Source organism: Athene noctua, chromosome 7, assembly GCF_965140245.1.
Source record: "Athene noctua chromosome 7, bAthNoc1.hap1.1, whole genome shotgun sequence".
Lineage (NCBI taxonomy): Eukaryota > Metazoa > Chordata > Aves > Strigiformes > Strigidae > Athene > Athene noctua.
The window spans coordinates 29,533,964-29,655,859 of NC_134043.1; the positions used below are offsets into that span (position 1 = coordinate 29,533,964).

The 121,896-nt window shown below is 45.3% G+C and overlaps 1 protein-coding gene across 1 annotated transcript; it reads right to left on the reverse strand.

Annotated features, from left to right (window-relative positions):
- Window positions 1-55,659: 55,659 nt before the first annotated feature.
- Window positions 55,660-118,964, reverse strand: COL6A3 (collagen type VI alpha 3 chain). The gene is made up of 46 exons (XM_074910508.1): window positions 118,664-118,964; window positions 110,075-110,223; window positions 108,530-109,147; window positions 104,098-104,700; window positions 99,398-100,000; window positions 95,981-96,580; window positions 94,099-94,665; window positions 90,771-91,391; window positions 89,316-89,915; window positions 88,139-88,741; window positions 87,128-87,727; window positions 85,055-85,401; window positions 84,487-84,565; window positions 83,990-84,135; window positions 82,536-82,628; window positions 82,050-82,103; window positions 80,593-80,664; window positions 79,615-79,641; window positions 79,459-79,503; window positions 79,300-79,353; window positions 79,055-79,117; window positions 78,606-78,671; window positions 77,864-77,917; window positions 77,504-77,539; window positions 76,932-76,994; window positions 76,552-76,614; window positions 75,788-75,850; window positions 75,061-75,123; window positions 74,243-74,293; window positions 73,681-73,716; window positions 73,517-73,579; window positions 73,309-73,371; window positions 72,599-72,631; window positions 72,462-72,498; window positions 72,342-72,353; window positions 71,686-72,179; window positions 70,947-71,046; window positions 69,739-70,443; window positions 68,406-68,514; window positions 67,367-67,647; window positions 65,844-66,104; window positions 63,780-63,854; window positions 61,440-61,619; window positions 61,279-61,332; window positions 56,565-56,735; window positions 55,660-56,439 (listed from the first exon to the last, which is right to left on the reverse strand). The coding sequence occupies exons 2-46, from the start codon at window positions 110,160-110,162 to the stop codon at window positions 56,399-56,401; spliced, it is 9,657 nt and encodes a 3,218-aa protein (XP_074766609.1). The 5' UTR covers window positions 110,163-110,223; window positions 118,664-118,964; the 3' UTR covers window positions 55,660-56,398.
- Window positions 118,965-121,896: the final 2,932 nt, after the last annotated feature.

The following is a 121,896-nucleotide window of genomic DNA, read 5'->3' on the forward strand; positions in this document are numbered from 1 at the left end:
CTGAGACTTCAGGCTTAGAAACATCCTTGCACTTCTCACATTCAGGTCTTTAATAAAACACAGCAGTGAGCCAACTACTGTGAGCTTGCTGGTTAGCGTGGCCTTCCAGTGATTGATGGGTAAAAAGTTGGCCTTGGCCCCCAAGATGGTGGTTGTTATTTTCTTTATGGTCATGCCTAATAGTCTTCAGGGTGTTCAGGTTACAGAAAAGGGATGACTCAGCTGTATCAACATCTGAACTGCCTTACAATGTTGTCTGTCTCTTCATTAACCATGTAAAGAGCTTGAGCAAACTGGAGTGGAGCTCAATGCCTGCAGTTAGCTGGGTTGAATCTTGGCCATGGTGAGGGGCAGCTGCTTCTCCCTAACTCAGTGATAAAGCATTGACAAGTTTGGCTAGCACAAAGGATTAGGAACCTTTGTTTTGGAAAGAAACTTGGCATTAGAAAACAGAAAGAGTCAAAATGCTTATTATGCTCAGGACTGAGATACAGAGAATTTCAGGATGTGGTTCTGACTTTCTCAACTACAGAGTAGGATTTTATTTTAAACACAGCTTTATTTAATGTGATGGGTTACTTGGGCTTTAAAGAGTTGGTTCAGCCAGAGTGAAGTCTTCAAGAATCTGCAGAAGTTCACACTGGGTATGTATAGCAGAGCTAGAAATAAAACCCATGTCTCCAGAGACTTGATTGTCATCACTGTAAGGCAGTTCTCAAGGGGCTTTGTTTTCCTTGTATTACAGGAAAGGAAGGCTAGACTAGAGTGTCTGCCTTGACAGAGTTTTTCCTTTTGCAAGGAACAAGGGGAGATTCACTCCTTCCAGTGGCAATGAGAATTGCCTCTGTGTTAAAGTCCATAAACTGCAAAAGATTAAGCTGAACATTATGTACAGATTAGAAATGTAACTTTGCCCAAGAACTAAAGATGCAGGAAAAACAGTTATGGCCTTGGCAGCAGCCTGGAACATACAGCAAGTACTTAAGTTGGGTGTGGGATGTAATGCCATTACTCACTACCATTGCAGTAAAGGCTTCGAGTCTGTCTTGCAATGACTGCTAGAGGCTTCCTGGGAGCAGAGAACTCAACAAGGCCATGGGGAAATTCTGTGGGATTTCTTGAAACTAAACCAGCCACTCTTTAGCCATTTGTCTTAAATCTCTAAACCTGCTTTGCTCCCCAAGCTGAACACATTCCACTGCTCCAGGCAAATCATGTAGTTTAGGCACTTGAACTAGAAAGCAGGAGGCACTCTGGTTTTTATCTGGGAAACAGAGGTACAAACACACCTAGTACAAACTGTTTTGTTTTCTTTTTTTTCTCTTCACTGTGTCTGGGTGGGGAAGAGGGGTTTTTTAATACTAATGAAAATAGATGAGCTGTAATTCTTTTTCCATTTGGAATCCTAGGGGGTAGAAATCACGTCTCTAATAAAGAAGAAAAATATGTTATTGGACCTATTGAGGACATAAAAAATTTCTTATATTTCAGTTTAGCTTCAACAGCTAAGCTTGGAAAAAAAAAAAAACTGTGGAAGAAAGAGACATTGTTTTAAACTAAGCCATTTCAGGCTCTAAACTTGGAACTTTTACCTTGAAAAATGTTAGTGAAACATCTTGAGAAATTTGAAACTTAAGACTCATCTGAAGTAACTCTTTCCTATGAATATTTTCATTTTTAATGAGGTCTCTGTTTGCTCCAATGTTTTAGTGAAATAGTCTTAAATAACTCTTACACCCCTAAAAAAAAAAGAAAAAAAAAAAAAAGTGTTTCTTCCCTGCATCCAAACCCAGATATTTAGAGAAGGATTTTGATGGAGGGAGAAGATATGTATATTAGCGTTAGGGAGGATTTAAAGTTCAAAACCCACTCAGTCATTCTGATCAGATGGGTGATTACTGTGTTCAAGACTGCAGAGACCATCATGCTGATGGCTCAGTGCTTTGTTTTTTCCTTCTGTTTTTAATTTCTGGCTATAGACATCACAGGAATTGCTGCCATTCTTTGAACACTCTTGGGTGTCAGAACTTGATCAAACCTTCCCATCACTCATCCTCAGGTACCCAAGGTACTTAAGAGCAGTGTGGGGAAAGGTTCCTGGCTGGGGCAGTTTGGAGCACCTAGAGTAGGTTTCTGCTGTGCATTGCCCTCTGGAGCGGTCTCTTTCTCTGGTAAGTGACTGTAGAGAGATGCTGTCAGGCTGCATTAAGTCCCCAAACAAGCATGATGTGATAATCTCCCTGTGAAATCCTGGCTTGCAGAAGTGATGAGAATGTCACCATTGACATCCATTCACACAGGGTTTCACCTACAGTGAGCATGATATTTTTATTCCATCCAATTCTTTTGGGGGCTCTGCTTGTTAAAATTATAGCCACAAGGAAGACGTCTGGCACCATGCCTCCTGGGTGACATCATGGACTAATTCTTAAAAGACTGCTACGTGCACAGGAAGGAATTTGATCTTGTACAAACAGGACAGCCATGCACAGTTATGGTCAACTTACGTGTTCTGCTTTCCAGTGAATATATACTATTGGGCTTAGATGTATCCCTCTTGGTTTCATTTGCCAGCAGTTTTCAGCTGACATCACGGTCACACAAAGGTAACACCAAGTAGGAGCTGTATTAACCAGTTAATTTTTTTTCTCTGATCTTCCAATTTTATTGTCTTCTGTTCCTCTGTCTACTGTTTTATATAAAACACTTTGAGTAGAAGCATACTGGGGGTTTGATTTTACTTGCTGTTAGTTGAAAACAGTGCAGGACTGTAAGTGTGCAGACAGAGAACAGGACTCTGAAAGGTGGTGCTGGGGATGATGGGACTATGGTTATTAAATTTTTTTAGACCAACCAGGCTGCCATCATCTGTCTAACTTCCCCCATCTTGTCATCGGGCAAGAGGTAGAAGCAGGACCTGCGTGACACTTGACACATGCTATGAGATTAGTCTGCCCACACGGTTAAGGAGGTGACTAAAAATCCTGGTGAGTTGCATCCTTTACAGGAGAAGGGTCTGTACATTTCCCAGCTGCCAGAGAGGGGGCAGTGCTCAGTGCAGCCAAGGGTGCTTGGTGTCCCATGCCTCTCTGGTGAAGCTGGTAATGTGCTCTTGTCTGGGTACCAGTGCTGGGATATTAATGCAAGCTCTGTAGATCACGGCTTTAAAAAGGCTAGACTAAAGTATTAACTTGTGAATTCCATTAGTCAGACTCAAAAATGCAAAACAAAGTTAGTTTGAACCAATAATAGGAGAAAGCAGAAACTTCTCTACATTTAATGTATAAGAATGGCTCTGCTGGGTCAGATCACAGGTCTGCCTGCCTTGGTATCTTGTTCCTAGCATGGTTGCAGGGTACAGGTCTGGAGAAAGTGTAAAAATTAGAACATGTATGTAGTAGTAGTTCCCTTAGATACTCTCCAAATCTTGGTCAATTGTGGCTGGAAGGCTTAATGAGCTGGGGTGGTTTCTTTGTGTTTATTAATTCTAATTTTGATTTCAGAAAATATTTATGCTCTCCTCCAGTATAGGAAATTTCCAAGGGTTCTGGGTTGTGGAAGCAGCAGTGTAATGAGCCTGCCTGAATTCAGCATGACTTTCTGGGCAGGACTGCTAAGCAGCTGCTCTGCACGCAGGTCGGCTTGGTCCAGGCGCTCTTCCTCCCTGGGAGGCTGTTGTTTGCCTGGCAGCCTGACTGTGAGGACAGCTTGTGATCACAGGGTGCAGGAGGCACCAGGCTGCCTTCAGGTCCTACCTGCGGTGCAGGGCAGGTCTGAAGGGTCAGTGAGGTGGGTGGAGAGGAGATGCTTCCGCCTTGATTGGTAACATCAGGCAGGGAGAAGGCAGGGCTCTCAGCTCTTAAACTGACAAGTAAAGAAGCCTAGGTGGTGGCATATCTATCACCGTAATTGAAAAGACTGCTCTCTGCAGAGGCTGAATTAGCTCTTAAGTTAGGATATCCAGGTTACTGCTGCCACAAGAAGCCACATGTGTGCTGTCTTTCCAAGAAGTTACCTTGGATGCCCTGGCTTTCTGTGTCCATAAGATGGAACACAGCTAGGCTTTGGCTTCCACCAGGGCAGCAACATCTCCAGCACTTTTACAGGCACTTTGCAGTTCAGACCAAGTCTAGTTTGCATTAGGCATCGCAGTCTGAAGTCAAAGACATGGAGGGATAATGCCAAGCAATAACCCGTACCATATTCCTGGACTGCAGTCACTCTTGTTCTGTATTGAGGCTGTCCCAGTAACTAACTGACAGCTGGTAAAGAAATATGTCACCATTAAAGATGCCACTAAGCCTAGCCCATTTGTCTGCTGATGGAGACATTCCTTGTCTGGCTTCTTCATGAATCACAGGGAGAGTGAAAAATTATTCGCCAGGCCTCCTACTCAAATTTTTCCTGAGGATATTAATCTACAGTCCTGCTGCTGTTCTCCACAAGCCTCCTAGGTAGCCAAGCCAAGAGAACAGCAGAGGGACTTCAGGAGCTGGTCCAAAGTCCTACAGCTTCCAACCTTGCTTGCACCATGAAGTTTCCACTGTTGCTTTACAAGACCAGAGAAAGAGTCCAAACACCAAAATGACCAGTGTATCAGTTTCAGTGCATTGCACTGAGGTTACTGGGATCCTGGTAGCAAGGCACCCTGGGGTATGAGGCAAGGAGCTTCAGGTATGACTTGCAGAAGCACTATGTACCACTCTTTTTTGAGTGTAATCACTGTGAAATCAGCTCTTATTTATTACTCTATCTGCCTCTAAAAGAGGTCCTGTAATTTTTACTTCCCAGAATGAATTTACAGTTGTATTGCTTAAGAATGGATAAGGATGCAGATCTGAATGGACAGGAAGGTCTTAGGGTCAGAGTTTGAATCCAGTACTCAAGAGGGTGACATCCATTTTCCAGGGTGGTTCCAGGACAATTAGAGTAAGCACTTTGCAAAATGGGTGACTACCTTTTGGGATATTTCTATGTCTTGGCAAGCTACCATGCTAATAGAAATACTGTTACTTTTAAGACAGATGCCCTCCTTGCCTTTTTGTGCACTGAAATAAATGCTAGAGCCTCAACCACAGGCCTTGCTTTAATTAGGTCTGCTTCAAACAGCAGGCATACACACATGCTATGAAGAATTATGGGCTGTTTCTGCCAAAGGTGCCGTCAAATGACTGAGTGAAAGGGAACATTTACAAACAAATAAAACCTGTTATTAAGGGGATTATTAATGAAAGACTTTTGAACAAAATAAACTCCTCAAAAAGTTGCGGGTTTTTTTGTAAGCTCCTCTTTTCTTTTTAGTAAGCTTCATGGGAAAATAAATACCACACAGTTCCTCCAAAAGAAATGGCAGAAGAAGCAGTCAGCATCACATGGTTCTTTGAGACCTGTAGGTTTCACAACACTCATGTTGTGTCTGTCCACCCTTGCCATTTGCACAGATGTAGTGAACTTCACAGTCTGTGCTAATTAGCACCAGGACTGATGAGGAGCTATGGAATTGGAATTCAGGAACAGAGGGATGGAGAAAAATAATTCATACCATTATTATTTGGTTTTGGTTAGCTAGGGAAAATATTTGCAGGGCTGGAAAATACAACTTGGCACTTAAGGTTTCATTTAGCAAATGGGGGTGAATAGCTGGGAGATGGGGGAACTGGTCTGTTTTCCTGGTTTTCGGATCATGTAGACAAGAGTTTGCCTGTTTTCTTCTTTGCTTGCGTTGTTAGATATTAAGCCTTTGCTGTACTGAATACTGAGCTGACAAGGTGAGAACAGTGTTTGCTTGCTTTGTTTTGCTGCTGGGAGGTGACTGTTGGCTGGCAGAGCTGCAGCAGTGTGTTCCTTCCCCAGCAGCTCCAGTTCCTTATCCAAAGTAATTGGTGTTCTTTCCTAGTGAATGTTAGGAACACCTGGTCTGTGAGCCCAAGAGAGCTCTTCATATATGGGGCTGGATATATCAGCGCCTGAGGAGATGATGTTCTCTTTTGTGTCATCTTTGCTATGGGAGGGGCTGGGAGGACATATCTCTTAAACCACTGAGGATCTTGCTTCCTGGGAGAACCAGGTCCTGTCTTGAAGATGGCTAAACAGATGAGAAATGCCAACAAAAGAGAGGAGGAAAGAGAAGGCCTTAGAAAGGACCTGATTTCTTCATAATCCCTTTCATCAGGCAAGTGACACTGTGGAGAAGAGAGCCCATATCTCTTGAGGGTCTGTCTACCTTTATATTTGCTCAGCTGCTCATAGCCCGAGTTACAAGGTGATTCTGTGTCCCTTGTCCCTATTACAGTACTTCCTTCCTGGTGTGTATCATCTATTTTGAAACAAAGCAGGGTTGATGGACCAAGTTCAAAGACAGTTTTGCCTACGGTAGCACCCAGTTTATCTTCAGTAGTGTATGTTCTTGCTGAGGGAAAGGAGAGGTCTTGCTGTGCAACTGAGACTGTCCAAGGGTGAGGTGATGCTCCCCCTGTGCTGACATGCTATAGGCAGGGCAAAGGAAGCGTATCTCTGAGCTGGAGGCTGACCAGGGATTTTCAGGGAAGCCAGGGATTTGCTGGGAAACTCATAGCAGTTTGGCAGATGCTTGGGGGCTGGCAGAAGTACCTACAAGAGAAAAGCAATTGATCACTGTGGAAAAGAGGGTGGACAAGGCCAAAGTACCTGGGATGGAGGAGGCAGCCTGTAGTCCACCAAGGGCCCTAGCTTGCTTATGCAGCAAAGGGAGTCAGGGTCGTGCCGCTCTCCAGTATTGCCTCTGGTCTGACTCTGGCCATGAGCTCAGACAGCTGATAGAAAATGGATGATAGAGAAGAAGCATCTTTGGAGTTGGAAGCAGTAAAAGGCTTGGCTTCTTCCACAGCAAATGTTTCTGGGAATCAGGATGGAAAAATTCAACTGGATTAGGAGTGTGCAGCTGGGAGCAGGGACCCTGCCAGTTCTTCCTTCCTTGCTGTCACTGCAAAGGAAAGCAAGGGAATGTGTTTAAAGGGATTTCACATGATGCAATTGCATCTTTCTTGAGGTTTGGGAGGCAGGGGCCTTGCTGTTTTCTGTCTTGCTTGCATCCGATGCAGATTGCCCCTGAGGGCCAGATGCTGCTTGCTTTCTGCCTATGCAATCCAGCCACAGTTTGCTCCAGATAAAAACTTCTGGTCTAAGGAAACCATGGCGCTGAACTGCTGCTCTCGTGAATGAAGCAGCTCTCATGTGTGACACTAGACAGCTTAGTGAGAACTTTTGAAAGGGAATAAATGGGATTTGCTCTCTGGCGCTCACCACTGTTTTCCTGCCATCTCTGTAACCTGGTAGTGCCCCTGTGGGGGGGCACTAATTCAATGCATAGTCCTCTCAGCACTTCTGAGTAGGGATGTCCTGTGTCACCTAAACTGTGCAGCTCCTACAAATGCCTGGAAATCACACCTCCTGAGTGTGGCTGAGCTGGCATTCAGAGAAGCACTGTGTTCACCGGCAAGAAGCTTGCAATATTTAGACCACAGTCTTCAGTGACTCAATAGAAAACTGAAATCCTCACCAAGTCCTCCTGTTCAGGAGCTGCTTCATGTCAGAAGCATGGGCTGACTGCAATACTTTCTATGTTGTACCATTATAATTCTTCCATCTGGTGTGGCATGTTACTAGTATGGCTGCTGCTAGGAAAGAAGGCCAGTGTTTAAGGATTTGCATGCAGCTGTGGCAGAAGAGGTCCACAGCCTGGCTTCATCCCTTGCTGGACCCAAAAAGGCAAGCACAGGATTTACCTCATGGTTGAGGTTCCCCACCAAATCTATGTAAGAGAAGGCAGCATTCTCCCCTTGTTAGGTGGTTAGATTCATTCAGAGATTAATTAGATTAATTTAGAGATGGAGACAGGTCTTTTGCCTTTACTGCTCAAACCCTTCCCTGGGAGCATGCCCAGACAGACTGCAGAGCAGCTCTGGCAATTCCAGCCCAACATTTGCTCTACCTGCAAGAGGCAGGTAGAGCTCAGCCCTGTACCTCGAATGCCTGCCTGGTCTGAAGGGAGGGCTTAGTCCCAGCTCCAGAAAAGGGACTTCATGCCAAGTCTATATGTTTGAATGAGAAGCACCAAGACCAGCCTGTCTGCCCTCTTCCCAGTGTGTTGCCTGGTACTTACTGCATGTTTCAACCCTCTCCAGTGAAAAAAGAAGATCTCAAGGGCAAGCAGTATGTAAGCATCTTCACCTGGTAGGGTGAAAATGCTTACTGGCACAGGGAGCTGGGGGTAGGTGTCTCAGCTGTATGACACAGTGGGAGATGTAGACAGGAGTTGTGAGTAATTTGTTTGGAAATGGTTTCCTGGCTGCTTGGTCTTGAGACTACTGGCTTAACTAGAGGGGTTGCTGCCTTCTGTGCTGGGCAGGAGGGGAGGATCATCAGCACGGCCCTCATCTTGAGCGATGAGAACGAGCAAGACGCCAACAGACATCTTTCCCGTCTATCTTAATAGTGTAAGATGATCAGGGCAGCTGTGCTTTATAGATTCTACTCTAAATCCATCCCAGATTTATTTTGAAAGCTTTCCTGTGTTGAATGCTTGTGGTCCTGCCTGTAAAACTATGCTTCCTGAGATCTTTGCTTGTAATAGCCCTCCGCACTTTCTTTCCCTGGTGGCTTATACTCTTCAGTTTTGCATCTAGGTTTGCTTTTGCTCTCTCCCTCCGCTTTCTCTATACCCTCATTGGTAGCCTTACGTTTTCTTAAACCTCTCCCAGTTGTTAGCATGACTGATGTCTGAACAGCATGCAGTTTCGTGTGTCACTTTGGCATACAGTCAGCTGAGGGCCATATGCCTGCAGCACTGCGTGGCTGAGGCTCTTTGCAAGTCCACTGTTCAGTACTCCATAGAAGGCTGGAAAAGAAAGCAAGTCTTAATGTAAGGCCAGTAGAAAAAACATTGCACTCAGTTGTGGTTTACTTTCTCAGGTTTGACCTGTCCACGGTTTCTTCCAGTCTGCATGCAAAGAGCAGCCCTGGGTGTCAGTGGGTTCATACGACTCTCTCAAACAGATTTAAGTTAGTACACAGGAGATCTGTGGGTTCTCTGTACGTCTGAGCCTGGTTCTGCCACCTCCAGTGTCACCACGGTGGGTGCGTAGCTAAACAGTATCCATGACTTACTCTGTATAAGTAAGGGCAGCAGGAGGATGGAGGTATAGTAGGCAGTAATTGTGCCATTAATGGTTCGGTGATAAACATATCCATAGGGATCCACAGCTTCGTATTGTAGTCAGATGTGTGAAGAGGGAAAAATACTGACAGAGAATGTAGGATTTGGTTATTTTTTTTCCCCAGATATGGTTTCTTAAGAACTATTAATTGAAAACCTTCAGATGTAACAAATCATAACAAAACAAAACAAAAAAAAATAGATTTTCTTAATTGCATCTAATTGATAATCTGGCTGCTTTGGAGAAAAATAAGTCTTAATGTGAAAATACCTATTTTGGTCAGAATAAACATTTTCCACTGGAGTAAAGACAGATGGAATGTTCTGACCCATTCCTGCAGCAGTGTCTCACTCCTCCTGCTTGTAGTTAGTTTGGAAGAATAAGCTTATTTAAGGGTTCAGACTATTAAAAACATCTGCTTTCCCATATATCCTGAAACACTGCAGTATTTGAAAATAGAGGACATGTATAATGCTTGTCCTAGCCACTACAAAACATTGACTCCACAGTTTAAATTGTGGGATTTTAATTATGGTGTAGATATATTATTCAGTCCTGTGTAATGTACTTTTGGTTATGGTGCTGTGATCTCTTTTCCTTGGTTGGAACTGAGCCAGCTTGACCATATTTGCAGTGTGTGGCCAAACAGCAAATGCATTTGAATAAGCAAAGTAATCATTTTTAGACTAAACACACTTTAAATTTAAAATATTGAACAAGCTTCGTCACTGGGAGATGTCTCTTCTGTGACAAAAAGCTACATTGATGTGTCACAGCTGATACCAATCTTTTTTCTCATGATTAGGTCTAAAGGCACTGAGTCCCCGGAACGCCATTGAAATCTTCCTTTGACTGTGGTAGCTTTTGGCTGAGGGCCAATCTGTCTTACGTCTGAGCATCTCTAAGTATTAATAGCTATGTCTTCAGTGGTCCCTGTGGAGCAAAAAGTTACAAGTTACCCTCCTCTTTCAGATGGGAAAACTGGATCATGAACAGACAATCCTCATCTGTTTAGCTTGAAATGAAGCTGGTGACAGTGCCAGAGGAAAGCAGAGATTTGGCATTAGTTGAGTTCACTACAAGAACCTTACTTGTTTAGCAAAACTGTTTGGTGGTCAGGGAGTAAGGGAAGCAAAGATTCTTCAGATCTCAGCTGTGCTAGAAAAGCACAAGTAGAGCCCATGTATGTGTGTGACTTCTGTATAAAGTTTCATGGTTATGACTTTTCTTAGGCTTTTTTCTGGTTTGGTGTTTAGCTCTCCTGACCTTATCCTGACGGCACACTCTTCACTTGTTCTTGCTTTCTTTGCCTTTAATTCTCCAAAGCACTGAGCTAAGAGTCTCTACATTTATACCGTGTTTGAGGCAGAGTAGTGAGCAGCAAGAACTTCAGCGGAATGACACATATTCTACAACCATTCAGGTGCTGCTCTGAGCGTGTCTCATATTGGTACATCTGACACAGAAGGCAGTGAGGATGTCCAGTGCTTGCAAGTTCTCTTGTAAGTGCTCCCACAGCGAGAGGGCAGCAGTGCCACTGTAGACGTGAGCTGGGAGATACGATGCTTGGCTAATGTTCTGCTCACGTTACAGAATATGGGTACAACAGTATGGCTCTCCCGCCTACATATATGCTCTTTTGCTAATTTGGCTGTCTTCTTGCTGGCTACGTTTCTGTGGTTGTGGAAAGAGTTTGTAATGCATCTGTAGTCCTTAAAGATTCTCTGGCTCCCTGTTTCTCTGGAGTGAAGGGTGCTATTAAATATAGCCTCCCACCAAATTCCAGTGACTAATCACACACAGACCATAGTCCCAAACCAGTCATGACTCAGACACAAACGACCCTCTGAGTAACGCTGCAGGAAGAGCTAACAGCTTCTTCCCTGGCCTTGCATAGGCAACGGGAATGCTGAATAAGAGCAGACCAAATAACAAGGCTGGTTCCTGAGCCAAAAAAATTAGTGTGTCTGCAGTCACTAGGTATTGTCCTGTGTTAATGCTGAGCTTTCACATGGCCACCGCTGAGGCACGGTGAAGTTGCTGAACGTGGATGCTGTAAAGGTCTGCGGCAGAGTCAGCTGGCTGGCAGGGTGATAGAAGTTGTTCCCTCTTTTGAGTTTAACGAGACATTTAAGCATATACCTCAGGGCAGACAGGAGGTCTTGGGCCCAATGTTGCTGTTTATATCTAAGATTAGGCATAAATTTAAGCATCCTGTTAGAACAATGGTTTGGATGAGAGTTAAAGGATGAGTTCCTGGTTGAACTGCCTAGACATAGAGTTTACTACTAGACTTAAGTTCTTTACAGCTGAACCCTACCTTCCCCTTTTAAAAGAATTTATCTTGAATAGCAATGTAGTTGGTCATTTTAACCTGTTCCTGTACTGTTTGTGCTTGCTGCAGTTATTTTTGTACACTCAGGTCTTTTTTTTTTTTCCCCTCTGGTTGTATCTACATCGTAAGGGACATACTGAAGTGGATGACACATGATTTTTTTTTCAAAATAATTTCAATACAAGAATGAAGACAGAAAGTTTGTGGCAAGTTGCTGTGTTCATGAACAAATGGGCTCAAAGAAATTAGCTTCCCAAAGCAACTGTAGCCCTTAAAAAAGTCCTACTAAATGTTTCTGGCTTTTCTGAACACATTCTTATCAGTATGTTTAGTTAGAAAAATACTTTTTTATCTACTGAGAAATGTCTATTCTGTTTTTTTCAGAACCTGTAGTTTTGAAACTTAAACCAAAAAAAGCACCTCTGTTTATATATTTATATTCCAAGAACAATCAAGATTTTCTTTAAGAAGATGTTTTCCTCAAATTTTTTATTTTGTTAAGCACAAGGCATTCAGAGATGAGGCTGGATGCATAGTTTTGTCATGTATATGAAGTCATGAAAACATCTGGATACACTATGGAAGCCCTCAATCAAAAACTTTTTGAAGTCCCTTTTTAATATAGTCATCTGGCTTACTGCACTAAATGTGTATTTATTGGATCTCAATGGAGAAGAGGTAAAAATCTGATATTGTTGAATTTAAGGGTATTGTTAAGATTACAACGTCCCTAAATCGATGCATTGTGAATGTTAATTTTATGCACTTCTCAGTTCCTAATTGCTGTTTCTACAGCTGATTCACAGCCATCATGCGTATTAAACAAATCAACTAGAAAGCAATGTCTATACGATGTGCACTTAGAACAGCTTTGTGGCATGCCCTTTTCCTTAACTATCAGGGAGCAAAGGAACCAAGTAAACTTTGTGGATAGCCCTGACTTTGCAATGCATCACTCTTGCTTGACTTCATTGCCACCAGTTCATTAATTAACAAGTGGGACTATGTTTGTCAAATAAAATATAAAATTTTTGTTTCTGCTGAATTTTTTCAGAAATTTTAAAAAACTTTCTAGTTCTCTGAAATACCCTCATCTTTTTAGCACCTTCCTTTATCTCATTATAGTCTTCAACTCTGGAAAAATCACAGCCTTTGAGAGTTAACTTAAAGAAAACTCCTCAGTTTTCACAGACGTCAGAATCTTTGGAAAGACACTGGTCAGCACATCTGTTCAGGCCTGATTCATTTGCCACTAGCTTTTCAGTGGTTTAAATCACTTCTAAATAGCAAAAGGAAAAGTCAAATAATAGTAATAAAACTTGACGCACCATGTAGTATGCATTGTCCCAGGATGAAGAGCTCTGTTTTTTTCCCTGGCTCTGTTGCTATGTATCTCTAGTGCTGCTAAACATGGTGTCTGGAAAAATTCAACATGTGGTGTATCAGTGACCTGTCCTTCTTATTATCTACCTCTCCCCAGTCTGTCCCCTATAAATTATTGATATTGTTTTTAACTGTTCTTTTTAAAGTCTGATATGTTATAATACTGTTACTTGCAGATGTGATGATACTCACTCTGATAAGAATAGCTGTGTTAGATGGGCCCAAGTGTCCGTCTTGTGCAACATCGTGTCTACAGCTGTGTCTGTGAGTGGATGCCTGGGAAATATGAAGATCAAAGTTCGCGATATAATATATGCGATATTTTCCCCTTACGCTCTCATGCCCTTCAGCAATTTTCAACTCAGGAAGTACCTGAATCTATTTATCTCCAGGTTCTTACATGCTTTTCTACTACTGTGTCTCTGCATCAAAATTTTTCAGATATCACAGATATACTGAGGAGAGTGTATATTTTCAGGCTGAGCAGAACTGTTCAATTAAGCTTCTGATCAGTGTGCCTTTCATTCAATTTTCCCACATAGTAGGGTCACAACATCTTAGTCTGTAATGGGAATTAAACCTCTGTATTTCCAAAGAAGCCCTTGAAGTAAACTACTTGATAAAATGGAAGAAGAATGTGATAGCTATAATGTTTATTTCTTCCTGTTTACAAGGCCAAACGAAGCTGGAAAAGAACTCAAGAATGTGACCATTCTTGATAGTGACTTTGTTCTTTGTATTGGGAAGCTTTATGCCACAGGCCTGCTTCAGAATAGCCAGTGAAACATTGTGTTCCCTGCGGACACAGGTGGTTTATTGGTTTCAACACAATGAGGAAGACCTCAGTAATCACTAGGGAAAGACGGATAGCAACAAAATGGTGACTGTTTACATCAACTCATCTTTGGTTCTAGGGTTGGTCTCTGCTTTTGTTTCTTTTGAGCCAGTGCTGAAATTGCCAAGCAGTGAAGGAGCTAATTAGTAGGACAAAACTCTTTCATGGAGCAATTATTCCCCCAATTTCCAATGCTGCTAATAGCGTTGGAGAAGGCCATGTTTTCTGTGTGTAGTAGCACACAGGTTTGAAGTGTTTCAGTTTCTTGCAATCCAGATATACAATGGTGTAACTATCTTCAGTTGTGCTCTGCAGGGAAGAAAGATGGTCAAAGAGTAGAAATGCATTCCTTACTACGAGATGGGAAGTAACCTGGGATGCTTTCCAATGATCCGTGCCTGAAACTGAAGCCAGACAGCGTCAGGAGGAGGAGAGTTCCCAGTGTCTTGAAATCCCCTGTCTTAATCTAGGCTTGGGGGTTGCTGGACTATAACAAAGGAGACCAGAGCAAAGGTAACTGCTACCTGCAAAGCTGCTGTGGGAGAATGGCTTGTATCTGAGCTGAAAACAGGTCATAGACTGGCTGATCAGTGCCCAGCAGCAGCCATGTGGATGGCCTGGAGGAAGCAGCTTGAAAGCAAGCAAACATCACTCTTGTATTTTTTCCAAGAACTGCCTAGGTCACCTCCTTATCTGTGATTTATGTATCTCATGAATAGACTGCTCAACTATCTGGATGGGAGGACTCACCACCTTGGAATTAAAGCTGGGAAATGCTTTTGGAAAAACAGAAGATGTGCTGGATGAGGATACTGTTGTCCCTCTGACCTGGCAGGTTCATATAGGGTTTTTTTTCCATTAAGAGGAAAAATTGATTATATTATTTGGAGAGAGGTATTCCTTGGAAAAAATATGATTTACTTACATGCCATGTATGTGATGTCCTGTTGCTATGATCTCAAAAGAAACAAACAGTTTTCTTGTCAGAAATCTCCAACTCTCTTCAGCAGGCTCCGTGCCCTGAGAGCTTTGTCTGTCTTCCTCCTTGTACAGGCATGCTTCCCACTTCTACCTTTAGGCTTTCTCCCTTTCTTAGGTATTTGAAAGATGCCTTGCCTTTATTTAGGTCTGCAATTGTGAATCTCAGTCAGTCGTTACCAGCTTCCAAAGTAATTGTGTTTATAATATTCTGGAAGGACAGAGATCTAGCTCTGGAGTAAAACAAGAAGACATTTATACTGACTTTTCTTTTGTGTTTGACTCTTTGGCCTATATATAGTTTTCTTAAATTTTTCACCAAATGGTAGATTCTTCACCCCTTGTGGACTTCAGAATAAGACTGAAAGATAGGCATGTGAAGGATACTTGGATTTAAATCAGTGTTTGATTGAGGTAATAGAATGCTTACTTCTGGCCTTAGGCTCTGAATCAAAGGACATGTAGTGCCTCCTTTCAAGGCTGTAGTAAAAAGTAGCTAAGTGTGGAGGACAGCAAGAATGTAACACTGAATTGCAGGAGGGAAGCTATGCGATAGCAAGGTGGGATGATCCGGTCCAGGTGAGAGCACCTGTGCTACCCACAGTGTCTCAGAGCACTGTTATTGCATGAGCGATGTTATTGGTACATTATTGCACAAGCCAACTCTGCTCATTCATTTCAGCTCTGTTCTTAGGGCTGACAATAGAAATTTTGTGCCAACCACACCTTCCTGGGGATTTCTTGACTGTTTGTGTAATCCCCTATGTGCTGGACCAAATGATCTCCGGCAATGTGGGGCCTCCCCTTCCTAGGTCAGCTGCTGTTTGCTCTGGGATTTCGTAGCATATTCAGGCAGCAATGTGTCTACTTCTTGAGTAGAAGGCTCAGATCTACTGTGGATGCATGAATTGATTGTAGAGCATATGCACAGCTCTCCCAAGAGCTGGATTTCACTGAGCTGCCATTCACCATTGTGCAGGTCTGTCAGATACTTGCTGAAATCTTTGACTAATGAAGACAATCTTAAATGCTGTTCAGACTCAGTCAGTAGGCAGGAAAAAGCAGAAGTGTACAAATATGACCGTACCTCTTTAAATCCCACAGTCTATAAATTGTGGCTGATTGATATTCTGTAGTGCCACCTGGCCCTACCTGAGCTTCAATATAAGGAAACTTCCCTTGCAATCAGAGTTGTTGTATGTGTATCTATTTCTGTCAAACCAAGCGGGAAAAACCTTTAGGTCCCATTCAACAGGTTGAGAGAGATGACTCAGTCACCAAATGTAGATTCCCAGCTGAGTTGGTCACCCTGCCCCAGCACATGCAGTATTTGACACAAAGATTTATTTCTGCTGGCTCACTTACTGGGGATTGTTTGTTGCATGTTGCAAAACCATGTCCTGTTAATCCCCTGATGGCTTCTAAACTCTGCTGTGCACCATGGTATGAGCTAGACCTTCACCACTTTGTGATGGGTAACAGGGAATCTCTAATCTAATTGCATGATCTCAGCCTCCTCCTTATCATTCCCAGGTTTCATGGGACATTTTTTCAAACATCTCATCTTTTATGTATGGCCTGCAGTGGGGGACAAGATTTTCATAAAACCTTAGTGTCACCAAATACGATAAAATAACTTATTGACACCAATGTGATGTAGATAAGCAGACACTCCTTTATTAACGGCTGGGTGCGTAGGGGACTCGTCTCACCACCAACACACACCTGACCCATGTAGTATGCTGATTGTATAGGGTACAGTAATAAATAACAAACAAGTTCTCATGCATAAGCATGATAATTCCCACAACTTATTTTCTTATTCTCACCTCTTTATAGTCATGCACACTCGAGTCCTGAAATGAGGCGGGGGTCTGCTTTTATGACCACCACAGACTACTGACTCAAAAGAAAGATCCTCCAGTGTCCTTGCCTCATATTTACAATTTTAACATGCTTCGAGGCCCTTTCACAACCTATCTTTTAGAACACCTGGTCTACAGGACGATAAATTGTCTTTACTGAACAGCCTAACAATAGTACCTGGTCATGAATCTTACTATTTGAATAGAATTCTGGTTAGTGATTATTACTGGCCTATGTGGCCTTAGCCTGGGACTTTACAATGAATCATGCTTTTACAATGTCCTTTGTATGGTTACTCTAAATCATTCCTTATTTAAATCAAAATCACCAAAAATCATTAAAATCAGCTCAAATTAATAACAAATCAGTAACATTAGCAGCTGCAAGATGTAAGATGGGATTTTTCCAAAGCACCCTTTGAACTCCACTTCTCTTGAAATTAGTGGTAAACGATCTAGATTTCTATGGGTTGGAATTAGAGCAACAATAGGAGTTTTGTAAACTCTCACAGATGCAGCCAAGATTTTGGCATTCACCATCCTGAATTCTCTTTAGGGACAAGAAAGGAAATCCCGTCAAGAGACCCTAAAGGAACATACAATCTTCCTTATTCATTTCAGGACAAAATGAGGGAGCAGAAAGCTCTTGTGAAGTTACCTGAATGTTTCTGCCTCTTTTTATTCTATAAAACATATAAAATAAATAATCTGAACAAAAAATTGATGAACTTTTCAGATAGGTGAATATGCAATCTTGAGTTAAATAAAACATGGCATGGAAGAATCAAATTTTTTTTGTGAATGCGCTCTGCTCTGAAGTAGAGATTATGACATTAGTCTTGGGGGAAACAGGTTTCTTCTGAAATTATCACCAGTGGCAACCCCAGCCATGAATTCTCTGTTATTAGGCTGTAGATTTAGGTAAAGAATTTGGGTCACTAGTGGGTATAGTATTCAGTGGATTATTCACCAGTTCAGTGGGTGTGGTATCTACAACCTGTGGTTTAGACTCCTACCAGAATTCACCCCAGGCTGACTCAGCTGCTTATGGTGGTCTTCTCTATCAGCCTGAGGAATGACAGCCAGCCCAGTGGGGTATGATGCTGTATCACTTCCTTGCTTCTAGCTAGCCCACAGGGCCATTAGGCATGTTTGACTGGGCCCAGTTCATGGAGAAAGACCGAACTTCCATTTCACTGCTCCTGGGGCATGTTCTTTGACTCCTAACCAAAAAATGTTACGTCGCCTCAAAAAGAGGTAATATAGCTTTTTCCTGCAGCTGATTAAAATAATTCAGTATCCTCAACATCACCTGGCTAGGCAAAACACTGGAGTTTGCATGAAAACTCAATTAAAGCCAACTTTTATTTAAGTTCTCCATCTCCCAGATGTACCCCTGCAAAGACTGCAGCTGTCTAAACAGGCAGAATAGAGCTGCCGCTCCCTGTCTGTGTGTAGTGAGTGTTCCTGGCTCTGCATGTCGGTGTGGTAAAAATAGCCATATTTTAAATCTATTGGAAATATTAAGGGCTTAAATTATCATCTGCTTTGGAGCTTTTTTCAGCTGAGACTAAGGAGATATGAAGAATTTGGCTGCTGTTCTCTGCTCCTGCACCACCCAGCCATAATGCAAGCTAAAGCAAGTCAGTGGCTACCGTATTTTTAGTCGCCTCTCTGGCAGAAAGAAATTAGAGCAAATGCAGCTACTTCAATACCCCCTTGTTCCAGGCTTGTGTGTGCCTGTCCCCAGCAAACCCCTTGGCTGTGCATAGCTGTTGTAGGAGCTAGCTTTATGTGAAAGAGGGAAAGTAAAATCTATTTATAGGCAGTCTGAGCGGCACATTAGTCAAGGCTAGGTTGTTGACTCATGCCCATCTGATATCATTTAAAGGGTAAGATATTGCCAGCGAACAAAAGTAAATGCTGTTACTCCCTTCTAGTCAATAGAATTAACTGTTCTTAAGCTGACATTTGCTTTTATGGCAGAAGCAGCATTGTGTCTCAAGGGTCCTTTTATAAATATATACACTGCTGAGAAAGTGCTAATCTGGATTTCCTTGGGATTATGGTGATGGAAACAGAAATATGAGGGCAGCAGAACCGGCAGAGAGGTTTCAGCTCTGTTGTCTGTCACTTATGTTCATCTCTATTAAAAGGACCTGCAGAAATCAAGGGGGAAGGAGACAAAAGGCAGCTCTGTTCACACCAAAGGTTCCTCCTTTTCCACAGTAGAGTCTTGGAAAGGCCCTTCCCTCTTCCTCCTCATCCCAGCCTGTCTCAGGAGTGTTCTCTTTGTTAAATAGAAACTGTTCTGTTTCCTGTCTGTGTTGAGCCATTGGCTGTTGGCGTCAGTTTTCAAGCCCTGAATTGCTCTCTGGGGATGCACACTGGAAAGCTGATGGGAACTGAGTGCCTATCAGCAGCTGAGATGCAATTCTTGGCTTTACTCTTCTTGGGAATCACAGTGTGCAGACCTGGACAGCATCATGCACATAGTGTAAGAGACCAAGCACCTCTCATGGGCTGAGTGCGTGAAATCCTGAAGCAAATGCTTATTGCAAACTTCAGGGCACGAGAAAGGTGGGAGGAAAAAAAAAATCAGCTCGTAAAGCCTGCTGGCTCAGGAACAGGGAAAGAAATACAGAAAGAATGAATGTAGTTACTTTTCTTTTTTAGGTCTCAGCTGAAATTAACCATGAGATATTTAACACTGAAGTGGAGGAGAGATCTGAAAAACTAGGAGAACAACTGCTTGAAAACTGGTGAGCTGTATGTCTTTTTCCAAAGAGAATGATTCAGGATTTACTTGGTGTAAGATCACACTTTACCAACAAGTAATGTAGCATAAGGGGAGATGCAATAGGCAGATGAGGAAAACTGGCTGTGAAACAGGCCTCCCATATACACCTTACACTGTGGCAGCTCTGGACTGGGCTGACTTTGTGAAACCAGAGAGCAGCAGCCTGGTGAGAGAATGAGTAGATAGAGCTCTCTCTCTGGTGAGAGAATGAGAAGATAGAGCTGAACTCCAGTATCCTGGCTTGTATCAGCACTAGCGTGGCCAGCAGGCACAGGGAAGGGATCTCACCCCTGTACTCCGCACTGGTGAGGCCGCCCCTTGATGACTGTGTTCAGTTTTGGGCCCCTCACTCCAAAAAGGCCATTGAATGACTCGAGCATGTCCAGAGAAGGGCAACAGAGCTGGTGCAGGGTCTGGAGCACAGGTCTGATGGGAGCGGCTGAGGGAACTGGGGGGGTTTAGTCTGGAGAAGAGGAGGCTGAGGGGAGACCTCATCACCCTCTACAGCTACCTGAAAGAAGGGTGCAGAGAGCTGGGGATGAGTCTCTTGAACCAAGAAACAAGCAACAGGACAAGAGCGAATGGCCTCAAGCTGCACCAGGGCAGGGTCAGACTGGCTCTTAGGAAGCATTTCTTTCCAGAAGGGGTTGTTGGGGGTTGGAATGGGCTGCCCAGGGCAGGGGGGGAGTCTCCATCCCTGGAGGGGTTGAAGAGTCGGGTTGACCCAGCGCTGAGGGGTCTGGTGGAGTTGGGAACGGTCAGTGTGAGGTTCATGGTTGGACTGGAGGAGCTTCAAGGGCTTTTCCAACTGAGATGATTCTGTGATTCTATAACTCCTCCTCAAAGCTGCTTTAATTCCCTTTTCTGCCCAAGTCTGAGCATGATAGCCACCACCTCTCTTTGAAAGGATGCTAATAGCTGCTTTGCAGAGAGGGTGCACTCTTTGCCATTACTCTGAGCCAATGGTACCTTGACTGCACTGTTATAACCAAGGCTAATCAACACCAAATGGTGTTTTGCCTCTAGAACAGCTTTTATACATCATGATAATAGTAGCCACCTCAGGAATATTCCTGGAAGGGTTTGTTTTTCTCCCAGATGAGGATGGGGGCAGAGAGAACGGTGCTCATAAGAGTCACTACCCTGGTTGATCCCAACCCTTTGTGGGGTCTGGAAAGATCTGTCTCATTAGATGTATTAATCAAAATTTAGTCTACTCTTCCTCAGATTAGCACTGCATATGCTGGACTGTGCTTTTTCTAACTGGGAAACTTATCCTGGAACTGAAAAAAACCCTTCCCTGATATAGATAAATACCTTTCTAATAAAAACATGTTTTGTCAGAAAAAGAAAACAAGATTTTTCATGAGTTGAGTGGGAGAAAGCCGCATCCAAGAACACACAGCAAGAAAGCACATTTCAATAATATAGGCAAAGTAGTCATTAACAATTAGAATAGTCTCTTGGAGAGGGGCCTGAAATACCAAAAAAAGCTGCTGTATTTGTGATATGTTGATTAATGATGTGCTAATAGCTTAGACATGCCTCTAATAACTAATTGGTTTTAAAAAACCTAAGCAGAGCCAGGATCCTCTTTGAGCTGAAAGGGCATTTACTGTTTGCAGCAAGGCAGACACTAGGATCATACCCAGCAGATCTGGGAAATCACAGCCATGGTTCAGGAGAGCCCAGAAAGCACATGTCTAACGCTACCCTTCCTCCAAAAAACTTATGATATATATAGACAAGACAGAGCAAAAGAAATATTGCTGCCATTGGAGAAAGGGGGAAAGATTAAGTGAGTTGGCCAAGTCAGGCAGGAGGCCCGTGTCAGAGCCAGGAGCTGAAATCACCTCTCCTGAGGATGGTCTTTAATGTTGCCAAAGGCAGGCTCCCCTCTAATCAAAAGCTGACTTCCCCGTGGCTCCTTGTGTAAGATCCCCCTGCTCTGCAGGACCTACCACTTGAATCCAGCTTCTTACTTTTATCTTTTTGCTTGTCTGCCCTTGGTCAGCTTTCTGAGTGGACCATGCTAGAATAAGCATCACCAGTGAAAGGCTGAGAGGGCTTTTCCTATTGGGAAAAAAAAATAACAAACAACTCACAAAAAACTTTCTCTCATGTTCTTTTTAACCCAAACTCCTGGAAAAGTTTAATGCTGTGGTGGAGAACTAGGTTGTGCAGTGTAGTCCAAAAGGTGGGGAGGAGAGGGAGAGCTGGAATTAGCTCTTTGGTACATAGCAAAAAGAGACCCCAGCACAAAACAGGGACTGCCAGGATCTGCTCTGCAAAACCTGGGGGAATCGAATGAAAGCTCAATGATGACTATAGGCAGGAGGGATGGAGTTAACTGAAAACAGAATTTCACCTCTTTGCTCTTCTGCTCCTCCCTTTTAGGAAATCCTCGGAGAAAGGAGCTGGTTTTACAGAATCAGAGTGGCCCTAGGAGTTTGAGGGGCTGCTAGGACAGACTGCCGGCCTGCCTGCTGTAAGCCCTGCACCAGAGGCAGAGTCTGCTCCCTGGAGTAAAGGAGCAAGCAGGTTGAGCCACCGCTGCCGTGTTTCATGGTGGTGAGGAGCGTGTCAGCAGCAGACGTGTGAATTGTGCCACGCAGCAATGGAGAGCACGGGGTGGCCATGCTGGAGCAAGCTCCCTTCCTGCCAGCTCAGCTGCATTCAAGAGGAGAGGTGGGCTCAGGCCCCTGACAGCAAAGCAGGTGCAGGTCTGTACCCTGTACAAGGAAGCAGGTTTCGGTCTGTTGGTAACGGGCCCCCTTCACAAGCTGACTGGTGAGAGCAAGAGGCAGAAGGAGCAGTGTGAGAGGGGCTAATTTAAAAGGGAGCATTTTCAGAGGAGCTAGTCCAGTCCACCCTGCCCCAAGATGTTCACCTTGCAGACAGATGCTTTTCTGGGGAGATGCAGTCCCTCCCTCGTTGCATTTGCCCAATCCCTGGCCTTTTAGGTCAGTGGGAAGAGTCCCAGGCAGTCAGGAGGCTTGGGAAAAAGCCCCAAATGAGAGAAAATTAGACTTTGGGATCTTTGAACTGTTATTGCTGTTTGACTCATGGCTGTGGGTATTCTCCTCTTGGTGCAGCTGTTGGGAGAACTGGGGGTGGCTACTGGGAAATGATTGAATACATGTGACATCCCTGAGGTAAAAGAGCTCTGTGGTGAGGCCTTAAAATGTTACAGCAATCTGAACAACCAGCAACTCTGACAGGCACTGCCGCCTTCCAGGACTGTGTCTGGGGGAGCAGACATTGGCTGTGTTGTGAAATTCCTTGAGTTATTTGTGCCTCACCGCCCCTAGTGTTACCTGAGCAAGGTCAAAGGGATGGTCTGTTTCCCCGAAAAAACTTACAAAAGAAATGAGAAGTAGAAATAAAGGAGCTGATGCAAATTTGAAATCCAAAAAGAAACAGGAGGATTGCTCAAGTGGGGGTGCTGAAGGCCAGGCTCCTCTAGGTGCTTTTAACTGCCTTCTCAAATGGAGCTGGCTCTCTAAGAGGAGTTTTAATGAGGTGAAAAGGAGCTCATCTGCTCTAGAAGTTAGGACTGAGGATGACTGCATCTTTGTCAGCCAGGTCCTCTGTCAGTCCTACAGAGAAAGGGAGGCACTTAGCCTCTGGCTGCTGTCAGGCTGCAGCTAAGGAAGCTGCATGGCCATGCTGCTTGCAGCTGCTGGCTCCTCTCTCTTCCCAGCTCTGCTTCTAAGAGGGGTCAGAGTCAGGGCAACGGCCAAAGTGCCAGGGAAAACTTTCAGTGGTGATAGCTGTAGTTTCTCCTCCATCTGCAAAGCTGAAAATGGAGAGAGACCAAAAAAAAGTCTGAAACCCCACAATGATGATAATAATCCCCAATTCCCTTGTAGTCAGTCTCATCCCACTCCACCCTTTATTTTCTTCTCCAGAATGAAAATGTTTCCCCAGCATTGCTGGCACCCTTAGCAGGACAGATCCGGTGCAGCAGTTGTGCTGGGGGTCAGGCAGAGAGCTAGCATGAAGGCCTGGGATGGGTTGCTGGGTTTCTTTCAGGACAGTGAGTTCAGATCACTGCTCTGCCAGAGGTTTTTCCATGTGACCTTAAGCCTGCCTTTTAAACCCCTCTCTGCCTCAATTCTCCAGCAATTAAATGGGATAGTACTCTTCTCTTTTGCTGTTTGGATTGTAAGATCTCTAAAGCAGAGGCTGTTCTTTCTTACACTTGTGTGCATCTCCTAGCATGTCTAGTCCTGGCTGTAGCTCCTCCTGTGACATTTCTTTTAATGAGAGAAAATGAGCACATGTCCTCCTGTCTCTGCTCAGGATCTGCCACTTCTTCCCTTTTAGGTTTCCTGTCACAGCAGTTGCACCAGCATCAAGACGACAGGCTTTGGCTCTAAGTTGTTCAAGTGTGAAAGCACAGCATGTGTTGTACCAGTCAAAGTGCGAAGCAACCCCGCATGTAAATCCATTGCCCGAGCCGGAGAGGAACACCGAAGCTTCTTCAGCATACACCTAAATAGCGTTGCAGCACAGCGCAGATTAGCGGGGCACGTTTGCAAAAAACCAGGGCAGTCTCTGCTCAGAGAGGGAGGTCCCTGGAGGTGGTGTCTCGGCCCACAGCACGCCTTGGGACAGGCTGTGCGTACTCTGAGCAGCTGGGTCCCTCTGGACCGCTGGGCTCTCACTAGCAGAGCTGGCCATGGGATTTTGAACAGGTGTTGCAAATTTTGCCTTTTTTTTTTTTTTTTTTTTCCCACAAGCAGGGCAAGACCATCTGTTATGCTCTGAGGTCATTAATGATTTCCAGGATTGCCAGGAAAACAGAAGATACTTCTGCAGCATACAATGTGTAGGACAAACAAATAATACACATAGATATGCAAGAAAACAGACCAGGGTGTAGTATTTTATGAAATATTACAATGGAGTGGCTTCCAGCGGTTTTGCCTTAGGAAGCTGCACAGCTGTTTCAAGCTGTTGAGCACTTGGGGAGATGATCTGTATTTGCATGACAAAGGCAAAACCAGCGTGGCTGTCTACGTCTTTCTTGGTGTGCCACACAGGGATGCCTTCCAGCTCCTTCCTCAGAGAGGGGATACAACTGCCTCCACCTGCAGCCAAGGATCTCCGAGGCATTACCTTGTCACTCAAACTCACCTCTTACGTGGAGAACTTGCTGTTTTGGGCTGTAGCCCAAAAATCCAAATGAAAGCCTGCTGAGGACAGTGGGAATCTTTCCATGAAATGCTCAAGGGTTTGCCTTGGATTTCATTTGCTTTCTGCAAACCTGACCCAAAGCCAGTGGAATGACTCTGTTCTGGGATACTCACGCTGTTCCTTTGAGGAGTGTTTCAGAGGTTAGGAAGAGCTCCCCTCCAGACGGGAAGCAGGGCCCTACCATGTGGCACATGGGGTCCCATGGCCCTAATCACCTCTGAAGCCTTAATGAAGCACTTGTGTGGGGCAAGGCCACTTAGTGCTGCTGTCAGGTGCTGGGATACAAGTCATCAGGGGCCCACAGGGCAGCTGTGCGTGCTCAGAGGCGGGCTGTGATGTGCTCTGCTTGCGCGGTTTTGCAACTGGCCATCAACATCTGTCTCAAGGAAGCAGTTGACTTCTCTGGGACAGGCAGGATCAGTCTGTACTCCCGAATCCAGCTATCGGGAGTCTGACGCAAGTGGGAGGCAAAAAGGCTTGTGATAAAATTGTGTGGATGTTTCATTTGAGGCCAAGAAAGGGAGCTCAGTTTTCCTAGGCTTCCATAGGTTTCCTGTGCTTTGACAGTACAGGTTTTGTTTTGACACTATCAAAACATTTCATTTTTGTGTGCTACTTTGCCGGCAGATACTTTTGTTAAAATATGACTCCAGTGTGTTATATACTGTGTTAGTTTTATAGCGTATTAATAGTCCGTTATATTTTTTTTTTTACTGTTGCAGTAAACTACTTCTACCTCATTAAAAAGGAGAACGTTTGTTATCAGGAAAAAAAAATCAGCATTACTGTAAATCAGCATTACAGTAAAGCAAACTGTACTGATGTTTCTGTTTATATTTTAAGCAATTCACTGATAAATTTCCACAATGTGCCATTTTTATTTAATTTACCTTATTCCATCTAGTTTATACAAAAATATTGGGGTCTTCCAGAGAACAAAAATTATGCTTGCCAGCCCACTTGAGTGATTCCTTTTGCAGAGATAAGGATGCATTCTTTTCACTAGTGCAAGAGTCCCTTTATAAATATATTTCATGATCCATGTTGCTTGGCAATAAGAACCCGCACTAATTTAACATTACTGCTTTCATATTGGTTATTAAATGTACGTGAATTACGACCCTGAGGTTGGATAACATACCGAGTTAAAGAGACCCTGCCTAGTGTAATTGCATAAAATAGCTGAGATATCTTGTTAATCCTCCTGTTTTTATGTCTGGGAAATTTGGGAATGGAGAGAGAAATTATTTTCCAAAGGTTGTGCAAGGAATCAGAGGGAGCTGAAACCATGAACACCAGTCCCAGGAATCCCACACAGCAACAGGACCTCCAGCAGTTGCTACCTGTGTTTCCCATTCTGTCTTGCTGATGGTTTCTCCAGATCCCAACCTTCTGTAGTGAGAGACCTTGTAAAGCTTTTTCAGGAGCAGCCACTCTATCCTGTTGTTTAAAACTTCACTGTGTCCCTGAGGAAACAGAAGTTTTCCTCCCTCGCTTGAAACTTGTGGTATCTTCAGCTGAAGCATCACAGGAAATCTATCAATATGATCCTGCATAAAATTGTTTTTTTAACAGCTTCATCCCACCCGGAGGTCTTATTTTCTGAAGGTTATCTCAAGAGTAATAATTAATACATGCATCTTTTTTAGTTTGCTCAGAGTTTAGTGGCCTACCAGGATTGTTCTAAGTGCTTAAACAGATTAGAGTGGTTTGATGTTCTTACTCAGGTAGGTAAGTGCATCTTTGCACCATATTGCCTCTACTCCAGTTCATCCACAGGATAGCCTGATTTCCCTGCCAGCAAACTTTTTTACTCCATCTTGGTGAAACTGGATAAAACGGTGAGGACTGGCCTGTCAGATTGCAACACGAGCGTAGGGCTTGCAATATTTGTGCTATGCCAAAGTAGAAATCTGGTGCAGTGGAGTCCGTCTTGTAGTGGAAACTGCAACTCCTGCCTGCTCTGGAGACATTCCTACTGTCCCATGTAAGGAGTTAGAGGGAGTGTTACTCAGTAGATGCACAACACTGCTAGTGCTTTAGGACAGATTTACACATAGGGTGATTGGAGACAGACTACCCTGCAGCATGATTTGTTTGGGTTTACAGATTTCAAAATGTTCTAATCGCCTTTTAAACAGTTATTCCTTTATTCAAGGAAACCCGCCTCAGGCTTTCCCAGTTTAAATTCCAGATTCCTGTGGGAATCCAGGAGTCTGGGGACATTTCAGGCTGACGTTCAGGCTTTGTGATGTCTTGCCTTTGTTCAGACATGCTAGCTGTTACATGTAAAGCAAATGCTAAAGTAAAAGATCTTAGGAAAGAGTTTGCCTTTAATATTTTGTTTACAACATGAGAAATATAGTCCAGCCTCCAGCCTTTCATCATGTTGCAGTTACCCAGGCTTAGAATAAACAGCCTGTTAAGATAGCATGATAGCATGCAGCTTGCCATGGGTCTGCTTCATTCAATCTCACCTACCAAATGTTTGGGCCACGCCAGCTCCATTCTTTATGGTATTTTTTTTTAGCATTGTGTGAGCTTTCTAGGGAAATAATTTCCTGTTACAAGGTCCTGCAACCAAATATAGTTCTAACTCCTACACTAACAACACTTTTGATGTGCTGTTCAAAGGAAATCCATCGAAGCAGGATACTGTTAATAAAACTCGGGAGAAACAGGAGGTCAAGTGACGTGATTAAATTGACCTTTCAGTCTTTTTGGAGCTCCTATTCAAAGCCAAGAGGAATTTATCCTGACAAAAACACTAGTTTTACTGTTGGAGATTGCTCTTTGAACCAGAAAGAACTACTTAATGCTAGTGGACTTCATAAAGCCACTTACACACATCTTTCCAGTGCTCCCAAATGTATCTAGGGACAACTATTTTATTTATATCATTTTCTATTAAAAAAAATAACCCGCAAAACAATATATTTAAACCTTTGGTGTCCTCTAGACTTGTGATGGCATTTTATCATGTCAGTAGCAAAACAATTTTTAATATGAGATGAATTGTCATTGTTTATATTTGTCATGTAATGGAAACTTATATTGGATAGCTCTTGCAGTAATACAAGCTCTGGGATGTAGGAAAATTCAGTGAATTTAAAAGAACTTCAGCTTGTAAAAATTGATTCTTCCTGAAGTCTGTCCAGTTTTGCCTGGCAGCCTTTTGAGAGAGTATGCAGATATGTGGCACCTGTGGCTTCATACAGACATGAATGTCATTCAATACATAAATCCTAGACCTTTTCTGTTGTTTCTTAGGTTCATACATCACTTCTGAATGAAGTCTGAGTTATTTAATCTGAGGAAGAGGCTCTGGTAATATTCAAGGGTTTACAAGGGATGGCAGCTGGCCAGGGCTGGCTTTACCTAAGGAACCTCTGTTTCTAAAATCTGCTGGGCTTTTGTTGGTTTTCTGCTCAGGGAGAAATCCATGATAGCACTTGACCCAGTGCTTTTAGCTGACTTTCCACCTTCCTCCCCACATAACTGAGATAATGCCAGAATGCAAAATACCACATGTCTTGCAGAAAACTTATGCCCCAGACATTTTATATGGGACTCACACATGTGAGGTTCTTATCTGGAGGAGTTGCTCCTGCCTTTGGGATATCTGCCCTGTGCATTTGGTAGCAGGTAGGACTTGACCCACTGGGTGGCTTTCCTGCTTCTGTGAGGTTTTCATCAGCTGTATCTCTCTCCTAGTTTCAGATTGGTGCCACCAAGGTGAGCATCTGCCTTTGTTGATGAGGAGAGCTGCATACAAGGGAACCTGTCTGTACCTGACAGCAATCACCTGTCCTGCTACCTCTTAAAGCAGCACACTGTGGGAAGCCATTTACTGATGCTGTTATACCCTTGTTTTAACCAGGATGGGAAACCAGAGGTAAGGAAGATGACTGTGGCTAAAAATTTCGTTTCACATGGTCCACCCAGCCCTGTGGTTTGTCTCTCCGCCTCCTGTCATTTAATAGCCTTGAGCTGCTTGTCAGTGTGGGGACTGCCCACAGTGATGGAGAGATGTGTTCATCTCTTGGCAATGGTGCTTTTCACATAGCCACAAACCCAGAGCACTCCCATAATGCTTACTGCTCCCTGCCACTTCCTGCCTGCTCCCAGTGTCCAGAAGTGACCTTGCGGAGGCCATTTGTGGGTTTTTCAGGCCTCCAGCAAGGTTATTCAGAAATGGGAGAACTTTAGCAAAAAAAGCATGCCTCACCAAATTTGGCTTTCTCTCAAAATCTCGTATCTAATTGAAATACCTCGGTACAGGCGCTGTGACAACTTGTGTGGGCTGTCAGCCTGGCAAAATACATATTGTGTGCAAGCTTCTCTGTGCCCTGAAACCTCAGTCCCAGTGTTTCCATGTAACCTGAACTTATAATTTCCTCCAAGGGAGACTGAATTAAGAGAAGCTTGTGGTATTCTTCAGGGATGAAAAGGAGCATATTGGAAAACCTGAGCTGGCCTCAGCCTGTTGAATGTCCAGTGAATACTTGCTGATGGGAAGATAGTACGTGGGATGTACTCTGCAATGAGTCTCCCTTCTTTCCACTCCTTTGGCTCTGTGCCTTTTGCTAGCAATTTCCATGGTGGTCACCCTGGTGACGTTCTTGTCAAATTCCACCTCCGGCTAACAGACATGGTCATCAGACTCACCGAGCCCTAGTTTGGCTCGGGATCGAACTGGTCACTGTTCCCAGCCCTCCCCCAGCCCCTGTGTGGATTTCTGTGCCCACAGACGCCTAAGCTCTTTCAGACTTAGGAACAGTCTTGTGAACCGATTGCATCCCCAGGTCCAAGGGGCTTCCCTTTGCTCCAAATGACTCATGGCCTATGTGGATAGAGGCTCTTTCTTCCAGAAGGCTCCCAAAGACATTGGATATGTTGCAAAAAGAGGTAAAAGTCATTTGGAAATTACTGTATTGCTGGCATAACTGTAAAAATTGCAAAGTGGGGTTTGCCTTCCCAAGGGAACGGCAGCTGGCTCAAATATACATCCCTCCCACCTATATTTGTACAGACTGATTCACCCTGTGTGGCTTCTTCTTTCCCTTTCCATTGGTTACAGAGTTCTGCATGCCTAGCTTAGGTGGGGCATATAACTTCTAGGATCTTCACAGGATGCTGTATTATCTTAATTTCTATTTTCAAAAGACTTTGGTGCACTTTCTTAGCAAGTTACTGGATAGTGTGTCAAAAAAGTGTTCAGAAATACTGAACTATAGCCTCATCTCAGTCTAGCACAATTCACAGAGAAGTAAAGAGCATTGGGAGCTTGCCCAGGCTCTTTTAGGCTCCTGACCTTAGTGGGTGAAGATGGAAAGAAAACAGCCACTGCTGGAATGGATACATGGAAAATGAGCATCCTAGTCCCACTCCGGGGGGGAAGCACAGGTAGAAGCTGCCCTGGTTTATGAAACTCCAGGCTTAGAAGTCTTCAGTTACATTGCAGGAACTGTTATGTCTGTGAGAAGTCACAGAAGTGCAAATATTCACCTTCTATGGATCTCTCCATTGTCAAGGCAGAATAAAGCGACTCTACTTTTCTGTTAACTCTGTGGTTAGTAGTAGCCAGCCCAGCTGCCAAGCAGCTGGCCCATGCTTTAATACAGTAGAAGAATAGAGTAAAGCATGTAAAACTTACTGGTTTAATCCAGTCACAATTATCTGAGCACATACAAATGACGCTTGCAAATTTTGGTTAATGTGTGTATCTGAAGGCAGAGTTTGTAGTTGAAGATCAATACTCTACAGTGCTGAGTGAGAGGAGGCTAATTTTAACAAAGATACTTTTCCCATAATTTTTCCTATTTCTATGACTGCACATCCCTATTTACTCAAAGTACAGCCCTCACCACAATTATTACACCATGAACTTAATATCTCTCTATGGGAAAAGAAACACTTTTTAGGAAAAAAAAAAAGAAAATGGCAGAAAAAAAAAAGGAAGGAAGTGCTTGAAGAAGTTCAGAAAGCCTCAGATTCCTCTAGGGTCCCCAGCTGTTCTGTATGTTGTCCCAGCTGAATGCCAGATATTTCCGCTCGCACGTTAATGCATTCAAGGAGAAATCAAAGCGGCTGTCTTGAGTGTGCTTTGGGCCAAGTGTGTATGTCCTACCTCAAAACAGCCCTGATCCCTAAGGTTACAGCCCTTCATTCTTCCCTCCATGTAGGCCTGGAGCTGAACACGAGCTCTCTGGAGCTCATTGTGGCTACCTGCCCATCTCTGTAAAGTGATAGACAAGTCTTCAGATGCTTCATGGTCCCAGTGGTCTAGAAGCCACATCCTCTGCCAGATCATTTCTGGTGATGCAGCAATCTTTCCTTCCCTGTTGAGGGGAAGAGCAGTACTTCTCTGATGTCTCATCGTGTCACATGTCCTGTTGCTGCTACTCTTCACAGAGGTGCCTCCTTTGGAGGCACATGCTGGTGGATGTCCAAGCACCAATGGCACTGGGGCAGCCCTGGGTGGCAATTCATCCACTGCAGTAGGAAGGCTCTCCTCTGCCAGGTGCATTGCCCCATGGAGTTGGCTTATTGGTCTAATGTTAACTGGGCCCAAGTGTTAGTACGAAGCCAAGTTTTGCTGAGTCATATTTGCAAGGAGAAACCTTTGTCACGGTCCCTGTTTCCTCATGCCCCTGATGAAACTGTGTGGGGTTGTGAACATGCAACAGAGCAGGGCAGGGCTGTGTGCTGCAGCACCCTTGGTTGGGAAGGGTGGCGGGGGCTCTGCAAGGTTGCAAGTTCTGTCCAGCCCCATGGTAGCATCACTGCAGAAGCATTGCAGAGTAAAGCAGAAGTGCAATAAACTCAATATCTGGCAAAAATTATCTGGTTGCCTCCTTGATGAAGTGAAGCAGCCACAGAGGCTGAGCTGACCTGGACTGGTCATGCACATGGTTTACATGGTTCATATATCTTTGAGTACAGAGCCGCTGCAGCTGTCATTCACACATACCCCTGCTGTTGTGTTATTTAACGTCCCTCAGCCTTTAGTAGGATGGGTGGGCTTTTTGTGTCCTTGTTGAGGAACTGTTTCTCTGTACACTGTGTCTTATGATTGCTCACTTAGATGATATGTTATGCAGTTCAGATCAAAGCCATGTCACTTACTAGCTAGTAAATGATTCAAAGCAATATTTCACGTCTTCACAATAATTATTAGATTGTTCTGAAATCAGTCCTTGCATCTGCCTTTCTGTTTGTAACCATTCTAAGCAACCGTCACTGAGTGCAAAGGAAAGAGGGAGATCTGCTGAAAATTGAAAGTACTGTAGACAGTAGAGTGTTGTGCAAGGGCTCTGTCCCTCATCAGTGTCAAATTGCATAAATTAATGTTGGCCAGAAGAAGTGAAATAACAGCTCACTTCCTAAAATGGAAATATCCCCATATGTTGTTCCTGGCTGAGGATTACTCTCGGGGGCAAGATCAGCAAGCGGACGGTAGTGACGGCAGCATGTCCCTTGCTGCTGCTGGCCCCTGTGGTGCTCAAGGGAAGAACAGCACTGTTCACTATAGATCTGACAAGAAGAGGGGAACTTTGCACCCTGTAGAATCCCCTTAATCTACTGTAACTGCTAATAAATTGACTTTAACCTAAATAGTATATCTTCCCTGAAAAGAAGCTTCTGTTCTCTGGGATCCAACCTCTGCTAGTTAGTCTGTTACTGCTTATGATGTTTTGATATTTCCTAGGGCTTAAAAGTTTCAAGCATGTTGTTAACACAGCAAATTAAAATGGGAATTTGGGAAATCCTATACTAAGAGTTTATTTGCACAGTTTAGCAGCAGAAGACTGTTCTTCAATGGTGGAGAGCAGTCAAGGGTCTATCTGTGCAATGTCGGGAAAATGACTGGTAGGTGACAGTGGAGGAAACCCAAATATACCACGGAACTCCTCACCCTGGAAATGATCCATCAAGGCCAGAGGAACAGCTAGCCCCTCTTTCTGTGTGGGATCCCAAGACTGCAGGTCTCTCTTGTTTTTGTTTTTAACTACTCTCACCATTTGCAGCCCTGCCCCTAGGCTTTAGGCAACCTGATCTACACAAAGCCTGAGGTGCTGGTTGTGTTCTACTATCCATGCTGCAGCAGGATTGTGTCATGAAGGTATTTACAGATAAGAGATTTAGCCAGATAGCATATTTGTTTAGCAGTAGCTCTGGACACTAGTTCCTTCCAGATGTCCTTGAGGCTGGCAGAGTGTCTTGCCCACAGCTATCTATCAGTTGTGCAGTCTCTGCCTTGTCAGAGCTTGTGGACAGCATTTGTCATGATGTTTCTTACAATGTATCTGAGCATTTTTATCCATTTAAGGACTAGGGACTTGAATTGCTTGTCCTTCCACATGAAGTTCCCCATAATTTAGCCATTTGACCAATGCAAGCTCTTACTTTGTACTTAACTTCTCTCCACATTCATTCCCTCATTATGATTTTGCCCAGCCCCTCATCTCTCCAGAATTTTTTCTCCTCCATGCATTTTCTCCTCAAAAGTTCCTTGACAGTACTGCAGAACTGTTGACTTGGCTTTCTGGAGGCCTTTGGCAAAACTCATCTCTTTTGTGATGCATTGTGTGGAATTTCACTGGTTGCCCCTACAGTCTGGCTCAACTTGGCATTTCATAAGTGTTTGTCACCCCAGCTCTCAGTCCTGCTGTGGCCTGCTTTGATTCACCCACCTCTTGCATCTCCTAGAATCTGACACTCCACATGGCTCAGCGGAGATCTCAAGACCTTCAAAGAACATCTGCAAAAATCAGTTTTTCTACAGAATTGATGAAAATTGCATCCAGTCCATAGCTTCCTTCCACAGCTTAGTTTCAGAACCAAATCTGGCACCAGCACAGCCAAAGCTACATGTCATGCTTCCATGCAGAGGTTCCCACTGGGGTGTCAGGCACCGCAGTGCAACTAAACCAGAACTAGTTAGCAGGTCACCATGCTTCATTGTTCTCTTGCACAGTGCACGGTCCTCATTTACTCCTGTTCTGAATGAGTGAGCAAAATACAAGCAAATTGGAAGAGCTGCAAATCTAATCCAGGTTGGGCTGCTGCTAGTAGAGTGCAGGCAAGCAGCTGCAGCAGCGGCAGGGATGGCAGGATCAATAGGGAGCACATGGCTGCTTTCATGTTATTGTTCCATTTATTTTAAGATCAGGGATTAGGAACAGGGATATTCGTTCCAGAAAAAAAAAAGTTGGTGGAGTCATTCATGCACATCTGACCCTTATTACTGAAGTTAGTCTATGGATTAACACTTGATGCGTCTCTAGGTGTAGATACGTACACACACTTTTATATAAAGTCAGCGTGGTTCTTCAGTGGAAAAAAGGGGCAAAGTCTTGCCCTGATTCATGCAATGGACATTTACAGCCATATCTTCCAGCAGAATGACCCAGCCAAGCTGGGCATGGAGCCAGAGGACGAAAGAGTGAGGTTTACTGTTGGGATGCCTGAATTTCGTCTGCCCTTGCTCTATGGCAGACTTAATTTTAGCACCTTCTGAGCACTAACCGCAGCAGAGACTGCTTCAGGTGGTGTCAGCAGTCAAACTCGGAATTTCTGCTTTAAAAACAAGGGAAGCATTTCATGGGTTTTTCTTTTGCATTGTTTTTTCTTTCAGAAATAGGAAAAATGAGGAAGAAAGCCATAGTGGTTACTAGAATTGTGGAGCTGCCCACTTTTAACATACAGCTCACAAGGTTGGGGTCTGCCCTGAAATCCCAGCTAGTGTGGAGTCTCCAGTCGTCCCAGGGAAGGATTCAGAGGTAAGCTTCAGTGTGAAACCCCTAAAAGCCATGGGAATAAGTGAAACAAGCATCATACCAATTTTTCTTTAAAAACTGCTACTTTGAAATTAATGCCAGGATTTTCCTGAGGTTTGACTCATGTTTTTTGGAAGGGCTGCAGCTGGAGAGGGAAGCAGAGCTTCCCAAGCAGCAGTGGCAAGGCTCAGGCGGGAAAGCAGAAGGAGACAGGGTCTCCAGCATCAGCTGCTGTGGGGAGGGGGTATCATTGCCATTTCCGTCAGGCAGAGCTCAGCTCTCGTGTGTTTGGGAAGCACTTGATAACACATAATTCTTTTCAAAGTCCTCACCTTGTGTGTTTTTCCAGTTCACTCATTGGCCTGAAAGCTCAAGTTTTTTGGGATCAGAGATTCCTTTTATTTAACTGAGAGGGTGACTGTGTGGCTAATGCTCTCTTGCCTAGGGTAAATTCCCAGGGTAAATGTCTCTCTATCTCATTAGCTCTGGGCTGGGATTCAGTCCATCAACTGGCTTCAAATGTGGTTGTTTTGTTTTCTGTTCCCCTTGGCACAAGAGGGACATAGGCCATGACTAAAGTTTTCTGGCTTCAGTGCCAGTGCAATCATGTGAGAGGTTCAGGGGCTGAAGAAAATGCTGAAGAATTACATCTGAAATAGGAGAGCTTTTTGCACATCAGGTTGCAGATGAAAATGAGCAACCTCAGGCAAAATTCAGATGAAAGCTGATTCTCTTTGGCAGGCCAGAAACCATCCAGCAGTTGCCAGTACTGGTCAGATGTAGCAGCAAGAGCAAAGGGCAAATGCAAATGGAATTTACAGCCATTCTTCTGGGCTGGCCCAGAAACCTCTGCCCTGATCCACCAGCCCTGGCTGGCCCATCACCAGAGGGTGGGAGCCCCCAGAGGTGCAGATGGGCAGTCGTTTAAGGACTGGTGCAGCAAGGCCACGTGGGCTCAGTGGAATGTCTGTTATTCTTAAGCTGCCCAGGCCCGCTGGGTGTTATCTCAGAGCCGCTTGGTCAACAAACTGAGCTGGATCCAACAGAAATTGCTAGTCCAGGAACTCCCCAGCTGGTGTCTAGCACGGTGCAGGTTTGGGAGGCTTCAGCAACAACCTGAAAACTAAGGAAAGGCTGATATAGATCGTGAAATTGTGGAAATAACAAATTAGATACCTCAGTTCTGCATTACCTAGTAACTCTAGAGGTAGCTGACCAAGACACTATATATATATATATATATATGTATATAAAAATGACTTACACACTTTTCAGAAACTGCAGTGACTGCTAGAGGCAATGGCAATAGTCACTCTCCATTGCAGTAATTAGAAAAGGCATGTCTCAAAGCTGTCAGTGAAGCTGGTTTTAATTTGTGCTCCTGTTAATGAGGCTGGTTGTGGCCTTGGGTATAATTTCACTCACTGTATGTCATTTCCTTTTCTGTCCCAGGAGGGAAATGGGGAGTTGCCGTTTGGTGGGCAGTACTGAAGCACCCACCTGCAGTAGAAAGCGACAGTCCTGATCCAGAAAACCTGCAGCCTTTAAGTCGGTGCTGGCACCCTTGTGATGGACTTTCTCCCTGGTAACACACTCATGCAGGTTAGGATAGCCCAAGAGAATCAGAGCTGTTGTCTTTTCTGTGCCATGAGAGGGATGCTGAGGAATGCCAAGGCATTAAGACAAGCGTGTCCTTGCTTACACATACAACCCCGATGGCCTTCCTAGGACTGAGTTCCCCTGAGTTTCTCCAGAGTCCTTTTGGAGATGGCTGGAGGAACATGTGGTGCATGCTAGCAGTCCTTGGTGCCGGGCCAGGACCTACTGTCCCTCCTCTTGGCCTTTTCTTTATGCTTTCTTACAAACCGATGGAAGGCTTGTAAAAACACTGTCCTGGGACTTTCATGTTAAACACAGTCACACCTCTGCTTCTTCCAGTGACTTTGCTCCAGTTGACCTCCACTCAGGCCACAGCAAGTGCTGCAGAAAGCTCCCTGGCTTTGCTGAAAGAAAAGGCAAAATGGGCTGCCAAGGGGCCAAGCATCACCTTCTCGTGTCTTAGTCCATCAAACTAGTCCCAAGTAGGGACCCAGAAAATCCATGTCACCCCACTCCTAGCTCATGCCCTGTCTCACTGGACATCTTACTTTCTGATACCAATTCCTTAGACCGTGGAGGCTGAACTTGGTAGGGAGGCTTCTTGCCTTTCTCAGATGACCATCGCATCAGCAGCAGCACCAGGAGCACCATGCTCCTGCTCCAGATACAGGCAAATTGTGCCTCTCACCACCCACCTCCTACACTTTGGTTTTCGCTTTTGGAATCTACATGGCTGTCATTCATTTGAAAGTATTATGTAGCTGTCTGATATTGCCTGGTCCTCACCATGATCAAGCTGTGTCACCTCTTCCTTCTTCTTGACAGAGAGCAGGATTTGTGTTGGTCCTGTGGCCCTGCCAGCTACAGGGCAGGACGTCCCTGTACATGCTCAGGGCTGCACAAAGCTGGAACAGCAAGTCATCCTCACTCAAGTTGTCTGAAACTATTATTTTGCAAGACTGGAAATATACACCCAAAAGTATATATGAAAATTAAATAATTGTTTTACTTTTGGTTTTGTTTTTTTTTTTTCTTGTGACTATTTTGTTTCAGGCAAATAAACCACTTAATAAAACCATTAATCTCAAAAGAAGTGAAAAATGCAATTGAACTATCAAGTTCTATAACAGCAGTTAATACCTAAGGTGTTAGTGCTTTAAAACAAGGATTTGACATTGGTGCACTGCACTGGGATGGTGGAAGGTGACAAAGCACGAGGCAGGGATTTTTACACTTTTCCAAAAGCCTCATGACAGATGAGAAGAACAACCCCTTCTGCCGAGAGAACAGAGGTTGCCTGGGTGGGTCTAAGCGGAGGTACAGAGCCGCGTGGAGGAGAGGCCTTGTGCTTAGATCAATCTGCACTTAGAAATCTTCCTTTTTGCTCTTTTCCTTCTCTTTTTGTCCCCTCTCTGAGCACAAGAGACTGATCCTCCACAGCCAGTGTGAGCAAGGGTTATGGCGTCCCGTGCCAGCAGAAAGGCAAAGGGAAACACAAAAATCCCAACATGTGAGCACTATCGTTATTGTCTTCACTTGGTGAGACAAACTGTTAAAAGCCTTGAATGAAAGGCATCTCTAGGGAGAGGCTTTCAGCCAGCATATAAATTAAAAAATTCACCTAACTTTTTCCCTCATGTTTGTGCCAATGTTTTAATTCTGTTTGATTTGGCACTCCATGTTCGTTTTCAGAATATAAAGAACTGAATTAAATAATTGAATCTTTTCCCTTGCAAACTTCATTCCCTGGCTTATCACCAGGTTTGTACCAGGATAGAGACCAGCTACTTCTTTCAGCAACAAAAATACCCAGCAATTTTGTTGTGTATTGTGTCATGAAGGGCTGGTTTCTCAGTGTTCTGCCTGGCTGACCAGCACACATTTCCCCATTGTTCGTGTGCCTGAGGGCAGTGTGCCCCAGGTTTAGAGGTCCCACATCCTGATGGGAGGATGTAGACCACTGAGCAAGCTCCAGCATCACTGAGGCAGTGTACATGGGCTGGGTGCAGGCTGCATGTACAAGGAGTGAACTCCCCAAAGCATCTAACAAACTGACTTTTTTTTTTTTTTTTCTTTCAATGGACCTCTTATTCCCTGTAGTATTTCCATCCCATAATAGAGCTGTTCCTGAGGAACCTTTGTTTGAGGACTTTTCTGTAACAGTGGGTGGGTGCTCTGTGCCACATAGCTCTGCCCTGTGGTGGGGCAGGGAGCCTCTGGATCATGCCTGTGCCCACAGTGGTCTGGCAGCATACAGCATTCAACCAACCTCCTCAGTGACCCACAACCACCTCTCTGGGGTCTTTATTTTGTATCCTAGTGATTCTTTCCTCGCCAAAACAGCATCAGGCTCTTGTCCACAGAAATAACCTTTTATCATTGCTGCTGTTCGATGATAATGTAAGTAAAGATGAAGGGGCAGCTGCTGGATGTATAGAAAAGTGGGATGATAAAAGAGGAGTCAGGAGAGAGATTGCTGCTCTCACATGGGATTTTTGGTCAAAAACTGATGTGTTTCAGCAACGCTTGTCAGCCCTGGCTTAGCAGGTTTCCAGTGAATGTGGAACTGAGCAGCACACATGTGGCTCCTCCTCCTCCTTGGATTTTAATGAATTTTAAAGAACTTTGCAGGACTGTTGTGCTCTGTTACACATCTGATAGCATTAAAGCTGGGCTCAGCCGTCTATCCCAAAAAACAGAGAATGCAAACCCAGTTTTGCAGTGGTATGAAACAGGATCTTTTGTATTGGTGGGAAGGAAGGACTCTGTTTAGACCTATGGTGATGGTTTCCAAGCCATGCCTTCTGAAATCTCTCTGCCATCCCCCAGCACAGCACGTTATTGTAGATGCTCTTTCCTGAAGGAGTTGCACCACTGGTGCGAGCTGCAAGAAATGCAGCTGCTCCAAGGGGTGCAGATCTCTCCACTTCCCAACCGTGTTCATTTTACTGCCTTTTGCCCAAGTGCCAACTCTCCGCTTTTTTCTCCCTCCTTGGGAGATACCAGAGTCAGCCTGCAGTTGAGTTTTCACATTATAGGGAAGAATAAGCCCATCCCTCCCTGTGCGCCCTTGTGAAAAGGCTCTCACTGAGGTGGCCAGTTGCATTTGCCAACCTCACCAAGGGGATGAATCCTCCAAAAAGTAACTTTATTTACACATCTGAACTTTTTTAAAGATTAAGAAAGCAAGCAGAAATGTCTTTGGCTCCTTCACCCATTAGCCTGGCCTTGGTAATCATCCCCGCATGCTGGGTGCTGGGGTTTACCTGCTTCTTATCTGCACCCATGGTAGGGAAGAAGCTTGGAAACCTTGGTGTCAACCAGCCTGGCATCACACCCGTCTCCTTGGGGTTTGGGCTTTATCCTGCCCCTTTGAGAAATAAGTGAGGTATTTAGGCTTTCACTAATTTTTTTTGCTTTTAAGCTGTTTCATAGAAAAACTTGTTTTCTCCTGTCCAGAGTGTAATGAGAGGAAGGATTAAGGTTTTCAGCTTTGAATCAGTTCAGAAGTGGGACAGGGACGTTTTTCCAGCACAGCCCAGCAGCATGTGGTTACCTGCCAGCTTCACGCCCCGAGTGGCTGCCAGGAAAGTCGGGCTCTCACGCCTGGCTTTTATTTGCTGCAAAATATTGCCTGGATGTTTGTTCTGAAAAATGACAGGGGAAACAGCCAAATAACAAAGCTTTTGAGGACACATTTTCAGCCCAGCAGTCAGCCCCATGCTGCCGGGAGGTGGAGGAGGGATTTTGGACATGCAAAGGACTCTGCTGTGTCTTTTTATACAGCAACATCCCCAGGAAATCATGGGGGGCAAACATAAAGTAAAGCTTGAAGTTTTTCCCACATGAAGGTATTACTAGATTAAGGTATTACTAGAAAGCGCTGAATTTCTTTGAGCCCGGTTTGGGCAGTCGGTTGCTGTTTCAAGAAGGTGCTTGGCTGTCCCTGTAAAACATGAGAAACTGCACGGTGTGGTAAAGCTTTCTGCAGAAAATTGTGTAAATGAAGTAAAGGAAAAAAGATACTAATTGGAGGAAATTACTAGAAGTTCTGCCTTGGATCAGCTGGTAGCAACCCCTGAATTTCTGGAAAATTACAAAGCCAAGGGCTCAGAGCACTGGATGGGTTATTGGCATATTTTTACTGTTTTCTGAGGATTAGCCACGTTGGTAGGGCTTCAGCGGTCATCCAGTGTGGCACTGTATCAAAACTCCTTTAGTGGCTTTGTTAATGATTAGGATGGTATGAGTGCACTGTAAGTTAAAAAAGAGACCATATGTCATTTTTGCAAATAGCTTCCCGAAAGCAGCTTGTGGCCAGGAAAATGAGACTACTGGCTAAGTAAGTGCTAGCCATCTGAATTGCTTGGAGTACAACCTAATGTATTTTTTGCTTTTCAGAGAGAAGCAGCTTGCGGCTGCCCTGGAAAAGGTGCATCTCCTGTGTGTCCTTGGGGTGCTGGACAGGAAGGTTCTTGCTGCTCATGATTTATGGGGGTCCGAATCCATCTGGGGCTGCACCAGCTATACGTGGGCTTCAAGGAGGCTTCCTCCCTTACAAGCACTGATCCCTTTCCCATATGGACACCTGAAAGCTTCCCCAGATGCCAAGAGCCCTGCAAGAACCAGACCATGACTGGGGTCAAAACGGGCTGAAGCTTTGCTGTTGCCCTTTCCCTCTGAAAAGTCAGCCTGTAAAAGCTGTAAGGCTCCAGTAAAGGTTTGCATAGTGAGCCTCTGACAGGACCTGGCCTTACAAAAAAGGGTCATAAAGTATTTTCCATTTTAAACGGAGAGTTTCTTCTCTTGCTCCCACTGCACCAAGGCGTCACTCCTCACAGTCTTTGGGGAGTTGGGGATAGGGTTTCAGCACTGCCTTGTGAGCCCTCGAGCCTCTCCAGAGAGTGTCACTCAGCCTCTCTATATCAAAAAAAATCCCAAACCACCAGCCACAAATAAAAGGCCCTGCAAATGCTCTAACCACCAACTGGGCATATTGGCAAGAAGTGCTTGCATCATGGTGGTTCCTTTCCAAAAAACCCTCACATTTTACAGCTCTTCCTCCCCTTCCCTTGCAGATGGGTCCAAAATCAGAGCAGCTGATGTTGTCTTCTCCTGCCAGGAGGGTGAGGACCACCAGCACCAGCAGTTTTTCCCTAAGGCAAGTGCTGACTGGACACGGTGGACAGCTCTGCCTTGGAGACAAGCAAGGTGACCTCAGCAGAGAAGGGATTGATGTATAGATGATGCTATATAATCTCTAGTGTCAGCAGGTGGCACTCCTACTACTTGATCTCTGCACGTATATGGCTGCATGGGAGCTGAAACCTGCAGGATTTCTAGCCCCAGAGCAGAGCAGGTGTCTGTGGATGGGAAGATCTTGGTCCCCGAAGCTGGTGCACTCACTGGAACTTGAACTGTTGAACTGTTTCTGCCTTCTAATTCCTAGCAAGGTTGTTAAAAATAGACCAAAAAACCACGTAATTTACCCTGGGTCTAGGATAGTGTCAAGAAGAGTTGGATGAGTTCTGCTCTCCAACTTTTCAACACCAATTTATAATCCTAAACGGTAAAATAATTATTTTTCAAAGCTTTCCCAACCCCAGGACATCTGAGCACAAAAATAAACCAGGAGCAGAAGGGAGCTAAGAAAGGGCCGCCAGCCCCGTCAGTGAAGCAGTGCAGCTGGCACAGTGACTTGCAGTGCAAACACCCTGCTGCCGGCCCGCGGGAGCCAGCGAGTCCCCCAGTGGATGTGCCTAGGCCCCAGCAGCAGTGAGTGGGGAAAGGAAGGGCTAATTACTGCTAATTGCTTTGCACAGCAACTGGTTCGTTGGGGAAGAGGCACTTCACCAAGGACAGGGGCTTCCCCAACTGACTCAGCCCTGCAGGCTGTGCAAGAGGTTGCTCTTCTCCCACTGCTCGCTGTTGAACAGAGAAACAAATTATTTTCGGCTCACAGACTGGATTCACTCTGGTGGACCTTGAAACTTGAGACGTAAAACCGCAACCATCTCACACGCACTTCACTGCAGCCAGAGCTTGGGGGAGGTGTCTGGCCTCAGACTTCATCCCGCTTTGTGCTAAGAAAGGTTTAGGAGATGCTAGTGCAGCCCTTGGCATCTCCTGAGTCTGTGGTTTGGCTCACTCCTGATTTCTAGCAAACTGGTAAAAGGCCCGGTCCTGGTCTATGAACATGGCTCAGCAGACAGACAATTCCTGGGTTTCTCTTATATATGTCTATACATGCCACGTGTGGTCCTGAGGAGGGAAGGGCTGCGTCTGTGGAGCCCAGCGGCGTAATGTGGGACCATGTGCATGGCAGCAAAGCTGCTGCCTCTGCTCATACCTAACCTAAAACTCCCCTGCTGCAATTAATTGCAGTCTAATTAATCTCCACTCCTATGCAGAGGGTAATGTACTGGTTTTACATGCTGACTGGGAATACACAGGAGGAAAGATGTTTCCCTGTTCTTTGTTAGGTTTTGTCCTTGAAACTCACGTGGGGTGAGTGCAGGAATGTACATGGCGCTTCCTGTGGTTGTGGTACCTGGTGCTCATCATTAGGAGGATTATGTTCACGTTTTTGATAGGAAATGTATGCTGGCGCCATAAAACCAAGGGCTGGAAGAGATGCCTGAGGTCATCACATCTTTTCCAGCGTCAGTGCAAGACTTTTCCTGCAGCCCTTTTCCAGCAGATTTCCAACTTGCTGTGCGTGTCCCCCGCAGCCGGGCTGCTGCCACCTCTGGGCTGACTGCAAAGAGACCGACGCACTCGGTCATGCATCTCCCTTCCTCGGTAGCTGGCTGACACTCTCACATCATGCTTCTCATTCCTCCTTTTTGATCTTCCAAAACATCTCTGCTCCACTCCCTTCTCCGTGTCCCCACCCTCCATCTCTTCTCATGGGTGTCCTGCCCTGACCCTTTGCCACACACAGGGTTTGGCTCTTCCCGTCCCTGGCACTGACACGTTGGAGGGGCTTCAGACAGTGATGACAAGCTGCCTATGAATCTGATCACCCTCTGGCCCCGGGTGATGAGCTGCGAGCTCGGTGTATCCCTGCTGGACCCCCAGGCAAAGGGAGAAAGCTGTAATGAGAAGGGTCGCTACCACAGAAGGATAGAAAGCCCCATCCTGGTGGGACTGGGTGTGCTGCTCACCCCATTTTAGGTAGGATAGCATCCCCGCGGGTGATGCATGGAGAAGCAGCCCCCCTGCTCTACCCCAAGCTCCCTGTGGCACACCTCTGGTTCCCACGCTAATGAGAAACATCTTAAAACATGCTTGAACCTCACTTGCTTTTTGCACATTTTCAAGAGATTAGCAGGGCTGGGTTTGTCGGGAGGAAAGTCTCCTTCTCCGCCTTGCCTCACTAATAAAATCACTTCCAGAAAATCGCCGCGCAGGTGGGGTGGCCGCAGCTATGCAAGGGCTGGATTTTCTCACTCACTCCATGTTGGAGTTGTCGATATTGTTTTCACAGCTTGCTGGGTCTGGGCATACAACCCCCCTCCACCACTGTGCTCTGCCCAGTGCTGAGGATGGGCCAGCCCATGGGTGTTCTCCAAGCTGGCTCCCACAGGGACAGTACAAATAAAATAAAGTTCTGTCCTGTAGATGCTTTTACAATTCTTAGAAGATGGTTAAGAGGATTTATCAGTCGTTTATCACAAGGCAAGGTGAGGAGTACTGGAGTATGTACCAAAATAGATGATGATATTTCCATAGGGCCATGTCACTGCTGACCTGGGGAAGCAGGTCATGAATAGGGGCACAAAGAATGGCCATTGTACAAGGCGATGAGAGGAATAGCTATTGTGCACAAATAGAGCAATGAGGAGTATGTGGGGGTTTGGTAATAGTGTTCATCTGTGGCTGAAGCATATTTCTGCAGAATTTCTGCAGTGTTTCTGTAAAAATGTAATAGTATTTTTTACTGGGTGGACTGGCTGTGACGTGGGGAGGTAGGGGACGAGCCGCCCTGCAGGCTTTCCTGTGGGACGCTATCTTCATTATGTCCTGGTCATGCAGGAGCCAGAGCAGACGATAGCAATCGCACAAGTATTGAAGTTGTTGGGGCTGTTGACCAAATTCTCTTTTTTTTCCACCAGTCTGGCCCTTAGAACAAGAGACAGCAGCTGTAATGTCAACAGAGGACCCCTTCCAAATCTCACGTGGGAATTCATGGCCACAAATCATCCTCCTGTCTTAACCAACTCAGAGAGGAGACCGGCCAAGCAGGGACTTTAAAAACACTTGCTTCTCCAAACAGAGGGTTATTTCCTTGCATCCCTTGTTGTCTGAGTGCATGCTGATGTTGTTCCCCCCCAGGTTCCTCAAGGTTAGCAAAGAGGTCTTTGAAATCCCAAAGGTGACCTGCCAGCCCCTTTGCCCTTCTCCTGGGCAGAGAGGCATGGTTGTCTGCCCGTACAGGTATTAAATACACGCGATGCTCGAAGCACTTCATATGGGCTCAAAAGGCACTGAAGTTAATATGATTTTTCCCCCATTTCTGGGTTTGGCAGGTAGGCTTTTTCAGCAGAGAAGGGGCTCTCTTGGCTCAGGGGTCTGCCCCAGTACCTATCCCACTCCTTGTCCCTTCTGTGAGTTGCTCTAAACCCATGTGGAACTGGCCTCAAGTTTTTCATTTTTTCTTTTTCTTTTTTTTTCTCTTTCCTTTTTTCTTTTTTCCTTTTCTTCCTTCTTCCTGCTTTCTTTGTTCTGTTGATTTCTTTATATATATATATTTGTCTTTTTCCCTTTTTCCTTTTCTCTTTTTTTCTGTTTAGTCTTCCGTTTTCTTGTGCTGCCTTCTCTCCCTTTCCCTTCCCTCCTCAGTCAGGCTGGCGGCACCCCAGCAATGAGCTAATGCTGCTCGCTGCTGGGTCCCGGATCTGTGTGGGAGGCAGTGAGACGATGCTCAGCCACAGCTCAGCCCGGTGCCGGCCACGGTCGGGGTCTAGCCCCAGCCTGACGAGCACGGTGCTACCATGTGCCATCAGAGCCGGGGCAGGCGAGGGGCAGATCCAGACAACCAAGTGCTCATTTTGCTGTTGGGGCTGGGGAGGGATTGCAAAAGTCTGATGGGGTCTGAGTTTGGGTCGGTCCCGACTGCTGGGTGGAGGAGCACAGGGGTAAAGCATCACTGCACCCCGCAGAGGGGAGTGGGGCTGATGCCCCGAGGATGGGGTGATGGGCCCTGGGATCTGGCTCAAGCCCACAACATTGAAAGAAGGTAAAACATGTGGGAGGGTGTTGAGTGAGATGTAAACCCCCCCCCAATTCTTGCCAGGCTAATGGCAACGGGATGGCATGAAATTGCCAGCATGGGGAAGTGATGGCAGCTGCTGGAGAGAGGGGCGGGTGGGCTGACTGCAGGATGAGCAGGGGGGACCCCGGGGAAGTGAATGGCTCCGGTGTGCTGGGACTGCCCTGCCTGTTTGCAAAAGTGTTCACTCCTCTATAAGTTGCCTTTTAACTTTGCAAGTAAGCATCCCTTTGCAAAGACGAAAAATTTTTTTCCAAAAAAAATTATCAAACCAGGAGGAGTTGGGCAACTTCTTATATTTAAGATCTCCTGGCCACCAAGGTCTGAGGTGGCCAAGCCACCATGATTTCTAGGGACAGCAGCAGGCAATGAGAGGTCCAAGCAGTTCATAGGAGGTACAGAGCATCTCCCAGGAGCAGGGGGATTAGGCAACAGTGTAATGGCTTGTAGGGGGATGTAATGTACACCGTAAAAGTTGGACATCCTTTGGAGTCCAGGCTTATTGCTTTCTTGGCTGATTGTGATCTCCTCCATTTCCATCCTATCATTCATGTCCATTCATGTCATCATCCTCCAGCTGCTGGACAGGCTGGACAAACCTCTCATACATTTTAACGTCTGATTTTTTTCTTCTCTGTTGGCAACCCCCAAAATAAAGCAGTTGTGTCTTATTCCTAGGGGATCAGTGAGAGATTTGTGATTGGACCATCTCCCTTGGGATAACTATCTCAATCCATTTGCAAGTGGCTTTCCAAAGTATCCATAAACTTTCAGAAACACTTCTTGGAATAATGTGTGCTTGTTTTAAAAAATGCAAATTGCACTCTTTTGAGTGAGAGGGGGATTTCCTCAGGCACAGATGTAGTGATACACAGTGCATTAAAAAAGCAAAGAAAGCACCTCCTCAGCCCTCTTTTCACTTGGCCATCTCTCTCCTGGATCTCTTGCTCCCCATCTGCATGACCTGCCTGCTATCCTTGTCTCTGTGCAATACAGACCTGCTCTGGTTTTATTTCAAAATAGTCTTAAGAAATGTAATTCCCTGTTGTTGCCATGTGTTGGGAGCTCTTTGAAGCCTGGAAGATGCCCTCTCCTTCTCTGTCCAACCCTGCACATGTTCAGAGCAAATTGATGACCGATGGAGAATTATTTGTGTTTCGTGCTCTCCAACACTCAGCTGCCAGTCTTGCGATGGAGTTCAGTGAGAAGCTCGCTGCAAGATGCTGCTTGGGCACCACAGCGTCGTCTTTCCATCTCTTCCAAAGTCCACCATGGGCCACTAGAAACATTCCCAGGGCTTTACAGCTGGGAAATAGCAGCAACCTCCTGAGAGAGCCTGATGTCACAAGATTTTTCAGCTTGATTTCCAGAGCAGTGGTCTGGATGTGCTTCAAAATTCTGACTGCTTTTTCCAAGCAAAGTTGTTTCTTGGGTTTTTTTGTCTTTTTTCCTTTTCTGGGCTCTCCTCAGCACTCAGACCATCTTGTGTAATCGGTGTCCCTTTGTAGACACGTCTGTGAAAAATGCAGAGATTTCCTGAGAGCAGTGCAGTGGAAATTCCTGAGATTTCTGGTGCAGACAGACACGTACAGAGCTGGGGCTGGGGAATAAGGAGGCAGCAGTTTACAAGATGCCTTTTCTGCAGAAACAAATCCTTTCTACTCTTCCTCTCTAGTGTTCACCTGCAAAAGGGTTATTCAACTGATGGTAAACAAGAACTGCGGGTAGACTCAAGCATTTGCTGCTGTATCGAGTTTTTGTAGCGACTTCTGTGCCTCTGGCAGGCTGGGGGTTTGCAAATGGGTCTTGGACCTCTCCTTGCAGTGCGCAGTGTGGTCAGCAGAAGATGCTCTCCCTAGCTTCCAAACATCCAGGTGATTTCCATGTGTGGCTGAAAAAGGAGCAAAGGCATGATGAAAGCTCGTTGGGAGGTAGTAGTGGATTTCGGCAGTGCACGGCGGCCACCCCTTGTGGCAGCTTTTCGCATGCTGCTGCTGAGGCTGGGAAACTCATCACATGCAACCTTTTGCATGTCTGGAGGAATTCAGCGGAACGCGCAGCTACGGGGCATGCAGCACCCCAGAGTAGCACTGGAGGGTTTGCAAACTGACTCAGGATGAGGACTCAACTCAAGAGCTGCCCCTGCATAGGGAAACCCACCTGGGAGAAGGTTTGAGTCCACATCTATGAGGAGAGTAACTGAGGACATGGGTACCCGGGGATCAGCACAATACTGATTGGGTAAATCCTCGAGCCCCTGTGGAAGAGAGCTGAGCTTGCCAGTTACAGGGACAGGCTGTCAAAGAAAATTTGAAAGAGGGGATGTTCTTCTCCCCATCTTTACGTGACCACCAGCATTAGACGGCCCCACGATGGAACACAGCTGTAGGGACAAATGCACAGGGCTGACCAAAGTACAGCCTCTGCTCTTTTGCAATGAGTTTGGCTCTGGACTACAAACAAAAATGCCTTTTTATTCCCAAAAATAAAATTAAAAAAAGGAGGCAGTATTCTAGCAGCTGCCTGTTGCAGCGACAGAGGAAGAGGGCTGGAAACGAGATGCCATTTTCAGTGCGCTGCTTCCTAATCAAGCAATGCTCGGATGTCTGTGGCCAAAACTGAGGTCTCAGACTGGGGGCTTCAGGTGGAGCAAGTCGAATGAACCAAGGATGCCATAGAAGGATTAAAAAAACCTATTGAATGGCACCTAACTGGGGGAAAAACACATTCTGGGGTGTTAAGTGCAGATGTGCAGGTGATGGTCACTGTTTCCTGAAGCTGTGGGGTGCTGCAAGCCCAATGTGGGAAGGGTCGCCATCCATTTCCCTATGCTTACACCCCTTCCCAGGGCAGCTGAGGCTGGCCTGTGTTGGAGGCCAAAAGTTGGGGCAAATACATTTTTGGTCAGATTTAGGAAAAAGCACTAAAAATGGGAGGTAACCCTCAAATCAGGATCTTTAATCTGGGGTTAACCCCATCCCTGAGTCCATGCAGGCATGATGCCTGGCTTCCTCACTCACTTCCCGCATTCAAAACTAAGCTGGCTTTAATACCAAGCACTTCAGAGCTTGACAAGATCTTCCAAAAATGCAGATATTTTTCTAGCAGTAACAAGGCACTTGGCTGCTAAATCCAGCTAATCCACCCTGTTCTGCTGGGAAGTGGGTGAAAAGGGCCTCTTTGGGCTGCATTGTGAGGATGCTCCGACTTGGCCTATTTCAAGAAATAGTCTTTCTTGGAAAAAGAATTACAATACTCCTTGCTAGGAGAATTAGCATGTTTCCTGAGATGACAGGCAATATGCAGATATCACCTAATATATCTACAACAAGCTCTGAGATTTCCAAGCTGCATTTAGTCTGTGTCATACCCCTGTGTAATGAGCTGTTACTGTTCTCAGAGACATTGTGGGTTTGTCCAGTGAAGTTTTTCAGGGTAACATTTGCACTTTTAGGTTCCCCTTTGGACAGTTTGCTGCTTTTAGTCCCAGATTGACACCTACAACTTGCTCTGCATTGGCAGGCTTTTAGGAATGAAGACGGAGTGCAGCTTCCAGGCTGCTCTGGAGGTGCCCCTCTGCCTTTGTCCCATAGCTTCTTCCATCCTGGGGGAGAAATAGCATTAAAAAAATCTAAACTCAGTAAGGAGCCAGTGTGGGACCACCTGCATTCATTGCTGGGATGGCACTGAGGGCAATGCAGAGCTTTTTGCCCATGGTCTTCATCCCAAGGAAGAGGGATGGAGCACACAGGGCAAGAAGGCACAGAGAAAACAAAGGAGTCTTAAATGCAACCAGGGTTGGTGGGGATTTTGAGTAATTATTTTGGAAACAGCTTCAGAATCTGGCAACTTTTTTGCTGTGTGTCAAACTGTCAGCCAGTCCGTCCAAAATCTATCCCTGCATAGCTCTGAGTGCTGCCAGCCCAGGAGTCCAGGGAGATGGAGATTTCTCCCGGTGAGCCCTATAGTGATGCCAGCACCCAGGGCAGGAGTGGGTGGTCAAGCTCACTGGCTTTTTCCAAAATAATTTCTCATTTCTAGCAGCCTTAAAAAAAAATGAAGTGGGGCAAAATGCAATACCATGAGAGCAGCAGAGCTGTGGGTTAATGAGAAATGTCAGGCTCTATTTAATCATCCTGCTGCAAAACATCTCTTTTAAAACATTGATCATCTTTTACTTAGAAAACCATTCTTGCCAGAAAAATTGCCAGATTTCCGAGGAAAAAAGTGTGAGCAGTGAGTGAGTGTATTCAACTTTCCTTTCCAAATGGCACTTGTTTTAATTTTTAGTTGCTGGACAGTAAGTGGTAATGCTGTCAGCTGAGATTTACATGCACAGCAGTTAAACCATCAGTAAATACAAAGATGCTCTAAGGGCTGGAGTGGGGAAGAAGCAGCGAGCCGGGCAGGGGGGCCTGAAGCACATATGCTGGAAGAGAGTGGCCACAGTGGTCCGGTTATTTCCAAAGCAGGCTGTGTCATGCCCTCTGCAATATTCCAGTCAATCTAATGAAATGCTCATTTTTTTTCATTAACCTCCAACACAACCTCCCCATCTGCAGAATTAATCACTGCTGGAAAGCTAGACAAGTATTTTAGAAATAACAAACTACTGCTTTTATCCCTAGCAACTTTTTTTCAGGCCTCGTAGTTCCACTCCAGTTCATTGACCACGCTCACATTCTTGCAGATCACATTTATAAGCTATATATATTAATTGCATGCACACTTATATAATTTCTACCTTTTTCAAGAGTGGCAGCTTATTTGGCCTTTGCCCACTAGGATATCCTAAAGTTGAGACACTCACATCTCAGATGAGATTCCCAGCAGCACACTGGCATGCTTTCACCACAGGTTTGGAAGCTGTTTTTGATGGGTTCGAGAGCTGGATGTTATTCCCAGGGTATTTCCCTGCCTGTCTAGTCACTGAGCTAGGAGAGTGCCTGCTTCCGTTCTCTTGGTTTGGAAAGCCCCACTGCTTACACCAAGCTGTGAAACCACACAGTGTGGTCCCTCCTTGGCACAGCCTTCCCAAAAGCTCTTCATCACGAGTGGCCAAAAGTGCCCCCTTCCCTGAGAACACTGGACAGAGCCCGTCTCTCTCCCACACCTCTCTCCCACTTGTCTCACTTGGTCACTGGGTGGGAAAGGTCCCAAAAGATGGGTGCCTCAACCTCCTGCCCTCATCCCCTCTGTACTTGCCCTTCCCCAGCCCCACTTTCCTGGAGCCCCTGGCCATGCCTATGTGCAAATCTTCAATCAGCTGCCCAGATTATATCTTTATAATATCAGATTTTAATATGGTGAGATCATCACAACTGGCTGCACTTTTATTTCGACGTTGTCACTATAGCAGCGAAGGTTGAAACAAAACATATAGTTCACCAAAGCAAAGTTTCCTGGCTGATGGCGTTCATTTTTCTTTATGAGCTGACTTTGGAAGACAGTGGAGCGGCAGCTAATGGAAACTCGAATGTCTTTCTCCCCTGTCTGCTTCTCCGTCTCTGCAGCAGTCGAGATAAAGGTTAGACATCTGGTTCAGATCTGCTCTGTTTAACCGAAGAAAAGACCCGCTCCTGCCGTCTTGTAAATCATTCCGCAGCTGGAGCGCAGTCCCAGCTATTTGCTGGGGCTGTTTACCCTGCCACATCCTATTTAGCCATGGGTTTTGCTTTCAGAAAGGCTGTACTTCCAGCAAGTTGCCTGCTGCCATTTTGTGAGCAGTCCCTGGCTGCTGGGCTGTGTCTCTGGGTGGGTGGCAAGGGCTGAGATATTATCATGGGTTTTAAATTATCTCAGGATTTAAAGCCATCTGGGATGCTGGTCTTGGTGGCATGCATGGAGCAGTCAGCTCAGCTCACGGGAATGGTGCTTGCTTGCGGTGAGCTCCCTGCAAGATGCTGCTCCCCGGGAGCAACCACCCTGCTCCAAAGAGTTTATGAGTGTGCAGTGGTAACACATAGACAGAAAGCAAATGAGCACCTACAAAATCTAGCATCTTCAAAATCCCCTTATCTCAGCTTATCATCTCCTTGTTACTGAGAGGTTTAATGATTTTAGGGTTGGGAGATGTATTATTTCATCTCACAAGCAGGGAGCTGAAGCAGGAAGGGACAAAGGGTAGGGTGATGGCCACACAGAAGACCTGTGGCCAAGGAAATGCCCACACTTATGTCCTAGCTATCTGAAGATCCTTTACCCCAGGCTCAGCTCAGCTGCTTCCAAGTTTATCTACATCTATGCTGAAGCACTTGGATATGGTCCTAATTTCCAGGAACACCCGCTGTGGAAGACATCCTTTTCCTTAAACTCTTGACCTTGCAATGTCAACACTCGTGGTGTAGGCCATTGCTTTGGCGTGGTGTTGCTGGAAAACCTGCTTTAACTGAGAGAAGCTAGGCAGGTACATGTGTACATCTATGTACTTTTAGACTGGCTTCTTTTACTGATGTAATAAATTTAATACTGTCTAATAAAATGTGTCAGAGCCACTTTGCCTCTCCTTGTAAAGGTTTCCCAAGAAGGCTATAATTAAATGCAAAGCTACAGCATTAATGATCCTAACCAAGCATTAAATGCCAGTGCTATCCTAAATTTGAGGGTCTGGCTGCAATGCTACATGTCCTACTCTTCATTTTTATTATACCATTGGTATCATAAAAGGTTGTGTCTCTGCTCTGGTGTTGAACACTGCGGTTTTTCACCATCAGACTTGTAGCTCACTTGCATCCAAGGGCAGCATGTTCATCCAAAAACTGTCTGGGTTTCAATTAGAGCAAGTGAGATTTGAGACTGTCTATTGCAAAAGCCATGTAATAGTTTGTCCCAGGGACTGTCCACTGTTACCCCTTATGGAAACTATAGTATTGCCCTAAACCTCAAGTTTTCTGGAAACGGGTTAGACAAACCTTTGCAGGGCTCATGTGTGTTGACCCTGCCTTGGAGACCCACATAAAGTCCAAGCAGGTCTTTAATTTAATGATTTGTCTTCAAGTCCTAATGCTAATTCTGTCCCAGTCAGCAGAGCCACCAGTGACTGTCCTCATGGAGTATTTCACAGTAAGGTTTCCCAGAGGAAGTCGCAGAGTCCTGCCACACCTCGGTTTAGGAGTGGGTCCTGATTGTCTGAATGCAAGCCCCTACTGCAAGTCAGGATGCTCAGTGGTGGTCAATAATATCTGCATGGGATTGAAAGACGTGGTAGAGATTAAGGAGGTCCCATATGCACCGTGTAACTGGTGCCCAAGGTTTTCTGAAATGACACATCACACCTAGATGTAGGCAACCATATCCCACCTGTACCGTCTATATCAATGCTCAGACCTTCCTAGCATTGCTCTGGGGTGCCTCAGGGCATGAGTCCCACAGGTGAGTTACGGTAAAGCATGTGGCCAAACCTAGCCAGAAGAAGATATGAGCAGACCCTCTTCACTGATGCTGAACATTTTTACAAGATGACTGGGTCATTAGTAGAAGCAATGTAGTTGTAGTGGTCTGGCAATGAGAGATGTAGTTTATAGGGAGTGATAATATCTTTTATTAGGCTGATGTGCATCAAGAAAGCAAGCTTTAAGGTACGCAAGTCCTTTTCAGGCCACAGCCCAAGGGTTTCAGTGCATCAGCCCAACCACAGGACATGTCCTCCAGCAGCTTACTCGGGGCTCAGGCCAAAAGATGGAGACTTCGTAAATAGCATTAGACCACAGAATGGGTCTTCACCAGGGGACTTTGCTTCCAGTGAAGCTCCTTTATTTCACAACATGCCCTTAGATTATGGGGAAATGCTAGGCCTGAGTCCAGCTTTTATTTCTTTGCTGTCTCACTCTCAGGCAGGGGTGGAAGACTGACTGTACCTTTCAAAGCAAAATCATAGTCAGTTTTGATGCAGGAGATTCAGATGGAATGTCTGCATAGCTGCCCTGCTTAAAGGACTGTGTCCTCTGCATTACAGCACGTACATCCATCACATCTGTCTTGAGTTCATCAACACAGTGCCTAAATTTTTGGGGGGATGCTGCTAAGAAATGGTTTCACAAGGCAATGGGAGCAGTTTAGCCAGAACTAATTTGTCTGCAAAAAAACACACATCAGGGGATCAGCCCCCTCTCCTAACATGGGGGGCTTGGCAACCAGGGGGATGCCAGCCAAATCTAGAGCTAATAAATGGTGAAAGCTACCCCAAAAGCAGTGAGGTGTGGATGTGAGGGCTAACCATCGTCAGCCAGGAATGAACTGCACTGCTCGGGGCTCTGCCGGGCTGGGATGAGCTATTTTTACTCCTGGTCTGGTCCCGCAGCCACGCTGGCAGATGCGCTCCCAGCTGCAGATGACTTCCATGTGTAACCCCGCGTGGCCGCTGGCCGGGGGCCCGGGGCGTAACGTGCTTCCTTAAAAGGCTCGGGAGAGGCGACTGCAATGCCCGGCAGCCCTAGGGATGGGAGGGGACTGGGGGGCCTGCTCCCCCAGCATGCTGCACCTTTGCATCCCCGAGTGCTGTACAGTCCATTGAAAGCAGCTTTACTGGGAAACAGAGGCAGCACCCGCATTGGGAAAACCTCTCCCATGCTCCAGAGGGGTGGGAGGCCAGAAGGAAGGATGATTCGTAGGTCGCTTTAACCCAGCTGCAACTTTTATACCCCGTGAGAGCAAAAAAGGGGGTCTTCGACATGCCCCTGGGCACAGTAAAATGTAGAGCAGGCTGCTCTGTCCTCTGGAGCACTCACAGCTGGGTGCAGCCGTTGCAAGAGCCAATTATAATAATAAATTAAAAAAAGATTACCCATTCCCCTCTTTTTTAATGAAGCCCATGTGATGTGCTCAGAGAAGGTGCCAAATAAACAGCGCAGCTTCCCAAGTGCAGCTGCCAGGGCTCGGCCTGTCCCCAGTTGAGCAGCATGCCTGCTGTCCCTGAGCTCTGTGCAAGTGGCTTGGTGCTGACAGGAAATTTAGGAATCTGGGCCACTCCATGTGTTGGGAATGGCATAAAAGTTGAGACACCTAAAAATGTAAATGCTTATGGGGACAAAGCCCAGAGCATCCCTACCACAACAGGTTGACATAGTGCTTAGGGACATGGTGGAGCTGAGAACAGTCAGTGTGAGGTTAATGGTTGAACTGGATGATCTTCAAGGTCTTCTCCAACCGAGATGATTCTGTGATTCTGAATCTGCAGCCCCACTCACCTGGACATGTCAAGATGAGGCTTTTGGACCCCTGTGAATTGTATGCAGCATTGAATGAGGAACCTGAGGTGCCTGGCCAGCTTAATTTAGTCTTGTAAATGATGTTGTGGAGGGCAAATTGTCCTGTAGGGAGGGCTGTTTTCAAAGCCATCATGTACAATACATATGGAGTCTCTCATGTCATGGTCCTTGGAGACCCACCTGAAGTGCTTCAGAAAGTGGTACCCTGAAGTGTGGAGCAGGTGAGCACCAGGTCACCCTCTCGTGACATTCCAACCCTGACCCATGGAGGAAGACACTGGCTAAGCCCTAAATTGTAACTTTGATCTCCTTTCCAAGATTTAACCAATGCAACCCTCTTCTCCAGAAGTGAGTAGATGCCCTCTCCCCTGTGGACCTGCTCTGGTTTTGGCATTCAGCTGCTCTGGCCATGGCGTGTGTCTGCAAGGCTCCAATCTTCCTTCTCAGCACGTCCACTGGGCCACGGGAGGTGTTACCAACCCCCACCTGCAGACCACAACTCAGATTTTGGGAAATTTAGGATCTCAGGCCCACAGCCCAGAACTGCCCTGTGCCCTGGAAGGGGGTGTGTGTGTGTCTGTGTCAAATTCATGTCTCATGCTTTTAGGGGGACTTCTTGGAGTGGCAGGGAAACATACATTGTTTCCGTGAATCTTAGCTTCCTTGGGTGAGCTCCGATAAGGACAGGAATAACCTGGGGTAAAAATCGTCATGGCTATGGACAGCAAAGGAGATACCCAAATGTGCCCATGGAGTCATTGAGCCATGCAGGTTGGAAGGGACCTCCAGATGCCTCCAGTCCAACACACGGCTCAAGGCAGGGCCAGCTGAGGCCAAGTTGCTCAGGGCCATGTCCCACTGAGTTTAAATTCTTCCAGAATGGAGATTTCACAACTAAGATATCTCGGTTTCCACCTTTTTCCAGTCTGGAAAATTCCAGGTTAGCAGCAGCACCTCAGTGATGTTCCCCCAAATATCTATACTACATCCATCCTCTCTTTAAGGATCACTGGATTTTCCCTCCCAAAAAATGGTTTCCAGACCCTGGAAAATTACTCCACTGATGCTCACTGTGGCTTTTACAAAGACAAACCCATGAGTTTCTCAAAACCTCCATTAGACTTTATTTAAAAGTTCTTTGTATAGACTTCCTGACACAGAATCCACAATAAAAATAAAATCCCCCTCCCACCCACCGCACCCCCTCCCCAAATTGCTTTGCTTTGTAATTTATAAAACATACAACATCAGAAGAACGCCAGAGGCATCCTACACCACAATTTTAAAATTTGTTAACTGAGGCCTTGGTCCCAGCAGTGCATTTGCATTTGGAAAACTTGCTTCCTTTTCCTTGCTAGTTCAGTTGGCCACATATGTTACAAATGCATACAAGAGATCTAGTTTGAAATCTAATCCAGCAAAAGGAGAAAAACATAAAAAAAAAATTAAAAGGAAGAATGAAAAATTGAACCACTTGTTTATCAGAATTAGCTACTCTCTTACACGAAGGCTTCCGCTGTAAAATTATGCTCAGTTATGAAAATTATAAAAGCAAGCATGTAACAGTTGCAGTGAAATTATTAGGATTTTTTTTTTTTTTGTCTCATTTTTATGGTGCCTTAGATAGGCAGACTGCCGAAATCAGAAAGAAAGGGTAATTTAGAGATGTGTTGAGAGACAATAACAATCTGCAATTAGGTAAATATTTGGTAATGTTGAAGCTATACAATATAACCTGGACACACATAGCACTCAGTCCACAAACAGTTTAGCACCATATTGATAGGTCATGCAGCAAAACACTTTCTTCAAGGTTTGCTTGGAAGTTAAAAGCATGAAATAGTACAGTGCAAGGTAGTCTATACCCTTAGCTTCTATAGGGGTAAGGTGGCAATGGCTGATGCTCCTGGCTGTCTCAGAGGTATATGTTGACAGGTAGCTGGCTCTATGTCCCTATCGTCGTCACCACACCAGGGTTGATGTTACCTGAAAAGATTTGACAGAGAAAAATGAATTAGGTTATTTCATGCATGGGAAGCTGTACAGGATACTGAGAGAGGATAAATGGAGTTCCTTGCCAGGACTTCGCCAGCCATGCATATGCTGCTTACCAGGGATGCAAACTTTTTCACATTCTTTCTGCGTGTTAAATCTGTTCTCGTTGCCTCCGCAGCCGCCGTACCAGAACCGGGCACAGCTCTTGGTCTCGGGGTCATAGTACCATTTCAGCACAAAGTTCCTGCAGGTCCCCTCATCTTTTTGCAACCGACAGATATCCGTGACTGAAGATAAAAGCAGGAGCAAGAAGAGTCAGCAATAGCACTCCTGGGTGAAACACAGCTTCTCTGAATGTATTTGCATGGCAGAGAAATGCCTGTGAGCAGGGTGGGCATACAAGCTGAGAAAGGGCAACCACAGGATGGACTTTGCACGTCTCCTGTGACTTAATTCCATCACTTAGTCTACAAAGAGAAGGTCTTTCTTTGGAGGTCACCAGCCCTGAGCCATAAGCCCTCAGCCATGTTGCTGTCATGCATCCATGGAGCGATGCTGAGATGAAGGAAGAGTGCTGCATGGCAGTGGCTGTCTGCGAAACCCCTGAATTTGCAGGAAATGAGTTGTCATGTCTCAAAACTGGGAGAGAACCGGCTGGGCTGCAAGTGAAAAAGTATTGGCAACATAATTTCCCATTAAAAATACTGGCTTCCCTCAAAGAGAGAAATCTTCTCTTGTGAAGATGCTCCTGGACCTACCACACACTGCCCTGTGGCATCCTACATCCCTTGCTGGGTGAGCGGAGACCAAAATAACAAAGTATTTGGATGTGTTGAAATGAAATTGCCAAACACATTTAAAAAAATAAAGTAAAAAAAATCTGATTTTAGCCACTAATTTACCATCAAGTCACGAACAAGGCATCTCTTGCACACAGGGATGCAGAAGCAGCTTGTGCCACCTCTGCTCAGCACAGCATAACCATCAGCCATCACGGCTTGTCCTGGAAAAGCCTTGTTACCATAGCTCTAGGTCAGGCAGATCCCAAGAATTTCTGGTATCATGCTCGTCGCTGCTAGTTATCAGCAGTATGGCTTCAAGGTGCTGGTGTCCAGCTCTGGGCATGAGTAAAAATCATACGTCAACAGTCAAACAAGTAAATCCATAAAACAGCCAGCACCAAAAAATGAATGGTGGTGAGGGGGAGTCTTATAGGCGGAGTGTGGAGTTCCTCTTACAAGAGGAATATTTGCAACCAGAACCCCTTTTTTAATTAAGAAAAAAAAAAAAAAAAAGTCCTCTACCTTTTTTTTTTTTCTTTTTTCCCCAAAGCAAAGCTAAATCAATGTATACAGAATGCACCAGCAATGACTGCTGGTGAAATTCAGGTCTTGAAGTTATCTTCTGAATCTTGTCTCAGGATCATGCCTTTTGTAAACTGGGTGCCAGAAATTAAGTCACTTAAAGGACTTGTCTGAAATGGTGGTTAACAGCCCCAGCCTTCTGCAGTCCCCTTGTAATCACACAGGGCCCCCAGAAATACCTCTCTGGTAACAGCAAAGGTGTCTGAACTAGCTGTGATCCTTGGACCACTCACATGAAGGTAGGATTTTGTGAGATCGAGAACTCAATGCTGGTAAAAAATAATTTTATATTCACTTTCCTATGATTCTGCCTGTCCCAATCAGTAAGAAAACAGGAAAGAATATATAGATATAGGGTGAATATACAAAAAGGTGTATTTGCCAGCAAGATTCTTTGGGGCCTGATGAAAGCAAAATCATACTAAAGCCCTCTAAAGTTTTAAAGAGAAGAAGGGTATAGAAGATTATCCCTGAAATCCTGACTATAAAGTAGGTCTGGCAATGGCCCCTAGGCAATAAGAAAACCCCGGCAGTGGGTTTACTTTAAAGGAAATTGCAGCTGGTGCTGGCAGCTGCCCAGAGCCCAGGAACGCTGCAGTGAGGCCGGATGCTCCCGGGATTGACATGGAAATGCCCACACCAGTGTCACAGACCTTGCACCCCAACCACAGCCATGCTTCTGAGTAGACCCTGCCAAACATCTATACTCTTTCTGCCCATTCATTTTAATTGCATTTTCCCCTTTTTCTCTGTGCACAGGAGTCCCCACAACTGAACAGATCACTGCCAGAACAACACTGTGGTCAAAGGGGTCAGACTCAAGTGGTCCACGCTGCCGTCATGATGAAGATTGGGTGGTTGACTTGAGCAGTGAGTTTACTGTTTAGATAGGAGGAACTGGGAATATGTCACTTCTGAGAGAGGAGACGTGTCCGAAGGGATGCTTCTGCCCTGTTCTAAATGCAGCTTTTTGAAGCAGGATTTCTTTTTAAATCTCCATTTCTCCTTGGAATTTGAAATGAATATTGAGCTTCCAATTCAGCTTTCTTTTGGGCTCCTACAGCCAAAAGCTTCCCCATGACTTTGGCAGGCTCTTTGCCTTTTTATATTCAGATTTTATTTTTTTGTCAAAGTTCACCTCCCTTCTTCTGTGACTTCCAAAACACTGAAAGCTAGCAGATGAGAGAATGACTCTACCACAAACCCTGTACACCCTTTTGGGAATCCAACCAGCAATCAAAACATTAATCTGATGGGAGGTATAATACAACTTTTCTTTGGACACGGAGTCCAGACAGCCCAGCTTTCCCTCCTTCATCCCCTCAGAGAGTGGAAGCAGCCTTCAGGATCAGCAGAAGCACAGGAAAATTCAACCACCACTTTAGAGGCTTCAGGAAAGCTGCTGAAAACTCTGAACTGTAATTTTTGGTTTGCCTGCCCTAATATTCACACCACGTGGCTTGTGCTACTCTCTGGTTTCAGAGAACCATCAAAACCCATCTAGTAACTCCTTCAGCTGAACCACTGGATGACATTTTAACCAAAACCTGTCCCCCCCCAATCATCAATTCCAAGCCCGAAACACAATAAATAAACCAAAATCTTATCCAGAAATTTCGAAGAATTGATGAAGATCAAGAACTAGGGAGCTAAAATGTGGTTTTTAAGCCATGGCTGTCTCTGGCAGGTTCAAAAGGTGGGGACAGCCACTGTAAGCCAGGGGTTTAATTCATCCTGTGGAAAAAATGTGCCTGGGCTCCTCAGTTGCACTTACAGTCAATTTTGTCATGGGAAAAATGAATAAATTTATATATATAAAAATCAATAATTAAAGATTACCACAGCATTTAAAAGGCTTCAAATGAGAGGTGGGCCTGGTGCACATTTTTGCACCTAAAGAGCTCTAAGATTTGGGAAACCAGATCATTTCTCAGTGTCGCACCTGACTCTGGTACCTGCTATGGTCTGAACTAAGAGCCTGACCCAACACCCAGCATTTTAAAAGCTGAGCTGCACGTGAACTATGGTGTCTATTTTTCCACAGTGGATTCAAGCTCTGGTTTTGCAGAAGAGAATAAAATGGTGAATAGAGCGGGGCAGGCAGAGACATGAGCATCCCTCCAGGGCCCCTCGGTTGCTTTTCTTGACTATCTGCCCAGGGCAGAATGGCGCCAAGTTCATGAAATATCACTTTAGCCTGAACAACAGTTGCTGGAAACACCATCAAGGCATGTGACGATGATCGGAAGGGGCTGGTCTATGGGATGAGGCTAGCAGAAACACGCGCCCTCTGGAGAAAAACATCAGAGAGGCTTCCCTGTTCTGTGAGGATGAAATCCTACTTTAGATTGAAGCTACAGGTTTCTGCACAAGGCTGCTTCCTCTGGCTGAGAAGTCCTCAAACTGCAACCAATGGATGTTTGTCCATGATGCCCATCTGCAGCCCAGAAACACCTTGCCATCTCCTTTTGCAAGCAGCTGCTGTCCCAGGCATCTCCATGGCTGGTGGTGGCCTCCTACTCGCTTACCTGCATGTTTCTGCAGGGGCACCCACAGCTGGACTTGGGCTGTACAGCTGCCAGTGACAAAAAATCACGATTCTGATTTAAGGAGTCTAAAATACACCTAAGAAAATCAAATGGGTGGGAGGGGTCCTTAATTTGCCTTTTCAAACCCTGTCATGCCCCTACAAGGATTAAAGCCCTGACATTAGGTACCAGAGTTTTCTTTACTCCTAGGTTTCCCTCCCATCTCTGCAAAGGGCCGTCAAACACCACTAGAAGGGGTAAACTGCTATGGTAGCAAGGTTTTGCTGGGGTCAGGTTCCCATCCCAACCCCTTGCTGAACCAACACAGGTGGTTGCAAATTTCCACTTCTTTCCCAGATCTTGGAGAGGTTTGCAAACACGACCCTTTAAATCTCAGAAATCACTTGAGGAGAGGAGGTCATTGCCCTTTTCCTGTGGGCTCCTCCCTCAACTTTGATTTTCATCTTTTGGTGCAAAAGGAAAACACCTGCACCCAAGCCCCGAGCCCCGTGGAATAATTTACCATCAAGTGTTTTGGTTACAAGCAGTGAAACGTTTGCAATTCTCTGCATCTTAGCAAAGGCTCTCCGCTGAGTGGTGGCATTGGCTAGTCACATGGCGATAAAAGAAACCTCTTTGGGACCATGCTAAGCTCCATTTAAGCAACCCCGCTCTTTTTGTGAAATCCAGTGCATGATTTTGCCATATAACTGTGGTTTGCACTCAAGTCATGCAAACACAACATGTCCTGGTGGTGGCAACACACATGCAAGGTGACTTGCTCATGCAGGGCATGGTCATGTCAAGAAGCACATTAAAACCCAGTCTATACTGCTGGTGGTCTTGTACTGGAAAAGCTTGGATGCATGCTATGAAATGATCAAGGTGAAATAATGGATTTGCATTGGTTTGTTATTATTATTCTTGGGGGCTGTTACCTGACGGTAGTCTTTTCTCAAGGGGTGGCTGCTGCATGGCTTTCTCAGCTGCTGCTGGAGGAAAAAGAGTATGGGTTTGGATTTACATGATGTTTTCTCTCCAATCCAAATGTTATTTGACAATATAATTACAAAAGTATCAGTCCCCACCTGGTACTTACATGGTTTTAAGCATTTGCTAATGCACTCAGCTTCGGCCTCAAATCTATTGGCATTACCACTGCAGCCACCATACCAACCCTGGCTGCAGATCTTGTTTTTGTAGTCAAAGAACCACACAATCTGATAGTCCTTGCACTGCATGCCCATGTCAAAGTCCAGCAAGCAAGGGTCTGGCCAATCTGCATTTCAAAAGGTGCAAAGGTTAACTTGCATCTGAAAGGGTTAAAAGCTGAAAAAGCTAAGAGATTGAAAAGAAAAAAGAAAAAAAAAAAAGCCCGGTACAGGACTGCTGGCATTTCTTTGTCATGTGATTTCTCTTGCTGAATGCAAACCTTCCCCAGCCTCTGGACTGCCTCTCCCTGCTCTTGATTTCATCATGCATCCAAGCCCCAAGTCCCTGGACCAAGGTGATGGGAGCCCCTTATTCCCCATTGGTGCTTGCAGGATTGGGCCATCACACAACTCCCCCCATCTATTTTCAAAGCTATTTGTTTTGGCAGTAACATTTAATCCTTAAGTGTGTTTATTTTATCTCTAAAGGCAAGCCGCACCTGGTAGACTTTAAGGCTTGATGAGGATTTAAATATACGTTCCTTTCCTGCCCAGAAATGATAATTTAGGTACAAATCTTAGAGCTTTTATTAGCAAAGATAGACTATCCATGCTAGCTGCTGCTTTGCCTCAATAAGGAGGGCAGAATCTGGGGCTTCCTCTGAGGTTCATCAGAAGATTTACGCATGGATCTCTCCCGCTGCACAGAGAACTAAAGAAGACTCAGCTAAACAACCCATCCCAAATCCCCTGCCCTGTTTAATGTCTTTAGCCTGTTGAAAAAATTTGGATTAGCATCCTCAGGGAATGTTTCCCCCAGATTACCAGCTGCCATAAATCCTCGGGCGGAGATGTTTGCTGCAAGTGGGTCAACAAGAGGAGCTGAGATTGAGAGGTCTGTGTTGAAGCACAGAGTGAGCACATAGCACATCCATTTTCCTCCGGACAGACCTACACAAGCTTACACACCTTGTTTCCAATGGGCTGGCACACAGGGGGTTAAACAAAGCCGTGGGGGTGCATGTCACCTGGTGAGGATGAGCCAGGTGAAGGCTTCAGAGGAGATGTCAGTGCCAGGGAGATGGATCAAAGCAGTGGGAATGCATGGGAAGGGTGGGATGATGAGACATGCAGCAAGGCAGAAGTGAGATGGTCCCCACCCGGCACAAGCCCTCAGCCCCTCTTGCTGCAGCAAGCTGCAGTGGTACCACCAGCCAGGCAGGAGGTCCATGCTCATCCCTTTCAACAGGAGCAGCCAGACTCCAACAGCAGCTTTGCAACTCTCTCTGGATTAATGCACTGAGCAGCAGCATCTCCCCATGCTCTCAAATCACCTCTCGAAGAAAAAGAGCCACAGAGCAAGCAAAATGCTTAAAGAAAATGTACTGGGTCTGGCAAACATGAGAGTGATGACTCAGGGATGAGTTTTGGATGCCAGACCCGTAGTTGGTGCCTGCAACAGGACTGTGCTGCTTTATGAAGGCTGAGAGCCCTTCCAGACCCTTGGAGGAAGGGTTGCAGCCTGGCACTTACAGTACAACTGAGTGTAATAGTGCCGATATAATGAGCTTGATGTCAACAAAAGCAATGAGATGACAACTACAGCGATTATGAGTTATTAACACAGGTTAAAGGATTAACAACAGAGTAGGAGCTAACAGCTTGCTCATTTAGTGGTTTGCTACATACCCCACTGGTGGCAGAGAAACAGGGGATGGGCAGATGGGTGAAACTGGAGGGAGGCCACCAATTAGCCATATTTATGCATATGTTTGACACTAACTCCCCTGAAAACCCCAGCTTGTTGAGAGCTGTGCATTAACCCAAGAAGCCAAGACCTATTCTTTGCCCCAAATGGGGAGAGAGGGAGCGAGCAAGCATCAGGTGATGTTCTGCACCCACACCTGCCAGGGAGGCTATGGAGCACAGCTTGTCCCTCGAGAGCAGCCAGTACTTAGGCCCTGGCTCATGTCACATCCCTGCAATGGAAACAGGACCCGGTTTGAGTCCCCCATGCAGATCACAGCAACTTCAGGGGGCTTTGGATCCAGCATGGGGCAGAGATGCCCATACAGGGCTCAGATTGGCATGGCCAAGGATGTCATCTAGGTCATGATCTGTTGGCTTTGCAAAGCAAAGGACTCACACTTCCTCCGGTCCTAGCAGGGCTCTAAGAAAGGATGGGTTTAGGAGCGGACAAGGGGAAGACCGGTGCAAATGGCCAGGCTCTCAGTGGGTGTCCTGGCAGAGTCCCCCAGCCCAGCCCTCCCGCCATCGCCCATACTCACCACTCTCGGGCCCTTCCAGCGGCTCAGTGTTGAGCATCATGTTGGCCAGGGACACCTTGGTCTGCGCCGGGATCTCTGGGGAGAAGAAACAGTGGGGTCAGCCAAGGGGAAGGAGATCTGCATCAGCTCCCTTGGAGCAGCCATAAACAAAATCAGTGGCCCCAGCTCCAGCACAGGGGATGCACGCAAGTCTCAGGAGCCAGGTCTGGATCTGTTTACCCTAGTACATACATTTCAGAAATGTTTATTGGAGGCAGCTTACAGGATGAGTAATCCACAACCGCCCAGCCGTGCTGGGATGAGTTCGCCTTGCTCTACTCAGCTGGTGGCTCTGCTGCATGGTCAGGCTCATCCTCAGGGGTGACTGCGAAGGAGCATCCCCAGGGCCCCACATGACTGCTTTGGATGGCCCCTGCTCACCCCACAGCATGCAACTGGAGGTCTATGGAGGAACAGATGTGGCCTCTCTGTAGCCACTTCAGCCTTGCTCCTCTGGCCTTAGAGAGGGTAGGGAAAAAAGGCTTCCTCCAGGGGAGAACACAGTCCATAATGGATCCTCTCTTTCACAGAATCACACAGAATCACGGAGTCATCTCGGTTGGAAAAGCCCTTGAAGCTCCTCCAGTCCAACCATGAACCTCACACTGACTGTTCCCAACTCCACCAGATCCCTCAGTGTTGGGTCAACCCGACTCTTCAACCCCTCCAGGGATGGGGACTCCCCCCCTGCCCTGGGCAGCCCATTCCAACGCCCAATAACCCCTTCTGGGAAGAAATGCTTCCTAAGAGCCCGTCCAGTTTCCCTGCAGCCCTCAAGGACTATCCATGCATTGCGCACCTCTCCTTGACCACACTTTTCCCATCATGGTCTCTCATCCCTCTAAGAACTATGTTGTTGAGGATTGTCACCAGGGGAAGAAATCCCTTATGATGGGAAGGAGAACATAGTTCATATTGCATCATGCCCCTTTCCAGGGCAACCTGTGGCTTATTTTCCATGGGGCTGGAGGGCAGGAGGGGGCTGTAGCCACAGAAAGGTTTGGATTTGCTTTTTTGGTGTGGGTAAAAAGGACAGTGCTACTCAGTGTACAGGTCACAGCTTGTGGGCACCACCACTGCCTGGTCAGTTTGTTCCCCTTTAAGATTTACTCTACAGGAAATGCAGCTTCCTGGGGCATCAAGAGCTCCAACTCGACGCGTGGAAATGTTATTTCTACACATTGATGTCTTTTCTCAACATTTTTGTGGGCACATTTATTACTCGGAAAGGTTAAGAGACTTCAGACCTGATCCAAAGCCAAAGTAGAGCCAACGGAAAGGCTCTCAGTGTGGGCACTGAAATTGGCTCTGAAATGCCAGAAGAAGCCAGATGCAGGAGCAGTGCAAACTTCTCCACACCACCAAGCCAAGTCACCTCTACACCAAACTATATTTTTAAAAAATTGGTTGTCTCTTGCATAGCAACTTTTGGCCATGTCAAAGGGTTTGGTGAAGTTTACGTGTGATCCATACACATGGAGCTTGGATCCCCAAAGGATTAAACTCTCCATCTAATCTCTTCTTTGTGGTTTTTTTTTTAGGGTAATATAGTATGTGAAGCAGATAGGTGGCTATGGAAATGGCGACCAGAGAAAAAGCTTTTTGTGCTTAATTTGCAGTCAGGCTGGACTGGATTTACTCTGTGTTATCCCACTTTGACTCATTATTAATTACAGCAATGCTGGCTGGACTCCACCAAGACCCATTGTGCAAAACCTCCTGCACGCACAGTAAGACAAACCCCGCACTGGGACTGGCTTTAATTTTCCCACAATCTGTGTCAATTTAACACCACTGAAGTGTCAAGTTGCATTTGCCAGAGAAACACATTTGCAGCATTTCATAACCAGGTCCTGCCGCTTGTCTGGCAGATGCCACACATGCCGTGACACAACTGAGCATTGCTAGGGCTGGGAGTGTTGGTACCAACTGATTCCATGTCCCTTACATGATTTTTTTTCCAGTTTTTGTGTCCATTTTATAAAAAAAATAAATGTTTGTTTGTTTTCCCTGAAAGGTACTTACTTGTGCTGAATGTCCCTGTGTACGTTACTTTGGGTTGGGATTTCTGGTAGCCAGTAATGACGACAAGGTATTTCTGTCCACTTCTGAGTCCTCGGATGACATGCTCAGTGCCAGTCAGGTTTTGCTTCTGCACGAGAGAGTGGTCATGTGCTAAGGTGACGGTGATATCAAAGGTGTAGGCGCTGTGTGGCTCAGGGCTGGCCCAGCGCAGCCTGGCGCCGTTCTCAGTGACATCTGTGATCTGGATGTCGTGGGTCCTTGCTGCAATGCAAAAATCAGGAGAAACACTAAGCAAGGACTTGAAGAGGAAACTCTCAAAAGAAAGGTCCTGCAGTGTTGCAGGATCTCCTTTCCAGTCCACAGCAAATAAATCTGTCTGCAGCCAGTGTGCCATGTGCAAACCAGGTTGTGACTTTGCTGTCTCAGATGCCCAACCTAGCACACTGCAGGGAGGCTTTTTTTTTTTCATAGCCTAGATGATTTATCAAGTGGTTTATTTATTTTCTAATAACCTGCTGCAATCTAGCAAATCAGAGCAATTTTTTACAAGATTTACACAGCCTGAAATGTGGACTTTCCCCAAAACTGTAAATTTGCTCAGTTAGATCCTTCTCTAGGGTGCAGTGGATTCACTGAACTGCTGGAGATCTTCAAGCAAAGCCTGCTTAAGATTGAACTTAACCTTAGACAGGTCAAAGAAGCTGTTAGGGAAAGGTTTTCCTGCTATGGCAGAGTATTGGATGAGACCTTTATAAACACTGCCTGAAAGGAGCGGTGGAGCAAGAAACACACAGAAATGTTTGTTCCCCACAAGCTGATGAAAGCATTAACCTTGCAAAAGCTGACTGATTTTATTTATTGCTTTTTATTTATTATTTACATGGGGACATGCATTCACTGGCAGTCTAGCATCCCTGTGTTTGACACATGTTCTTTGCTACTTGTTCAGCTAGTGCAGAGCTGCCTGCACCCCCTTGGAAAAACACGTGGGAAAATTCCTTTACATGAACTGTGCTCACATGGAAGAGCTTTAGCATTCCCAAACAGATCTCCACACTGCTTCAGTGATGAACTAACTGAACCAACTATTTGTATTAGGTGACAGAGACTTCAAAAAATGACACTGAATGAATCACCATAAATAGCAAAACTTAGCCAAGGGATAATGCTACAAGGAAAACATAGAAAGAAAATGGGTCCCACTAGAAAGAGTTGCTGTACTACTGAGCTAAGCAGAAGGTGATGGATTGTCCCATGTTCAGATGTCCTGCTTGTGTTTTGCCTAGAGGCAGCCTGTGCCCCACCCAGTTTTGCACAAAATTCTCAGCACAAGTTGACAAAGCCTTAACCCCCTGGGTCAGATTTCAGTTTTGCACTTAAAAACTTTTCTCTAAAAGCATAACATTTGGCCTCTCAGTGACATTTCCCATAGGAATAATCCTCTCAGGGAAGAAAAGCCACAACCCACTGTGGTACAGACAAGCAAGAGGCACTGCTCGCATGGGGGAGAGCTTTTCACATACCGCCTTGTCTTTTCCTGCCACCTGCCGTGGCAGACGTGGTGTTTGCAGTCGTGCGGCCGGTGGTTTTGGCCTGGCCGGCTGTGCTTGCTGCGCTCTGTATGGTGGCGTTCACCTGGACCACGGTGCTGGCTGTGGTCTGGTCAGTGGCTCTGGTCTGGGCCATGATGCTGGCAGTGGTGGTTCTGGCACGGGCGCTGGTGCTTGCAACAGGCTTCATGCTCACACTGACTGTGCTGCTGGCATTGAGGGTCCGGCCTACGGTTGTGTTGGGTGCCACGTACCTGCCAAAGCAAAAGCAGCTGATACGACTTTTTTTTCTTCCTATATAAGGAGAATTTTGGAAGTGGAGAGGAGATGACATAGAAACCATTGGCAAGATCCCTCACCCCAAGGTCAATAGTTGTTGTCAGCTTTAGATACACGACAGCAGTGAAAAGTGCTGCAGATCACTGACTATCACTTTGGGGACAAATCTGTCTGTACACCAACTTTACACACGGAAGAGTGAATCCAGTAAGCAGATCTGTGGCATGCCTGATTTCAAGGGGTTTGACCTTCTAAAGCCAGGACAGCTCAGTGCTAGTGATGAGTGAGCCCTGGTAACACAGGCTTTCACTTCTGTTCAGATAATATTAGGATATATCCTATGATGGATCCTGAATATCAGATACTCCAGGGCAGCCCAGCCTGTGAAAATAGTTCCCCGAGTGGAAATCACCAAATTAATAGTAATTTCAGGAATTCCTGATCTGCATGATGATAGTAGCATATACCTCCTTCATATCCCTAATACATATATAAATATGAAATTTAACCCAAATTTAAAATGATGTATGTACTTGTTTACCCTTCTCTAGTAGATATATCTGTTGCTCTTTGACATAGCACTGAAGAAACTAGTAAAAGGCTGATGATCCTGATTGTTAGCATTGAAGCTGCTTTTTCTTTTGTTTTCCAAACAGGGTCTGGGAAATGAAGGCTTCTCCCCCAGGCAAGCTGCTAGCAAAGCTCATTCTCTCAAAGACAAATCAGTACTTACACTGCTTTGTGTCCGGTGTGCCCGGGCCTCTGGCTCTTGGCGTGCTGATCACTCTGGAACCACTCACATTGTTTCCTTATCTCTGGAGACAGGTAGAAAGCAAAGTCGCCTGGAGACAGAGAGAGCCTGACATGAAACACTGGTGTTGAGGATGGTAGTTACCTACCAACAATACATTACATATATTTCTTCTTGATTTAAAGAAACTCTTCTCTTCTTGCTTGCTCTAATAAAAGCTATGGAATATCTCCTGCAGCAGCCTGAGCTGCGAGATCTGTTATTCCAATTTACAAACATGACAGCAGTAACTACAAGACACCAGAGGGCTGTTTGTCTTAGTCTGTCACATGTAAACAGTTTTCTTATAACAAGGCACTTCCAACCACACAGTAAATATTTTTACAAGAGTTAGAAGTTTTTCAGGACTCCTGTAAGTGGTGAATGGAAAAAGCAAATTAAGAAAACCTAAACGTTTATTTCCAAGGAAAGATGGGCTCATGTTTGCTTCCTATTTAGTGCAAGACGTTCCTGATTCGGTGCTTTATTCGCCCCGTAGACTGATTTTCAGGGCTTTTTTGATAAAATTAGCTTTCCCCAAAAAGGCCTATTTCTTGCCCTTGCTGGACAGATCTGTTTAGGATCTTTGACAGGTGGCTCTAGCTGGAGATCCAGCCTGGGGTCTCTAGGTAAGTGGAGATGCAGATTTTCATGGCACAATCTGCACATCCCAAATATAGCAGCATCATTTATCCCTGAGCAAAGAATTCTGTTCATGTGGTCCATCGATCTGCATACAGCAACTCCAGATCTCAGCCTGAGCCATCCAAATGCCTGCTAGGTATGATGTTTATGCTGAAATTGGGAAGAAAGATTTGCTGGATGTTCAGGGAGCTTGGAGGAAGTGTTAGCAGTCTGCTGGGCTGCAGAGGGCCAAGAGCCCCAGCAGGACCAAACCCTATGGGACATGTTGCAGATGTGACTGTCAGCCCAGGCAGGATTAGGTCAGATCCCACAGCTGAGCCCATGGAGACCAAGTCAAACCAGACAGAAATGTGAACTCTATTTGGCAGACCAACAGACAGCATGGGATGGGATGGGGAGGACAAAAATCAGACATATTCAACCAGGTAGACCTATGAGCAGCAACAAACTGACCAAACAGTACAGAACATATAAAAAGAGACTAACTTCAGTGGGGACCCCTGCCCAAAGAGGTGGTCAGACTAGAGTCCACCCAACCAACTGGCAGGTAGACCAAACCTGGCAGATTAACCCCTCCAAGGTCACACGTTACACCTCCCATAATACTTTGGCTGCAGGATGTTATACTTACTTCTGATAAAAGATGGCAGCAGTCTCCCAAAGCGCAGCAAGGGCTCTTCATGAAGCTCTCCTGGTTTATCAACCAATTTGAAGAACACATCATTTGGCTCACTAGCTAGGCTATAGATATTCTTGGCATTCACCTTCCTGCCAATGCCCAGGACAACAAAGAAGTACCCTTTGCATTTTGCATTGGTAACAACCTTCTGCAGGTACTCAAGTTCCTGTTTATTCACTTTTCCGGTCATCATCAGAACTATTACTTTCAGATCCCGAGGGTTTGGTGCACTTCCGAAAATATGAGCCACTGTGTGTTCAATTGCACTTCCTATAGCCCTTGTGCCGTGGAGCTGGGTCATTTGGTTCTGAAGGTAGTTGATTATCTTCTCTTTGGATCCATAATCAGTTAGTGAAAACTCAGTTTTTACTGGTGGGAAGCTTGAGTTGGTTTCGTATTCATAAGGAGCTTGCTGGAGAACTGCCACTCTTGCATGGTGCTGAGATACTTTTGGCTCAGAGCTGATTTCCAGGTTACTTACAAGGTGGGAAATGTACTTCTTCATCTCGCTGAACTGCAGAGGAGTGGTGGACTCTGAGCTATCCATGATGAAGGCTATGTCAGTGTCTACATCTGTTGGTGCTGCCCTTCTGTCTCTGAAACCAAGTCTCTGACTACCACTACCAAGACCACAGATGGGATCAGGGTCACACACATCTAGGGAAGAAATACAGTAGGTTTCACCTGAAGGAACTGAAGGTGCCCCTCCCTTTTCATTATAAAAATCTCTTGTGTCATGTGAAATACTATCAAGGCATGGACATTCACTGGTCCATTACTTGATACCAAAGTCATTTCATCCCAAAACACATTTAGTTATGCATTTAGTATTTTTGCATGCTCCTTTGCCCAAAGGGATCCCTGAAGCACTCTGTCATAAATGGCAGAAGGCCATATTTTAGAGCATTAAGCTATCAGTATTTGGGCTGTAGAAGTGGGAATCAGCCAAAAAATTAGCTTCTCTTTACAAAGCGGAGAACGCCCAGCAAGCCTCATTCACAACGCCAATGTTTTCTGCTCAGCCTAAGAACATGAATCCCTTGTCTTCAGCAGCAAAAGGGCTGACTCCCAACTGGGCTTCCCTTCTGCACCACTGACAACTGACTGCTGCACAACCAGAAGGATTTGGCACTGTTTAGAGGAGAAATTGGATGCTTTACCCAGACAAATGTGACAAGTCAAGAGCCTCCGGATAGTTTCATTCAGCTGACTGCCACTGGTTGGAAGAACAATTGCATGTCCGACTGCTGTGTTGTTGATCTGGTTAGATGCAAACAGAAAAACATGGTGTTAGTAATGCTGCCTTCTGTTATTTTCAGCTCAAAGTAGAGGAGGGCAATCCACAACTCTAAGAGATTCTCTACTCAGCATGCTGCTTTTGGTGGACCCCATTTGGAGAAGCCAAATGCCCCCGACGTCAGTTAGTGGGACCATTTTAGAGACATAAACTCCAAGAAAAGGGTCAAGCACTTGAACCAGTGCTCAACATGCTCATCTGGGGCTTCTTTGTTGCTTTAAATCTCTGTACTCTCCCTCTGCTAACAAAGCTACTACTGTACTTCCACCTTCCCCAAATTTTGCCTTTCTGTTCAGACCTTTCTTGCCATGGGGACTGTCTTCTCTTCTGTTTCATACCACACCTGGCACCCTGGAGCCATGGTCTGAGAAACAAATGACTCATCATAACCTCACTAACATTTCACAGCATGCGCCATGTTTGGATTTCTCCTCTATTAGACATGCTGGATGAATTTGGTCAGCAATGCTTTCTCAGCACTAAGCACTTGAAAAGCCTGTGGAAACCAGCCACTGCCTGTAGGAGCAAACACCATCCATCTCCCCAGCAAACCAGACTGAGGTCAGGAGCAGAAAATGAAAGAGAGGGTGAAAGACCCCAACCTCCAGAGCTCTTGTGAGAACCGGGTCCTGCCTGCTGGTGAGGAACACAGGCATGACCCCAGCATCGTAGAGTTTCAGCACGGCATCGTTGAGCTGTGGGGAGGATCTCGTGTCCCCGTTGCTGAAAAAGACAGCCACCTTCCTCATAAGGAAGCCACTTCGGGCACGCTTGAAGGTATTCCTGGCCACGAAAGACATAGCAGTCTCCAGGCTGCGTGGCTTTGTGGTCAGGGTCGCCTGGAAGTTTTGGATCTGCTGGAGGAGGCTCGATTTCTTCCTGGCATCAGCAAAGCGGATCTCTGTGGTGACCTCATTGTTGTAGGTGACCAGAGCCACCCGGGCACCCCGAGGACAGTTGCTTTCAGCAATGGTTAAGTTGTTGACCACTCTGAGCACCGTTTGCTTCATCCTGTTGAAAACATCCCTCACAACGCCCGAGGAGGTGTCAATAGCAAAGGCCAGCTCAGTTGGGAAGACAGGACACTCTTTGGGACCTGCAAGAAAAGTGCATTGGGAACAAACAGTGCTCCAAATTATTGTCAGAGTGTAATGACCATGTCCTTGGCAGTGGTAAATCATTCATACCACATATGAGGGGAGAGCAACAATTCTGGCATGTAGTCACACTGGGATTTAAAGGACTGAGGGTGACTTACCATAGCAGCAAGCTGTGGAAAAGATGGGGGAAAAAAAAGCAGTTTGGTCAGTGCGTTTGTGTAACACAATGGGCATATAAGGGTAGAGACAGGGAATTAGCAAAGCACTGATGTACTCACGGCATTTGTCTTTGATGTTCCGCACGAGCACACATTGCTTTGGAAAATAAGGAGAAGGAGAAAGGGAAAAAAAGAGATATGTGACACAGCCAACAAAATAGTATTTAAAAACAAGAGAGAAATGATGCCACACTTACATCTCTGGATTCTCCTTTGTCACCTTTAAGTCCCTGTTTAAAAAATAAAAGACAAATTCAGTGCAATGTGTATTTCCAGGGTGCCCCATGAACCCAGCTGGAATAATTATTTGAGCAGGGGTCATTCAGAAGCTAAGGGAAAACCTGTCTATTTTCAGTTCTGTTTCCAGCAACAGGGGGAAACATTTTCCCATGTGATGAGTAAATCTAGCTAAGGCCAAACCCAAAAGGGACATTTTATGGTGCTCTAGAGTCATGTGCAAAACAAGCCAAGTCACCTTGGCCTTTCTAGGGTGCTCTGTGACCGTCAGATTTGGTCCACATTTGGACCATAACCTGTGTGGGGTGGTAAATGATAAAGAGCCGAGAACTTCCTAGAAGGAGCTTTAAGTGGTATATTGCCATGGCACATATGCCATCAGGGCATAGTGCCTGATGAAGAGCCTGTTTCTTGACTTTTTCCTTCTGCTGTGCATTGCAGTTTGAGCATGGCTGAATATTTATCAATGATAAAAAGTTAGTTATGAATTTATAGAGATGCATCCAAGAAAAATAAAGAATCTGCCCAACTTGATATCAGTGGGAGATGGTGATGTGCATATTTTCAACCTCTGGTACCAACAGGGACCACCATGTTTCTCAGAGAACCAACCAGGAGTCTCTGCAAGGGGGAATCCAGAGGATCCATCAGCGATGCAATGAACACTTACAGATGGTCCAGGGTATCCAGTCTCTCCTTTCTGACCAGGTGTCCCAGGTTCTCCTGCATTTCCCTAGAGAGAAAGAGCAGAGAAGTCCTCTCCATGAACATCTGCAGGAGGACTCCCAGGAGCATGGGTCAACACTTGGGGTAAAAGTTGTGTACATCTTTCAGGCCGTTCATGCAGAAGAGAAAAATTGTGTCATGGTCCAACTTACTCTGCGGCCTCTGTTTCCTTTAGGGCCGGGACCTCCAGCACTACCACGATCACCAGGTCCACCCTGGTTGGGGAAAAACACAAACAGTAGCTCTAAATCTGCACAGGACCATAGGTAATATTTACATGGCTTGGAAAATGTATAGCTCATGGACTACACCATACCTTGGGCCCTGGGTAGCCTAGGAAGCCACGTTCTCCCTGAAACAACATAAAGGTTTAGTTGAATATATTTTAGCAAATGAACCTGATTCTGCAGATAGTCTGTAAGAGCTGAAGGAATTAAATGATTGAGGGAAAAGAGAGAGAGAGAGAGACTGCAAATTCATTTTGCAATTTTGTTCCCATATGAATAATAAAAAGCAAATAGCCACTCTTTTTAGGATCTGGTTGCTCCTCTAAGGCTAAGTTCAACTGTAGAGGAGCTGTCAGAGATGCTGGCGCATTGTTTTCAAAGTCCCATGGATATTCATGAGACTCTCCAGCTAAAAGGCTTATCTTTGAGGAAGCTGATTTACATAGGCAAAACAAAGATAAAGGCAGAGAGGAAAGGTTTGAAGAGTCTTGTGTGATTTTCTCACGAGGGTACACGTAGGGCTGATTTTTGTCACTGTATGTATCTGACTTCACCCAGGCTCTGCCTCACCCATCTACACTGGAGGCCTTGGCTAATTCCTTGTCCTCTGTAACTCACGTTGGTAGATGGGCATGCTGAGCGTACACCTACCTTTCTGCCTTTAGGACCTGTGCCACCAATTCCATCTCGTCCATCATCACCCTAAAATTGGAAAGAAAAGGTCATTAATATGCAGTCGTATGTGAATAGCTTAAGCCTCACGGATCCAGTGGCATCAATAGAAAGAACCCATTGATGATCCACAGGCCTTTGAGAAGTCCTTCCATAGATGAAATTATTGCAGGAAAAGAAAGCACCAAAAGGTGGTGTGCCAAAACTACAAATCTGAATTAAAACCTGCTTAATACACACATCTAATGTGTAAAACCCAGGTGGAAATCAGCAATGGAGAGCAGGTTATGAGGTCAGTCAATACTAGGGGCGTACTTATAGCTCTGTCTGACCAAAGCTTGTCCTCCCTTGCTTTGCACAAACCATTTTTTCTTCAGTTGGCTCCTCATTATACAGAGAATCAGGCCCCATGAAAATGCTTACTTAGTTCACGCATCCTTTTTATAAGTTACTTTGGAGTAGCATACTGGGTCAGCTCAGAGTGTCTACCCATGCCTTGTGCAATGAGCTAGGACAAGGCCAAACAACTCTGGACAGCCTCTAGCTTGTGGGCTGGTCTCCAAGATGTTAAAAGTCATCTTTCAAGTGAATATCATTCACCCCCTTGAAGGGACATTACCAACTATGCTCCCATCAGCTGAAGACATAAATCTGACTTTCCTCTCTCATATTGTACTACGGAGGGTGCAAAGTCCATAGTGGAGCTAAACCTTCTGTTGTGAAGGGGCCGACCTGCCACAGGAGAGGGTTCATTCAGCCCAGCATCCTTAAAGGTCTGAGTGCATAACCACACTTACCATCTCTCCTCGGGGGCCCTGCTGTCCATTTGCCCCTTTGGGTCCAGGGTTTCCAGGCTCACCCTGAAAAGAGAAGCATCTGTTAAAGCATGTGCTAAAACTCCAGGCAACTCTGAGCCTTTCCCACCCCATCAGCACTGGTTTCTTTACATAGACCAGTCTGCAGTGGTCCTTGCAGAAGACTGGTCTATGTCTGGACCTAGACAATGCTACAAAACGCTTGCTTTTTAGTGGGACTTTTAGTGATTTCAGGAAAGCTAAGCAATGGGACATGGGAAACCAGTCAGCTGCCACCACAGGATAGTGTTTGCTTTTTATAAACACTGCAAAAATAAAGTTCTGGGGATTTTGCGGGTGAAAATGGACAGTGGAGGAGCCATGGCAATGAACCAGTGTGTGTGAATCTGGAGAGATAAAACCATATGGAGGGTCTGGAGAGATCCAGCACAACCGCCTTCCCATGTAGGCATCGGCTGAGAATCTGCACTGGAAAATAACACGGGAATCTCAGTTACTCAGTTACTTTTGCCTCTCTGTTCAGTGAAACAGGAGCCTAATGAAACAACCAGAGCACAGACCTTGCTCTACTCCACACTGTGCAAGCCAGTGAAAATGAGTTAATTTCGCTCCGAGAGGTTAATCTACAGTATTTTTTTAAGCTCACTCCTATCCAGAAGCTTTTTATTACCATTTTAGTTTCTGATGCTCAATGCTCACGAAAACGTACCTTTCGTCCCAGGGGACCAATCCTGCCTCGCTCTCCTGGGTTTCCTGGTTGTCCACCACCAGCCTGGAACAGAAACAGGAGAGGCATGTTGGCAACATGTCAAGAAAACTGAGTGCCAGAAACTAGGGGATTGGATGACCATAGAAATCATGTATTAACTACTAGGGCTAGTGCCTCTCAGAGCACCTTAGTAAATTCAGAAGTCTAGTTCATGGCTGGGAAGAGCTGAAGGACCAGGTCAGTTCAATGCAAATGTCACAGTAACTTACGTTGTCCCTATAGAATCCCCCTGGGAAAAGTGTAAGCAGGACTGGCAAAGTCCTGCTCAGAATAGGGAAATGCAAGATGTGTCTGGCTTTATGGCTACAAGTCTTGCTGGGCTATGCAGCAGGAGAGAGAAATAAATGAGGGGGGGCCCCCAGCAAAGACATGAGGAGGATGCTCTGGATTCAGAAGTTGATATATCATGGAGGATGGCCTGACAGTCACTCAGGGATGCTCTTTAATTAAGCTCGCAAACCATAATGGGCCAGACACTGAAGTCCTGACCCCTTTGTTGTTGCTTTTAACTCTTTCTCTTCTGTAACTCTTGATCAAAAAATCTTTAGCATAAGCTGTGAGGAGAATCATACTGTAAGACTGTATTATGAGTGTTGGAGCCCTGAGGAGGGGGGCGGGTGGAATGGAAAGACACATCATCTGTGTTGAGATATTCTTGCTGACCATAGTTGGGTCAATGGTTGAGAAGCAGCCTAAGGGTTTACCCTGGGTCCAGGAATGCCCTGCTCTCCTCTTATGCCTGGTGTGCCAAGTTGGCCGGCTGGACCCTGTGTGGGGAGAAAAGAGACACTGTGTCAATACACATGAGCAGAAACACATCACAATCTTGCAAGGGAACACAAAGATTGCAAGGGAAAGCAAATGCTACAGCACCCAAGAGATGGTTTTCAAATGTTACCCCTTGGGTGGTGTGAATACAATGTCAGGCTTGATGTCCCAGGGCAGGACAGCCAGGCCACGGCACATCCAAAAATACCTAAATCCTGACAGTCCTCACTGTTGAGACTCTTTGAGGAAGTGGCTGTGATGAAATAGCATAAGAGCATCATGAGGTAAGACATTTACTTTCTGTAAGCTCACTGACCTGTGGCCCTCTCATGCCTTGTTCTCCAGCTGGCCCCGGTTGACCGAGTGAGCCCTTGGTACCCTGGAAGTACAAAATAGGACAACACAGGTTAGCGTGGGGGGATGCAGTCAACACCATGGGGAGGGAAAGGAGATCTTAGGGCATTTACAGGTGCATAAAGAGCTGGGAAGAACAGTTGTTTGGGTTTTTTTTAGAATATGGTTATAGCAGAGAATGAGCACAGAACTGGCAGGGTAATTTGGCTCCTTGCAATCAATGGGCATCAATCTCCTTTATGCTTTCACTCCATTAGGCTGCTCCAGCAGGACACAGAGACTCAGCATCTGATCAGGGAACACTGCAGAAGACTGGCAGCCCCAGGCATGGACAGCTGGTTTTGCACTGAGTCCAGCAAGGAGCGTACAGGGAGATGACTCTGAGGAGGAGGAGGGACATTTAGAGGAGAGAGAAGGCAGAGAGGAAGGAGCAAAGCCTGCATGTCTCTTCTCTTGGCACATCCCTATGGGTGCTGTGGCTGCCTGGTGGGTGGCATGACAGGAGCCCCAGGTGTCATCCCCATTACTACTTACCTTAATTCCTATCTGTCCCCTTCGTCCTGTCATACCCTGCAAAGGAAAAAACAATGAGACTCGTTACACAAGTATGCAAACAAATGTTTCTCTATTGCTTTTAGATTCCTGTATCTCTGCTTCTTCAACTGATCTGAGCACTGAGTTACTTGCATGGGAATAAATCCAGGATTAGTCTGTACAAGCCAGCAAACCACCAGGCATTTTCCTTTTGAGGGTTTCTTTTTCTTTTTTCTTTTTCTTTTTTTTTTTTAAGTTGAACTCCTGATGCTTGTGAAACAGAATACGTCTGAAGGCAGGAGGGAAAAAGTAATTGTCAATCTAAGCTTGGCCACATCGACTGTGGGTCTGGCAACTCACCTTCCTCCCGACTCCACCGCCTTGGCCGCCCAGCCCCGCCGGTCCCGGTTCTCCCTAAGGGAAAAGCAGAACTCCAGTGAGAGCCTTGAGATGAGCAGGCACTGGAAAAATAGGTTCAGTTCTCAAAGAATGGGTCCTTTCACGCTCTCACACAAGTTACTTGATATTCCCCTGTGGGTGGAAATCCTCTTAACAACTCACCAAGACTTTCCATCAAGTTTCTGAGCTAGTGCAAGCCAACATCCCCATTCTTTGGGAAATGCCTTCTGACATTTTAAGATATATTTTTATTCTGAGCTGGTATGAAAACAAATGGATTTTGAAATTTTCTAAGGAGCATGTGGGGGGCTTTTTTCAAAGCTTTCAGGTGAATCAGGACATTCAGATTTGGTGTCATATAAGCAGTTCTCTGCTTTTTTATATGACCGGCAAGAACATATGAAGTTAATTTTCAAGTACAAAGTTGGTTTCAGTGACAATATCCCAAAAGGCATTGTAAAATAATAATAATCATAATAAAAAAAAGCCCTTCTTACACAAAACATCTTCTAAACGGACGTCTTCTCAGAGGAAGTTTTGGTCGCAAACCAACAACATTTTCTAGTGGGAAAATATTCCATCTGACAAGGCATGATGAGTTTAACAAACTTGCACCTTTTTGGCAGTATCTTTTTCCCTTAATTTCTCTGTCCCATCCTATTGTAAAACCAAAAAACAACAAAAGACAACAAAGAAACTTTACCATTGGTCCAATTTCACCCTTTTGGCCTCTGGATCCCCGTTGAGTATTATCAGCTCCTGAATCTCCCTGAAAGCAACACAGCAATGAGAAACATCTGTGTAAGTGGGACATGAAAGTCAGACATCATAAACTGCTTTGCTATAGCTCAGAACCAACATTTCTTTTCTTTTTTGACTGAAGTAGATGAAGTAGTATTGGTGTTTTCAGACAGATGCAAATTTTCAACTGAGAAAAGGAGGAAGGGGAATTTTAATATAACGAAACAGCGATTGACAGGCTAGTATCGAGAAGCATGTGTTACCCACATGTCATGTCTGAGTCTTTGCTCTGCCACTGGACCTGCCACTGTCAAGCAGTATTTAAAAAGCCTGAGTACATGCTTGCTGATGAGCCCCAGGACTGGTGGAAACTGGGTGGAAAAATCAAGAAGATGCCTTAGCCATATTTACCGGGTCTCCACGGAGCCCACGGTCACCTCGCTCTCCTCGTTCGCCTTTAGTTCCCTTATCACCCTGTGGAAAGAGAGGGAGAGTTACCGAGAGCAGCCCTTACCTGCCAAAAGCATCTCTGCTGCCACGCACCTCTGCCCGGGTCCTCAGTCCCAAGGGGATTGTGATGGCTTTCCAATCTCCCCTGGCTCAAATCTACCCTTTCACCATCATGTAGCCCCATTGTAAACGTGATAAAAGCCTACCCTTCTGCCAGAGTATCCCTTCTCTCCAGAGAAACCAGGCAAACCCTTGTCTCCCTAAAAAAGAAAAATATTTGAGATTATCTGCCACTTTCAAGGCGTTTCCTTAGATTCTTCTCAAAGCATCTCATTATACAGAGAAAAGCAATTAAAACGACTGACCTCTTCTCCATCAATGCCATCCAGACCCATTTCTCCAAGTTCACCCTGTGGAAGAGAGGCAAGGGGCTAATGCTCACTGAGGGAAAGGGGAACGGGCATACCGATGCGTCCATACGCTCATGCTCACCGCTGTGGCATGAGGAAATAGCTCCATACCTTCTCTCCTGGGAATCCCCGAGAACCCTAAAGAGATCAGAAAAGGGAGTTACTCCACTTTTGTCCAATTCATTGTTGCAGGAAGCGGTGGGGAAGGGGGCCTGTGCTTGGTGGCAGACCTAGAGCCAGGACCAGGGCAGGACATCCGGGGCTTGCTGCACCAGGTTTCAACTGTCCCTTATTTCTCTTTCAATAATCTTATTCAGCTGCCTCCTCAGCACTCATGATAAGATAATGTATGGGCATCATGGAGTTTAGCCAGTTTACTCCTTAGCCACAAATCTTTCTCCACTAACTTTCTTTTCTCTCTGCACCCATTTTTATATGAAATTAGATCCAGCCTCAGTACCTTTGTCCAAGACTGGACAGCTTTTTAAAGAGACTTATTATCTCAGCTGCAATTAATGGGCTTGGTTCATGCACTCCTCTGCTCCCTGCCAGAGGATCCCGTGGTCAAAACAAATGGTAGGAAACATCCCCTTAATATTGCTGAATATTTCCCATAAATATTATACGTTTCACCACCTTTTCTGGCTTGTGGCGCAGCTGCTGTCCTGAACCGTTTGCTCAGGGTTCCTCTTTAAAGCAGCAGCCATGGCTCTCATTTCTCCCTCCTCCCCAACAGCAGATTTTCATCCACACACTGTCCCAGTCCTAGGCCAAGGCATGCACACACCACTTGGTGTTAAGAACAAATCCATCTCTTCCCCACATCTTTCCCCTAGAGCCAGCCTGCAGAAAATAAATCAGCCTTGTCTGCAGATTGAGGCTGGGTTGCTGGGCTGCCCTTTTGCTCTTCATAGCAACACTAAAGCCATGACATCTGCTGAAAGCCCTGGTGCTTGGCCAGGTGGACACCATCACTTGAGAGGACTTGGCAACTGTTGCGTGACATCCTAAAGCAGCAGGAGTTGCCCTCGGTGGACTCCCACCAGCTGGACTCTGGGTCTGCTCTGTTCAGGCTCCCTCCACACGTACCTTGGTTCCTCTGTGCCCAGGGCATCCCTGGAAACCCTGTGTCCCGTTCACACCAGGTGGTCCACGCTCACCCTGTTGTATGGAGAGGAAAATACAATGGTCAGGGTTTGCCTGCTGAGCACATTTCTTCAGCTAACTTGCATCAGTAAGTGCAGGAGATGGCTTGGAAGCACAGGACGAAAGGGAGAATAAGCTTTTGAAAGCTCAGTGCCCAGCCACCCCACCATCGCTGCTCACAACCTTCCTCACATAGAGACCAACTGCAAGTCTTCATCACAAACATCCTTCCCAAAGTCTCAGCTATGAAAGAGCTTTATAAAACTTCTTCAAAAATAAAATGACAAGATGAAACTCTCGGAGCTCTGCCTAGATGTCTAATCCCAGCCTGATCTTAAAGCCCCAAAAGATTTCATCGCACACAGTATCTGACAGCAGTATTTGGCCCCTGCCTGTGCTATGGAAAAGCAATGAGCACCAACAACCCCTTGGCCTCAGTTTCACCTCCTGGGCGTGATGCATGGGGAGTTGTTCGTTCCAGGGGTGACATGGGATTCATGAAGTAAGTGTTTGGATGAAACAGTGTTAGTAAGAAGTCACGGGACTCATGTTGCCTGCCACTGTGATGCATAGAAACACCCCCTCTTGGTCCCATTCTCAGACTAACTCAAACCTTTCAGCTCCATTTGGTATGGATAACGTTGACATAGGCTGCAGCATCATCCCCGAGGCTGCAACCTCATTACTCTCTATATCTACCTGAAAGGGCATTGTAAAGAGGTTGGTGCTGGTCTCTTCTCACAGTAATTAGTGACAGAACAAGAGGGAATGGGTTTAAACTGAGGGAGGTTCAGATTGGACATTACGAAAAAAATTTTCACAGAAAGAGTGGTCAGGCAGTGGAATAGGCTGCCCAGGAAGGCGGTAGAGTCACCATCCCTGGATGTGTTTAAGGGTTGTTTAGATGAGATGTTGGGGGATATGGTGTAGGGGAGAACTTTGTAGAGTAGGGCTGAGGGTTGGACTTGATGATCCCAAGAGTCTTTTCCAACCTGGATAGTTCTGTGATTCTGTGTGATTTAATGAAGTTGAGGATTTTACTGTGTTTGTAATCACCCTGCCCTGCTCACAAGTGTTTGGGACCAGCTGCAAACATTCCCACTTGCCTTGGAGGAATAGCACAGAGCTGGGTCAAATCAAATAACACATCAGGAGTTATTCCCCCTGTCATGCCTTCTCCAGGTCTCAAGAACCTCCTTACTGACCTTCTTCCAGGAGCAGCTGGGACCAGCAACTCAGACCATCAGGTGGGGGAAACACAAAGTTCTGCTTGCTGTCTTGTCTAATCCATGCCCACATCGCCAGCAGAAAATATTTAGTGAAAAAGCATCCAAAAGCTTCACTATGGTAAGGAATTTATTATTTGAGCAATACTGTGCAGAGCAGGGGCAATCACTCACCGGTCCTCCTTCATCACCAGGATAGCCTCCATAGCCAAGATCACCCGTGGTGCCCTAGAAGACAACAGAGAGGATTTTGTATTTCTGTCGTAGTTCTGTGATCTACCTCTAAATCGATACTCAAGATTTCCCTGTTTTGCCCAAAGCAACTGCTTGGTCAACTGCGTAAAAGTTAATGAGAGAAACTCTTTCCCTTTGACATCCCTAAATTGTGTCACAAGACACTTCACTCCCTTCTTCCAGATGCTCATCCCTGCCCTCTTGGTTCTTTTGCAACACACAGGCTGTGAGGAAAGGGAAGAAGAGCAGGTCTCAACAGGCGTGCATGGCCCAGGGCCAGTTTTGAAATGGGAGGTAAGTGGAGATCACCTCCCCCATTAGCATCGCCCACTACAACTACGCAGCCTGCATGTCACCCACCCATCACCACCAACGTGGACACTGACCTTGCACAGGGACCCTCCATCCCCACATGAAGTGACCTACCTTTGGCCCTATGGGACCTGGCACACCTCTGTCCCCTCTCTGCCCTGAGCACTTGCATGGGACCTTGCAGCATGTTCTCTCTGCGATGTTGTCCTGCAGCAAAACGCACATGACACAATGGGAAGGTGTTAGAAACCTCGCAGAGCCCCAGTGCCGTAACTCCTGCAAGCCCTCAAGTCTGTACAATTGCTCCTGTGCCAGGCATAACGATGGTCTGGCAGCATTTTGGGGTCTCTCTGCCTGCAAACACCCACGACAGCAGGAGGAGGTGTGTGTTAGCAGACTGGTGAGGTTGATGTTTGGGAAGCAGCAACCAACATTATCTTTTGGACACCAGAGGCAAGGGTTTAAATGAGAACTGTGTGGGGCAGAATTCATAGAGAGCATATAGTAGAACAGTCGCTGTTACTGAAGGGAGCAATCTCATCTCCAGAGAAACAAATCCAGGCTGTGGAATAGACCATGAGAAAGATGCTGCAGTGAGTAGCTCACCAGCAACTCACAGGCTGAGAACAATTTGTGAGCACACAGCAAAAGAGGAAAAAAAAAAAAAAAAATATATAGATTCAGAGAAATCACAGCTTGGTTTTGCATCATCCAATAGAAAAAAAAAAAAAAAAAAGAAAGAATTTTCTTTGCCAAGTACATTGCTGGCTGCAAACACTTCCTGCCAGTTTTGCACATTTACATTTTGAAAGGATTTTCCTAGGCAACTGAATTACTTAGGTATGGGCTGAAGACTAGCTCTTATCCCCAAAACCAAGGTTCACTCCCAAGTGGCTGCACTTTGATTTTCAGAGAAGGGCCCAGCAAGGTTACCACAGGGATCAGTGGTTAACCTCAATCCTACTAAATCTACTGGAAAAGGATCTTAACAATGCTGGTAGCAGATGTGAATTTGGGAGCAACTGGACATACCAAGGCAAATTAACTCAGCAAACTTGAGAGGAACTATATATATGGGAGAGAAGTAAATCTATGAAGAAGAAAGAATAACTCCGTCTGTTAAAAACATGTCTTAAATACAGATGGTGTATCAGCTTGGGGAAAGAAACCTAGAAAGCAGTGTTTCTGCAAGAGATTTAGCACTGACAAGGCATGACAGTGCATTATCTGTAAAGTTAAAAAAACCCAACAGTATAAATATAGGCAGAGGACAGGTTTTTTGGCATGCAAGCTTTTGATGGCATTTTGTCCCATCCCATTTGACCTAATCCCATGTGCTGTAGCCTCAGCTGGAGTAGATCTTCTCCAGGAATGGTACAAGACCAGGCAGCACCATGATCTGCTCTTATTTGCTGTGGCATCTGTAAAGAGAGGTGGCGTGAGGTAGGGAGAGGAGAGGACCATATCCAAGAGGGTGTAATTCATCCACGGTTCAGCCCCGCAGGAGATCCAGCCGTCGGCTTTCCTCCAGCATTATAAGGCAGCGCTGCCTGTGCCAAGTTACTTACAAGCTGCTCTGCCAGCTCGAAATCCAAATCCAGCAGATTAACTCTGAGTGGTCTGTTATAGGTAAATCCACGACCAAACTCCAGCTGCATCACTCTGTCAAAATTGCTCACTCGGTCCAGCCCCACAAAGATGAGAGCATTGACACCTGAGAGGGGGGAAACAGAAGGGCTGTGTGATGGGGCGAGGTGCTCTGCAGAGCCTGCACAGCCTCCCCTGTAAGAACTGGGTCTTTATCCACCTCTTCAATTGCAAATGGAGCTTACTCAATCAAGAACAAGCATCTTCAAGCACATTCAGTGTAAGCTACCCACATGCTTAGTTACCAACAGGCAGCTAAATGTCACAGGAAGGCAATGAAGAACAGCAAGCACATGTGGAAATCATGAAATCCTTATTCATTACTATCAAAAGCTGGTGGATTCATGAGAAATGGTGGTAAAATGGGCCAGCTGTTAATATGGACTATAACCACTGCCTTGAAGAGTAAACAAGTTACCTTCTGTATGCAAAGCAAATGAAGCAGCCTCCAGCTGATCTATGGAGTCATCTGCACCATCAGTAAAATGGATTATGACCTGGGAGAGAAACAAATTTATGTCAGGACCCAGAACATTTCATGTATGAAACACAATCCATGCGCAGCCTGAAGGGCCTTCTTCCAAGGGATGCTTTGTCTGAGAGGAGATGGGGGAATTGCTACGCCCTTTCCAGGCCATGAAGCTTTGCATTTCTGTGCCAGGTTTCCATACACTGTATCATGAGGGTGTTTGTTGCTAAAGCACAAACAGGGAAATATCTGGAAAGCAATAGTTTGCAGTCAAGCAGTGCTCATGGGTACTGGCTGCAGTGATGCTCAGCAATTGTCAGGACAGAACCTTGACAACGTAGGGAGTGCAGGAAACAGGTAGGGTTTAAGTGACCAGATTTATTATGAATAAATTTATTTATTTAATGAATAACTCTTTAAAATTTATTATGAATTTACAGTTGCTTGACTAACTAAAATGCATCAGAAGTTAGCTTTCCTCGCCAACACCATCCCAGTGACCTTGGTTTTGACTTACCTTGGTGCTGCTGGAGGGCGAGGATCTGAATTTGTTCATGTAGGACCTCAGTGTATCCGCCGTGAGGAAATAGGGCCCACGGCTACGCATGCCCTGAAACCTCTCAAAGAGCTCAGGCTGGTACTCGGAGAAGTCCAGTCCCTCCACAGGTCCCCCCCGAGCCTGGGCCATGATGGCTACCCTGACATTGGGCGCTTGGTTGCCAGTGCAGCTGATCTTTTGCATCTGTGTTATTCTGTTCAGCACAGACTCGACTCTGGACTCCAGAGCTCTCTGGGAATTGAATATATTTTGGCCTGGCCCCACATCTGTGACATCAAAGCCAAGTATCACATCTAAGTCACAATCTGAAAGAGAAATGCAAAAAGAGAGTGTCACCGTTGAGCAATACAATTGCTTTTCAAGTAACTACTTCCCTAATCATTCTGTTAGTCCTTACGGAAGACACTCTGCATCAAGAAGTGCCACCATTTGATACACAAATGCCTTCTATTTCCTTTCATCATAGCAATGATAACCTGGGATAGTCTGCATTTTATTAATTTTAAATTCTTTTCCTGTGCAATTGTTGCTTAGCATTGGGAGAAGCTGACTAACCCAAGTCCAACAGAAATTTACATTTTCATCAGGCAGCCAAGACTGCTGCTTTCTGTCCACTGCCTGAAAACCTGTCAGTATTTGCACAGTGTGCATGCACCTTCTGCCTGCACTTGAAGCAACCATCCTCCAGTCACAGAGATGTAGAGGGAGGTGAACAACCAGGTGACTGATCTCGAGTCCCTGGAAGATGTAGCTAGGATTTACATAGGATAGCTGGGAATTAGGGCAGAAAGAGGCATTGAAGTTGCTCAGCATGAGTTAACGAGGTGATGCACGGTCTGCCTTTCTGCAGGAATATTTAGCATGGGCTTGGAGCCACTCTGCAGCCATCGAGCTGCCCCTTGGTCTGGAACATGGGAAAATCAAACTGCAGGATGCCTTTCATCTGGATTTAATGTCTTCTGCTCCTACATAGGCTTTCAGACAGGGAGGTGTTTGAATTTTCTTTGATATTAATCATATTAGTGCTGCACTCAGGAAGCACTCATGGTTACCACCAGCAGTGGTTTGCTTTTCCCTGCGCTCAGTTTTTCATCTCAGCTGGAGCTCTTGGTCAGCTCAGGGCTGCTGTGGCTCTCCGTCAGCTTCTCCAGAGGTTTGGGAGATGCCTCCGCTCAAAAGCCAGAGGGATGAGCCACAGTCAGTTGTGCTGGGAGTAGGACTTGCCTTACTGTAGTAAGTTAAACCAGCTGCTGGGAGTCTGATCTGACAGCAATACCAGCTTGCTTACTCACCCCAATTCCTCTTGCTTGCCTTTTGAAACAGCTAAATCATGGGATTCCTTCTTAAGGCAACTCTACCTTAAACTACAACCACTTGTGCCCTAGAATTTTCCCCATATACCTGTCACAAGATTAAGCGGGCACCCTGGATGATCGGGCAAGAGAAATTCTGACTTCCAGCACACAATGCATGGCAGGGACTGAATGGCCAAGAAGTCCCATCGGCTTGTTATAAGCATGGTGGGCAAAACAAGGACCATCATTTTTCATTTTGGCACTAAACAAGTTGCTCTGCCAACATGCCAATATCATGTCTACACATCTGGAGAGGAAGGTAGTGAGACTTAGTCCAAAGGCAGTTAAATAAAGGAGCCTCTCCAATGCAGTGGTAGGAGGCTAGTGATTTAGTACCTGACTGTCATATCTGAAATTATTCCACCACAATGGCACCTCTGTGGTGAAGTTACACCAGTTGTTCATATGCTGAAGCACACAAACAGGCAGCTCTCATACTGAAGGTAAGTGCAGCCTACCACCATGATCATGGAGGAGGTCTGAGCCCATGCGGCACCTCGGGCTACAGGCAAAGCACAAGAGCAGACTGGACAAGTCCATCAAAACACATTGGATGTTAAAAGCCACCCTCCAGAATGACATGAGCACATCATGGAATCAGAAGGGTTTGCGTTGGAAGGGTTCTTAAAGATCGTCTAGTTCCAGCCTTTCAGGACTGTGAAAGGATCATGCTTACCTCTTGTAACGTCCGTCGTTCCTGGGCACAATTTCTCCTCCATAGCAGCCTCCAGCGTAACCAGGACCTGCTCGTTCAACTCAGACAGCTCCTGGGCTGTGGATGCTCTGAAACTCATGGCGCTCTCACTGGCCAATCTGCTGACTTCCTTCAGGTCAATGTTTTTCACGCCGACCGCGAATACCTTGACGCCTTTCTGTGTGATTTCCAAGGAGGCACTTGGCGCATCATCCAAGGACTTTCCACCCGTGACAATGAAGGCAATCTGGGGCACCCTCTCATCAATTCGGCTGCCAGCCTCTTTCACAAAGTGTTTTGCCTGGATATGCTTGATGGCCGCACCAGTGTTTGCCACTCGGCCGCCTTTGTAGATGACTTTGTTGATGGCATCTAAAATCTGAGGTTTGGTGGAGTAGTCCTTGAGGAAAAACTCATCAGTGACATCTGAGTTGTACTGAGCCAGTCCTACCTGGATGGAGTCTCCATCCCTATAAATGGCATCTACCACAGAGTAGACAAACTGGAGAACTTCTTGGAAGTTATCTCTCCCCAGATTGATGGAGCCATCCAGCAAAAACACAATGTCAGCCTGCTTTTTACCTACTGAAAATATTACAAAGAAAACACAGTTATTAATAATTGTTTGTGACATCTATAATATTTAAGATGCTTAGTGCTTTGCAAAGTATTGTTATATTTCTCTTTTCTACCTTTTTAGTTTCATCAGTTTTTGGCATGATTTTACATCTGTACAAGCAGAAGGGTTTTTATGCAACACTTATTACAACATTCATACAACATTAATGGGTTTTGTGATAGACACCCTCATCTCGTTTCAAATCTAATTCTATTCTTTCTTATCTACAACAAAATCTTCTTCCAAGTGTTCTTTAAATCAATGCGACTAAAGGGTTGGGAATCAAAAGGTGTTATTATGGAATCATTTTCACATTATACAAATTCTATCTGAACTCTGTCCAGAAAAGTCTACAGGGTGAATAGCAGTCTTACCAGGTACTAAAATTCCAGGGGTTTCTGTTGTGATTATCGGAAGCTCTTCAAGAATACTCTGCACCTTCTTTTCTAAAGTTGGGAGTCCGGTGAAGTCCCGTACCACAAGGACACGCTCAGGATCATTGGTAATGACCTGCAGCTGGTTCCTGTCCACCTTCCTGGCCCCGACACCCAGAGGTTTAATGGCTGTTGAAGTGATCACGTTAGCAGGTCTGTTCACATCATCCTGGGACCGGTCTCCGAGAATGACGACTAGGTGCTGAGGCACTCCATCTTCTATCCTGCTCCCTGCAGATTTGATGAAGTAGTTCTTTACCACATAGTCTAGGGCTTTGCCAGCGTTCACAGGGGACCCTCCTCTAAGCCTCAAGCGGCGGATGGCTTGAAGGACAGCATTTTTGGACTTGTGGGTCTTCAGGTAGAACTCAGGGAAGACATTATTGCTGAACTGCACCACACCAATTCGCACTTTGTTTGGCCCAACTTCCAGCTGCTGAACAATTCTGCTGATGAAATCCCGAATGTGAGCAAGCCCATCAGGCCTAACGCCGTCGGAGCTGTCAATGAGGAAGACTATGTCCTTTTCATCACCAGAAACATCTGCAGGGAAGCAAGAAGAGAGGAAGCTATTTGTGTGCCAAGTCTTTGCTTGAGCTTTGCTAGAGGATTTCTGTGTTGTCTATTCTCGTATGATGTAAAACGCACAGTATATTTTAGCCAACTTTAGGCATGGTGCTTTGGGGAGCCTCTCCAAAAGGGCTTGTGTGCAAGTGTGCATGTGTGTGTTAACAGTCTGCCTAATATTCGAAACATGCATTACTCAGAGCCTTATCTGTTTCATTCATTAACGTTCTTTTCTGGATTTGTCAGTGTTCCCAGATTTATTTTGCCCCAGATTTATGTCTTTTTCCTAGAGAACTTTTAAATGGGAATAGACAATTGTACACGTTGTGGTATTTCACTTGAAAATCAAAATAGGTAATGTATTTAGGTACTTGGGTAGAATTTCCACATGATCTACACGTTTTCATCTAAAACTGTACATGTGCTACACCTTTGCTTTTAACTAAGGAAAACCTTGGTTTATAGAGAAGGGATGAAAAGTTATTTATACATTTGGGCAACATTTACTTGAATAGCAACCTAGAGGCAGCCGGTGTTGACAGAGCCTTACCTATGGGGGGTTGCACATCTCCCAGCAGCTGTCTGATTTGGTCCCCAGTAAGGGTTTCAATAGGAGTCAGCAGCTTCTGCTCGAGGCTGGGCAGTTCTTGGAAGCTGGAGACTTGAAATACATAATCAGGACTAAGGGAAATCTGTACCATCTCCTCAGGATCCACGTTCTTTGCTACCACCATAGGTGCCACTCCCACTTGTTTGACCTGGAGTGATGGGTACTCTAAGTCATCGTCGGACTTGCGGGAGGAGAGGATTATCAAGAACTGAGGGACGTCCTCCTCTATGCGGCTCCCAGAGGGCCGGGTGAAGATGGTCTTTGCCACAAACTCGAGGGCCTCCCCCACATTCACCTGCTGGCCACCCTGGGGCCGCAGCCGTCTCACAGCACTCTGCACCTCATCCTTGCTGGAATGAGCATTAAGCAGGAACTCCACGTGGGGATGCTCGCTGAATTGGACCACTGAAATCCTGGTGGTGTCAAAGCCCACGTCCAGGTTGTTCACTATTCTCTCAATAAGATCACGGATGAGGTAGAACTCCTGAGCTGCATAGCGGGAGCCATCAACCATGAACACAACGTCCCTCTTCACACCCGCTGCAGGAAAGACAACAGCAGTCAGAAGACACATCAGGTGTTGCTTATGGAGAGCAGCTAAGTTCATCATCTACATCGCTGGCCCCTGACTTTGGCCATGGGGAAGATACTCTTTATTTCATTGCCTATAATATCTCCTGGGAGCCCCAGCAGGCAGCTATGGGTTCAACCCAGAGATGGGACCAGTCTGCTAGGCACATGCCCAAGCAGTACAAGAACAGCAACTTCCAGAACAAAGGAAGTAAGAGGGAGCAGGGGAAACCTGCAACAGTAATTTCTTGTGGTGTCTCCACCCAAGGAAACATAGACTGGTGATGCTCCTTACTCAGGGCACGTTGCCAGGGAGCCTGGGGTTGTTTCACATTTCATTCTGAGAGATGATGAGAAATAGAAGATCTGACCCTTTTCCTGATGCCCACTTCCAGTTTCCCTTCCCCAGTGAACGAGCATGGCAAATGTAAGACACGTCAGCAGGTCTTACATTTAGCAGAAAGCTGACCTTGATTTATAGTAGTGTGAAGGTGTCCCTGTAGCACCTAAATGACGTTATTTCCATTCCAGGAAGAATAACACAGACTTAAAATCCATCAACTTAAAACAAGATAAAGGTCATAGCATTCACTTTGGGTCTTCCATGAGGATACAACATGGACCACCTCAAGGGACAGGACCTAAAGTGGCTCAGCTTAATTACACAGCTCCTACCAACCCTAAGTACATCAACAATGAGACCAAGATGGACTTGGAGTCTTAGTGTGACCATGTTTGCTTTTCTCAGTTTGTGTTGCAACCATGATGTTACTAAACATCATATTTTGCTGCCGGCTCTCGGTGCAGACACAAACATCTTCTCACCTGGGCTGGGTGGTGTAAAAACCAGATCGGGGGCAAGTGACTCTATCTCTTTCTTGGTCAGCCGGATGACTCTGTTTGAGACGACCTGCTGCACAGTATCCAGCTGGCTGAAGTCAGGCACAGAGATAGCAAAATCTGGGAGGAAGGAAATTGTCTGCAGCTCTGTAAGGTCAGCATTTCCAATCCCAATGCCAAAGGGCACCGTGCCACTAGTCTTCAGGACCACTGAGGGCCTCCTCACATCATCCTGGGACCGGTCAGCAGTCAGCAGAATCAGGAACTGTGGGACGCCCTCTGCTATCCTGCTGCCGCTTGACACAGTGAACACGTTCTTGATGAGATAGTCGAGGGCTGCTCCAGTGTTCAGAGGAGATCCTCCCATAACCTTCAGCTCCTGGATGGCATTGATAAGTTCTGCTTTGTCTTCGTGGGTGTCGAGTAAGAACTCAGGTTGTATGACGTTGCTGTACTGTGCGACGGCAACACGGACCTTGTCACGACCAATATCCAGGCTTTCGACAACTCTTTGGACAAAGGTCTTCAGTAGAGGGAAACCTCTTCTGACACCATCCGAGCCATCGATTAGAAACACCACATCCTTCTTCTCACCTCTCTCAACTACTGTTTGAGACAAGTAAGGGAAGGGGAGAATAAGTCAGATTCTCTTTTGTATTGATTATTATTCTCCACATACAGTGAATCAAGGGAGTGCAAAAGCTCAGGGAGGGGAAAGCGAGGTGTCAGGATGGTGGTTTGATGCCTTTGCCATCGGATGCAATCCCTGGTGAAGAGTCAGATGGGTGGAAGTCGGTGGAAACCACAGGGCAGCACATGCCATGCCTTACCCACCGAGTCATAGAATCATAGACCCATAGGAAATAGGGTGCCAAGGGACGTTGGGTGCCATCTCCTACCTGAGGCCTGGAGAAGCTGCCAGCTCCCAAGGGGTCAGGGAAACTGGCACATGGCTTTGCAATATGCAACCGGAGTCTGGGGCATCAGGGATCTTTTGCTCCCAGAGAAAACTGAGTTTCTGAACAAAATGACACACTGCAGAAAGGGTGCTCACAGGGAGTCAGTGAAGAGAGAGAGAGAAAAGCTTTTCTGAGGCATCACTGAACTTAGAAATAAATAATCCTGCAAATGCTCAGACAAAATAAGAATTTGCTGGAAAGCCCATCCAACTGAAAATGCTGAAATGCTTTTCTAAAATGTTAGACACTGATTTATTTTTTTTTTTTTACTAATTTCAAGCACAAAAAAAAAAAATGCTGATTGTGACTAAACATTCTTCTTTTTTAAAAAACAAGACCATGAAATGTCAAATATCAAAGAACTGTTGATGCATTCTGCTATTGACTAACAGAATTGCAAAGCTTTGGCTCAGTGAAGCAGAAAACATCACTGCTTCCCAAACACAACAACTGATGGATGCCAAAAGTGCCATTAGCTTGCTTATAGCAGGGTCAAGTAGGACAAGCAGGAGCATATACTGTCCATCTGAAGAAAATCTTAAATATCTGCTTATGAATGTTGGATGTATAAAGGGTTAACAAGAGCAGCTGAAGTCTTAAAGCAGACTTCAGGCCGAGTTTATTATTTGAGAGTAATGTTGGAAACTTGGTGGGTTAATGCATAAGACTGGAATATTAATATAGCTTGAACTGAGAAATACAAGTAGGAAGAGGAAGAAGTCAGTGCCTGATGTATCCCATTTTCATACACTTCCTCCAAAGTTCAGGAGCAGGAAAAGAGAGTCCTATCAAAAGTCTTTGGGTAGCAGATAAAAAAGAAAAAACTATGGGTACTCTTATGAGATAGTCCTCTTTTAGTCAAGAATACTAGGAAAAGTAGGTGGATGCAGCTATTTCTGAGCAATTAGCACAATTATTCACAGCACTTGGTGGTCAAATGGATTCAAAATTATCTTGACAAGACAGAAGTACTTTGAAAAGGGAGGATGCAATTCAAGAGCACTAGTTGCACTAGAGTCTGTGTTGAGGCAGAAGCTGCACAAATACAGGAAGGTACAGAACTCTGCATGGAAAGGATGAGGTAAGAGATGATTAGACGGACACTCCAGTCATTTGGAGCACACTGACATTGGAGAGACAAGGGTGAAAAGGTAGAAAACCTACAAGACCTGTGAGGAAAGATCGAATGAGCTGGGTACACAGCTGGTGACATGAGAACCAAGACAAGACGTACATGGCAAGCTTAAAGTAAATGAAAGGCTGTCACACAAAACATGGGAGTGGGCTGACATCTGTATCCTTCTTGAGCTGGAGATGTAAGAGGCTTAAACTATGACTAGGAAGGCAGAGGTCTGACATTTAAGGAGAAGTATCTACTGATATAGATTTATAGAATTTAACAGGTTGATTATGGAAGCTGCAAAATCTCCTTCACTGGAGGGTTTTCAGAACAGATTCAGAACAGATTCAGAACGGTGCCAGCTGGCTCTGGATAAGAAGATCCTGTTGGGAACAAAGGTATGTAGCAGATGGCACCCTGAGATCCCTTTCAGCCCTATTTCTTTTTTATGTTTCTATGATTCTAAGTCCATCTGTCCAGGACTTTTACAGAGAGATATGGATGTTATTACACTTTTCCTTGTCCCCACCAGCTGTTGGGAGACAAGTTAGTTCTCAAATTAGGACTGCCTTGGGATAACACACAGCTGGACATGCATAATTTCCAGTACCGCAGAGTGAATTTATAATTGTGGTCATGTGACTGTTTTTAAACTTTTTTTTTTTTAAATTCTTCAAATAATCCGTACTCATTTACTGTGCTTGTAACAGTAACTGAGTCAAAAGCATATAATTTATTGGTGTGTAGGTACAAAATGTAGAAACTGCCGTCATATCCCTTAAGAAATAATGGAGCAAGAGTGAATCCAGAGCGATGCAGTGCTCCTTACTCCCTACCACTCCTCCAGAAAAGGGAGGATGGAAAGACAAATTGAGACAAGCCTTTATTTGCTTCTTCTAGCCCTTGCCCAGCATTGCACATCAATTTATGCAAGATCTCTGAGGCAATGATGCTCTCTTATTTCAGTTCTGTACCGTGTTTTACACACTGGTAACAGCACCTACTGCAGCTCTTGCAGCTGAACAAAAGGCTTTTTCTTTACTCATCTTTAAAAATCATTTTGGACCTTAAGAGTTTGCTGGATCAGGGTCTGACCAGAGGAAAATTGAAGTAAATAGCAGTTTCTACACAATCGTTTCAAACATCACCAGACTCAATTGCCCCAGTTACCAAATTGAGGGGGGCATGTAAGTGGTGTCTTTCAGCCTCCTGGAAACCCTGTGGGTCCCTGTACCTGCCGGCTGAAGCTGGATAGTTTTCAACAGGTTGACTATGTTTGGCTGAAGCTCTGAAATCCGAGGGAGGGAGTCGACATTCAGAATGAATTGCGGGGCATAAACGATCCTTTCCAGCTCTACGGGGTCAGCATTTTTGGCTTTGATAGCAAAGGTCACCACTCCAGCTTGTTTCAGAGCATCTGACGGTTGTTCCACATCATCAGTTGATCTCCCAGCAGCCAGAAGGACCAAAAACTGAGGAACCCCTTCTTCAATCCTGCTTCCAGCTTCTGCCACAAACAGCCTTCTTATAACTTCATCTAACGCAGCTCCAATGTTCAGTTGCTTCCCAGTTTTTATCTTCATCCTTTTCACTTTGAGAAGCATGTCTTGCTTAGATGGGAGTTCAGCAAAGTCAAATTCAACTTGGATGGTGTCACTGAATTGAGCTACAGCTACTCGCGTGGCATCGGGACCCACGTTCAGGTCAGAAATTACTTTGTGTACAAAGTCCCGGACGGCAGGAAAGCTACCCAAAAGGTTGGCTGAGCCATCAATCAGGAATAAAATATCTTTCTTGCTTTCTAGAATAAATTCACAAATGAAAAGAGGGGAGAAAAAAAGATATGAAGACATTTTTCTTCTTAAACATCATCCAAGAAACTTACGCTAATTAGCTGGGTTTCAACATGCAAAGCAAGTGATTTTCATTTACTACAGTATTCAAAGGCTGCAGAACTAAACAGTACCGTTGACTTATTTGTCTAAGCAAAAAGGGGAAGCAAGGATACCTCTATTCTAAGACTCAATAAATTCAAGCACCGGATATTCATATCATATATTGAATAGCATCATATCATTCATACCATAAATTGGCTGCTTCAGATTAGGCCAGTGATGTTTATGGTCTAGCAATATGCAGATAATAGAGGTATGAAGTACAACAGCAGTGGAGGGTTGGTTTTTTTCTGTTTAAAGGCTCGGTAGATAACAGACAGTAGTTCATACATACATACATACACACACGCAAAGCATTTTGTGTATTCTCTTAAAGTACTCCTCCCCATTGCATCACACAGAATATCTAAATCCATGGGTGAGTTATGACTTTGGGAAGAAAAAAAGTATTTTACCTGTTTCCATTTGATGCCCTTTAAATCTCACTGAATATCCAAGGCAAAACCAAGCATCTCATATCTGTATGCCTTAACACCTTTCATATTAATCTTGTCTCCTTTCCATACTAAACAATCCTGGTTGTTCAGGTTGTTCTTATTTCTTCATATGCATATAGCCACAATAAGGAAATTATTATTTAAGCAATACCTGTTTAAAAGGGGTTAAACTTGCCAACAACTTTTGGCTTTAATGTTGGAGGATAACTTTGAAGATGTGGAGTGAAATTCAACCTTTGCCTCTGTGACAGCCTGATGTGACTCTGGGGAAGGATTTGGCCGTGTGTACCTGGCTAGAGCTTAGCTCCCCTGTGCTCTTTGCATGACTTTAACCATTCCACACCACTCCTGGTGGCCAAGGGCGCATGCTCCCACTGATTAAGCTAGTGCAGATGATACCTTTACAGGTTGTGACTTCATCATGGCAACAGAAAGGGAACACCTGAGTGACTGGTGGGCACAGACTCACTCAGATCCTCCTTTAGTCCTGACCTGCCAAAGACTTAAAATTATGCTGTCTTTAAAGTGCGCATGCAATGACTTGAACAAAACTAAGAGTTTTTAAGAGTTTCTAGTGTCAAGCCATATATTGATGGTTAAGCACAGCTCTAACACTTTGCTGATTCAGGGCCTTGGACAGATGTGAGGGTGTACATTGGGAACAAACAGTCAAGAGAAACAAGATTAACTTAATGTAGTCAACATGAAGGAAGGTAGATATTACCTGTTGGGGCGAGTGGAACCTCTTCCACACCTCCACTAACATATGTTGTTATAGGCTTATTTAACTCCTGGGGTAAAGCTGCCAGAGCACTGAAATCATCCATAAAATATACCATTCTTGGATTAAAGGCAATCTGTTCAAGTTCTGCCTTATCCGCACTCCTAACTCCAACAGCAAAAGTCAGCACTCCGGCCCGAGCTAATTCATTGGAAACTTGCAAGAAGGGATCGGCAGACCTCCCTGCTGTCACCAGGACTAGGACCTGTGGCACTTGTTCATTTATTCTGCTCCCACCAGCTTCCGTGAAGTGATTTGAAAGCACAAAGTTCAGTGCAGAGCCAGTGTTCAGCACTGACCCCCCCTTGGGCCTCAGCTGCCCCATACGTTGAATTATGTCTGATTTGGTTTGGTACGAGTATAGAAAGAACTCAGTTTTAGGAGTGTCACTAAATTGCACTAAGCCAACTCGGATTTTGTCACTGTCGACATCAAGGTAGTTAACTAGAGTGGCAACAAAGTCACGCACAAAGGGGAAGTTGGCATTTCCAACGTTGAGTGATCCATCCAAAAGAAAGATGATATCCCTTTTGGTTACTTGAACTGCAGTAGAGCACAGAAAATAACATGAGACATCACAGAAAACAAAAATAGATTTTTTTTTTCATGTGTGCATACAGCATATGCTGTACACGCATGTAAACCTTGTTAGGAGGAAGTGAGGAGAAAAAGAAGAAAGTGTGATCAGCACAGAAGTAACAAGGACCTTACTGGAAATTACTAAATTGGGCAGGGGAGGTTTCTGACTTGTATTAAAAAGTCTTTTAAATGTCAGGCTTATCAACAGGATTCAGTTTCTGTCACGGTAAATGTTTTTAACAGCTGCTAATGCCAGAGTTGCATGCTCTGAGCCAGATCCTTAGGTGGCAAAAGGCACCTACATTGATTTTGGTGGAGGAATTCTGAATTATACCTACAGACACCTTGCTTACCTGCAAGTCACTAAGCATTTACTTGGGGTTTTCCAACAAAGCTTTAGGGAACATTTCTGCTTTCTGGCACCTTTTTTCACTTTTCTGGCACAGGTGCTTTGACACCTTGTGCTATCACCCCCTTATTAAGCAATACCCCTTTCCACAGGGATGTTCCCATGCATCCCTAGATGTAGAGAACCATGTCCTGCCCTGCAGTGACTTCCATGGTTGTGCTGTGCAGCCAGCACCGGCCAGCCCACGGCACAGAGTTAGGTTCCACTTGCATGGGAAAAAACTTCTGACAAGTTACCAATTTGGTTGGTATTTTGAGCAGGTATTAAAAATAGCTTTTACTAATAGGCTTAGAAAAGCTGGTGCAGACAAGGCTGCAATGGCTGCCTGAGACACCTGCCTCTTGGATGTCTGCATTTGATGCAGAAAACTGCATTTTAATGTCTGCAGTTATAGACCATTTTGTGGTGTGGTGAAGGGGGAGAAATTTCTCACTTTTAGCAATAACCAGCCAGTTCTCAGCTCCTTTTATAAGATTAAATCCTTCCTGGGCTGTCTCCTGGCATCTAAGCCCCAAGACACAGATCTGCAATGTCACCCTGAAGACACCTCAGGATCATCCCCCTGTTCTTTTTGCCTCTAAACACGTCATGTCCAGATGACAGACTAAAGTGCCAAAACTTTAAATAAGATCTCAGAGAACCAATGAGTGGGCTCATCCAATGCATCCCTACTGGATGCCTTCCTCCAAATAAGTTATTCGAGAATATATATCTCTTTCTGCTTAAAGCATTTACCTATGGGCATACGGCTATATTCATCCATCTCTCTAGCTTGCCTTGTCCCTGTAAACTTCCTGTTCTCTATATAAAATACATAAATATTGAGATACTGAGAACCAAAAGGGAGAAAGGGCTCTTTGGAGTACAGGCATTGCTTTCAGATTTTACAGTTTGTCTTGGATTTCTGTATTTTAACTTTTTCCCAGAAAAGTGCCATTCAAGGCTCCGGGTGAGACAATATCTAGTTGAAATGTAAGAGACTGCCCAGTGTCAAAATCAGTTATGTTACTTATAACGGTCACTTATAGAGTAGGATATGATTACTTGTTTATTGTGTGAATAACTGTGAGTACAGTAGAGCAAAAGGACTGGGAAAAAAGAGAAGCTGCGTGAATGAGCTTTAAAGAACAATAAGTATAGGAACATTTTTAATTCACATTGAAAAATAAAAATGTCAGGTTTGGTGTATAGCCATGCAAAACTGTATTAGCAGGAAGCACATTCTGAAAAAAAGCTTATTAAATTGTAAGTCTCGTGATATTCATCTTAATTAAGGACAAGTATTGGCAAACTGATTTTAAAACATCCGCTTTTCATGTAAATCAGTTACAGGGTTTCATTCTTTAAGGACCCTTTCCAAAAACTCAGTTTCTTTTTGCACCATGGTTTATAATTTTAAATTACTTGGAGAAACTAGAAAAAATAAGGACACGGTTCGACACCCACTTAAGCCAATGGAAACCTCAGTATTGACCTTACTGGGAGCTGGAAGGAGTCGTGGTTTTCTAATGTTTATATACCATGAGACAGAAGTGCAAGGTTCAAATTTGATCTAGCTCAACATTAATTCAACCTCAAGCATCTCTATCAGGAAGAAATCATGAGAAATTTGTTATAAAATCTCTATGCAGCTAGAACACCTCTTGAAATAAGGGGAAACTGCCTCAAAAGACATGACTCTAGTGACGGATTACTTCCAAAACCTACTGATGTCAGTGGCAAGACCAAGTAAAAAGAATCCACTGGCCTCACAGGGCTCTGGATCATTTTTTAAACGGGTTAAGTTAAAATCAACACTGCAATAGTCTCATACACATCTTAGGGCTTGAGCTGAGTCAATTATAAGAAAACTGTAAATATGTTCTTAAGGAGTGAGCTTCAGTCCAAGTGTCAGGGTAGCTTTCTCTGAACATCTCCATGAACAAACTTGCTTATTTTCTTTACACTCAGAAGAAATTTAACCTTTCTTGAGTAAATATTCACTACAGATTATTTTCAAGCTGCAGAAGAGATTATAACATTCACAGTGTGTCCTGTTCATAGGTTACACAAAGGTAAAAGAAAAAGCCTCCACTCAACGATTTCAGCACCTAACTAGCAAAGCGTATCTTCCACGTCCAGGCCTTTAAATGTTGGTGACAAATATGGAATGGGGCAAAAATCTCAAGGAAGGAAAGACAAAGCTGTAACAACAAGCACACTACCAAATTCACCAATCTGTTCATGCACATTTTACAAATCAAAGAAACAACACTTAGCTATGCTGGAAAATGTGCCTCAGGCTTTTTTCCTCCTTATCTCTACATGCCATAGAAGAAGAGTTGACAAAATATAAACCATATTTCCTTAATTAGAAATAGGTAATTAATTACCTGATGGTGGTTCTGGGACAATTAATCCTCCAGAGAGTGTCCGGATAGGCGACAGCACTTCGGGAAGAATGGCTTGCATGAACTGAACACGGAAGTCATTTGGATTGAATACAAAATCTCTCTCATGGGCAATTTCTTGAAGTTCTGCCAGGTCAGCGTTTCTTGACCCAATGGCCAGGATCACTATCCGGTTCTTTTTCATCTCAGCCGCAGCTTGGTCAACGGCATCCCTGGACTTACCACCAGTGATGAGCACCAGCATGGGAAGCACCCCTTCCTCCATCCTGCACCCAGCAGCACTGGTGAAGAAGTTGTTCCTCACAAAGTCCAGTGCCGAGCCGGTGTTGAGTGCTGTACCACCCATGAGCTTCATTCTCTTCACGTTAGCCATCACATCCTTTCTGCTCTGGTGGGTGTTGAAATAAAACTCTGGCTTCACAGTGTCTGCGTACTGTGCCACCGCGACTTGGATCAGGTCAGGTCCAACCTCCAGCCTTTGGACAATTTTGGCAACGAAATCACGAATTGAGTTAAAGGGGGCAGTCCCCAAAGCAGTTGAGCCATCTATCAGGAAGACTATATCCTTCTTGTTCACTTCAATAACTGCAAGTAACACATGAACATAATGTTAGCAGAAGCCTTCACCACACTTGGTGCATCAATTCTGCGTCAACAGTTCAGCAACATTTTGGACTTATTTGCTTGAAATACTGTTACTCTCAACACTATAAAAGGGTCTTGCTTTCAAAACAGAATTATTTTTTAGGTTCTAGCAGAGAGCTAATAAGAAATCTGATTGAATGTTTCCCCTATCTAAAACACAAAAGAGTTGAAGAGTTGCAAAAATTGCACTGTTTATAAAACTCCATATTAAAATGCATATACATATCAAAACAAGAAAGAATGGCAGTCAGGAAAAATCCTGGTACTCAGCTGGCACATGAGATAGATAAAAGAAGCAGGCGATGCTCCCTCTATCTGCAGCGGAGCCATCTGAATCATGCCAGAGTGTGGTTTGGTCTCAGGATTAGGTTCTCAAGAGCAATGACACAAGTAAAGAACAGTATCCACTTACTCGACATACCTGGTCTTTGGGTCTTCACATCCTACATCTTATTCCTTATCTAACAAAAACAAGTTACGATTTTTCTTGGCACAGCTAGCCCAGTCATGGAAGAGCTGAATTATATTCTGGTTGCCATGTCTTTAACAAAACGGGTCCCCTAGGTTGTAATCTCTGAAATTTTATTATTGACGATGACATAGGTCGCAGAAGAAACACAATTAGCTTTCCAGTTCTCTGGCTAAGTTTGAAGGAAGATAGTTAGGGAGGAAAAAATACCTGTTGTGTGGCATTGGAACCAAAGCACCATCATATTTAATACAGCAAAATCAGTAAATACCAACAAGACCAATACTGTTATGATAAAAGCATTACACATGATCATCATGAGAGATAATACCATCTTTTAGAAAACTCCATTCACATCGTCACCTCCCTGATTTCATGCCGTTGAAGTGAAAAAGGCAACCTTGTGTTGCTTCCAAGTTACGCTGGAGCATTATGGATCATTGTGTTACGTTGGACTTGGGGTATCCTTAAATTGCCTACCCACCTAAGAGCTCCGGAGACAGGGTCAATATTCAAGGTGACAGGTCCCTCACCTCCCAGGCTCACTGCTACACCCAGCACAGAGCTTGGAAGAAGAGAAGACCCAGCATCATCAGGATTCGACACCCCTCAGGGCACATGGTAGCAAATACTCTCTTGTCCTGCCTGGATGGAAAAGGGCAGCCCCTTGGCCCATCATGGCTCCTCTGCATGGAGTCTATTTACTTTGGATGTGAACAAAGAACAAAGCTCTGGCTGAAGTCTTCCTTGGCCAGACACCAGCTGGCCATGGAAACCAGTGCTCCCAAAGGCTGTCTCTGTCAGGTTTCTCATTATGGGTGAATGCCATGAGATTGGGCTACCCCAAGCAGTGATTTAGAGCTGGAGATGACATCTGCGACTCAGCTGCCCTCTCTGCCCTTGGACCACAAGAGACCTGCCTCTGCCAGCAAGTATGAGCCTTTGCAGAATCCTCACACAGAGTCTTGCTGGAAATTGTTGGATTAAGAACAGGTTGCCAAAGTTTGAAGCTTAAAATAGCCCACTGTGGTGCTGTCGGACACAAAATGATGAGAACCTGCATGAAGTGAATGTGGTGGTACCCTCCCTGAGCCACAGCCTCATGTGAGCTGCCGGTGGATTGCAGCTGACTGCCCAATCTGTCAAAACAGAGCTACTCACAAAGCAACAGGGATTTGTTTGAATAACCCCTTTCCCAGAGCCATGATTTCCAACATTCATGCCTCCAGCCAGGTTTTTTTCCTCATCAGTTACTCCAAGGAGGAGAGGGCTGAAAACAGGAAACTTTCCAAATGGATAACAAGGGCTGAAATCTCTGCTTTGTATCACCCAGGAGGATGTCCAAAGTGCTTCCTTAGCTTGTCAGCAGCTAGATACCCAAAAATGGAGACCCTGGAAACTTTTGACTTTATATAGAAGTTTGTGGGAAACATCAAAGGGGCTTTGCAAAGATGAGGAAGGCTGGGAAGGAATAGCTCCCTCTACTATTCATTCCTCTTGCAGCTCTCAAATCCTGCAGTATGTTTCCTTAGAGAAGAGGAATGCAAGAACCGAAACGAAAACCCACAAGAAGAAACACCCCACAGTACTAATTTCAATGGACACAATTAAAGCAAAAGCATTTGAGCAAAGTTGCACACATCTCATAGGGTCTGATCCAGAGCCCAGTAAAGCTGATGGCAAGTCTCCCAGGAATCAAAGGATTTGGGATCAAAGCATTATATCTTTGACTCTAAAAGTTGGGAATGTTAGAGCGTGTCAGCATTGAACTGAGCCCTGCAGTTCCTTCCTCACTGCCATCTCAACTATCTTTGGTGAAGCACCTCATCTAATTTAATCTTCCAGGCTCCCCCAGAAGCTAAAGCAGAAGGGAGAATTGAGGCAGAAAGGCACTTTGAGACATCCATTCATCCCAGGAAGTCTATTGTACAGCTGGAGAGTTAAAGTGAAGTGATTTCAGTATTTCACAGGAAAGCTGGGTACCACAATGGGTTTGGCATCCCTTTTGGGCTGCTGTGTATCTCCCAAAGGAGTGCTTTACACTGCAGACTTCCAAAGCATGATGTTAATCAACCAGAGCTGTCAAAATTAATTTCTGTGGATGCTAGGAAGGAAATTCCCAAAGGCTCCTTTAAAAATACCCACTTCTCCATTTAGCATATCCCTCTGTATGTAATTGCAGAGGCTGATGATACTGTATCACCTTCTACAAATGAGCTGTCATTTTAAGTGAAAAATATGCAAGTGCAGATGAAACCAAATGTACCAACATTTTTAATATTGCCATTCAAACTGCTAAAAATCAGAGGGGGATAAAGAGAGGTTTTCCATTGACTTGCATGGGTCCTGGCATGCACATTTTAGCTAGACGTGAAGACTTCAGCTTATTTAGCTAAACACGGTTCTTGAGGAGTGCTACAAACAAAAGTTCTTTATGTTCTTTCCTGGAATAATCAAGGCAAGGTCATAAAATAGTCTTTTAGGCAAATTCCTCCCTTTGATTTGAGCCACGGGATAGAAATCGTATTTAGACATACATCAGCAAAGACATCTGGAATGCAGTTTTAGATGTCAACATACATCATGAGTTGAACTGTATGTACAGAACTCCACAGTGGAACTTGGATCCCAAAAGTGTTGTTTGCATTAAGCGTCCTGATAATTAAGTGCAGCAACTCCAGCCTGGCCCTTTCCAGGGGCCTCTGAAATATGACATATTATGCCTTTCATAAAGCCTCTCTAGCAGTACATTTAACTTAGTCATAAAATCAAAGGGTGAGAATCTCTTAAAAACCTACTTTCTCCAAAAATCCAGATATTCATTATTCCACTGCACCTAAGCTAGTGCTAGTCCAGATATAATGTCACCAGGGACTTAAGAGTGACAAAGTGACCTAAGTGGAATATCCATTTCTCACGGCCTCATGGAAAGCTGTAAACTTTCTCAGCTTATGGGCCAAACCTTGTCAGCAAGGTAGGGATTTCACTTCAGAAGAACTAAGGGCTGTTCTGCTTTTAAATTCAACATGAATTTCATGCTTTTCCAAAGGATAATGCACAATATCAGTGAGGTAGGGAATTTTACTGTTGTAGCAAGATGTTAACTTCAGCTCTGTGAAATGAGGATCCATTTAACATCCCTGTTAGCTTCCCCAGTCAAATTTCATTCTTATGACACTTTCAACTGACATATAATGTAAGCTTACATGTCATAGCTGTTTTCAGAACTGAGAGTACTGCAGCATTTATCCCCGGAGTGCTTAGATACCCCAATAAGGATTATATGAGCTTTTTATACTCTGCTTGTGTCCTTTAAAACCCCATGCTATGCCAGTTATTGACACAAAACCTCACAGTTTTCAAAAGATAACCCACTGGGAAAATGAGTTTCTGAACATTAGCCTCAGGACTATTTGTCTTTCCCATTGTTTCTCCATAACCAGACCAGAGAGATGCATTGCAAAGATAAAAAATTTAAATTAAAAATATAAATATGTTTTCAAAGCGTGCAAAAGCTCATTCATTCATTGATTTATCGAAATGCAACAGTCTAGAAAGGCATACATACCTTCAGTCACAATGGTTGGGGCCTCTAACAAAATGAGTCTTTGGGCCACTCCAACAATGTTGGGCAGTAATAATTCTCGAAGAGCATCAAGGTTATGGATATCCAGGGCAGTAAATGCGAAGCTTCCATCAGTAGCAATCTGCTGCAGCTCTGCACTGTCAGCATTCAGGACCCCAATGCTAAATGAAAATATACTAGCTTGCTTCACCGCTAACAAGCCCTCTCGGATATCATCACTAGACTCTCCACCACTTATCAGCACTAAAATCTGAGGCACTGCTTCCTCTATCCTGCTGCCTCCCGCCTGGGTGAAGAGGTTCTCCACCACATACTCCAGTGCCGCACCGGTGTTCGCTTCCTCGCCACCGCGGAAACTAAGTGCCTTCACGGCATCCAGAACATCCGCTTTTGTGGAGTAGCTGTTCAAAGCGAACTCGGTTTTGGGTTGATCACTATACTGCACCACCCCAATGTGTATTTGCTGAGCTCCAACTCTGAGGCTTTCAATCAAATTTACAAGGAAATCACGTATGGCTTGAAAATTGACACTTCCGATGTTGTTTGATCCGTCAATAAGGAAAATAAGGTCAGCGGACTCTTGAGCTTTAAAAAAAGAAATGCAAAAGGTGAAAGCATTAAAATGAGTGATTACATGCAGTTGTACAGTGTTCTGACATGTTTCTTGGAAAACCAGTAAGAAACACGAAAATGAGAAAACAAAACACATGTTCATGGAGGAGGTGACGTTTGCCTCTTAGTTCTGCATTCTGATTGAATATGAGCTCCCAACCCCATCCCGGCAGCATCCACTACCCATCAAGAGATGGCTCGAGCAGACACAACCTGAGCCAGTGGCTGCAGTTACACAGGGGTCAGCATTATTGGCATGTGAGGAGAAAATCTGGCAAAATATAATTTTCAGAAATCTAGATTCATTCCATCAGTGGCCAGTACTGTCCAAATATTTAGACAGAGCCAAAAGAAAAAGGTGGATTTTGGTGGTAATTCACCCTGAGGTTATTAGGTGAGGACAGTAATATTTGTAGGATGCTTTCCTCATTGCAATCTTTTTTTTTTTTTTTTTTTTTTTTTTTTTTTAAGAAAAAACCCATCATTTACTGGATTCATGGAAAGTTTCAGCCTCTCTGATGCAATTCTGCTCTTTTGCTGGTTAAACCCAGCAGCTGGATACATTCCCACTGTGAATAAATCCCCACCATGAAGAATTATTATTTGAAATGCATTTGTTAGAAACAATTGAAAATGTTTTGGTTATTATTCTTGCACTGTAACTCTTTTACCAGCTGCCAGCATACACACGATGGTATTTGTCCAGCAAGCTGACCTGCACAATTGTCAACTCATGCCACGCAAGAATTGTCTTGCTTTAATTATTTTGCACAAAGATGCACTGATCATCGATAGAGGGGTCTGGTCTGTATTTTTCATATGGACTCTGGATATTCAATCAAGGAATGCAGAATCAGGTTAAAACAGGGTGATGAAATCAGTCATGACACAATTATCCAACTCTATTTTTTGCGACCATACCGAGATAATCGCAAGCATCTGCTGAGAATATACACACACACCAAACAAAACTTTTATATGGTAGAAACAAGCTTGTTGAAGGGGTAAACATTTTTGCTTTGACTTACCGAAGCAGACCCAAAATGCCCTGGTGTCTGCTCTTACTCCTTTTGCTCAACTAATTTTACCATCAACATCACCAAGAGCTGTATTCATGCAAAAAAGTGGGGAAGAAGACTCCAAAGCATGCTTAGATTTTACATGCTATTACCCTCCAATCTTGTTAAGAAATCAAATTTCAGACTATTTACAAATGAATGACAAGCAACATTTGGAAATCCCACCCAGCTCTCAACATTTGAAAGCCAAAGGTGAAACAAGTAGCAACACTGGCATGTAGTTTAGCAAGGCCAGGAATAAACCTGGCTTTTGCTATTAACCAGCAGCATCGATTTTTTTTTTTTTTTCCGATCTGTTTGGTTGCTTTTCTAGTAGATGTTTTCATACATTGTAATGCCACCAAGAGATTCAAATAATGCTGCAATTCCAGCGACAAAGGTTTCCAGAGCACCATCGCTTCCCTGGGCCAACTGAACTCAGAATTGCAAAAGACTCCAGGATTTTTTTTCGATCATTGAGTTGAAAATTAGGGGTGCTTGAAGTTTTATTTACTGTCCTACTTTCAGCTGGAATATATATGTTCTACTTCATGATATAAATGAAAGGGAACACTCAAAGCAGTTGTAGCCAGTGCATCTTTAGATACCCTGGACATCTTTTTGAGGGATGAGATTTCAGACACCAATGGGTGTCATCACGGCAGCACCGGTCACTCCCACAGGAGGGAAAACAGATACTAAACAGATGCGTTGGATAATTGGTCATCACTGTAAAAAACCTTGTACTTCAGTGCACATTTATGGAATGAGCTGGTGCTGGAGAACAAATAAAAGCATGCTTGTTACACAACTAAGCAAGGCGGGTCAGGTGAGACAGACAGCTAAGATTTAACAAATACATCAGGGCAAACTTGGGGCTGACTTTCACACTTACGCTAGTCAGCTCTGGGGACTGCCACAGACCAATAGCTTTGGCACTTTATACTGGAAGTACTACAGTACTGTTTTGTTTTTTTTTTCACATTTCTGTTTTATATTAGGGCTCATATCTAGCATAACATCCACAGCATTTTTATACATTTTAGTGCTACACAGAGTTATCAGCTGAATAAATGACTTCTTAAACTCTTATGCAAACAGTTATTTGTACCATGCTTTGCACACTGTTGTCATCTAAAGTTTAGACCTGTGACATCTTTTCCCATGTTTAACGATACTCCATAGATGGCCCATGCAGATCACATGGGTAAAACTACAACAGTAGGATTAGCTTAAATTTGTGTTATAGAGAGGAAAGGAAATGCCTTCAAAAAATATCTTTGAGTAGAAATGAACTTGGAAATGCATGATATACTTGAAGAAGGAATTTGCCTTTAAAGCTTTTAAAGAAATATCTGTGACTCCAGATGCTGATGTACTATGGGGTTACCTCTTGGGATGCCTCAGAGGAGGACAGCCAGCTGCCAAAGACCAATTCCCCTATTGATTTCAACAGGGAAGCACTGGGGTCCTTCATGGCGAAGATGCCAAACAGCCACTGCAGTGCTGTCAGCAGGCTGGGTATAACATTTGTTTTCCACATATACTGACATGTTTTTCTTAGAATTGGTGAACCTTATGTCATCTTTCTGGGGCAGCTGCTTTTCTTCCCTGTGGCTTTCACATGATCTGGATATTTGCCCTGTCAAGCACTTCGCACAATAAAAACACATGTGAGCACAGCCTTTTGGTGTTGCTCGGTGTCATGCAGTGATGGAGAGCACCCAGTGGGGCTGGCGTGAGGGTTAATCAGGCAAGACAACACAGGGGGATTAATGTTACACTGCCTCATTACACTGACGTTGGCTTACATCACCCCACAAGCTATTGACCTTCAGATGGAGTCTCAGGAATAAAAAAAAAGGTTTGATCTCTGGGACTTCTGTTTTGAAACACAACAAAGCTGCTCAGAAGGCCCTTTCCACACTGAAATTTCATACAGAGAAGGGACAGAAGAAGACTGTCTTATTTTTTTCCAGGAAAATTCGGCCCCGGCTTGTGGTCAGCACAGATACATTGAAGCCAGCGCAGTTTGCAGAGAGGTTTTCGTTACAGAAAGGGTCCAGAGGTCCAGTGTTCCAGCAGGTGGAAGCCACTGGCTTGCAAGGAATGCATTTTTGTGGTATTGCTAAAGGGACTCTCCAACCACACACCTTCTCCCAGTGGATGAGAAGAGAGGCTAAGGGCCAGCTCAGGAATGAGTTTTCAATGGAGAATTCTCCACCAAACCCCTTTTGCTGTCTTCAGCCAAGAATGTGACTTTCTGGAGTAGCAGCACATTGCCTATCTCCCCTGCGAGCTGCAAGGAGCCATCCCACGTGATGTCCCTGCAGCCAGCAGCAACCTTCTCCGTCTCCAGCAGGTTTTCAGTCAGGGCCTCAAAGAGTCACCATCGTTTGCTAGTGTGTTCAGCCTGCCTTGTGAGTGGATAGGATGGGGCAACTTAATAACTCTGCAGCGTTCCCTATGCTTGCATTTCCATGCCTTGGGTGCAAAAGGATGGCCACAACGGGCCATTGCCTATCCAAGCTCTCCTGTGTTACCTCCTAGCAGCTCTGGCAGGGATGCCACCTCAGTCTGCAAATAACAACATGCTCGATAGCTACAAACATGGGGCCACATGCTTCAAACCTTTGTTTTTAAACCTCTGAACATCCATCTCAGTCTTGCCCCTACAAAGGCTTTAAACAGCACAACGCCAGCAGATACCATGTTGATGGGAGCCATCAGCAGTCAGCCATTACCTGTGATGTCTTTAACCAGTCCTTTGGCCCCAGCCTTTTCTGGAGTCATGGATGAATGGACACTCGCCACTAAGTCTCCAACTATGCCATGGAGAGCGGTAAAATTCTCTAGGTTGAAAAGGTGCATATCGAGGGGTTCGCTCGCTATTTCCTTTAACTCCCCTTCCACTGCATCCTGAACGCCGATCGCAAACATGTTTACATGGGCCGATTTAAGGACAGATGATGGCAGAGCCACATCATCCTGGGATCGTCCATCCGTTAACACTATAATAACCTGGGGGACGCCTTCACTGGCTCTGCTTCCAGCAGCTTTAGTGAGATGGTTCTCGATTAGGTACTCTAATCCTTTTCCAGTCTTGGTGCCTCCCCCCATGTAAGGCATGTTGGCAATATGGGACAGGACGTCTCGGGTAGAGGGGTAGGTATTTAACTGGAACTCTGTGTGGGGGTTTCCGCTGAACTGGACCAGGGCAAAGCGAAAATCATTTCCTCCCACAGCTAAAGCTTTTACAACATCATACAGAAACTCTCGAATGAGTTGGAAATGTTCCTTCCCAATGCTCCAAGAGGAATCCACTAGAAATATTATATCAGCCACAGCAACGGTTTTGGCAGCTTTAAAAAAACAGATGGGGATTTACGATTTTCTATCGGTTAGCTCAAGCATGCCTCCTCCTCCTCCTCCTAGCCCAAATGACCGACGGCCTCTTTCGCATGGTGAAAGTGAAGCTTAGCTTCCCCTTATCGCCCGCAGCAAAACAAGAAGCGCTGGGGAAAAACCAGGCAGCCATCAGCACCCCGACACCACAGGTGTTGGGGGACAGGAGGGGACAGCATGCAACCTACCCTTCACAGAGAGGGGGAGGTGAGATGCTTCTCCCCTCCCAGACCCTCACTGTACAGGTTTGGACACCAGCTCTGAGCCAGACAAAGATGCCTGTAGCTTCATGTGTGAATTTGGGCTTGCTCAGCTTCAAACCACCTGTGGTCTCCTGTGTTATTGTTGTTGTTTTTTTCCTGATTCTGCAGTAGTGCTCAAGGAAGAAAGAACTGCTCAGTTTAAGCAGTCTAGGTGCTGGCATGAGTTTTCCATATTTTTCCTGTCCCCCCGTAACACCAGCTATGGTCCCAAAGACACCAGCGCTTCCTCTTAAAAAAAAATCAAGCAGCTTTTCTTCAGGTCAGTGGCAGTGTTCATCTCGCCGCAGAATTCCCTCCTACACATGCAAGGAGGGCAAAACAGCTCTGCCCAGGAGAAAACCTGCTCGGGGCCACCCTGGGTGCATGTCCCACACCCCCATCCCCCACAGAGCATCCTCAAAGGCACGCCACCGGCCAGCGACATGCTCAGGAAGGCACAGCACGTGTTGGCCAAGGTCTGGGTCCGAAAGGACCCTCAGCTGAGTGGGAGCTGAGGAGCAGAAGGTAAACCACAACATACCATCGACATGCATGTTAAAAACCAAACAGTGCAAATGTCTCGGTGTGAACTAGCAGCACATTTGCATGGGAGCGAAGTTGGGTAAAGCAGTCCAGTCTTACCTGCTTGCTGCTGGGCATGAACCAAGCAAAGTCCTGAGAGTAGGAGGCAAAACATTGCCACAAAGGGCAAATGTCGGTGTTTCCTCATTTTGGTCCTTTATGTGAGTTTTCCTTTTAGTCTCTTTGTTTCAAAGCACCCAGTGTGAGACCTAAGGGAGAAAAACAGGGACAGTTTGAAACAGCAACAGTGCTGACCAGTCACGGATGAGGCATGAGATAGATAGAAAAGCCAAACCATGTAGTTTTGCAATGTTTTGGTGGCACTTTGGCAGGAAAAAAATATTTTTATATTGAACAGAGCAAACATTACTTTGGAAGAGGAATTATCACTCACATAGTTGGAATTTAATCACCCCTGTGGTCTTAGATGGCTTTCTTCTTGCCTTTGTTGTTCCAGGTAATACCTAATACATAGGAAAATGAATAGCCTAGGTTTCTGCCACCAACCTTCAAAATATATGATGCTCTTTCACCTGTCTTCCTCTCCCATGGATGGCCAGCTGAAACATCTTGGCCAACATTCCCTCTTGTTGTTCTCCTTTCTTATTATATTTTTTACAAACACCATAATAATAATTTTCCTGAACATCCCTCTTTGCCTTAGCTCACCTTTTCAGCTGTCCCAAGCATACAAATGGAAATTTAATTACTCCACATCCAAGTGAGACACATGATCTGGCTGAACAGCAAAAATCCCTTGGACTCCCCCAAGCTCACATCCCCAGCAGTGAAATAGCCTACGCCGGCTGACCACATTTTGGAAAGGTACCAAGAATAACATTTTGTGTGTTGGAGCCAAAAATAAAATTTCTGCAAGTTTCTTATCTGTGATCCACCTGGCAAGTCTTCTGAAACAATGTCTCCTTCAGGAAATCTGTGTATCTGTTGTCATAGAGATGGCCAATTTATTATTCAATCTTCATTTTCCAAGCCTACAGAGCAGAAACCAGCAAGGCTTGCTTAACTGAGAAAATATCCTCCCAAAAGGGAATACAGTGATTTAATACTTCTCATTCCCCAAAGGGAGCTCAATTACTCACATGAATCACAAGTGATTCAAATATATCAAGCTATTAACCAGGTCATAATAATAATTAAAAAAGAAAAAAATCAATTTTCTCATCAGCATCCTTGCCAACTCCATCACTCCACAGAGTTGTGACCAATAAAAGACCCTAAGGGGGTTAGTGGAAAAACTAACCCTCTCCTTCAGAAAAGCCATGGTAGTTAGACATATGGCCACCACCAGCACCTGGAAACAGAACCAGGTGCTGGGAATTAAGGAAAATTCAGAAATAAACTTCTGAACAGCAGATCCCTCTTCCACCAGAGAGACAGTCCTCAGGGCTATCAAAGGGGGATTTGGTGGAAAGGAGGGGTCAACATCCACCTTGTTTCCTGAAACCCAGCGTGATCCTGACATTTCCAATGGCTCCCTGCGTGTCAAAGCTGGGCTGGGGTCTGGTCCTTCTTGGGAGAAGGGATCTGCAGCATCCGCTCTTCCAGATGCTCCACAAGGCATTTATGAGTGCCATATAGCATGAGTCAGGCAAAAGCTAGGCCCTGCCTTTCCCCCCACATTTGTGTATAGTAATAATAATAACACCAGGTGGAGAGACATTTAATAGGCACCCAGAGCCAGCAGCTAGCATGCAGCATTAATTAAGATGTGACAAGTCTTCCCTGTTATTGGCAACTTCTCAATTTATAGAGGCAGCTGCTGCAGTCCAGAGGTATCTCTATCATTCATAAAAAGACTAGAAAATCATCCTTGTTAGCTGGCACTCATCCATCCCCCCAGCTATTTGAATCCAAGCCAAACCTCCCAGGGACTCCAGTGGGAGCAAACCTGCTCTGCTGGACTGTATCCCTGATTTACAGCTTGCTCCCAGAAATCCTGGTTTCACCCAAAGGATGTATGAGGAGGGGAAAGCTGGGCTCTGCTTCCCCATGGGTGCAGGCTTAGCCATGGGTGTCACTGTGGGGTTTATCCCCTGAGCACACAAATGCAGAAAGGTCTGTAGGTCCCGAAGCCGAGGTTTGCAAAAAGCACCAAGCTTGTGACCCAGACCCATCCAACCCTACCAGAGCATCTCCCCTCTGGGCAGAAGAGGTTTGTGGAAGGGTTGAAAGTTTTTTGAGATGGGGTTGGCTTGCAGCATCCAATGGGAATAAAAATACTGCTAGCAATGAATTAAAAAAGTGAAATAAAATGCACGTTACAAAAAAACAGACCATCAAAATAATGTACACTGTAAAAGTGCTGGGATTTCTTTTCCAAAATGCAGGAAGTTATGTTATCAACCTGTTTATCAGTTGCTGCCATCCTAACCCTCTTCAGTTGCAATAGCTAGGGGTAAAGAGAGCATGAAGATAAACCGGTGAAAATTAAGGTCTTGCCAGCTAAAAAATGACAGGACCGAAGCAAACATTTTGGGGATTTTTGGTTTTAGTGCTGAGCAGCTGCAGAGCACCTTATGGGGCTGTGAACAGCCATGAAATGCAGCGGAAGGGAAAAGCAAATCTCCTCGACACTACAAAATCTCCCCCGTCCCGGAACACCCACCATGACCACAGTGGTGGGTAATGGGGCTTTACTTTGAATGAGATTTCCAAACTCAATGGTAGGTCTATACCTACATCTTTAGGGCTGCTCTAGCTTGAAACCCCTTGAAGAACTGCCTTGCCCATGTTCAAACAAGGAGCCTGAGGGAGAGCCAGGGCTAGCCCACCTCTGTTAGGACCCTTTGGGTCCTGCTCAGCCCCAGTAGAGAAACCACCAGCTGTATTTTATGCACCTCCATGCTGGCAAATCCAAACAGCTCAAAGTCGTGAGTCAGCCCTTGGGGCATTATGAGATAAACCTGGATATCACAATATATTAAAACAACACTCAGTCTCAGCTTTGGTTTATTTGCCCCGGCCATCTGGGAAATAAAATGCTTTTTTAAAAGCAGTAATAAGTTGGCTGTTCTTTTTAGTCACCTTCTTTTCCATTTTAGCCTTTAGGAGGCCTCCATATCTATTTCCAGCTTTGTCTGCAAGCTCCATCATAGAATTTTTAGCTATATGAAAGCAGAGGGCCTTGTTCATCAACAAGAGATGAATTTTAGCATCATGCTTCCCCCAATCACAGCTGAGATGAGTTATTGGAAAGAAAGAAGCAGCAAAGTCTTGCAGGAAGAGGTGATTGATTTCTCTTAGACACCGACTGATAATTTATGGAAAAGAGGAGCATTTAAGCACAGGCATTCCGATACCCCCTCCATGATACCCTTGTTAGCAAAGGAGGAGTTGGAGTTGGGAGTTAAGTGCTTTCAGAAAGGTGGGTGAGGAGATATCTTCCTGCAGGGGAAGAAGTAAGGACAGAAGCTTTTTTGTTAGGGGTAATGTGCTTCTTGGGGGTGGGGTTTTGAACCAAAACTCTGTCCAGATCTGGTTTGACTGAGCAGACAGCACATCTCTGGCTCAGTGAGAAAGGTGGGTTTAAGACAATAAATTATGTGATTTATTTTTGTTTTGCTTGGAGGTAGGTCTTGCCTGGCTTGCCTTGGTGAGGCACAACAAGTATAATAACTTGCTTTCCTCAATATGTTCTTGCTTTGTGTCCTAAATTACCCCTGGTCACAGAAGGTGAAGGTAGCACTAGCATCCAGGGAGTGGAGGATAAAACCAGAGATGTGAGCTTATGCTAATTCATTTTAATTCTTGATTATGGCAAATATCTGTTTTGCAGCTTTATTCTCCTCGAGCGTTGGTTTTGATAATGTATTTTTGATAAGGCAACTTTATCCTGGTGGGTTTTTTTTTTTTCAAATGAAAAGTTCCTCGCAGTCCTGGTGGGTGAAAGCTCTGGTGGAATTTTTGATATAACCACTGCAAGCTGGAAAAAATGCTAAAAAACATGACTAGTGAGTGCCTTTAGAAAATGAAAGCATTTCCCTGAACTGTTAAGAATTAGCACCAAAACCTGGGGAATCAGTCTCTTAATAATTCATGTGCTAAAAGATTAACTCATGTAGTTTTCAGTAATCTGAAAGTTTTATGTCTGTCTAGAGTTTATGTAGTATGTGGTGACCTCTTAATGCTACAGTATGTCCTCTATTTCATCAGAAGATATACATCTGTTACTAATAATGCTTTCAGAAGGCAATCATTTCTACCACTAACGCAATGAAATGATTTCCTTAACTATTTTTCCCAGCAGCTATTTTTTACTTATTGCATACTTCTCTGTGCATAAAGTTTGACGTTTTACATAATTTTTTTATTTGAGTGGATGTTTCAAATTCACTTTCTAAGCAATCATTTGCTTGTGTGTGTTTTTTCACTAGAGTGTAGTTAAAATAAAATCTGTAAAAGTGAAAAGCAGATGAGTAGACTTTGAAAAAGCGAAACATAAAAGGCAGAAAAAAAATACTACAGCTGTTACATATCACTTTGATTCATTATATATGCCTCTCAGCTGGGCTGGATGGCTTTGAGAGGGAGGGAAAATATCTATGGCTTTACTGTAAATAGAAATGTGATAGATATGGATGAGTGCAAAGGCAGGTAGAGAGAATAATTAATGTTGTTGCAAAATACCTCTTAAATCTGAACTCTCAGCTGGGTAGTGCTTCAGGCACTGATGCTATCTGTAGTGCTGGACTGTAAGAGAAAGCAATCAGCACAGCTCCAGCTGCTGGAGGGATTTTCTGTACTAGCATTTTGTAGTTTTATCTGATGCTTTTCTTCAAGGCTAAAGGACTGAACTGGGCAGAACTGTCTCCTGGGGTGTGATAACCAGGAAATCCATAATTAGTGATTTATTTGTGAAATCCATTCACATCAGCTCTCCCTCCCCATGTCACATTGATGCTACAGAGAGGTGAGCAGCCTCTGGGAAAGGACAGAGGACCCACAGCAAGCGTGGTAGGCAGAGCCATGACTTGAATGCTCTTTTTCTGGGGACAAATGGCCTGGGTTTGGACTTGGTCTTGGGCAGCTTGTGTAGCTTTGCTAGTCGGCACAGCCAGGGGCCTTTAGGGTGCCTCGCTGCTAAAGACTTTAGTACATGTGGCCCAGTATTCCTGCACAGCCCTGGGGCATCACAAAAAACATTTCTTGAACAAAAAAACCTGAAAACCAATTGCAGTACTTAAACCCCTTGTGCTTGTGGTGTGGGTCATCCTCTACTGGGAGAAAGGTGGATTTACACCTGGGTCCCAACAGCATTTCTGAAAGGCAGGACTTGAGTGAGGGCAAAGCATCATCCCACAGATGGTGAAGGAGAGGAGAAATTGTGAGCATCCTACAGACACCTCTAAAAGTCTGCCTCATGGGATGTCAGGGTCAAAACCAAGAGACCTGTGCCTTTATCTGCATTTATTTTGTGGGGATCTCCTCACACCTCCATCATCACACTGTTTCCCAACCAAAATGCTCAGCCTGAAATCCCCTTGACTTGGCTGTCCTCTGCTATATGCATGTCCCTGGAAGGCAGCAGTGAAGTCATGACGCTGTGGTAAGCCTTGCCAGTGGCTTGCAAGTGGACACCGGCCAGCCAGAACAACTATTTGCTGTCCCATCAATGGGATATATATCCAGTTGTGCCTGTGGAGCAAGCAGCAGGGAGAAAGGGCTCCTGAAATCCTGATGTGGAGCCATCGTGACACAGATTGCCCTCTGGAGGTGATGCCTGCTCCTCTCTCAGCTGGATGAATCCTCCCTTAAATTTCTCTGCACTGCTAACAGCTCTGAGCTGAGAAGAATATTAGCCAGAAGCTGCTCCCAGCAGTGATCTGGGCACCTAGGAGGCTAAATGGTACAATTTTTCCATGTGGAGTAGCTCAGTAACCTCTGAAAAGGGACATGAGTGTCCCAAGCCTCTAACATAGCCACGTCTTTATCATAGAACACTAAATCTCGCCTGATCCCACAGCCTCTAGGAGAAAAAAGGCTATATGTAGAGACTCAGAATGAGCTGTATAGGACAGATCCTGAATTTATTCATGGCTCCAAGCGGAGCCATTTAAATTTGCACCAGCTCTTTTGAAGGGTTTCCATTAATTTGTTGCCATCTGGCATTGATGGCGCTGGGAAGGTGGAGGTTGTTGGGTTGAGGGCTGCTCCTGAAAACATTTCTTCCTACAAAGGTAGACCTGAACATTAAAAGCAAACAAACCTAAAAGGGTGAAAAAATCTTCCTTCTTTTGCAAACCACTCAAACTCTGATTTTGAAAACCAGCATTCACAAAAATGACAGAGTTATGTTGTATTTATATTCTACCTGGGCAAGCTCCCTGGGTGCTAGCATTTAATATGAATCACATATTCATTTCTGTTCTTATAAGCATGCTGTTGGCTTAAAATCTGGTTGGTTTTTTTCATCTGAAGACTGAGACTGAAATAGAGTAGTTAATAAGAGGAAAGGGAGTATTTGCTAAAAAAAGAGGAAACTCCCTCAAAGATCAATGACTCTTTATGTATAGTAACCTAAGCCTCCCAGAGCCTCTCCACCCAAACAAATCGGCTCCTTAATGTGGAACACAGATCACTTAAAAAGGTGGAAAAAGTGATGGGCACGCAGAGCGGTAAGGCTGGCTGTGATTCACAGTGGGGAGCAGGCATGCAATGCCACCCGTAGCCAGCCCTGCTGCTGTGCACGCCCAACACGGGGGCAGGTTCATCTCTGCTGCAAATCAAATGCATCCAGGCTGGGAGAACACAGTCCAAGGCTGGCAAGACCATGCAGTTACCAGAGTTTGCACTGATGGAAGGAATAAGATGTTCTCTTCCCTCCTCGTCCCAGACAGGCACGTAGCAAAAGTTAGGAGAGGAACAACATTTTTTCTTCTTGACATGTGGGAATACAGCGGGGGCTGGTTTAGCTCACCCTGAAATTGGGGAAAGTTGCTGCATTTGAATTAAAAATTGTAAAGAAGTTTGAAAAAACAGAAAGAGAACTGGGGAGTCTGATGGAAAATGGAAAGGAAATGAATGATGATGCAGCAGCAGTGAGAGTGCAGCCCTGAACTCCTGTCTTAGAAATGTCATTGCACCCCTGGTCAGGGTCAACCCTCTCTGCAAAGACCAGCGTGGAACGAGGGTATAAAGCTGGGGACAGAACGCCTGTTTCCCTGAGCTTCTGGTACTGGTGAGTCAAAGGATGGTACTGGGAAGATGCAGAGCTGCGTCTCTGCTCTGCCACCACATTCCTACGTGACTTTGGAGGGGTCCTCCAGCTCCCTGAAACAGCTTCTGGCTGGAGACATCTCTCTGGCCTCCACAAAGCTCCTAAACCGGGTGGCTGTGACCCAGAAACAGCACTATATAAGCACAGTAATTATCCAACCATAAATACTGATAATTTTTAAAAACCAGTAAGTAATGGGGTAAGGCCAGAAGTTTGAAACACACAGCATTCCTCCCCTGAGAGCGTACATGAATCATCGCAGCAACCAGAAATGAGCTGAGAGTTTCCCATTGCGCCCGTTGGAACCAGAGTGGCTTTGGCCACCTCCGCTCCAGCCAGTTTTGGCCCCTGTGCATGGTCAGGAAACCAATTTGGCTACAACCCTTTCTCACCCCAGGTTCCGGCTGGGAAGGGAGGGCTTTGCTGAGCCAAGGGGGAGGGTGGTGGGGTGTCTCCACGATTAGTCATAGCTGCCCCCTCCGCAAGAGCATCACTGTGTGCAAAGCTCCAGGGAGCTGAGGGTGACTGGGGCTATGGAGGGAAAGGGCTGGAAAAGGCAGGAGGAGGCAGAGATGGGAGCTGTGGAGAGCGGTGGTGTTCTATGAAAGGCTGGAGAGCCCTTGGGGGAAAAATAGCTGATGTTTGGCCAACTTCCCTCTCCACGGATGACCACAAGGAGATGAGGATTATCCCTGGAGCCACAACAGTGCTGGCCCACCTTGGAGCAGCAGGGACATTCCTGGCAGTGGGACCTGTGTGGGGTGGACAGGCTGATAAGCATCTCTGGCCAGTTCACCCTACCATGCCTTGAGGCAAGAGGGGTGAGGGCTGCTGTCAAACAACCCCCAGCCCTGGGGGCATGCCTCGGGAGCAGGAAAGGGGCAGTGAGACACCCCAATTAGCTGGACTCCTTGCAGGGTCCCATTCATGCACCCACCTCCTTGTGCCCATGCTGCTCCCAAAATCACGACATGGCCTCCTCGGGGAACCCACCCTGCCGCTTCCAGGGGCATCCTGCTCCAGTCCCACCAAGCTGCTGTGGAGTGATTTCAAGGCATTGAAGGCAAACACTGTCCCACAGCAGTGGGGGAAAAAACCCTGCTTGGTGCTTTTGAATGAATTTAATTCTCCTGCACTGGTGGGGCCAGGAACATCCCCATACACCTGCGGTGCATTGGCTTGGGGAGGAGGCTCCGGGTGTGAGCAAGCTGGCTGCTTTGCTCCGCTTTTCCAAGCGCAGTGCAAGCCTCAGGGTAGCTTTCCTGTGAGGACACGGCTCTCCGCATGGAATGGGTTTTGTCCAAAATTCCTTGAAATCTCCCCAAAGACTAACACCCCACTGAGGAGGAGAAACGCAGTGCAGCAGCTGCTGAGCCCAGGCTAAGGGCTCCCGCATGGAAAGCAACACTTACCCCTGAGTGAACCCCCAAAAAAAGTTGCTTATTCCAGGATTTTCCGCTCTGACGCGCCTCTCACCCTTGCTTCATGGCGTACCAGCGCTGCTCAACCTTCCGGCTGCCCACTCGCCTTGCTCGGTGGGGTGTGAGCACGGTGGGGCGAGGGAAATAGGGGTGCGCTGGTCCCCGCGAGGCAGCCGCTGTGGGTCTGAGCGAGGCCGGAGGAGGCGGCTGGCGCGGGAGTGTCGAGGGGCCGGGCGATCCAACGTCGCAAATGGGATCCAGATGGTTGGTGCTGGCGTTCCCGGGGCTGAGGTCAGAGCCGCTCATCACACGCGGTCCCCCCCCCATCCGCCCCCCCCCGCCCTGGGGGACGCCTCCGCGCTGTGTGGCTTCCCCTTCCCGCGCTGGTCCCGCTGTCTCCAAAATGCTTCTCCCTTCTATCAGTAAGAAGAAATATATTTAAAAAAAAAAAAAAAAAAAGCCCTGCAGGGTTTGCAGGAGCTGATTTAACTTTGCCTTTCAGTTGGCAAGGGCTGGACTTGGGTTTTTGCAGGAGCCAGAACGTGCCAAGGACCATACCAAGTTATGCAGGGCTCTGGCGAAGCGCCCTTTGGAGATGCTCAAGGTTGCAGAAAGCTCAGACTCTCCCCCTGAACAATTAGGAGCATCAGTGCGGGGGGAGAGAGTCTTTTCTTAAGACAGTTTCCTATTTTCATGTATCAGCTTTTTTTTACCTGCCCAGATGGGGAGAAGAACTGGGTGGATTATGTTATAGCATAACTTACAAATAAAATTTAGCCCCTTAGCATAAAGATAAATATTTAAAAATACATATAGCTTACTGAAAGGTTTAAAGTAAAAGTTTGAAAGTCATCAAATCAAGTCAGCATGTTCCTTCCAGACCAGTGATTTTTTTAAACCTATGTGCTCTGAAAATACACCTTTAACTTTTTATTAGGCAGAGCCTATCAGGCAGATCTGGGGGGCTAATTTTAGCCCTCTGCCTTGAGTGACAGCATGTCACTGGTTGAAGTTAAACATTTCAGACTGGACTGGGTTGTGTTTTGCAAGAAATGATGGTATGGAAACATTAATTCTTATCTCTTGCCCTTATTTGGTTCCATATAAGGCTGGAACTGAGATGGCGTCTCTGGAATCAAATAGTCAAATTTTGTTCATTTCAAATGGGGATTTATTATGTTTGCTCTAGATTTTGTGCTGTTTGAAAGACTGGCCACATAAAGAAATAGCTGGAATGCTTCAGGAAAGTGCTGAGCCCTTGAACTGATGCAATAGCTCATTTTAGAAATGGTGCTTGGCTTGGCACTTGCAGAGACTGAGTGCTGGCCTTGCAGAGGGATCCAGGGCAAACATCTCCAACCACACGCCCAAAAGCAAGCAGGGTGTCACGTCCCCCCCAAATCTGGCAAGCTGGAGCTCAAAGGCAGGGTGTTCCCAAATAATAAATGTGCCTGGCAAAAGGGAGCTTCAGCTCCTCACTGGGTGTCAGTGGGCAGCTGAGGAGGGCATGGAGGAAACAAGGTCTGCTGGAAATCAATGACAAACATGTAAGAGCAGCCAGAATGTGTGAGGGACAGCTGCTAATGGGAAAAATACATATGACGGAGGTGCACTATGTTGGCAGAAGCATCCAAACCAAAGGATTTCCCTTCTGAATTCAGCTGTCAGGAGGAGATCCCAACTGGGATGTTGTGGTGGCACCAGCATCCCAGTAAAGCAGCAGTTCATGGCCGTGAGAGCTCTGGCCCCCTTGCCAGCCTCCTAATGAACAGGCAGGTGCCAGCAATGTGCTGCCCTGCATCTTCTCCTGCCTTTGGGCCTTCAGCTATTGCCCCTCTTGGCGCATCTCAGCCCGGCTGTTACCAGTACGATGTATCCAGTGGGAATTACATCCACCAAGTGGGATCCAGCAGTTCCAGTTTGCCACCACCAGTGGAAACCAGTCTGATCATATGAGCTTAATAGCAACTGGGATCTCTATTGCCTTTACTTCAGATATGCCTTTGAAAACCAAAGTTTTCTGTGTGGCAATGAAGGAGTGCAAGAAAACATTTTTAACTGACTGACCAAAACAAAAGAACAAACCACAGGAAAGCTCCAGGCACCCCCATAAACTGCAGTGAAAAACAGCCAAGATAGAGTATCGTAGATAAATAATGTAACAATACTGGCAAAACGTGTACAACCTGCATTGCACACCTATTGCACCTCAATTAAAAACATATTTAACTTGGAAGTTAGAATTTATTCTTCTTTTGTCTTAACACAGTTAATACAGAAGTGACTTTGACCGAGTGCTCCAATAACTAAATGAGACTATGAGGTCTTAAATTCCCATTTGATTGCCTTTATGACTGTAATAACCAAGCTGAAAGGTTTTCCTTTCCAAAAAGGGGCTTTGTAGCTGGCGCACAGGGGGAGAGCAGCCAGCCAGGATGCTGAGGGCCTTTCAGGGTGGGTTTTTTTGTTGTTTTTTTTTTACCCCTTCCACTCACAATCCTTTCCAATCCTTCCTTTAGCAGTTCTCTCTATGTTCGCATTGGTGACAGCCTGCAAAGTGGTTCCCATCCATCGTGGCAGCAACAGGGAAGAGGGGCAGGTCCCCACAGCAGCTGCTGTGACAGTCTGGGGGTGAGTGAAACCCCCAGGGAAGAGGTGACATCTGCAGGGACAGACTTCTTTCCATCCCCAGACACTAAATAAACCCTCTCTGATAATTAGTAAAAGGCTGAATCATGTCGCACTGGTAATTTCTAGAGACAGCTGGGACTAAGTTTAGCAAGATTTCCTCTCTGGTGTATTAATAACTAGATGTGATTAATGCTATGAGTCAGGAAGAGGGTTTTGAGGAATTCTCTTTCCACCCACGACAAAAAAGCCCTGTGTGCTACATCCTTGACTGAATGCAAAGGGGACCTTGATGTTCTCCCATCACCAGAATAAGGGTGTCAGCTTAGGATGCTTAAAAAATTCAGTGAAACAGGCAGTGTGGTGAAACTTTGCAGCTCTTTTCTGTGTCCAGATGCACTTCAACCAGGCCATTACTATCACCCAATTCAAGAAATTCTCTGTGGGTTTCCCCCATGTGATTCACACATGAACAGGGTGGCCGGCTCAGGGAGAGGACATTGTGTGGGGACACCCAGGAGCATCCTGCCATGGCTCCATCCTTGAGCACCATCTGCTGGCTTTTCCTCCAGGGACTCCTCGGGCATCCACCAAGC

What these genes read in the sequence shown, in the direction of transcription:
- COL6A3 (XM_074910508.1), bottom strand. Translation starts at nt 110,162, where the DNA reads ATGAGGAAACACCGACATTTGCCCTTTGTGGCAATGTTTTGCCTCCTA. An exon ending in CCCTGGAATTTTAGTACCTG is followed by an intron (nt 87,728 to 88,138) that starts GTAAGACTGCTA and finishes TATTTTCAGTAG; the next exon opens with GTAAAAAGCAGGCTGACATT. An exon ending in GCTGGAAGGGCCCGAGAGTG is followed by an intron (nt 61,620 to 63,779) that starts GTGAGTATGGGC and finishes TTTGAAATGCAG; the next exon opens with ATTGGCCAGACCCTTGCTTG.